Source organism: Pleurodeles waltl, chromosome 1_1, assembly GCF_031143425.1.
Source record: "Pleurodeles waltl isolate 20211129_DDA chromosome 1_1, aPleWal1.hap1.20221129, whole genome shotgun sequence".
Taxonomy (NCBI): Eukaryota; Metazoa; Chordata; class Amphibia; order Caudata; family Salamandridae; genus Pleurodeles; species Pleurodeles waltl.
Window position 1 is genome coordinate 29,498,074 of NC_090436.1, and position 144,179 is coordinate 29,642,252.

Genomic DNA, 144,179 nt, shown 5'->3' on the forward strand with positions numbered 1-144,179 from the left:
CAAAAACCATGCAGGAGGAAGAGGAAGGCCCTGAAGGTGTGTGTCGGTAAGTGATGCTGGGGGGGGGCGCAGACACCCCACAACATTATCTGCGTCGCGTGCCGTGCGCGGCGAGGACCGAGATCCAATTCTGGGCCTCCGGCCTCGCCGCATCCAAACAACAGTGCGCGGCCGGAGAAAAGGGCCACCGCGGGCTCCGCGACCTCTGACACGGGCTGCGGCTTCCCCCGCGGCCCGGCCGGGAGACACCGCGGCTTTTCCTGCGGCCCGGCCGGGAGGCGCCACGCCGGCCTGCGGCGTAACAATTTACACCATCTCTTGCAGGATTGTTTCTTCTTTCTAAATGAGCCAAGACATATCCCGATTCTTTGCATGAAGTATGCAATTAGAACCAAAAAAGAAGCTCAAGTTATTTTACATACAATGATAATTAAGACATTGTTATTGTAATTTGCAAAATGTATTATATCGCTCCAGGGGAGATTGGTTTGAAGTCATTTTGAGATCTAGAGTGCAGAGGCTTTGATTATAAATAAGGCTCCCAGTTTTCCATTTTTGCTGATTTTTACAGATAAAACTAAACAGAAAACAACCTATTCCCTGTCTGCATTTATTTTTTAAAGCAGAAAAATACTAAAAACTGTGCTTCCTATGAGTTCCACTCTTCTGCCCAAAAAACTCTTGTTTCTGAATATGGATTAGCTAAGCCTAAATTTAATTAATTATAATTTGACAAATGCATGAGTAATTTTGCAGAATATGTATTTTTGTAGTATGCAAGGTACATTTCAGGAATTCATTTATAATATTTGCTTTTGGCATATGTATGACGATGAAATCACGTTTCAGTAAGATTTAATCTTGGAAACAAATATTTATTCTTGCAATCCAGATGAGAGCGAGCCGGTCCCATTCAGTTTTGTTTTTCTTGGCGCATTGTTCTCTGAAGGAGAGGTGTATGTCTGTGGAAAGTTAACTGAGGGGCATCATGGCTGCTGCTCTGAGAATCAGACGTGCAAAATAATATAGAAATTAGGCACAAAGCCAGTGAAAGTGTGAACACAGTAAAAACAGCACAGCAGCAAAAAGTCAGATATCGGGCTCAGCCGGTAAAGGAATTGTTGGATCATATATGCTTTTTAGAGTTTTTCACTAAATTGGACTAAATGTAAGTAAAGCATGTGATTGGACAAAGTCTCGCTGAATAAATTACAACTGATTCAGAATTCTGCTGCTAGAGCTGTCCTAAATCTTCCCCGCTGGGCTTCAGTCAGAGACAGCCTGAGACAAGTACATTGGCTTCCGGTGGCCCAGCGATCACTTTTAAAACGCTCTGCTTGACTCACAAAGCTGCTCACGGCATTGGTCCTCAATATCTGAGCACTAAGCTCTGTTGGTACAGACCCAAGAGACATCTTAGGTCATCCGAGGCCTATAGAATTCAGGTCCCTCGCACCAACAAAGTTAAATGGGGTGACAAAGCTTTCACCGTGGCCGCAGCAAAATGCTGGAACCTGCTTCCCTTGAGTATTAGGAAAGAACCCAGTTATTTAAGTTTCAGGAAACTGATCAAAACCTGGCTTTTTCCGCGCTAGTCTTTGGTGGCTTTTTTTTTCCATCCTGTCGCTTTTTGCTGGTCTCTGCGTCTCTCACCTTTCTGTTAGCGCTTGGATGCTCTTTTTGAGCCGGAATGCGCTTTATAAATTCCACATACATACATACATTGAAACCAATATAGTTACGCATATTTCTGGTCATGAGATGTTAAGCTACTACTCTGAATAGTGGGGCTTACGTGCAGCATAAAAACATAAAGATTTTATTTTTTCCAGTTTTTATACAGCGGCAGCTCGACCCAAAGATACTGGGGCTCTTTACATGAGCACCGATTACATTACACAAGGACACAGCCACTTTTGGTAGGCACAGAGTGATTAAGGACCTGATTTGGAGTTGGGCGGATGAGGTATACTCCATCACAAAAGTGACGGATGTTCCGTCCGCTGTATTACGATTCCATTATATCCTATGGGGATTGTCATACAGCAGACGGGATATCCGTCACATGTGTGACTGAGTAACCCCACCCGCCAATCTCTAAATCAGGCCTAACCAGAATCACAGGATGTTGAGCCGACTCCGAGACTCAAAACTGGTTCACCAGCTCCAAAGTAGGCACATCCTCACCTTTAAATGTGAGTGAGGTGAAAGGTGGAGTGCGAATTTACGGCATATTAGTGTAAGTGAAAAAAAGATCATTTCAGAGCTGTATTGTTAGCTACATAACAAAGGAATGGCCTTAGGAGCAGAAACAGGAAAAAATCTGAGTTTGGTAAAGGCTAAGGTAAGACTCTGCTAAGAAAAAAAAAATCTTGAAAGCCACTGTAGCTCATAGAAGATGCCGCCTTATTCATAGTCATACGTAAGCGATAAACATTAGGGTCAACTCTTCCTGACTCAAGCCCATTGTGATGTCATTTTTTGACATCAGCCAGAGGAGCCCTAGTCTGCTGCTTTCTCATACTTGTAATTACTAATAAGTGCATACTTAAAATTCTGATTAAAGTGAAGAGTACAAAGATGTTTTTCTTACACTTTTTTATGGGTGAATCTGAGAAACATTTTGTTGGGTGTTAGCTGCAGTGTAAAGCCATCAACAATCATGTCTGAATATCTATTTTGTATCCAGGGATCCTCCTTTAGCAAATGGGTGTAATTCTGGGTTTTCTAGGTTGAGCTTTAGATGTGAGCTTGACACCCATTTCTGGATTTGAGTCTTGACTTGGGCTGGGGGCAGTTTTGAGGTAGAGTTCTATCCTGGAAGTAGGATTTTGATGTTGTTATCCTTGAGTGGGGAGCTTAGTGGTTCCATGCAGAGATTAAAGATGAAGGGAGGATGGACTGACCATCAGTATGGTGCTCCTCATGGTAGCAGAGATTAAAGATGTAGGGAGAATGGATTGACCGTCACTGTGGCCCTCCATATGCTAGTAAAGATTAAAGATGAAGGGAGGATGGACTGACCATCTCTGTGGTACTCCACCTGCTAGTAGAGATTGACGATGAAGGGAGAATGGACTGACCATCGCTGTGGTACTCCTTATGCTAGTAGAGATTAAAGATGAAGAGAGGATGGGCTGACCATCTCTGCGGTACTCCTCATGCTAGTAGAGATTGAAGATGAATGGAGGATGGACTGACCATCTCTGCGCTACTCCTCATGCTAGTAGAGATTGAAGATCAAGGGAGAATGTACTGACCATCGGTGTGGCTAGTAGAGATTAAAGATGAAAGGAGGATGGACTGACAGAAAGTAAAGATGAAGGGAGGATGGACTGACCATTGTTGTGGTACTCCTCATTCTAGTAGAGATTAAACATGAGGGGAGGATGGACTAACCATTTCTGTGGTACTCCACATGCTAGTAGAGATTAAAGATGAAGGGAGAATGGACTGACCATCAGTGCGGTACTCCTCATGCTAGTAGGGATTGAAGATGAATGGAGGATGGACTGACCATCCCTGTGGTACTCCTCATGCTAGTTGAGATTGAATATGAAGTGAGAATATACTGACCATCTCTGAGGTACTCCTCATGCTAGCTGATACTAAAGATGAAGGGAGGATGGACTGAGGATCTCTGTGGTACTCCACATGCTAGTAGAGATTGAAGATGAAGGTAGGATGGACTAACCATTGGTTTGGTACTCCACATGCTAGTAGAGATTAAAGATGAAGGGAGGATGGACTGCCCATTGGTGTGGTAGTCCTCATGCTAGTAGAGATTAAAGATGAAGGGAGAATGGACTAACCATCTCTGCGGTACTCCTCATGCTATCTGATATTAAAGATGAAGGGAGGATGGACTGAGCATCTCTGTGGTACTCCACATGCAAGATGATATTAAAGATGAAGGGAGGATGGACTGACCATCACTGTGGAACTCCACATGCTAGCAGAGATTAAAGATGAAGGGAGGAGGGACTGACCATTGGTGCGGTACTCCTCATGCCAGCAGATATTAATGATGAAGGGAGGATGGACTGAACATCTCTGTGGTACTCCTCATGCTGGCTGATATCAAAGATGAAGGGAGGATGGACTGAGCATCTCTGTGGTACTCCACAAGATAGTAGAGATTAAAGATGAAAGGAGGATGGACTAACCATCACTGTGGAACTCCTCATGCTAGCAGAGATTAAAGATGAAGGAAGCATGGGCTGGCTGTCGCTGCGGCACTCCGCAGGCTAGTTACTTGTTGTTTGTTGTGGGCCAGCTGCAAGGCATAAATTTCAGAGACTTTTAAATTCAGTCAGATTAAGAATTTGGCTGAAATAGTTTGGGGAAAGTGTTGCCATTTGTTTAGTAATCTCAGTATGTTGAAGAGTGGGTTAGTGATTTTGGGCTAGATATTCGAAAATAGGAATAGCAATTAACTAATCGTGATTTTTAGAAAATCGCAATTATGAAATCGCTATTCCTAATGTATGAAACTCCTTTGAGTTTCATTAGTGATTCATAGTAGATCACAAATAGACCAACCCCATAAATATTAATGAGATAAGTCACAATTTGTGATCCACTATGATTTTCTGCCATTACAGGGATGGTGGCCTGATTAGGTCAGCAATTCACTATGTCTGAGATTGCTTTTAAATAAAGCAATCATTTGTTTTTAAACACCAGCCCATTGTTCCTAAAGGAAAAATGTAGGAGGCTGGCCTGGTTTGTAGTGAGTACCAAGGGGTACTTGCACCTTGCACCAGGCCCAGTTATCCCTTATTAGTGTATAGGGTGTCTAGCAGCTTAGGCTGATAGATAATGGTAGCTTAGCAGAGCAGCTTAGGCTGAACTAGGAGACGTGTGAAGCTACCACAGTACCACAAGTGTCATATGCACAATATCATAAGAAAACACAATACACAGATATACTAAAAATAAAGGTACTTTTTTTTAATGACAATATGCCAAAAGTATCTCAGTGAGTACCCTCAGTATGAGGATAGCAAATATACACAAGATATATGTCCACAATACCAAAAATATGCAGTATAGCAATAGAAAACAGTGCAAACAATGTACAGTCACAATAGATTGCAAAGAGAGCACATAGGTATAGGGGCAACACAAACCATATACTCTAGAAGTGGAATGCGAACCACGAATGGACCCCAAACCTATGTGAGCTTGTAGAGGGTCGCTGAGACTGTAAGAAAACAGTGAGGGTTAGAAAAATAGCCCACCCCAAGACCCTGAAAAGTAGGTGTAAAGTGCACCTAAGTTCCCCAGAGAGCACAGAAGTCGTGATAGGGGAATTCTGCAAGGAAGACCAACACCAGCAATGCAACAACAATGGATTTCCAGACGAGAGTACCTGTGGAACAAGGGGACCAAGTCCAAGAGTCACACTCAAGTCGGTAGTGGGCAGATGCCCAGGAAATGCCAGCTGTGGGTGCAAAGAAGCTGCCACTGGATGGTAGAAGCTGTGGATTCTGCAAGAACGAAGAGGACTAGGAACTTCCCCTTTGGAGGATGGATGTCCCACGTCGTGAAGAAGCTTGCAGAGGTGTTTCCGTGCAGAAAGATTGCAAATAAGCCTTGCTAGTTGCAAGGGTCACGGTTAGGGTTTTTGGATACTGCTGTGGCCCACGAGGGACCAGGATGTCGCCAATTGTGTGAGGAGACAGAGGGGCCGTTAAGCAAGACAAAGAGCCCACTCAGAAGCAAGCAGCACCCGCAAAAATGCCGGAACAGGCACTACGAAGAAGAGTGAACCGGAGCTCACCTGAAGTCACAAAAGAAGGTCCGACGACGCCGGAGGACAACTCAGGAGGTCGTGCACTGCAGGTTAGAGTGTCGGGGACCCAGGCTTGGCTGTGCACAAAGGAAATCCTGGAAGAGTGCACAGGAGCCGGAGCAGCTGCAAATCATGCGGTACCCAGCAATGCAGTCTAGCGTGGGGAGGGAAGGACTTACCTCCACCAAACTTGGACTGAAGAGGCACTGGACTGTGGGAGTCACTTGGACTGAGTTGCTGAGTTCCAGGGACCACGCTCGTCGTGCTGAGAGGGGACCCAGAGGACCGGTGATGCAGTCTTTTGGTGCCTGCGGTTGCGGGGGAAGATTCCGTCGACCCACCGGAGATTTCTTCGGAGCTTCTGGTGCAGAGAGGAGGCAGACTACCCCCACAGCATGCACCACCAGGAAAACAGTCAGTAACACTAAGTAACTTTGCACCTAACCTTTACCAGGTAAAGGTTAGACATATAGGTGACTTATAAGTTACTTAAGTGCAGTGAAAAATGGCTGTGAAATAACGTGGACGTTATTTCACTCAGGCTGCAGTGGCAGGCCTGTGTAAGAATTGTCAGAGCTCCCTATGGGTGGCAAAAGAAATGCTGCAGCCCATAGGGATCTCCTGGAACCCCAATACCCTGGGTACCTCAGTACCATATACTAGGGAATTATAAGGGTGTTCCAGTATGCCAATGTGAATTGGTGAAATTGGTCACTAGCCTGTTAGTGACAATTTGGAAAGAAATGAGAGAGCATAACCACTGAGGTTCTGGATAGCAGAGCCTAAGTGAGACAGTTAGTCATAACACAGATAACACATACAGGGCACATACTTATGAGCACTGGGGCCCTGCCTGGCAGGGTCCCAGTGACACATACAACTAAAACAACATATATACAGTGAAATATGGGGGTAACATGCCAGGCAAGATGGTACTTTCCTACAAAAACTGGGATGAGTTTACAAAAGAAAATGAAACTTTGAAGCTTTATTTTTAAAAGCAGGCAGTTTTCCCTTTTTCCAGTCATTCTTAAGGGGGAAGATTTCTTTGGGGACCCCCTCCCATTTGTGAATGGGTGACCAGCAAATTTAATTGTGAAAGTTTGGAGACCGCATTTCATTCACAAAAGATTCATACATGTCATTTCAATTTGTTATTAGGAAGGGACGCCCTCAACACACCTCTTTCAATTACTGAAACAAGTTACCAAATCGCAAATTGGGCTTGATACATCAGAAAAACAAAGTTATCTTTCTTGCACATTTCAAGGGTGAATCGGAGATACGTTGTCTTGGGTGTTGGCTGCAGTCTGAAACCATCAAGGTTCATGTCTGATTATCCATCTTTCACCCAAGGTTCCTTCTTTTGCAAATGGGTGGAGTTCTGTTTTTTTCTGTGTTGAGCATTAAATCGGAGCTTGACATCCATTTCTCAATTTGAGTCTTGACTTGGGCTGGGCCAGTTTTGAGGCAGAGTTGTGTTCTTGAAGTAGATTTGATGTTCTTATACTTGGGTAGAGAGCTATCTGGTTCCATCTAGAGATTAAAGATGTAGGGAGAATGGAATGACCATCATGGTGGTGCTCCACATGTTAGGGTGTTTCTGGGATGATGGTGTCCTCATCACGTTAACTAGTAGAGCTGATGATGCAAGAGAGAACTACCACAGGACTGTGTCAGAGAAGCCCATGAGTGTGGCTCCGTTTGGCTGAGGAGAAGTTGACAGTGTTCGTGTTTCTGCTAACATGTGACATGACTATTTGTCAATTACTGATTACTTGTCATGCAGGTGTGAGCTGGGCTAGCTGCAAGGCATGCCTTTCATTTCAGAGATACTTAAATCCACCCAGAATAAGGACTTGGCTGAAATAGTTTGGAGAAAGTGCTGCCATTTGTTTTGTAATCTCATTGTGATTTGGGCTAGATGTATGAAAATAGGAACATTATCCAAAACTGCCATGGATCTCAACGCCCTTCGTAGAAGTTCAACCAGTTTTGTAAGAACTATGGCCATGAAATAAACAAGTCTAAAATAAAATACATGATATTTTCACACAGTAAGAAAGTTAAAGGTGATGTGGCTTTAGATGGAGCCAAATTGGATAGGGTGTCAGAATTTTATTATTTAGATGTGAGATTGTTAGACTTCACTAATTGGTCAGTTCAGGTAGGGAAAAACTTTCTGTCCCTCAAACATAAAGCCGGGTCTATTGTTAGAGTTGCAAACGAAGCCTCTTCCTATCCTATCTCACCGGCACTGGAAATATATAGGGCCCAAGTGTGAACTGCCGCTCTCTATGGTTCCGATTTGTGGAGATTTTGTACTCTTGATCTGCTGGAAAAAAGGTGAGAATTCCTTCTTAAGATCCCTTCTGAAGTTACCAAAAGGTACACCACTTCTTCCCTTAAGGTTTGAACTAAGTCTCAGGCAAATGTCAGACATAGCACATCTTAAGCCTATCTTATTCTGGGCAAGGGTATGGTCATCTGAGCAACTTGTGCCATGTAAAGAGTGCCTTACCAAAGTTTTAGCCCATCAACTGGCCCTTAGGATCTTGTGGATAGCCCAGGTCAAACCATGCCGGGTTAAGATAGGATTGCTTGAATTCCGGCTCCAATCAACTTCAATGACCAGCGGTTCCTAAGGCCATATTAAAGACTGCTACTGAAATGCTGTTTTGTGCTAAAAAAATTAGACTGTTCCCTCGGGTAGCCTAACGGATCAGTTTTGTCTTTTAAATGTTGCTCTTTTTTGAAGATTTTATGGATCATCTGAATACGCCAAAGTCAAGAGCTCTTTACATTAAAGTTAGACTGGGGATCTTACAACAAACTGCCTCTCCTACTGCCTCTTGGAGGAGTAGTGTTACCTCCTCCAACCTTTGCCCCATGGGTTGTCACTTGGTGGAGAATGACGAGCACCTTTTGATTTCTGTGGTGCATACACCAAACAGCGTGCTTGTTGGACCATCCCCCTGTACCGTCTCCTTGGGCCTCATGACAGGCACGATGCCTTCAGAATATGCAGGACTGACATTAGGAGCTGTGTCATCTAATCAGTTGCAGTTACTTAAATCCTATATGGCATCTCAGGGAAAGAGGTATCAAGACCCTAACACATCACGCACTTTAAGTCTAATTGGATTTTAGGCTTTTTAAGTGATTTTGAATGTTTTTTTGTTTTTGTTCTAGAACAGTTGTTGGTTAATAGGGGTTTGTCCAATGGCCCCCACAAGTTTCCTGCTTTGGAAAGATTCTCTTCTTAGTATTTTTATTGAATTGTTTTTACTGTGTTATGTTGCTATTTATATTCTTATGTATACTTTTATGTTTTTTTAATAACTGAAAGAAAGTGATGATGATGACGAATAGCGCTTGTAGGAAAGCAGGATCTTTTGGGCAAGGTTGCCTGGTGTCAGTGTGTTTTGACTGTAGTATACTGGGATCCTGCTAACCGGGACCCCAGAGTCAGTGTTCTCTCCCCTAAATTTGGTTGGTAAGTCATTCTTACACCCCACAATTGGCATACTGGTGTACCCCAGTAAGTCCCTAGTACATGGTACTTAAGTACCCAAGGAAATGGTGCACCAGGGGCCCCCCATGGGCTGCAGCATGTATTGTGCCACCCATGAAAGCCTAGGTAAACTGTGTCTACAGGCCTGCCCTTGCAGCCTTTGTAAAATGGTGCATGCAACTTTCACCAAAATGAATCTGGTGAAAGTGGTCAATACACTTCTGACTCTATGACCTTCAGTCCAAGGGCAGGGTGCATGGGTCTGAGTGTAAGTGTACCCCTGCATGAGCAGAGGTACCCCTACCAATCCCAGACTCTATTTGCTGGGCTTTGTAAGTGCAAGGAAGCCATTTTAAGGTATTTAGTGGACACTGGTCATCACAAGATGTCCAACTACATAACATAATGGTTTCACCGAACCTAATTATGTTTGGTATCAAACATGTTGGAATCATGCAAATACACTGGTTCCAATGTTAGTTTCATGACACCTAACAGGATCCCCCATGTCTACCTGTGCAGCCTTGCTGGGTCCGCATGCAAGCCAATGCTGCTGCCGACCCCTGACACTGTTCTGTCCTCCTGCTGCTGAGCGTAACTCAGGCAGGGAAATGTAGAACAAAGGATTTCCTGTAGAGGAGAGGTGTTACCATCTCTACTTTAGAAATAGGGGGCATATTTATAGGCCCCTAGCCTCACAGGAACATCATTTTTTGTGACACTCCTGTAGTGCTAAGCACTGCGTCATATTCACAAGGTGGCGTTAAGCCACTTTTTGTGGATTAACGTCACCTTGTAAATACGGCCCCTTCCCATGCACCACTGTACGTGGAAGGTGCGTGCAATGGGTGTTGCTGTGGGAGTGCCGCAGCAACACCCATTGCATTTTGACGCTGCCCCAGTTCTATGACATTTCGTGAACCTGAGGTAGCGCCAAAATCTAACGCCACCCACCAGGGGTGACGTTAGCAGGGCGCGACGAGAAGGAATACTTTTATTCCTCCTCGTTTTTTTGCTTTTTCTATGCGTGCTGCATTCTGCAGAATGCATAGAAAGAGCAAAATGCATTGTGCAGCACACACAGAAGTGCCAAAGCGCCATTAGTGATTGTTTATGTGCCAGAAGGGACACCCTTCCATACATAAACAATCACACCCCTCAACGCAGACATGATGCAAGGATGCCTGCGTTGGTGCTGGCAGCTGAATTTAGCGCCTGAGCAGGAGACAACACAGGGGTGTGCAGTATTCACTTACATACGGCATTTCTAACATGATGCAGTGTGGCACTGCCAATTTTAGGGCAGCACCGCGCAGACACTTTTCCATAAATCTGAGCTAGGGTGGGGGTGCTTCTGAGCACCACCAGACTGCTTTGAAGGGCATATTTGATTCCCTCCATGCAAAGCCAGTTTCTTCCAGTGCAGGAGCCCACAGGCTCCCGCTCGGGCATGAAACACGCAAATGACAGTGGAGTGACCACCCCCTTGTCCAGCTCCTCCCCTAAGGAAGTGCCACTTGGTTCTGCCTTCCTGGAAACAAGATGAGCAGAGGCCCCTGGGAGCATCTGACTGGTCCGTCCAGTAGAGTAGTATCCCTAACAAACCCTGATAGGTGGGTTACTGATCGCAGTAGTCATCCAACCTCCTTCCTGGGTTACTTAAGGCCTCCTTGAGATTGGAACCCCAGATTTGTCTGCAAGATACATCGACTAGATTAGTCTACAAGATTTGCCTTCAAGACTCTTCTGCGACCTGGAGAACTGGATCCTGCTGCTGGACTTCACCGGGATCCAAGAATAAACTGCAGCTGGTAGGAGGGCTCCTACTGCAACTTTGTCCCTGAGCATTGCAAGGACTCTGCAACTTCCAGGGCCGTTCATCCTCCAGAATCACAAGGACTCTGCCTGCACTAAGGACTTCCAGAAGGAATCTCCCTTGGAGAGAAGGAGTCACTCCTCTGCAACCACAGGGACCTCAACATTGAGGACTGGTTTGTCGATCATGCTGTCCCACGGACTCTTCCAGGCTGTGCAACAAGGTTGGTGGTTCTGTTGCTCTCCAGAGCTCTGACCTATCTTCTTTTTAACTGGGAAGTCAGTGGAGCAGCTGTGCACCTCATCTGTTTGTCATTACCCAGGCTTGTTGGCTCTTCAGTCCAAAGACCTCCTAGCTCCAAGAAGCCCCAGCCTCCAGCATCACACAGCTCCTTCCAACATAGGCATCCATCTTCTCTGTGCTGCTGAGGCCCCCTTGTGAGTCCCTGTGCCTGCTCACAGAGAGTCCTCCTGGTGTCTCCTTCAACTCCTGCTGACTTTCCTCACGGCTGAGGGCTGGCCCTAACTTACCTTGAAGGTTGAGTCTCTTGGACCTTTATGGTCCCATCTACTGCAACTCTTCGTACATCCTTCATCTTGCATTTGCCAAAGTTGTTTGTGGCCCTGCTGGTCACTGACCACTCTGCAATTCGAAGACCAGCAAGGGACAGCTTATGGACAACTCCTGGGATCCTTCTGCATTGCCTGGACGCCTCAGCTGCCTCCTCACGACAGCCATCCAACAGAGATGTATCCACAAGAAGGGCGGACATTGCCCTCCTGCACCTCCTGGGTGACTCCTGGTGGTGTGGACTCTGTCCCCTCTTTCCTCAGGTACTCCTTGTCTGGAATCCATGCCTGGGTTCTACCGACCTGGTCCACGGGTCACTGAAGCAGCTGGAGAGCCAAGGTCCCTAATGACTTCAACAGGAAGTTCTGACATGACTTCACCCCTATACACCTGGGCTCCCTGGTGTGGGTACTCCACTTCTCTGGGCATCCACAGATGGGGGCACTCTTGAACCTTCCTTGCTCCAACGAGTTCCTCTGGGAAGTATCCTTCTGCAACCTTTTTCTAATTGCGACTATCCCACGTTATCCTATGGACACTGATGCTGAGTAACACCTTGCAAATGGGCTCTTACGAAAAATCTGCTACTTACCTCAGGAGTTCTAGTACTTCCCCAGTCCTTAGGATCCTTGAGTATTAGTCTTGTCTGGTACTGCTGTTCTTAACCCATTTTTTAGCATATGGTTTGCCCCCCTCAGGGGCCTATGTTATTTTATATTTTTACCTACCTGTTTTGAATCATATTTTGTGTGTGCATATCTGGAGTTAGGAGATATCCCAAAGTTAGTTTACTACCTATGTGTTAACAAATAATACTTTATTTTTCTAACTCTTGGTGTGGTTGTTTCTTGTGTATAAAGCACTGACTGACTATGTGGTTATTGCAATTGCTTTACACCCCTCTGATAAGCCACAGCTGCTCTCCACAGCTACCCTTAGCGAGCTTTGGTTATTAGAAATCACTTACACTATCATTAAGGGGTTTCCGTCCTCAGTGCAGGGTGCCTCGCCTATAGGTTTACACCATATACTGAGCCAGCCTCCTACAGCAGTCACCTAATTGTGATTTTTAGCAAAGCGCATTCATGAAATTGCGATTCATAATGTATGAAACTCTTTTGATTTTCACTAACGGTTCGTGGTGGGTCGCAAATAGACCAACCGCATGAATATGGGAGGTAGGTCGCAATTTGTAACCCACTATGATTCGTTGCCATTAGAGCCATGGTGGCCCTTTGGGGTCAGCAGACCACGGTGTCTGTGATTGCTTTTAAACAGAGCAATATTTTTTAAACATATCCCTTTTTCCTTAAAGGAAAACGGGATGCGTTTACAAAAAGAAATGAAACTTTGAACTTTCAAATGTCTAAAAAATATTTTCTCAGGCATTGTATAAGAGCAAGGCATCCCTTGGAGACCACTTTCCATTTGAAAATGGTTTACCAGCAGCTTTCAATTGGCATAAACTGTGAATGTTTTTGAGACCACATTTCGGTCGCAAAACATTCATACATACCATTCCAATTCGATATTAGGAAGGGGACTCCCTCAATAAGCCCCTTCCAAATCCCCAATCACAAAACCCAAATAGCGATTTGGTAACAAGTTACTAAGGGCCAGATGTAGGTAGCATTTTGCATGGTGCAAACTGCGAAAATCGCAGTTAGTGCCATGCAAAATGAGCATTGCGATGCTCATTCACATTTTGCGAGTCGGTGACTCGCAAATAGGAAGGGGTGTCCCCTTCCTATTTGCGACTCGCACCGCAATGCTAAATTGTTTTGTGACCGCAAACGCGGTCGCAAAGCAATTCGCAGTTACCACCAGTGTCACACAGGTGGTAACCCATTCGCAAAAGGGAAGGGGTCCCCATGGGACCCCTTCCCCTTTGTGAATGTTGCCAGAAATGTTTTTTCAGAGCAGGCAGTGGTCCCATGGACCACTGGCTACTCTGAAAAAACGAAACCAAGTGGTTTCGTTATTTTATTTTTGTATTGCAACTCGTTTTCCTTTAAGGAAAACGGGCTGCAATACAAAAAAAAAAACACTGCTTTATTTAAAAAGCAGTCACAGACATGGAGGTCTGCTGTCTCCAACAGGCCACCATCCCTGTGAGTGCAGGGAATCTCAATGGGGTTGCAAAATGCGACCCACCTCATTAATAAGGTGGATCTTTGCGACCCCATTGAGATTCGCAGAGGGTGTCCGAGACACCGTTCTGCATCCAATTTTGCAAATCGGAAATTGCGAGTCGCACCGACACGCAATTTCCGATTTGCAAAATCGGAATTTGCTATATCTGGCCCTAAATCGCATATTAAGCTTTGTACATCAGAAATAGCATTTTTAAGGTCACAAACGGCCTGATTTGCACAATGAGACCCTTTGCAAACGCAAAAACTCTCCGCACGTCTAGCCCTTTGTATTATATCTCTAGCAGCTTGTGTTGTAGACATTATTGTGAAATAAGTGTTCACCATGATTCATGTGTCCTGTACTCAAGGTGACAGCTGCTTGCAAAGGTGATGTGCAACTGTTTACACAATAGATCCCTCAATATTGTAGGATACCTGTTGGGTCCCAATGCTCATGCATTGATGTGCCCCTCTCTTCACTGCTGTGACACAATGACAGCTTGAGTTAGAGCTGAGTGTGGGGCACCTGGTCAAACTGTCTACAGCTGGAGGAAGACAAGAGGACGTTAGCACCACTGTGGCGGGGAGATGCCACAGGGGAAAACCCAGTAATGTATCCTGGCCATCACCTAAGGGCTGGATAATGGCCCTGGGTACCAGCAGCATCAGGGCTTCTGCACATCAGTCTGCACAGTTCTCTCTGCGACTGACAACTAATGAAAGCAGTGACATGGACATAACAATGTTGAGGTCGCAGACCTCTGAGGTCACTTACAGACCTCTGCTGCTCTACTGTCTTTAACAGACTTCTGACATTCAGGTGTTGTACTCCACAGCACTGGAGTCCAGTTGAGTGGCTAGCAGCCCTCTTCCTGAACTACAGACTATTGCGAAGGAGAGGGCCATCGATGGCCCAAGTGGCCATAGTGTCTATGTAGCTATTAGTAAATTTCACCCACAGAGTAAAAGGATTTGCAGCTTTACCGCTTACCAAATCTTACCTCCTTGACAAATACCAGCTACATGGCCCTTATGTTTGATGACGTATAGATGGGTTGTAAAACCTTTTGTGACATCATTGACTATGTGGTTCCAATAAGACAAACATTGCAATGATGGAGCAGGAGGCCCTCACCATATATTATTGGCCTTCGTCCTCACCGTTGTCTGCAATGGAGCTCCCAACAGTCCAATTTTTCATTTATAAATCGAAGAAGAGTAGAGCATTAAAGAAATATCTCAGGCATTTTTAGAAAGTTTCCTGTTCTTTTAATATACAGAATAAAAACACCCTACTAGGAAACATATCTTTCCTCCATAGACCAGACCTTGGAAAACATAATCTGCAAGAAAGCTGGCCATGAAATCCTGATGTGACCTTTATATTCTAGGGATGTCCCTTTGGAATTAATTATTCCACATACAGTAACAGAGATGCTACTTTGGAACAGCGCTGCAGTATAACATTCCTTACATAGCTGTCAGCCGAAATAATAAGGTAAACACGTGAGATGAGTGTGGCAAGATTAGAAAGACGTCCAACATATGTAAGGCTTAGAAAAATAGAGAACTAATATCCTCGACTTTGGCAGGGACTTAAATCCAAAGTACGGAAAAGTTTATGTAAGCCACAATGAATAAAAAAAAATTGTTCGAATCTGGCAGTCACCGCCTCCATTCGGCTGCCTCTGCAGTCACTGTGAATGTTGTACTGCATTGATTATAGTTTTGATTATAGTTACTGTTAGCGCAACCCTTTCTTTTTCTCAAGGAAAGAAAATATATACAATACAAAAAGCTTTTTAGGTGTTGACTGACCCACAATACAATAATCCCTAAATCACCCAGTTATTTTGTGTTCTTACTTCATTGACTTTTTCAACTTTAAGAGATGAAAGGGAACATGTGTCAGCCATCATCTTCCTCGAGCCTCCCCACCCTCTGACACCTTTCAAATGGAGCAGGAGCTACTCAGTCCCTTCTGTGGAGCACTCATGCTATTGTATCGTAGAAAGTTACGAAGCCCTTGATTTACAGTTTGGTGGAGAGGGTACTCCATCACAACGGCAGCAGATTACTCCCTCCACCACACTGAAGGCTCGCCCGTCGGATTTACAGTTTGGTGGCGAGGGTACTCCATCACAACGGCGGCAGATTACTCCCTCCATCACACTGAAGGCTCGCCCGTCGGATTTACAGTTTGGTGGAGAGGGTACTCCATCACAACGGCGGCAGATTACTCCCTCCATCACACTGAAGGCTCGCCTGTCGGATTTACAGTTTGGTGGAGAGGGTGCTCCATCACAACGACAGCACATTACTCCCTCCATCACACTGAAGGCTCGCCCGTCGGATTTACAGTTTGGTGGCGAGGGTACTCCATCACAACGGCGGCAGATTACTCCCTCCATCACACTGAAGGCTCGTCCGTCAGATTTACAGTTTGGTGGCGAGGGTACTCCACCGCAACGGTGGCAGATTACTCCCTCCACCACACTGAAGGCTCCTCTGTCGGATTTACAGTTTGGTGGCGAGGGTACTCCATCGCATGGGCGGCAGATTACTCCCTTCACCACACTGAAGGCTCCTCCGTCGGATTTACAGTTCGGATTCACAGTTTGGTGGCGAAGGTACTCCATCACAACGGCGGCAGATTACTCCCTCCATCACACTGAAGGCTCGCCCGTCGGATTTACAGTTTGGTGGAGAGGGTACTCCATCGCAACGGTGGCAGAATACTTCCTCCATTACTCCCTCCATCACACTGAAGGCTCGCCCGTTGGATTTACAGTTTGGTGGAGAGGGTACTCCATCGCAACGGCGGCAGATTACTCCCTCCACCACACTGAAAGCTCCTCCATCGGATTTACAGTTCGGATTCACAGTTTGGTGGCGAAGGTACTCCATCGCAACGGCGGCAGATTACTCCCTCCATCACACTGAAGGCTCGCCCGTCGGATTTACAGTTTGGTGGAGAGGGTACTACATCGCAACGGTGGCAGATTACTTCCTCCATTACTCCCTCCATCACACTGAAGGCTCGCCCGTCGGATTTACAGTTTGGTGGAGAGGGTACTCCATCGCAACAGCAGCAGATTACTCCCTCCATCACACTGAAGGCTCGCCCGTCGGATTTACAGTTTGGTGGAGAGGGTACTCCATCACAACGACAGCAGATTACTCCCTCCATCACACTGATGGCTCCTCCATCGGATTTACTGTTTGGTGGAGAGGGTACTCCATCACAACGACAGCAGATTACTCCCTCCATCACACTGAAGGCTCGCCCGTTGGATTTACAGTTTGGTGGAGAGGGTACTCCATCACAACGACGGCAGATTACTCCCTCTATCACACTGAAGGCTCGCCCGTCGGATTTACAGTTTGGTGGAGAGGGTACTCCATCACAACGGTGGCAGATTACACCCTCCATCACAATGAAGGCTCCTCCGTCGGATTTACAGTTTGGTGGAGAGGGTACTCCATCGCAACAGTGGCAGATTACTTCCTCCATTACTCCCTCCATCACACTGAAGGCTCGCCCGTCGGATTTACAGTTTGGAGGAGAGGGTACTCCATCACAACGGCGGCAGATTACTCCCTCCATCACAATGAAGGCTCCTCCGTCGGATTTACGGTTTGGTGGAGAGGGTACTCCATCGCAACGGTGGCAGATTACTTCCTCCATTACTCCCTCCATCACACTGAAGGCTCACCCGTCGGATTTACAGTTTGGAGGAGAGGGTACTCCATCACAACGACGGCAGATTACTCCCTCCATCACACTGAAGGCTCGCCCATTGGATTTACAGTTTGGTGGAGAGGGTACTCCATCACAACGACGGCAGATTACTCCCTCTATCACACTGAAGGCTCGCCCGTCGGATTTACAGTTTGGTGGAGAGGGTACTCCATCACAACGGCGGCAGATTACTCCCTCCATCACAATGAAGGCTCCTCCGTCGGATTTACAGTTTGGTGGAGAGGGTACTCCATCGCAACGGTGGCAGATTACTTCCTCCATTACTCCCTCCATCACACTGAAGGCTCGCCCGTCGGATTTACAGTTTGGAGGAGAGGGTACTCCATCACAACGGCGGCAGATTACTCCCTCCATCACAATGAAGGCTCCTCCGTCGGATTTACGGTTTGGTGGAGAGGGTACTCCATCACAACGGTGGCAGATTACTTCCTCCATTACTCCCTCCATCACACTGAAGGCTCGCCCGTCGGATTTACAGTTTGGAGGAGAGGGTACTCCATCACAACGGCGGCAGATTACTCCCTCCATCACAATGAAGGCTCCTCCGTCGGATTTACAGTTTGGTGGCGAGGGTACTCCACCACAACGGCGGCAAATTACTCCCTTCACCAAACTGAAGGCTCATCCGTCGGATTTACAGTTTGGAGGAGAGGGTACTCCATCGCAACGGCAGCAGATTACTCCCTCCATCACACTGAAGGCTCGCCCGTCGGATTTACAGTTTGGAAGAGAGGGTACTCCATCGCAACGGTGGCAGATTACTCCCTTCATCACACTGAAGGCTCGCCCGTCGGATATACAGTTTGGTGGAGAGGGTACTCCATCGCAACGGCAGCAGATTACTCCCTCCATCACACTGAAGGCTCGCTCGTCGGATTTACAGTTTGGAGGAGAGGGTACTCCATCGCAACGGTGGCAGATTACTCCCTCCATCACACTGAAGGCTCGCCCGTCGGATTTACACTTGGGTGATCTTAAGTATGACAGTGATGGCGCCTACTCCGACTTTGTTAGTCACATACTCCTCCGGCAGCTCATCAGACTTCAGGCCATCGCAGATCTGGCCATTCTATTGACCATCCAAATCAGACAGGGGTGGTCGAATGGCCAATTTTCATTGTCCCGTACCGCCATGAAAAACCTGGAGGTAAGGGCAGCAAAAGCATTTAAATGACCCCCACACCATGGGAAAAAGCTACCATGGTGTGGGAGTCATTGGTTTTTTTCAAAAACAAAATTCTGCTTTGGGATTTTGGTTTTGAAGAAAGATAAGCAAGTTGAAAGTTTGATGGGCAGCCGTTTTGTTTGATAGAGCCATTCATCAAACTCTTATCGCACTGACAGGAACTGCGGGGACGGTGGTTCTAGCCAATGGGGAGAGACATCCACTGGGAAGGCGGACATCTCTAAATTCGAAGCATGTGTGCTCTGAACTCTGAATGAGACCAAAAGTGACATGCACCTGTCTTAAGTTTGAAATGTACCATGACCTGATTGCGATCAACGTTCAACACAAAACAGACAGCAGCATAATTAATTTAAAGCTATGATAAAGCCATGAGCGTCTGTTGTCTACAGTGCTTTTCTAATGGTGCTCTATTAATTACACAAATTACATTCTTGGTTAAAAATTTGAGGCAAGGATGCATTTCATGCTAAAATAAAGCACTTAATGACGGAAGTGCAGCTCACGTGATCACTCACGTTTTCGCATAGTCTTGCCAAAACTTTGCATAATTCCATAAAAGCAAATTACGCAAATGTTGTACACCCCAACTCCTTATTCCAGAAGAGATGGGGGAAAAGAGGTACCTGTATATTCTCTAGGATGGCGCCAAAAACAGTTACCAAGATGCAGCCATTTTATTTCTTTATTCTTTTTGGAGGGGGGGGGGGGCAGGGCTGGAAAAAGTGCTGTACAAGAAAGTGTGTGTGTTTTGTTTCCTAGAAATGGCATCAACAAAAAGACCCACTGTGCTAAACCACCCTTGTCCCAGGTTTCAGGAACAGGCAGAGATGTGAAAAAACCTTTTCACATGCCAGGCTTTGACATTTTCTAAACAACAGTTAATATTTCCTATGTATGTGGTTTCTACTTACTTGTAGTTTGTGGCGTGGGAGGCGGGTGTAAAACCCCATAGGTGAACCCAGAAATCTGTACATTTCTGAAAAATGGACAACATTCTTAATTCATATTTGTAACTCGTTCATTGTTTTCCCAAAGCAACCAATTGTTGAAATAAAGAACTAAGGAAAGGAAAGTGGTAAAAACAGAAATAGGTGATGTTTTCATCTATATTTTTTTCTGCTCCAATGACCAATCTACAGAAATGACATACTCCTACTTCCATCAAACTCTAACGTCTAGTTATGCAGAGGGTTTGTTGTGTGTCCAAAAACACCCTCTACCCAAAGCTATCAACTGAGCTGCAGCTTTAATGATCATCCATTGATGCATCAATTCACGTGGTAATATCCATTGAAGGACAAATGAGAATCAATAAAATCTATGCATGCTTTACATGTGCCCTAGAACCTGAGTTTACTATTCTTCATTACTTGTACAACTCTGAATTTGGTTACCTGTACTGTTAAGTGATTCATACGTTTTTTTGTAACATTATTTCTTGCAAACTTGATTACGTTTGAAACTTAAAAATGTAGAGAAGATCAATAGATCAACACTAGTACCCCACATGCATGAGTGAGTCACAAAAAACACACCGTAGCAACATGAAGATCTTTTTATTGGAATGACATTGATTCTTGGGCTGGGTTAGCTGTGGGGTTTGGGCCTGTAATCGGCCGTCACCCAAGACAAGCTACAGAGACATTCTCAAATGCTGGACCCCTGAGAGAGTTACAAGTGGAGTGGCTTTCATAGATCCAGTGCTTAATTTGTGCTTGTTGTTTCCGGTACTTTTGAAGGCCGACGCTTAATTTTCTGCCTCAAACATTTATTGCGAGCAAAAGACACATTTGGGAAAGACGAGGAAGAGGAAAACGAAAAACAACACAAAGGGAGCGAGCAGAAGGCTGAAATTGTCAGCTGAAGGGGCAGGGAGTGGTAGAAAATGGATTGAAGAGGCCCGAGATGGCTTCAGGATTCTGCTGCCTCAGTATTCAGTGCTCGCACATTTAAGTGCAGCAGATGCGTTTTTAAGAGGAAGGCTTTGGGCACAGGCACGTTTTTATTTACAAATTAAGCACTGAATAGATCCAATTACTTTTTCTAACCCTGAATTCCCTTTAAACGTCAAAGTTCACACAGATTTTTTTTCTGTTTCTATGATAGAAAGTTTCGGAATCTGCAGAAATCGCCAAATATCCTGCCTCTCCACGTTTCCACACTTCTCATATCTTTTTTTCAACTGATGGAAACTTGTGGGCTTTCCAAAAGACTGGATGACTGGATTGGGACTTTTACCACCTATCATTCCACTGCGGGAAGGGCACAACCCCTTCCCGACCATCTGGGAAATGAGCGAGCAACAGAAAGGGGTACAGGGCTCGCCCATCTTAGCACTGGACTGCACCCCCTACCCTTATGAACAAGCCTTTCTACCCTCCTTATTGGAGCAGGTTGCAGGGTTGACTTCCAATATCCCTGCCCTGGTGGGCAGAAAACCCAGTAGGCACCAGACTTTGGTGGCCACTATAGGAGTGGTATGGAGGTTTGGCCAATATTGGCATCGTGTCCTATCCTCAAGCAGCAGATAGCCTTTCTGGTACCCCAGGGGAGGAAGAAAGGGGTGTTTACTCCTCCCCTCTGCCAGCCTGTATGCCAAAACTCCATCCAAAGGAACCCGAATGCCCTCTTATTTCTCATAGGGATAGCTGTAGTGTTTGGGTCCTTGGTTCCATCTGGGGTGAAAGTCGGCCTTGGGCCATGGGGCGTGGAGTCGTTTGGTGCCAAGACGTGCCAGCCCGAAAACCATTTCTTTTTTCTTTTTTTCCTTACTGCTAGCAGTTTTTCTGTCCCCCTGAATTGAGGATAACCACCATAATCTGTCACCTCCAGAAGGGCAGAATGACTGCCTAAGATCTAGGGATCGTGGGGTGGCACAGTCAGGATGGGGCATTCCCCACCCTATGCAGTCTGTTATTGGTTCATTTCCTGGTGTCCACAAATATGCCACAGTAGAAGAAGTACTGCTTGTGATTCAGGGGTGGAGAGGGTGCAGTCTGATGCCCCGACTGGGAGGCTCAGCGCCATTCTTATTCATGTTTTTTTTTTAAATCAAGCACTGGTGTTTAATAAGGTTTCTGCTCCCTTGTCAAGGCCAGATTGTAGGTAAACCAGACCAGTTGCCATAAACCCTCCAATTTGAGGGACAGAAACACTTTTCTGGGAGGATCACTTGGCTATGCTTGGAAAGGGGCACTTAAGCCTTACAAAGTCCCTGATGGCCCTATCGGTGGCTTCCTGCTTAGGGAACAGTCGGGATGGGAAGCCCCTCGAGCCCAACATGCATTTAATGCAAAATATCAAGCAACACAGCAAATAATCAAAAAAACAATTGTCATTTTAACTGACACTAGACAATTGTCACTTGGAGGCCAATGCTAAAATATATAACATTTAGTACAGTTTGTATACTTTTTCTCTTAATGCAAGTCTATGGAACCTAAACATGTGACAGAAACGTGCTACTTTGAGTAAAAAGCGATCTTATGAGTAGGTAGAAGGATCTACTCCTGGATGAAAGGCCAGGTGTCCTTGAGGAGAAGATATCATTCATGAATGATTAATCAAGTTCATTATTCTCCTAGAATCCCACTTCCAGTTGCCAGCACTGGGAACAAGGCCACACCTTGATGAAAGCGCAAATGTATTACTCAGCATATAAAACAGTAACCTTGGAGTACATGATTAGGTTTTCATGCCTTCCTGGGACAGTCTCTCAGCCAGCATCCACTAGGAGCGGTGGAGCTGGAAAGGGGGGCTTTCCCTCGCAAGGGTACCTCTCGTTGTGATTGTCACTCTTGGGTGAGCTGTGCCCTTGAACACTGAACACAGTGAAAGGTGAAGGAGCCCCACTGGTCCTTTTACTTTCACTTTCAAGAGTGATGATGCCGGCCTACCACATGCTGTGTTCCTCCATCCCTGCAGAATGCCTTAGGTTGCTAGGGAAGCTCTTCTCCACCAATCTGAGGTGGGACAATAAAAGCGAATCCCTTGGGTGCAGGTGGGAGGGGGTGATGTTCATGTCCTCCCTGCCTTGAAGGTAGTGTGGAGGAAATGAACATCACATTCTCCTCTGCAGTTAAGGCGTACAAGAAGTACCATTTTTTTTTCTTTGCAACTGATAATCAATATATAATCTAAGGAATCTCTTGTTTAGCATCCTGGCCCGTGCACCATAGGGTCTCAGAAAGCCTAAGTTCAAAACTCTCTTCACAGTATGACCTAAGCTTTTGGCTGTTGCTTCGAGTAATTCTATGAATTTAAGGGTCTGGTGTTGTGGAGGCTCACTCAAGCTTGGATGGGACGTCTCTAAATTAATTATATATTTCTGTTATGTCTAAAAAAAAAAAAAAAAAACACCAGACATCCCTGCCAGGCAGTTGTTAAAATGATTTTATTGATTTTGCTACTTTTGCACTGTGTAACTTCCCTGGCCTTGGTGTGAATGATTAGCAAACCAGCTATGCCAACTTAAGGCCAACGTATAAATTGCGACTGACCTGCCGGACCATACATATCATGGAACGTTCGTCACCTGTCACGATTTGTATCTCCTCATGAGTAAATACGGGGAGCTGGTCACTTCCACCCTCAGCCCTTTTCCAGACAAGCAGCACAGGTGTGCAGCTCCACTGGAGTAGGTGTGATGTGGTAGATGGTGGCAAGACGTGAACTTTTGCTTTCAGCATATTCTACAATTTGCACCTGATGAAAGTCCACCAGTGAATAGTGAATGGCAGTCACTCAATCATTCATTTTATCAATGACTGAGCACGTCCGCCAGATGAGCCCTGACTTTCACTGACATGGCATGCGACATCCATGGCGTTCAAGGCCATCAGTTGTCATGACCTATCCAGCATTTTAAACAATCACTGTGACAATGATTAATACCTGGAAACATTGGAAGAATTGAAATCCCTGATTGACAGCACCTGCCATCATCTGCAATGGGACATTGGCCATGGGGAAATGGCAACACCAACAGGTCCAAGTTTCAGCAAGATGTTTCTATAAGACATGTTTCTATTGGAAGGATCATGCTGGGTTGTAAGTCCATCTGCTAGCTCTAAGTTTTGTTCACCACTTAGCCACAGGATATTTATGGGGGAGTTTAGAGTATGTTGCTTAGGGCTGCTAGACGTTTTTATTTCTCTTAGACTGTTACATGTTTTTGTAAGTGAATATTCTGTATCCAATTGCTCTCTCTGATGTTTACTAAGGGGATTCTGGAACCTTTGTGGTTGTCCATGAAGATCTGCTGAAAGGTGACATATTGCCATACTGTCACCATGAATGAGCAAAAATCATCTTGCAACAACCCACCCTGCAGAGTCATGACCTCAAGCCCCAGGTTCCTGCCCCAGAAGGGATCCTGAACCTCAAGCAGGTGATAATCTAGTCCAGGTTTTCCTGCTGCCCCTTAGCTGCACTCATCAGATTTTGGTGGATGTCAGTAAAATCTATTCTCTAGCCCCTGACGTCTTGTCCCAGAGGATTCAGCAGGGCCCTGAGGCCCAGGTGTCTGTTCTACCAACACCGGACAGGGGTTGTGGCCACAACACCTGGGCCTCTAGGTCTTGCTTATAGGTCACTATCTAGCACTAGAGTGATGAGCGTTTGAGACATTGACTTCTGTACAGTACATTTTGGGCTGCACAGCCCTCTCACATGCATGCTGATTGATGTTGGGTGCTCAGGTGTTAGGTGATGCTCTGAGGACGTTTATGGTCAAACAGTGATTGAAACCGCACACATTTACTTATGATTAGTATTTTTGCACGAGACAGCTCTAATATCTTGCAAGTCATGCCTTGCATGTGATTCACAGTCCCTTGACCTTCTTATTGAGCCTATGTATGTGTACAGGTGTCTAGGTATGCATCTGTAAACTACGTCGACTCAAGTTGTTGGTGCTGTGATTTACTGACACTTTGTGCATAAGATGCTTGAGCTGAAGGGCTGTGAGAGGGAATCCTCTCGGCCCCAATTCCATGTGATTGCCTGGCACAAAAGGTGGCTTCCAAGCACTGGTCACTTGTCTTGAACTTGGTCACCCAGGAACTTGCAGAGCTTTGTCAAAGGCATCCAAGAAGCAGAAGTGGCAGGAGATCAGAGCTTGCTCCCAGCCCTCAGCACACAAACACCTCCACCGAGGATGGAGCTATGGGTGTCATTTGGACACTGCGGAGTAGTGACTTTAAGACTGCGGGTAGTGACTGTATGACTGCGAGGCAGTGACTGTGTGACTGCGGGTAGTGACTGTATGACTGCAGGGAGTGGCTGGGTGACTGCGGGGTAGTGACTGTATGACTGCGGGGTAGTGACTGTATGACTGCGGGTGATGACTGTATGACTGCTGGTTAGTGACTGTATGACTGCGGGGAGTGGCTGTGTGACTGCGGGGTAGTGACTGTATGACTGCTGGTTAGTGACTGTATGACTGCAGGGTAGTGACTGAATGACTGCGGGGTAGTGACTGTATGACTGCAGGGTAGTGACTGTATGACTGCGGGGTAGTGACTACGACTGCGGGGTAGTGACTACGACTGCGGGGTAGTGACTGTATGACTGCGGGGTAGTGACTGTATGACTGTGGGTAGTGACTGTAAGACTGCGGGTAGTGACTGTATGACTGCGGGGAGTGGCTGGGTGACTGCGGGGTAGTGACTGTATGACTGCAGGGTAGTGACTGTGTGACTGCGGGGAGTGACTGTGTGACTGCAGGGTAGTGACTGTATGACTGCGGGGTAGTGACTGTATGACTGCGGGGTAGTGACTGTAAGACTGCGGGTAGTGACTGTATGACTGTGGGGAGTGGCTGTATGACTGCGGGGTAGTGACTGTATGACTGCTGGTTAGTGACTGTATGACTGCGGGGAGTGGCTGTGTGACTGCGGGGTAGTGACTGTATGACTGCTGGTTAGTGACTGTATGACTGCAGGGTAGTGACTGTATGGCTGCAGGGTAGTGACTGTATGACTGCGGGCAGTGACTGTATGACTGCGAGGTAGTAACTGTATGACTGCGGGTAGTTACTGTATGACGGCGGGGTAGTGACTGTATGACTGCGGGGTATTAACTGTATGACTGCGGGGTAGTGACTGTATGACGGCGGGGTAGTGACTGTATGACGGCGGGGTAGTGACTATGACTGTGGGGTAGTGACTGTATGACTGCGTGGTAGTGACTATGACTGCGGGGTAGTGACTGTATGACTGCGTGGTAGTGACTATGACTGTGGGGTAGTGACTGTAACACTGCGGGGTAGTGACTGTATGACTGCGGGGAGTGGCTGTGTGACTGCGGGGTAGTGACTGTATGACTGCAGGGAGTGGCTGTGTGACTGCGGGGTAGTGACTGTATGACTGCGGGGTAGTGACTATGACTGCGGGGTAGTGACTGTATGGCTGTGGGGTTGTGACTGTATGGCTGTGGGGTAGTGACTGTATGACTGCGTGGTAGTGACTATGACTGCGGGGTAGTGACTGTATGACTGCGTGATAGTGACTATGACTGTGGGGTAGTGACTGTAAGACTGCGGGGTAGTGACTGTATGACTGCGGGGAGTGGCTGTGTGACTGCAGGGTAGTGACTGTATGACTGCTGGGAGTGGCTGTGTGACTGCGGGGTAGTGACTGTATGACTGCGGGGTAGTGACTCTATGTCTGCGGGGTAGTGACTCTATGACTGCGGGGAGTGGCTGTGTGACTGCGGGGTAGTGACTGTATGACTGCGGGTAGTGACTATGACTGCGGATTAGTGACTCTATGACTGCGGGGTAGTGACTCTATGACTGCGGGGAGTGGCTGTGTGACTGCAGGGTAGTGACTGTATGACTGCGGGGTAGTGACTATGACTGCAGGGTAGTAACTCTATGACTGCGGGGTAGTGACTCTATGACTGCGGGGTAGTGACTGTAAGACTGCGGGGTAGTGACTTTATGACTGCGGGGTAGTGACTGTAAGACTGTGGGGTAGTGACTTTATGACTGCGGGGTAGTGACTATGACTGTGGGGTAGTGACTGTATGACTGCGGGGTAGTGACTACGACTGCGGGGTAGTGACTGTATGACTGCGGGGTAGTGACTGTATGACTGCAGGGTAGTGAATACGACTGCGGGGTAGTGACTGTATGACTGCGGGGTAGTGACTGTATGACTGCAGGGTAGTGACTGTATGACTGCGGGGTAGTGACTACGACTGCGCGGTAGTGACTGTATGACTGCGGGTAGTGACTGTATGACTGCGGGTAGTGACTGTATGACTGCGAGGAGTGGCTGTGTGACTGCGGGGTAGTGACTGTATGACTGCGGGTAGTGACTGTATGACTGCGGGGAGTGGCTGTGTGACTGCGGGGTAGTAACTATGACTGCGGGGTAGTGACTCTATGACTGCGGGGTACTGACTGTAAGGCCACATAACTCCGCGGCCCAAGAGCTCACACCTGCAGGGGTTTCTCTGAACAGTTCTTGTGCGCGTGGCCGCCATGATGCAACGGCAGCTTCACACAGAAGGGGCGCTGGTAGAAATGGACTGTCACAAACTGGCCCCCTTATTTGGTGGGATTTAAAACACAAATAGGACTGGCAAATGGGTGTGCTGAGAACAGATACCGTATGAATACCGCATACAAATCACTCCCTAAGTAAGTCATTTAAAACTTGATTTTCACACGCTCACTCTGCATCCCCTGCACCATACTTCAGATATTACATGCACTAGAGTGCAGAGTTCACCATGCTGAATATTCACTATGTTGCATAAACCAGGCTGCAGACCTGTCTATGCTGATAATTTTGCCTGCATCAGACTGCAAGCTGCAGATTGCTCCATTATGCATGCTCATGATGTCATCAGCACTGGACTACAGACAGACAATTTCACTGCTGTGCATGCTCACGATATCACCTGCACCAGACTGCAGGCTGCAGAGTGTTCCATGCTGCATCCCCATGATACACCTTCACCAGACTGCAGTCTGCAGAGTGCTCCATGTTGCATCCCTGTGATGTCACCTGCACCAGACTGCAGATTGTTTCATGCTGCATACTGACAATGTCACCTGCACCAGACTACATATCGTTCCATGATGCATACTGACGATGTCACCTGCACTAGACTGTAGATTGCAGATTGTTCCATGATGCATGCTGACGATGTCACCTGCACTAGACTGTAGACTGCAGATTGTTCCATGCTGCATGCTGACAATATCACCTGCACTAGACTCTAGACTGCAGATTGGTTCATGCTGCATACTGACGATGCCACTTGCAGTAGGCTGTAGACTGCAGATTATTTCATGGTGCATACTGACAATGTTATCTGCACCATACTGCAGATTGTTCCAGGCTGCATGCTGAAGATGTCACCTGCACTAGATTGTAGACTGCAGATTGTCCCATGGTGCATGCTGACGATATCAGCTGCGCTACACTGTAAATTGCAGATTGTTCCATGCTGCATGCTCACAATGTCACCTGCACCAGACTGCAGACTGCAGATTGTTCCATGCTGTAGCTGACAATGCCACTTGCACTAGACTGTAGACTGCAGATTATTTATTGCAGCATACTGATAATGTCACCTGCATCAGACTGCAGATTGATCCATGCTGCCTGCTGACGATGTCACCTGCACTAGACTGTATACTGCAGATTGTTCCATGCTGCATGCTCACAATGTCACCTGCAACAGACTGCAGACTGTTTCATGCTGCATGCTGACGATGTCACCTGCAATAGGCTGTAGTCTGCAGATTGTTCCACGCTGTATGCTGACAATGTCACCTGCACTAGACTGTAGAATGCAGATTATTTCTTGCAGCATACTGATGATGTCACCTGCATCAGACTGCAGATTGGTCCATGCTACCTGCTGACAATGTCACCTGCAGTAGACTGTATACTGCAGATTGTTCTATGCTGTATGCTGACAATGTCACCTGCAATAGACACTAGAATGCATCAGACTGCAGATTGACCCATGCTGCATACTGACGATGTCTCCTGCACTAGAGTGTATACTGCAGAATGATCCATGCTGCATGCTGACGATGTCTCCTGCACTAAAGTGTGTACTGCAGATTTTTCCATGCTGCATGATAATGATGTTACCTGCACTAGACTGTAGACTCGAGATTAGTTCATGTGGTATGCTAATGATGTCACCATAACTAGACCGCAGGCTGCAGAGTGCTTCATGCTGAATCCTCACCATGTCACCTGCACCACTCTGCAGACTGTAAATGTATCCCTGCTGCATGCTGACGATGTCACCTGCACTGGACTACAGACTGTAGATTGTTTCATGCTGCATACCAATGATGTCACCTACACCACACTGCAAATTGTTGCATGCTGCATGCTGAAAATGTCACCTGCAATAGACTGTAGTCTGCAAATTGTTTCATGCCACATGATGTCAATGTCATTTGCACCAGATTGTAGACTGCAGATTATTTCGTGCTGCATACTGATGATGTCACCTGCACGCTGGCAATGTTGTCTGCACTAGACTGTAGACTGCAGATTGGTTCATGCTGCATACTGATGATTGTTAGAAAGGGGGTTTCTGGTTGGCTGGGGTAAGCACCTAAACCAGGCAGAACCCACCCACTCTAGTCTGGGTGAGGAAGTTACACCCTCAAGATATCCCCTGCTCACCTACTTCGTAGGCACGAGTAGTTGGGCTTATCCCAGTGGCAACATGTAAGGCGTTTGCCCAACACACACACCACATGTGACACAGTAAATACACCACAAAGGAGGCAGAACAACAGGTTATATAAAAATAAACTGTATTGCATAAACCATCATTAGACCAAACACAGCATGTATCAGTAATCCCCTGCTACACAAGCAGTTGTCAGAACATCACACAGGTTACTAGTACTTTCCAACACAAACAGTAGTCAAGCAACATATAGGTTACTGGTATTCTGCAAGACTAGCAGTAGTCAGGTTGTCATTATCACCAAAAATATACGCCATAATAAAAGTGCCAAGACATCGTCATGAATGCAAATAGGGATATCCTCATCCTTTACATATGTCAAAAACAAACCGTTATAGTGCATTTTTACTATCCCTGAAACAGTAGTTGTGCTCTTGTCAGAAGAGACGTGCCTTATATCAATCCTAGGGCACAACAAAATGCAGCACGTGACAAAGAACAACACACCTATCACCAGAAGAGTACAGGGCGCATCACTCCTGGGCTCCTAAAATGGGGTTCACAGTAGTGTAAATGTCCAAAAGGGGATACAGGGAGACCTGCACCCCTACCGTTAGACCTGGTATCCTTGGTGTGGTGTCCCCTGTCTCTTTTGCCTCTGCTTCCCATGTTTTGACTGTGTGCTGGACTTGGTTTTGCTGTTTTTGTTACTCTGGGCACGTTAGCATTGCTGTCTAGTGCTAAAGTGCAAGTGCTCCTGTGTAAATTGTAAGTGTAATTGGCTTGCCCCTGATTGGCATATTTGATTTACTAGTAAGTCCCTTATAAAGTGCACAAGAGGTGCCCAGGGCCTGTAAATCAAATGTATCTAGTGGGCCCGCAGCACTGGTTATGCCACCCACATGAGTAGCTCTGTAAACATGGCTCAGACCTGCCACTGCAGTCTCTCTGTGTGCAGTTTTAAGCTGCCAATTCGACCTGGCCAGTGTACCCACTTGCCAGGCCTAAACCTCCCTTTTTTCTACATGTAAGGCACCCCTAAGGTAGGCCCTAGGTAGCCCCATGGGCAGGGTGCAGTGTATGTTAAAGGTGGGGCATGTACTGGTGTACTTTACATGTCCTAACAGTGAAATACTGCTAAACTCAGCTTTCAGTGTTGCAATGCCTATCTCTCTGATAGGTTAATATGGGGGCTGCCTTTAAATAATATTTAGGTGCAGAGTCCCTTTGGGGGTAGATACACATGTGGAGTTTGGTGTCTCTGAACCAACGACCGCGGACGCACCGCCAACAGGCTGGCGGTGCTTCTGGGGCCATTCTGACCGCGGCGGTACAGCTGTGGTCAGAAAAGGGAAACCAGCGGTTTCCCCCCGGTTTCCCGCAGCCCCAGGCAATCCTCCACGGCGGCGCTGCAAGCAGCGCCGCCATGTGGATTCCAACCCCCTTCCCGCCATCCTGTTTCTGGCGGTTTTCACCGCCAGAAACAGGATGGCGGGAATGGGTGTCGTGGGGCCCCATTAAGACACTTGGCAGACACTGAAAATCGCAACGGGTGCAACTGCACCCGTCGCACACCAGCAACTCCACCGGCTCCATTCGGAGCCGGCTTCCTCGTTGCTGGGGCTTTCCCGCTGGGCGGGCGAGCAGCCATTTGGCGGTCGCCCGCCAGCCCAGCGGGAAAGTCAGAATGACCGCCGCGGTCTTTTGACCGCGGTACGGTCTTCTGGCGGTTCCCGCCAGGTGGGCGGCTTCCGCCGCCCGCGGGGGTCAGAATGACCCCCATAGTTTGGTAAAATTATTTTTTAAATTGTCAGTTTGAAAATATCGCTTTTAGAAAGAGGCCATTTTTTGCTTAAACCATTCTGTGACTGCCTGTTTGTGGATTCCCTGCCTGGGTCAGACTGACAGTGGGGCTGGAGTGAATTCCCTTTAGACAGTGACACAAAGGGAGCTGGGGAGCAGCCTGCATATCCTGATTGCCCATCTGAGCCAGAGCGGAGGGAGGAGTGGTAATTTATGTAGGAGGCTGACCTGGTTTGTAGTGGGTACCGTGGGTACTCACACCTTATACCGGGTCCAGTTATCCCTTGTTAGTGAAATGTAGTCAGTGTCTGGAAGCCAGGCTCTCTATGGGTAGTGTGGATGAGCAGCCAAGGCCTAACTAGGAGACATGCAAAGCTCTTGCAATACCACTGTAGTCACACAGTACTTACACACATGAAAGAAAATATTCAGTGTTACAAAAATAAATGTACTCTGTTTTGGTGACACAAATGCCAAAAATACCATAGAGACTATAATCCCTTAGGAGGTAAGTAATACACAAATTATATACACTAGTATGCAGAAATAACTGTAAAAACTGTTAGAAAACAGTGCAAATAGTGAGATTCACAATAGTTAGAAATGGGTCTGGGGGAACGCAAACCATATACTAAGAAAGTGGAATGCAAAAGGCGGTTTCCAACCTAGGCAAGTGTAGTGTGTAGAGGGGCGCTGGGAGTATTAGAAAACACCAAAGGTAAGAAATAGAGCCCAACCCAGAGCCCAGGAAAGCAGGAGTAAATCACAGTAACCTTCCTAGAACCCACAAGAACTCGGGAAAGAAGATATTGCAAGACCCAGAAGAGACTGCAAGACACCAACGATGGATCCCTGGACCTGAAGACCTGTGGAAGAAGGGGATCAAGTCCAAGAAGCACTGAAGAGTCTGAGGAGAACAGGAGCCCCTGCTAACCTGGACGAAGGTGCAAAAGAAGAACCACCAGTGAAGAACAACAGTCAGTACTGCACCCAAGAAGACAGATGCGTTTTCCTGGTTGGTGCAGAAGATGTCCCACGCTGGATGGATGGTTGCAGTCTGGTTTGTGTCACTGGATTCTGCCAACAAGTCTTGGCACAGACAAAGCTTGTGGTTAGCGGAAAATGGCGCTGCCCGGGACCAGGAGGGACCTGGTGGACTCGACCCAAGAGAGGGAGTCAGAGGTTGCTCTCAGCAACTCAGAGAGTCCTCAGAAGACTAGGCAGCGCACACAGGAGTCTCACAGCATGGGGACAAAGAAGGTGCATAAGGAGGCCCATGCAGCACTACAACAAAGGGACTCACACCTCCGGAGGACCACGCAGGAAGCTTTGCATCGCAGGAAGAGGTTCTGGGGGCCGGAGCTGCACAGTGCATGAAAAACTTTGCAGAAGGATGCCCATAAGCCTTGGCAACTGCATACCACGCTGTGCACTGAGAACCTGTCTCGCGTGCGGAGGCAAGCTCTTACTTCAACCAAAGTTGGACAGTAGGACATCAGGACCATCAGGACCACTTCAGTCCACCACCCGTGATGCTGGATCCACGAACTTCATCAGGAGGGGGGACCCACGCCACTGGTCGTCGATGCAGAGAGGTGCCAGCTGAAGCAGGGGAGTGAATCCTTCACTCCAAGGGAGATTCCTTCATTCTTCTGGTGCAGGCTGAAGACAGGCTGTCTTCTGAGGATGCACGACCGGGAAACAGTTGCAGTTGCTGGCAGAAGCTGAAGATACAATGTTGTAGAAGTTGTCTTTGCTTCTTTGTTGCAATTTGTAGAGTTCCTGGAGGGTCCAGATGCAGTTTCTTTGGTGAGAAGGTGAAGTAAAGGATGCAGAGGATTCCTGCTGGAGTCTTGCAATCCGAATCTGAAGAAACACCCAGAGGAGAGACCCTAAATAGCCCTGAAACGGGGACTGGTCAAGTAAACAGGTAAGCACCTATCAGGGGATAGCCCTGATGTCACCTGCTGGCACTCTCCTCTCAGATGCTCCTAGAGTTCCCTGCCAACTTGGAATCCAAGATGGCAAAACCTAGGGACCCTCTGGAGGAGCTCTGAGCACCACCCCTGAGGTGGTGATGGACAGGGGAGTGGTCACCCCCCTTTCCTTTGTCCCGTTTCACGCCAGAGCAGGGACTGGGGGTCCCTGAACCGGTATAGACTGGAATATGCAATGAGAACACCAAATGTGCCCTTCAAAGCATCTCCAAAGGCTTGGGGAGACTACCCCTCCTAAGCCTGTAACATCTATTTCCAAAGGTGGAGGGTGTAACACCCCTCTCCCAAAGGAAATCCCTTGTTCTGTCTTCCTGGGCTTGAGCTGCTCATGCAACAGGAGGGCAGAAACCGGTCTGAGAGGTGGCAGCAGCTGGGGCTGCTTGGAAACCCTCAGAAGGATGCAATAGCAATACTGGGGGTCCTCTAAGGAGCCCTCAGAGTGCATGGAATCATACAACCAATGCTGGCATTAGCATTGGGGTATGATTCCAACATGTTTGACACCAAACATGACCATATTCGGAGTTACCATTATGTAGCTGGACATAGGTATTGACCTATGTCCAGTACATGCGTAAAATGGCATCCCCGCACTCACAAAGTTGAAATAATGGTCCTGGAGGTCGTGGGGGCACCTCTGCTACTGCAGGGGTGGCCTCACACACAGGTACTCTGCACCCTGCACTCAGGGCTGAAGGGTCTGCTATAAGGTTGACTTATAAGTGACCTGGTGCAGTGTAAATGGCAGTGAAAGGGTGCATGCACCTTTTCACACAGTCTGCAATGGCAGTCCTGTAGAAGCATTTGCATGGGCTCCCTAAGGGTGGCAAAAGGTATGCTGCAGCCCATAGGAATCCCCTGGAACCCCAATGCCCTGGGTACCTAGGGGGCATATACTAGGGACGTATAAGGGGGAACCAGTATACCAATTGTGGATGGAATACTGAGTTGACAGTATGCAACAACCATAATTTAAGGGAGAAAGCATAACTACTGGGGTCCTGATTAGCAGGATCCCAGTAGGCACAGTCAAACACACTTACAAACAGGCCAACAGTGGGGGTAACCAAGCTAGAAAGAGGCTGCTTTCATGCAAGTTACACCTGAATGGGTTGTGCCTGCCCTCACACTATGCAGTCTCCAACCCCCTGGTGTGAGCCTGGACCCTGGCCTGAGCAAGGAAAGATCTTGTGAACAACAGAGACTTCCCTTTGAAGTCTGCCAACTTCAAAGGCAGAAAGGGGTATAAGTAGTGGACCCAAAACCCCAGAATTTTAGATTTCTTCAAGGATTCAAGAGAAACCTCTGCCAAGGAGAAGAGCTGAGGAGAAGTGCTGCCCTGCCGGTGTCTGTGCTTTGTTGGGCTATCCTGCAGTTGCTGCTTCTACCTGTGAAAAGGGACAAAGACTGGACTTTGTTGTGCATTCCTGCTTGAGAAGAATCTCCAAGGGCTTGAGTTGAGCTTGCCTCCTGTTGCTGAAGTCTCAGGGCCATCAAAGACTTCCTCTGCCAGCACCTGGACTCTCTGATGAGACTCCTGCCCTGCCAAGTTGTGCCCTACCCAGTCCCTGGGCCCTTGAAATGTGAAGGTGGTGGAAAAGGACTGAAAACCACGCAAACACCACCGTGCAGGGAAATTTGCAATGCACAATCCGCAACGCGGATGATAAACAATGCGTCACAGGCCTCGCAGCTGAAATCGATGCTCCGCCTGCATCATGGCTGGAAATTGACGCATCATGGCTGGGGAAACAATGCGCAACACCCACTAGCGGCTGCTGATAATGGCACAAACCCCACGCAGTGCGGTTTCCTGACACTGGTCGACTGGACTTCAACGCAACATCGCTGTGTGTGAAAGATCGACGCAAAGCCTGCCTGGACCCGATGTGCCCATCTGGAAATTGAAGCATCACTCTCTCGCAAGGGAGAAAAACAACGCATCGCCGACCCGACCGGAGAAAGGAATCGATGCATCGCTCACTTTTCCGATGCACGCTCACCCATGCAGCTTTATTTTTTACGCAAACCAGGCACTTTTGTGTAACAGCATCATTCTCATTGTTTTCTAAGAATTAAGACTCATATTCTTTTTTAGTTCATGTCTTGACTTGTGTATTTTGGATTTATGTTGTTTTGGTCTTGTTTGATTTGGATAAATATCACCTATTTTTCTAAACTTTTTGTAGTGTTTTCACTGTGTTACTGTGTGTGTTGGTACAAATACTTTACACATTGCTTCTGGGGTTAAGCCTTTCTGCCCGTGCCAAGCTACCAAGGGGGTGAGTGTTGGTTACCCATGTGTGTTTCTCCTTTACCCTGACTAAAGTGAGGGTCCCTGCTTGGACAGAGTGCAAACTGATTGCCAACCAGAGACCCCATTTCTAACACCTACTATATGTTAAACGGTAACCAAAGAAATAGAATCAGCAGGGATGGGACCTCTGTTGAGGATCGCCCCCCCAACCTGCTATTTGATTCCACGTTTCCGGCCCCCCCAGATATGAGCAACATGGGGGGCACACATGGTTAGAGGGTAGCAGGGGGACCGGTTCCAGAAATGTCCCCTTTTCTCCTACTGCACTGGCTCCAGACATCAGTAGGGGGTAAACCAACCCTTTGTGTGAGGCCAGGGCACAGCCTTTTAAAACGCAGGTGTGCCCCACCTCTCCTTCTCCCAGCCCAGGAAGACCATTCAATATGCAGATGCACCTCTATGACACCTCCACCCTCCCTGTGTACAGGCTGTCTGAAAAGTCTGAACAAAGCCCAGCTGTCACTCTGCCCAGACGTGAATTGGAGTCAAGCTGCAAAACACCAGAGTCATTAGCACAGAGAAATGCACACTTTCTAAAAGTGGCATTTCTATAATGGTAATAAAAAATACACCCACCCCAGTAAGCAACATTTCTCATTACCATTACAACGATACCAAACATGGCTACGCCAACCCTCATAGATCAGGCAATACCACTTAGACATATGTTAGGGTTTTTCCAATGCAATCCTATGAGAAAGCAGCACTCACAGCAGTGAGAAACCAAATATGATGTTTATCACTACTAAGACATGCAGTACAGAAATACATATGTCCTACCTTTCAAATACACCGCACCCTGCCCATAGGGCTAGTGAGGGCCTACCTTAGGGTGACATATGTAGTCAAAGGGGCGTTCCAGGCATGGCAAGTACATTTAGATGCCGGGTCCCTCTGGCAGTAAACTGTGCATGCAGGCCCTGTGGTAGCAGGCTTGAGACAGGTCTGAAAGGCTACTTCTGTGGGCAGCGCAGGCAGTGCTTCAGGCCCACTAGTAGCATTTAATTTACAGGCCCATGATATAGAGATACCACTGTATCACAAGTAAAGTAATGTGCCAATTAGGTGTAACCCAATCACACCAAATATAGAAGGGAGAGCACATGCACTTGAGCACTGCTCATCAGTGATAAAGTGCTCAGAGTCCCAGGGCCAACACAAAGAGGTCAGACAAATCGGAGGAGGAAGGCAAAACGTTTGGGGAGGACCCTGTAAAAAGGGCCAGGTCTAACAATGATGTTACCTGCATCAGACTAAAGATTGTTCCATGCTGCATTATGGCGATGTCACCTTCAATAGACTGCAGACTGCAGATTGTTCCATGCTGCATGCTGACAGTGTCACCTGCACTAGACCGTAGACTGCAGATTCTTCCATGCTGCATGCTGACAATGTCACCTGCATTAGACTGTAGATTGTTTCATGCTGCATTGTGGCGATGTCACCTGCAATAGACTCCAGACTGCAGATTGTTCCATGCTGCATGCTCACAATGTGACCTGCACTAGACTGTAGACTGCACATTGTTCAGTGCTGCATGCTGACAATGTTGCCTGCACTAGACTGTAGATTGCTTCATGCTGACAATGTTGCCTGCACTAGACTGTAGATTATTTCATGCTGACAATGTCGCCTGCACTGGACTGCAGATTGCTTCATGCTGACAATGTTGCCTGCACTGGACTGCAGATTTCTTCATGCTGCATGCTGACAGTGTTGCCTGCAGTAGACTGTAGATTGTTTCAAGCTGACAGTGTCACCTGCACTGGACTTCAGATTGCTTCATGCTGACAATGTCACCTGCACTGGACTGCAGATTGCTTCATGCTGAAAGTGTCGGCTGCACTCATGCTGACAATGGCACTTGCAGTAGACTGTAGATTGCTTCATGCTGACAATGGCACTTGCACTAGACTCTAGATTGCTTCATGCTGACAGTGTTGACTGCACTAGACTGCAGATTGCTTTATGCTGACAATGTCACCTCCACTGGACTGCAGATTGCTTCATGCTGCATGCTGACAATGTCAGCTGCACTAGAATGCAGATTGCTTCATGCTGACAAGGTTGCCTGCACTAGACTGCAGATTGTTTCATGCTGACAATGTCACCTCCACTGGACTGCAGATTGCTTCATGCTGCATGCTGACAATGTCAGTTGCACTAGACTGCAGATTGCTTCATGCTGCTGACAATGTTGACTGCGCTAGACTGCAGATTGCTCCATGCTGACAATGCCACCTGCACTGGACTGCAGATTTCTTCATGCTGCATGCTCACAATGTCAGCTGCACTAGACTGCAGATTGCTTCATGCTGACAATGTTGCCTGCACTAGACTGCAGATTGCTTCATGCTGACAATGTCACCTGCCCTGGACTGTAGATTGCTTCATGCTGACAATGTTGACTGCACTAGACTGCAGATTGCTTTATGCTGACAATGTCACCTCCACTGGACTGTAGATTGCTTCAAGCTGCATGCTGACAATGTCAGCTGCACTAGACTGCAGATTGCTTCATGCTGACAATGTTGCCTGCACTAGAATGCAGATTGCTTCATGCTGACAATGTTGCCTGCACTGGAATGCAAATTGCTTCATGCTGACAATGTTGCCTGCACTGGACTGCAGATTTCTTCATGCTGCATACTGACAATGTTGCCTGCAGTAGACTGTAGATTGTTTCAAGCTGACAATGTAATCTGCACTGGACTTCAGATTGCTTCATGCTGGCAATGTCGCCTGCACTGGACTGCAGATTGCTTCCTGCTGACAGTGTCGTCTGCACTGGACTGCAGATTGCTTCATGCTGACAATGGCGCTTGCACTAGACTGTGGATTGCTTCATGCTGACAATGTTGACTGCACTAGACTGCAGATTGCTTTATGCTGACAATGTCACCTCCGCTGGACTGCAGATTGCTTCATGCTTCATGCTGACAATGTCAGCTGCACTAGACTGCAGATTGCTTCATGCTGACAATGTTGCCTGCACTAGAGTGCAGATTACTACATGCAGACAATGTCACCTGCACTGGACTGCAGATTGCTCCATGCTGCATGCTGAGAATGTCGCCTGTACTGGACTGCAGATTGCTTCATGCTGACAGTGTCGCCTGCACTAGACTTCAGATTGCTTCATGCTGACAGTGTCGCCTGCACTAGACTGCAGATTGCTTCATGCTGCATGCTGACAATGTCGCCTGCACTAGACTGCAGATCGCTTCATGCTGACAATGTTGCCTGCACTAGACTGCAGATTGCTTTCTGCTGACAATGTCACCTCCAATGGACTGCAGATTGCTTCATGCTGACAATGTCACCTGCACTGGACTGCAGATTGCTTCATGCTGCATGCTGAAAATGTCGCCTGCACTGGACTGCAGATTGCTTCATGCTGACAATGTCACCTGCACTGTGTAGGAGGCTGGCCTGGTTTGTAGTGGGAACCTTGGGTACTTACACCTTACAGTACCTTCCAGGTACTTACACCTTCCAGTTCCAGTTATCCCTTATTAGTGAAGTACCAGTGTTCTAGCAGCTTAGGCTGATAGAGGTAGCTATAGCAGAGCAGCATAGGCTGAACTAGGAGACATGCAAAGCTCATGCAGTACCACTTATCGTTACACAGTATTTATACACAAGTAAAGACAATACTCAGTGTTGCCAAAAATAAAGGTAGTTTATTTGGGTGACACAGTACCAAAATATCTTAGAGGCAATACTCCTTCTGGAGGTAAGTATTATACACAATATATGCACTAGACACCAAAATAAGGCAAGTAATTAGACATAGAATAGTGCAAACAATGGGAAATGCTATAGAATGCAATGGGCGAAAATAGGTCTAGGGGCAACACAAACCATATACTAAGAAAGTGGAATGTGAATCACAAATTCCCCCCTAGACAAGTGTAGTGTGTGCAGAATCGCTGGGAGAGTAAGAATACAGTAAAGGTAATTAATTACCCCACCCCAGAGCCCAGAAAAGCAGGAGTAAAGTACTGCAAGTTTCCTTAGGACACACTACACCTCGTGATTGGAATTATTGCAATAACCAACCAAGTCTGCGAACAACAACTGCTGGATTGCTGGACCTGAAGACCTGCAAAAAAAGGGGACCAAGTCCAGAAGTCGAAAGAAGTTCCAGGAAGGGCAGGAGCCCCTGTCAAACCAGAAGAGGGTGCAAAAGAAGAGTCCCCGGTTGGACGAAGACTACAGAAATGCACCCTAGGAAGATGCCAATGGGATCCTGCTGGATGCAATGGATGTCTCCCAAAGTGAAGATGGTTGCAGATGTGATTTTGTGTTGGAAGTCTCCAACAAGCCTTGGTTACGATAAAGTTACATTTTTGCATCAAACTGGCCCTGGCTGAACCCAGGAGGGACCTTGGGGCTTCAACTCTGTGTAAGGAGGAAGAGGGGACTCTCAGCACTTCAGAGAGCCCTCAGGACACCAGACAGCACCCACGGGAGTCCCAGGACACGGGGACAAAGAGGTGCAAAATGCAGTTGGTGCAGCACTGCAAAGAAGGGTCCCACACGACCAGAGGTCAACTCAGTGAGTTGAGCATCACAGGATAGAGTGCTGGGGACCTATGCCAGGCTGTGCACGAAGGAATTTTGCAAATAGTGCACAGAGGCCTCAGGAGGTGAAGACGATGTGGTGCACAGGGGTACTGTCGCTCTCAGGGAAGGCAAGGTCTTACCTCCTCAAAATTGCGTCAGCAGGACCTCAGGACAGTCTGTGTCGATGGGGTCCACCATCTGTGTTCTAAGGAGCGCCCTCGTCACTGTGAGAGGAGTCCAAGAGAACCCGTCGTCTACTTAGAAGGTGCCTGCGTGAGCAGGGGAGTGACTCCGTCACTTCACGGGAGATTTCTTTGGTTCTGCTTGTCCAGGGTGAAGACAGGGAGTCCTCAGAGCTGGCACACCATGGAAACTGTTGCAGTTGCTGGCTTGAGCTGAAGTTGCAGATGAAAAGTATCCCTTGTGGATACTTTGTTGCTGTTACAGCAGTTCCTGGAGCACCTTGCGGTTGATCCGAGGTCAGAGGATGAAGTAGTATTTGCAGAGGATTCCTGCTGGAAACTTGCAAGTAGAATCTGAAAAGAACTCACAGGAGAGACCCTAGATAGCCCTGAGAGGGGGATTGGCTACCTTATCAGGTAAGGACCTATCAGGAGGGGTCTCTGACGTCACCTGCTGGCACTGGCCACTCAGAGCCCTCCAGAGTGCCCCCACACCTTGCAAAGCAAGATGGCTGAAGTCTGGGACACACTGGAGGAGCTCTGGGCACCACCCATGGGGTGGTGATGGACAGGGGAGTGGTCACTCCCCTTTCCTTTGTCCAGTTTCGTGACAGAGCAGGGGAGAAGGGCTTCCTGAACTGGTGTAGACTGGTTTATGCAAGGAGGGCACCATCTGTGCCCTTCAAAGCATTTCCAGAGGCTGGGGGAGGCTACCCCTCCCCAGCCTGTAACACCTATTTCCAAAGGGAGAGGGTGTAACACCCTGCTCTCAGAGGAAATGCTTTGTTGTGCCTTCCTGGGACTGGGCTGCCCAGACCCTAGAAGGGGAGAACCCTGTCTGTGAGGTGGCAGCAGCTGTAGCTGCAGTGCAAGCCTCAGAGAGCTGGTTTGGCAGTACCGGGGGTCCATGGTGGAACCCCCAGGATGCATGGAATTGGCTCCCCAATACCAGATTTGGAATGGGGGACAATTCCATGATCTTAGACATGTTACATGGCCATATTCGGAGTTACCATTATGCAGCTACATATAGGTATTGACCTATATGTAGTGCACGCGTGTAATGGTGTCCCTGCACTCACAAAGTCCGGGGAAATGGCCCTGAACTATGTGGGAGCACCTTTGCTAGTACAAGGGCGCCCTCACACTTAGTAACTTTGCACGTAACCTTCAGCAAGTGAAGGTTAGACATATGGGTGACGTATAAGTTACTTAAGTGCGGTGAAAATGGCTGTGAAATAACGTGTGCGTTATGTCACGCAGGCTGCAATGGCAGGCCTGTGCAAGGGTTTGTCTGAGCTCCCTATGGGTGGCAAAAGAAATGCTGCAGCCCATATGGATCTTCTGGAACACCAATGCCCTGGGCAACTAGGTAGCATATACTAGGGACTTATAAGGGGGGTCCAGTATGCCGATAGAAATTGATAAATGTAGTGACTGGCCTACATTGACAAATTGTAAAGCAGAGAGAGCATAAGCACTGAGGTTCTGGTTAGCAGAGCCTCAGGGACACAGTTAGGCACTACACAGGCATACACATTAGGCCATAAATTATGAGCACTGGGATCCTGATCAGCAGGATCCCAGTGAGACATCCAAAAACATACTGACATACAGGTAAACATAGGGATAACATGCCAAGGAAGATGGTACTTTCCTACACACTGGACTGCAGATTGCTTCATGCTGCATGCTGACAATGTCTCCTGCACTACACTGCAGATTGCTTCATGCTGACAGTGTCGCCTGCACTGGACTGCAGATTGCTTTATGCTGGCAATGTACCTCCACTGGACTGCAGATTGCTTCATGCTGCATGCTGACAATGTTGTCTGCACTAGACTGCAGATTGCTTCATGCTGACAATGTTGCCGGCACTAGACTGCAGATTGCTTGATGCTGACAATGTCACCTGCACTGGACTGCAGATTGCTTCATGCTGAGAATGTTGCCTGTACTGGACTGCATATTGCTTCCTGCTGACAATGTCACCTGCACTGGACTGCAGACTGCTTCATGCTGCATGCTGACAATGTTGTCTGCACTAGACTGTAGATTGTTTCATGCTGACAATGTCGCTTGCACTTGACTGCAGATTATTTCATGGTGACAATGTCGCCTGCACTGGACAGCAGATTATTTCATGCTGACAATGTCACCTGCACTGGACTGCAGAATGTTTCATGCTGACAATGTCAACTGCAGCGGACTGCAGATTGCTTCATGCTGCATGCCGACAATGTTGCCTGCACTGGACTGCTGATTGCTTCATGCTGACAATGTTGTTTGCACTAGATCGTAGACTGCAGATTGCTTCATGCTGACAATGTCACCTACACTGGACTTCTGATTGTTTCATGCTGACAATGTCATCTGTACTGGACTGCCCATTGCTTCATGCTGACAATGTTGCCTGCACTAGACTGTAGATTGTTTCATGCTGACAATGTCGCCTGAACTGCACTGCAGATTGTTTCGTGCTGACAATGTTGCCTGTACTGGACTGCAGACTGCTTCATGCTGCCTGCTGACAATGTCGCCTGCACTGGACTGCAGATTGCTTCATGCAATATCACCTGCACTGGACTGAAGATTGCTTCATGCTGACAATGTTGCCTGCACTGGACTGCAAATTGCTTTATGCTGACAATGTCACCTTCATTGGACTGCATATCTTTTCATGCTGCATGCTGAGAATGTCTCCTGTACTGGACTGCAGATTGCTTCATGCTGACTATGTTGCCTGCACTAGACTGCATATTGCTTCATGCTGACAATGTCACCTGCACTGGACTGCAGATTGCTTCATGTTGCATGCTGAGAATGTCGCCTGTACTGGACTGTAGATTACTTCATGCTGACAATGTCGCCTGCACTGGACTGCAGATTGCTTCATGCTGCATGCTGACAGTGTTGTCTGCACTAGACTGTATACTGTTTCAGACTGACAATGTCGCCTACACTGGACTGACAATGTCGCCTGCACTGGACTGCAGATTGCTCCATGCTGCATGCTGACAATATCGCCTGCACTGGACTGCAGATTGCTTCATGCTGACAATGTCGCCTGCACTGGACTGCAGATTGCTTCATGCTGCATGCTGAGAATGTTGCCGGCACTGGACTGCAGATTACTGCATGCTGACAATGTCGCCTGCACTGGACTGCAGATTGTTTCATGCTGATAATGTCACCTGCACTGGACTGCAGATTACTTCATGCTGACAATGTTGCCTGCACTAGACTGTAGATTGATTCATGCTGACAATGTAGCCTGCACCGGACTGCAGATTGCTTCATGCTGACAATGTTGCCTGCACTGGACTGCAGATTTCTTCATGCTGCATGCTGACAGTGTTGCCTGCAGTAGACTGTAGATTGTTTCAAGCTGACAGTGTCACCTGCACTGGAGTTCAGATTGCTTCATGCTGACAATGTTGCCTGTACTGGACTGCAGATTGCTTCATGCTGACAATGTCAGCTGCACTAGACTGCAGATTGCTTCATGCTGACAATATCGCCTGCACTGGACTGCAGATTGCTTCATGCTGACAATCTTGCCTGCACTAGACTGCATATTGCTTCATGCTGACAATGTCACCTGCACTGGACTGCAGATTGCTTCATGTTGCATGCTGAGAATGTCGCCTGTACTGGACTGTAGATTGCTTCATGCTGACAATGTCGCCTGCACTGGACTGCAGATTGCTTCATGCTGCATGCTGACAGTGTTGTCTGCACTAGACTGTATACTGTTTAAGACTGACAATGTCGCCTGCACTGGACTGCAGATTGCTTCATGCTGCCTGCTGACAATGTCGCCTGCACTGAATTGCAGATTGCTTCATGCTGACAATGTCGCCTGCACTGGACTGTAGATTGCTTAATGCTGACAATGTTGCCTGCACTGGACTGCAGGTTGCTCCATGCTGCATGCTGAGAATGTCACCTGTACTGGACTGCAGATTGCTTCATGGTGACAATGTTGCCTGCACTGGACTGTAGATTGCTTCATGCTGCCTGCTGACAATGTCGCCTGCACTGAATTGCTGATTGCTTCATGCTGACAATGTCATCTGCACTGGACTGCAGATTGCTTCAAGCTGACAATGTCGCCTGCACTGAATTGCAGATTGCTTCATGCTGACAATGTCGCCTGCACTGGACTGCAGATTGCTTCATGCTGCCTTCTGACAATGTCGCCTGCACTGAATTGCAGATTGCTTCATGCTGACAATGTCGCCTGCACTGGACTGCAGATTGCTTCATGCTGACAATGTCGCCTGCACTGGACTGCAGATTGCTCCATGCTGCATGCTGAGAATGTCACCTGTACTGGACTGCAGATTGCTTCATGGTGACAATGTTGCCTGCACTGGACTGTAGATTGCTTTATGCTGCCTGCTGACAATGTCGCCTGCACTGAATTGCAGATTGCTTCATGCTGACAATGTCGCCTGTACTGGACTGTAGATTGCTTCATGCTGCATGCTGACAGTGTTGTCTGCACTAGACTGTATACTGTTTAAGACTGACAATGTCGCCTGCACTGGACTGACAATGTCGCCTGCACTGCACTGCAGATTGCTTCATGCTCACAATGTCGCCTGCACTGGACTGCAGATTGCTTCATGCTGACAATGTCACCTGCACTGGACTGCAGATTGCTTCATGCTGCATGCTGACAATGTCACCTGCACTGGACTGCAGATTGCTTCATGCTGACAATGTTGCCTGCACTAGACCGTAGACTGCAGATTGCTTCATGCTGACAATATTGCCTACACTGGACTGTAGATTGTTTCATGCTGACAATGTTGCCTGCACTAGACTGTAGATTTATTCATGCTGACAATGTCGCCTGCACCGGACTGCAGATTGCTTCATGCTGACAATGTTGCCTGCACTGGACTGCAGATTGCTTCATGCTGCCTGCTGACAATGTTGCCTGCAATGGACTGCAGATTGTTTCATGCTGTCAATGTCACCTGCACTGGACTGCAGATTGCTTCATGCTGACAATGTTGCCTGCATTGGACTGCAGATTGCTCCATGCTGCATGCTGAGAATGTCACCTGTACTGGACTGCAGATTGCTTCATGGTGACAATGTTGCCTGCACTGGACTGTAGATTGCTCCATGCTGCATGCTGACAATGTCGCCTGCACTGGACTTCAGATTGCTTCATGCTGCATGCTGACAATATCGCCTGCACTGGACTGCAGATTGCTTCTTGCTGACAATGTCGCCTGCATTGGACTGCAGATTGGTTCATGCTGACAATGTCGCCTGCACTGGACTGCAGATTGCTTCATGCTGCATGCTGACAATGTTGCCTGCACTGGACTGCAGATTACTGCATGCTGACAATGTCGCCTGCACTGGACTGCAGATTGTTTCATGCTGATAATGTCACCTGCACTGGACTGTAGATTACTTCATGCTGACAATGTTGCCTGCACTAGACTGTAGATTGATTCATGCTGACAATGTTGCCTGCACCGGACTGCAGATTGCTTCATGCTGACAATGTTGCCTGCAATGGACTGCAGATTGCTTCATGCTGCCTGCTGACAATGTTGCCTGCACTGGACTGCAGATTTCTTCATGCTGACAATGTCGCCTGCACTGGACTGCAGATTGCTCCATGCTGCATGCTGACAATGTCGCCTGCACTGGACTGCAGATTGCTTTATGCTGCATGCTGACAATATCACCTCCACTGGACTGCAGGTTGCTTCATGCTGACAATGTCGCCTGCACTGGACTGCAGATTGTTTCATGCTGACAATGTCGCCTGCACTGGACTGCAGATTGCTTCATGCTGACAATGTTGCCTGCACTAGACTGTAGATTGATTCATGCTGACAATGTTGCCTGCACCGGACTGCAGATTGCTTCATGCTGACAATGTCGCCTGCACTGGACTGCAGATTGCTTCATGCTGCCTTCTGACAATGTTGCCTGCACTAAATTGCAGATTGCTTCATGCTGACAATGTCGCCTGCACTGGACTGCAGATTGCTTCATGCTGACAATGTTGCCTGCACTGGACTGCAGATTGCTTCATGCTGACAATGTTGCCTGCACTGGACTGCAGATTGCTCCATGCTGCATGCTGAGAATGTCACGTGTACTGGACTGCAGATTGCTTCATGGTGACAATGTTGCCTGCACTGGACTGTAGATTGCTCCATGCTGCATGCTGACAATGTCGCCTGCACTGGACTGCAGATTGCTTCATGCTGCATGCTGACAATGCCGCCTGCACTGGACTGCAGATTGCTGCATGCCCGCGAAGACAGAATATTTCTGTATCAGATTGTAAGGCTGTGTGAATGCACATTCGCTGGTCCCTGCTACACAGCTCAAAGCTGACATTAATTTTGTTCTGAGCTTAAATGTATGAAAGTTGTCAAAGGTTCACCTGTCACATGGACTATTCATGGAGAGAGCCGTACGACATTTTAGCTTAAAACTTATTACATAAAAAAGTATTAGGCCCTCATTACAATATTGGTGGTAAATCCCGCTTACCGCCGTGCAGAAGACCGCCAACACACCGCCGCAGCCGCAGAATACTGCCACAGCTATTATGACCCACAGCTCGGAATCCGCCAAAATTCAGACACCCACACAAGTCCGCCACACCAAAGGCCAGTGATAAACTGGCGAAAACAAAACCTCCACCTTCACGCCAACAGAAAGACGCCCACACTATCACGACCCACGAATCCACGCGGCGGTCTTTCAACCGCGGTATTCCATTGGCGGTACACACCGCCGCGCTCAAAATACACACACTCGTACAAAACACTACCACATTGGACAAATCCAAATACACACACCTGATACACATACACACACCACTCCCACACACCCATTACAATATAAAACACACACCCACATCACCCACAAACCCCTACGACCACAATTACCAAGAGAAGGCCAGAGAGAGACACCACAAACAACTACCAAGCATCCACAGGCACACAATACCATCACCCACAGAACTTCCACGCACCTCACACAACACACCACTAAATATCACCCCACTTATCACTATACACACCACCCCACACATCACTCACACCACCCCATGGCACCGCAAAGACACCCCAGGTTTTCTCAGGAGGAGCTCAGGGTCATGGTGGAGGAAATCGTCTGGGTAGAGCCACAGCTATTCGGATCACAGGTGCAGCACACCTCCATAGCTAGGAAGATGGAGCTATGGCGAAGAATAGTGGACAGGGTTAACGCAGTGGGACAGCACCCAAGAACACGGGATGACATCAGGAAGAGGTGGAACGACCTAAGGGGGAAGGTGCGTTCCGTGGTCTCAAGACACCACCTGGCGGTTCAGCGGACTGGCGGGGGACCCCCACCTCCTCCCCCACAACTAACATGGGAGGAGCAGGTCTTGGCGATTCTGCATCCTCAGGAGTAGATGGAGGAATGGACTCTGGTAAGTCAAAGCTTTTCTATTACATCCCCCTCCCTACCTGCATGCCATCACATACCCCCACCCTCACCCTCATCCCCATCACTCCTACTCCTCACAAATGTCCCACTATCACAACCCACCCATCCCAACACCAAGCCCTGCATTCAACAACAAAGCATGGACACACATCACCAGAGCATGGCCACTGCACATACCCATACACTCCCCTAAACCACCATCACACAAGCTCCCACACAGGAATGCAAGCACTGGGGTACACGGTCACCCACCTATTGCACACCATGGCACACACAGATGTAATAAACATCCTTTTATACCCCTGCAGGACCCCTACCCAACATCACCACACAGGAGTGTCCGCACATGTCCACACCACCAACAGAAGAGGCCCACAGTGATGACAGCAGCTCTGTCCAACTGGATCTAGATGACCAGCCCGTCTCATTGGGGATCTCGGGACATTTGGTTCCCCTCACACAGTCACAGGCCACTACAGACCTTACCCCCTCTGGAAACACCAGCACAGCACCCACCCAGTGGGCCCATACCTCTGTCCTCAGGACACGTCAATCAGCAGTGTGTCCACCACTATAGGGAACCCAGGCTAACCCACCACCCCAACAACAACAGGGACCTGGGGGCAGTGGTAGTTGGCACACAGTCCAGGGGACGGAGGCCCAGGAACACAGGGGAACTGGGAGGGCTGCTGTGCGACAGGGGAGGACAGGCCAAGTGAACCCACTCTCCACAAGGCCCTCTCCTCCATCATGGGAGCCTACCACCACTCCCAGGAGACGATGGCAGCGGTACTGGCCAAGTTTCAGGAGACCCAGCGGCTGCAGGAGGAACAGTATTTGGGCTTCAGGGAGGAACTCAAATCCATCAATTCCACCCTGAGCACCATCGTAGGGGTGCTTGTCAGAGTCACCAGATCCTCGGGGTCCGTGCACGTTCCCAACACTTCCACCACAAGACAGCTCCAATACTCTGATTAGATTTATCACAGAGTCTAAGAGAGTCCAAGTGGGGAAAAGGGGATTAGGACGGGAACAGCTGGGAAGGAGCCCTGTAGGAAGCAAAAGGTTAAAACACAACATCAAAATTACATCTCATGAAATCAGTACCATGCTACAACTCTAAGCTTCGTCTTTTCCGAAAAACATGAACAACCCTAGAATAATCCAAAAACTGACTAGGCTTTAGATGACCGAATACCTGAGGAGGAAACAGGAAAAGTTAAATAGGACTTTCAGATTCAAGTACTTTTTTTAGCATGAGAATCAGGAAACACTCTGAGCAATTTCTAAACAACCATATGAATCTCCTTTTAGGAATACATATCAGGAACACACAGAATTACCTCTAGAACTCTGGTATTGTGTTGTGTTCATCTCAGAAAAAACATTGGGAAGTAAATTGCGCACACTGCAGATTTTTATATGAGTATTAAACACCATAAAGGTTTGTGCACCATTAAATCACACAACGTAGATTCAAGGAATAAATCATGCGACATGTCAACTTGAAATGCTACCAAGAAAATGTCTTAGAATGGTAGCGCACAGTAACTTACATTATTTATACACGAGGAAAGAATTGCGCGTCTTGCCGATTCAAATGCCACCATACAAAAGCCAAGAAATGGTAGCGCATAATGAATAACATGAAAAAACACTCAAGGAAAGAATTGCGCGTGTTGCCGATTCGAATGCCACCATGTAAATGCCGGAAAATGGTAGCGCACAATGAACAGCATGAATTACACACGAGAAGTGAATCGCGCGTTTCGCCGATTCGAATGCCACCATCTAAATGTCAAGAAAAGGTAGCGCGCAATGAGCAACAAAGTTAAATGCTCATGAAACGAATTGCACGTCTTGCCAACTCGTAAAACATCATGTAAATGTCAAGAAATATCAGCGCATAATGAACAACAATGTAATAACGAAGTCAAATCTTTATGGAATAAATTGCGCATCCTCCCTATTTGCAAACCACCATACAAATGTCAAAAAATGGCAGCACACAAGTAATCTGTTATTCATTTAAGAATTAAAATCAAGAATATGAAAATTCTCAATTACGGTGTTGGGAAATGTCCAAACACCGTCTTACCGCCTGGAAACAGTGATCACCAATGAGAGATGAGTGCAGAAGACTGGAAAATCCAAATAGGCCGCCGGGACAGGAGCTCAGGAAGAAGCTGCTGCTCTGCACCGGGACCTCTGAATAGTGAGCACTGGAAGTTGGGCTGACTCTCTTTTATAGAGTCTTGGCCCAGCCTAGAACCACGCCCAGGCATGTTGCAGGGAAAGTCTCCAGAAGGCCCTGGAAAGGGACCACACCCTAACACACTATGAATGTCTGCAGCAACACATTGTAAATGTACAGTATTTATAAGCACCTTAAAAATGAATCTTTTTGATGGAATTCTGCAATGCAAAAGGTTAAACAATAACATATCATCACAATGCATAAATTACTTTATCTTGCGAGTGTTGGGTTTTTGCATTCTAGATGCCCGTAGAGCGTGCACTGTCCTGGTGTTGACAGTACTCCCCTCTCCCAGGCGCGCTCTAGGGCCTGGTTTATCTGGATTGAGACGATGAAAGCGTCTCACAAGTACTGGAGCATGAACATCAGATGCGGAAACCCATGAATTACTTTCAGGGCCATAAACTTTCCCTGAGATTAAGTACCATAGGTTACGCCCTCTCAGTTTAGAGTCCAACACTTTCTTGACTTCATATTCTTCTTCCCCCTATACTAGAACAGGAGCTGGATGAGGGCGGACCTTTTGGACTGCCTTTTTTAAGAGGGAAGTATGGAACACTGGATGAATCCGTAATGATTTTGGCAATTGTAGTTTATAGGTCACAGGATTGATTTGCTGAAGAACAGTGTAAGGACCTATAAATTTGGGGTTGAACATGTGCTTCGTCTTGAAGTCTATATGTTTTGTGGAAAGCCACACTTTGTCACCAGGTTGATACTGCGGTCCCTCACAATGTTTCTTGTCATAATGCTTTTTGTATTTTTGTTTGGCTTTTTCTAAATGTTGTTGAATCGATTTCTGAGTTTGATGCAAATGTTGAATGATTTCTGACACAGCTGGAGTGAGAGAGCTTTCTTGAGGAATTGTGATGGGCAAGGTGTCAGGATGATAGCCAAACAACCCAAAGAAGGGTGTAACGCCAGTAGAAGTGTGGAAGTAGTTGTTGTAGGCTAACTCAGCTAACCAGAGCATTGATGTCCATGAATTAAGAGCTTTTTCAGCGTAAGCACATAGGTATTGCTTCAAAGTCTGATTTAGTCTCTCCGTTTAACCATCTGTTTGAGGATGGTGGCTAGTAGATAGGGTAGATGTCACTTGGAGTGTTTTACACCATGTCTTCCAGAAGTTGGAGGCAAATTGCGATCCCCGATCGGAGAGGATCACTTTTGGCAGTCCATGATAACGAACCACTCTATTCAGTAAGATAGTTGCCAGTTCACTAGAGGTGGGTAATTTCTTACAGGCAATGAAATGTCCATATTTCGTGAGACTATCTACTACCACCAGAATTATTGAATGCTGTTGTACCACTGGCAGACCTGTAATAAAGTCTAAAGAGATGTGTTCCCACGGACGACTTGGGGTTGGGAGTGGGTGTAACAACCCTTTCGGTTTTGAATGACTTGTTTTAGTGTGAGCACAGACTTCGCAGTTGTTTACCATTGTTTTTACATCCTTCGTTAAGGTAGGCCACCAAAAATAGCGTTGGATTAATTCAAGAGTTTTAGGAGTACCAGGGTGACCTGCTGTAGGTATAACATGCAACCAATGAAACACTATCTTGCGAAGTTTGGTAGTGGGCACAAACAAACGAGCATCGTAAAAGGATAATCCTTGCTTGATTGATCTTTTCGGATCTGCTTGGGCCCACGCCTGCCATTTTTCAACAGTGAATGACTTGCGGATGTCTTCAAAGAAATCTTCTGTTTTTATGATACATAGGACCTTGTCAGGAGCAATGATAGCTCTGGAGGTTTGAACTGCAGGCAATGTGGTAGACTCTTGGCGGGACAAGGCGTCAGCTTTGCGATTATCTTTACCAGGCCGGAAGGTTACCACAAAATCAAACTCGGCAAAAAACAGCATCCAGCGTAATTGCTGAGGAGTCAAAAGTCTGTCAAAACTCATGAATTGAAGATTGCGGTGATCAGTATATACTGTGACAGTATATTTAGCTCCCAACAAATGATGTCTCCATTCTTTAAAGGCGTCACGAATCGCCAGAAGCTCTTTTTCAGCAATGACATAGTTCTGTTCGGCTTTGTTCAACTTCCGAGACATGTAAGCTACAGGATGAAGCTGACCAGTGTCTTTGTTTCGTTGTGACAAGACTGCTCCTATCGCCACATCTGAAGCATCAGCTTCCACTATGAAAGGTCGATCCGCATCTGGATGAGTCAAGACTGGGGCAGTGGAGAAAGCTTCTTTCAAAGTTGAAAAGGCTTGGTCTGCTTCTGGGGACCATACAAATTTTTCTTTCTTTCTTAATAACTTAGTAATTGGAGCCACTGTCTGGGAGAAATGATTGATGAACCTCTGGTAAAAATTTGCAAAGCCCAGGAAACATTGTACATCACGAACAGACTTTGGGATGGGCCATTCAGATACGGCTTTTACTTTCCTTTCTTGAAATATGGTATCACCATACCTTGAGGGGTAAGGATAACCCCTAAAAACTCAACTGTGGTAACATGAAACTCACACTTGGTTAGCTTGCAATATAAATGGTGTTTACGAAGGACTGCCAAAATTTTCTTGACATGTTGAACATGTTCATTCTCATTGTCTGAGTAGATCAAAATGTCATCAATGTAAACTATGGCAAAGATATCAAGGTACTCTCTAAGATCGTCATTTAAGAAAAATTGAAATGCTGCTGGAGCATTGCACAGACCAAAAGGCATGACGGTGTATTCAAAAAGGCCATATCTTGTTTTGAATGCCGTTTTCCATTCGTCACCCTCTCTCATTCTGACCAAATTGTAAGCACCTCGAAGATCAAGCTCCGTGTAGATTTTTGCTTTCTTTACTTGTTCCAGTAAGACCGGAATTAGAGGCAAAGGATATTTGTTCTTGATGGTGATTTTATTCAAGCCCCTATAGTCGATACAAGTTCGAAGCTCTCCGTTCGCTTTTGAAACAAAAAATAAAGGAGAAGCTGTGGGAGACTTAGAGGGGCAGATGAAACCATTCTCTAAGAATTTATCCAAGTATTTTCGTAAATGTTGATTTTCATGTTCTGACAGGGCATACACACGACAGTTGGGAAGTATTCCCCCTGGGACTAGATCAATTTGACAGTCATAAGATCTATGAGGAGGTAAGTTCTCTGCTTCCTTCTCATCAAATACATCTTCATAAGACGAATACTGTTTGGCAACTGAACTTCTTTCTCTGCGGCTATGTAAGAATGGCGAACTTCCGATTCTTGAGTCCTTTGGAGACAATGTTCTTTACATAGCACTGATGAGAACACGATCTTTCGTTCAGCCCAATTAATCTCTGGATTGTGATGAGTTAACCATGGCAAGCCAAGGATGATCCCATACTGGGGAGCATGGATCACGTCAAGGATGAGTTCCTCTTTATGTTTCTTTCTTTGATTTTTACCTTCACAAATTATTGTCAAGGGGACAGTCTGAAGAGTTATCGGACCTCCAGTCAAGAGTTTTCCATCAACTGCCTGGATGGTTTCTGGAGTCTTCTTTTCAATACATGAGATCCCCCATGCATGAACCAATTGGGCGTCAACAAAGTTTCCGGTAGCCCCAGAGTCGACTAGAGCCTTCTTGAAATAGGTCTTTTTCTTGACCTGAACTCTTATTCCCAATTTTAGATGTTTGGATTGTGAAGGATCCACGGTGACACCCAAGAGCAACCCTTCTCTGCAACTTGGGTGCTTTAGATTTTCCGACTCGACTGATGCATTGGTTGCAACTTTCTGAACTGGGCCTCGCTTGCTCTTTGTTTTGATTGGACAATCTTTGGCAAAATGACCTTTCCGCCCACAATAGAGACATTGCCCATTTTTTCTGCGTAGATCCTTTTCGTCTTTGGTCAAAGGTCTCCTGATGGTTCCAATTTCCATCGGTTCCGGCGTTCTTTCTCTCGGAGTTCTTGAGTCTTTGTTATCATGAGCATGCCAAGAATGTTTTTCAGTCTTTTTACGCGTTCCTTTTCGTTCATTTAAACGATGATCAAGCCTCAAGACAAGGTTTATTAAATCTTGACAGTTTGCAGGTTGTGGGTCGATTCGCGCTAAGATGTCTTTTAGCTCCTCTTTGAGTCCCCTGCAAAACAAGGCCGCTTGTTTTTCTTCAGGCTAGGATGTCTCAGCGACCAGCCAATTAAAGCTGGCTAAATATGACACTAAGGTGGTCATTCCAACCTTGGCGGTAAAATCAGCTTACCGCTGTCAGAAGACCGCCAACATACCGCTGCGGCTGCGGTAAACCACCACGGTCATTCTGACCCACAACAGGCAAACCGCCAAAATACAGACATCCACAAAAGTCCGCCACACCAAAGGGCAACGAGAAACTAGCGATGACCAAACCTCCACCGTCACGCCAACAGAAATACTCCCACACTATCACAACACACAAATCCACGCGGCAGTCTTTCAAACGCGGTATTCTATTGGCGGTACACACCGCAGCGCTCAAAATACACACACACTTACAAAATACAACCACATTGGACAAATCAAAATACACACACCTGATACACATACAAACACCACTCCCACACACCCAAGACAATATAAAACACACACCCACATCACCCTCAAACCCCCACTCCTCCAGAATCGGGACCACGCACAGAGAAATAGAGATCCGAGCACCCAGACGCGCATTTTACTTTCACCCAGCAATATTACCACGCACTTCACACAACACACCAATACACATCACCACACTTAGCACCACACAATCCACCCCACACATCACCCACACCACCCCATGGCACCGCAAAGACACCCCAGGTTTTCTGAGGATGAACTCAGGGTCATGGTGGAGGAAATCGCACGGGTAGAGCCACAGCTCTTCGGAACACAGGTGCAGCACACCTCCATTGCCAGGAAGATGGAGCTATGGAGCAGAATAGTCGACAGGGTAAATGCAGTGGGACAGCACCCAAGAAATAGGGACGACATCAGGAAGCGGTGGAACGACCTACGGGGGAAGGTGCGTTCAATGGTATCCAGGCACAACATTGCGGTGCAGCGGACTGGCGGCGGACCCCCATCTCCTCCCCCAGAATTTACAACATGGGAGGAGCAGGTCTTGGCGATCCTGCATCCTGAGGGCCTCGCAGGAGTATCTGGAGGAATGGACTCTGGTAAGTCTCATCTTCACTACTTCATCCCCCCCACCCCACCAGCATGACAACTCATACCCCCACCCTCACCCCATCACACCTACTCCTTGCAAATGTCTCACCATCACAACCCACCCATCCCAACCCCAAGCCCTGCATGCGACCACAAAGCATGGACACCCATCACCAAAGCATGCCCACTGCACATCCCCATCCCCCCCCCAAACCACTGTCACAAAAGCCCCCACACAGGAATGCCAGCACTGGGGTACACGGGCACCCACCCATTGCATGCTATGGCACACACAGATGCAATAACCATCCATTTATACCCCTGCAGGACCCGAATGCCACGTCACCGCGCAGGAGGGTCCACAAATGTCCACTCTACCCCCAGAAGAGGCCCACAGTGATGACAGCACCTCTGTCGACCTGGATCTAGATGACCAGCCCGGCCCATCGGGGACCTCGGGACAGTCGGGTCCCCTCAGACAGCCACAGGCCACAGCAGACCTTCCCCCCTCTGGGAACACCAGCACAGCACCCATCCAGCGGGCCCATACCTCTGTCCCCAGAACACGTCAATCAGCGGTGTGTCCACCATTACAGGGCACCCAGGTTAACCCACCACCCCAACAACAACAGGGACCTGGGGGCAGTGGTAGTGGGCACACGGTCCAGGGGACAGAGGCTCAGGGAAACAGGGGAACTGAGAGGGCTGCTCTGTGACAAAGGGGGGACAGGCCCAGGGAACCCACTCTCCACGAGGCCCTCTCCTCCATCATGGGAGCCTACCATCATTCCCAGGAGACGATGACGACGGTCCTGGCCAGGTTTCAGGAGATCCAGCTCCTGCAGGAGGAACAGTATTTGGGGTTCAGGGAGGAACTACGAACCATCAGTTCCGCCCTGGGCACCATTGTAGGGGCTCTGGATCAGGTAGTCACCACATTGCGGGACACTGTGGCACCACAAAGGGCCCCTGACACTAGGATGGACCAAGAACTGCCTACCACCTCTGCCGGCGCTAGTGGACAGGAGGCCCCGCCACAGGACCAACAGGCCACCAGCACCCCACCCCCTGCAGAAGGAGAACCACCCCGCAAGCGGGCCCTGAGATCCAGGAAGAAGACAGAGTAAGATGCCAAGACCCCCGCCAGCAAAGGATACCTCCCTGATTGTCATCCCACTGACCCACATTGTCACCCTGTCCATCCTTAAACTGCCCCTGCTCCACTTCCCACAGCCATTTGGACAATGCACCTCTGATAATACTAGTCTGGACTCTGCCATGGACAATCCTCCACCATCACCCCTCACCGATTTGCAACCACCCACCAATATAGAGCACAGAAATAAACACAGTCATTGCACAAAACATTCTGGAGTCTGGCTGTGATTTAGTACAAATGTATTAGAGATTACTGTGCCAAAATGCATATTTACATTGTGATGCCAACATACCACTGTCACACAGCTGTAGTCCATGGGGAAACAAAGCAGATGTCACGCAGTGGGGCCCACATCTCTGAAATCGGAAGGGAAAGTCACAACTCAGTTACCATACACTGGGGGAAAAGGACAGACAGTAGAGACGTAGTAGTGGTTAAGTATATGTAATATGCCGGTGTGGATTCTTACCTGTGTGTCACTGAAAATACTGCTGTACTACTGTGTTCCTGTTGTCTATGTCGTCCTCTTCGGCTTCCTCGTTTTCACTCTCCACAGGCTCCACAGCTGCTACAATACCACCATCTGGACCATCCTCCTGCAGAAAAGGCACCTGGCGTCGCAAAGCCAGGTTGTGAAGCATACAGCAGGCCACGATGATCTGGCACACCTTCTTTGGTGAGTAGTAGAGAGAACCACCTGTCATATGGAGGCACCGAAACCTGGCCTTCAGGAGGCCGAAGGTCCGCTCGATCACCCTCCTAGTTCGCCCATGGGCCTCATTGTAGCGTTCCTCTGCCCTTGTCCTGGGATTCCTCACTGGGGTCAGTAGCCATGACAGGTTGGGGTAACCAGAGTCACCAATTAGCCACACACGGTGCCTCTGGAGTTGACCCATCACGTAAGGGATGCTGCTATGCCGCATGATGTACGCGTCATGCACTGAGCCAGGGAACTTGGCATTCACATGGGAGATGTACTGGTCTGCCAAACACACCATCTGTACATTCATCGAATGATAACTCTTCCTGTTTCTGTTAACTCCTGCTGGAGGGTACCAAAGCCACATGTGTCCCATCAATGGCACCTATGATGTTGGGGATATGTCCAAGGGCATAGAAGTCACCTTTCACTGTAGGCAAATCCCCCACCTCAGGGAAAACAATTTAGCTGCACATGTGTTTCAGCAGGGCAGACAACACTCTGGACAACACCTTGGAAAACATAGGCTGAGACATCCCTGATGATATGGCCACTGTTGTTTGAAATGACCCACTTGCAAAGAAATGGAGCACTGACAGCACCTGCACTAGAGGGGGGATCCCTGTGGGTTGGCGGATTGGTGACATCAGGTCTGGCTCCAGCTGGGCACACAGTTCATGGATAGTGGCTCGGTCAAGCCTGTATGTTAGTATGACATGTCTTTCCTCCATTGTCGACAGGTCCACCAGCGGTCTGTACACGGGAAGATTCCTCCATCTCCTCTCATGTCCCAGCGGACGGTGCCTATGAAGGACAACAGCGAGCACAGAGTCAATCAACCCACAGGTACGTAACCACAGCTTGCACATAACACGATTCCCAATGCATTGAATGGCTTGTATGAGTGTTGATGCAAGGCCTAGGTATGTGTGACGCAGTAGAAAGAAAGCCATGTGGGCCCCTGAAATGGCGGCTGCCTGACCTGTGAAGTGCGACAATGGGATGTGAGGTAAATGCGCTGGCGTGGCACACCGTGGCGGTAGGCGGTCGAAGACCGCGGCGCTAAGCACCATTGGTTAAGATTGAACCCTATGGGTCTCAGGAGCCAATGAAGATGTGCGCCTGCGGTCGCGGTTCGCACCACCGCGGTACGCACCACCACGGGCGTGACCGCCATTTTCTATCAGCTTAATCACTCGATACCTGATCTTCGAAAGGAGAGGACCTACACTGCAAGTGCTGCTGTGACCTCGGTCTGGAAGAGACAATGGCTCAGGCGACTGGGGAAAGGGCCCCTGCCTTCACTGCTCAGGAATTGGAGAAACTTGTGGATGGGGTCCTCCCCCAGTATGCGATACTCTACGGTCCTCCAGACCAACAGGTAAGAACTCTGGGACCATGCTTTGTGGGCAATGCCTGTGTTGAGTGGGGTGGATGAATGATGGTGGGGAGGGGAGCGATTGAGGCATGCATCAAACGACGGTGAGAGCATGTGCCACATGGCAAGGGTAGGGATGGGGGGCCAATCACATTGAACTTGCAGATGGTGATGACTATTTTTCCCCACCTGTACATTTCACATAGGTCAGCGCCCACCAGAAGATCGATATTTGACGTGCCATCGCCAAGGACGTCCGGACCCTGGGGGTCCACCAGAGACGGGGCACCCACTGCCGGAAGAGATGGGAGGACATCCGATGCTGGAGCAGGAAGACGGCGGAGGCTCAGCTGGGGATGGCCTCCCAACGTGGGAGGGGTGCCAGTCGGACTTTGACCCCCCTGATGTCCCGGATCCTGGCGGTGGCCTACCCCGATTTGGATGGGCACGTGAGGACATCACAGCAGACACAAGGGGGTGAGTACACTCTCATTCTGTTGACTTTGCGCGCAGTGGAGGTGTCTGGGTGGGGGAGGAGGGCTGTGGGTATCCCTAAGCCAGGGCGATTTCTGTAGGCTAGGACCCTCCGTAAGGCATGGCCCTGTGCCCCCGCCCCCCACCTCTGTAGGGTGCCAAGTACAGCTAATCAAGGCCCTGTGTCATCTATGTGTGCAGATGTCATCCATAGGCTTGCAGGCCATGTTCCACGGATTGAGTAGTCGACCCCTAGTGCGCGGCGTAGTGCAGGGGTCTTCTGTGTCTGTCTTGTCCGCCAACGGTGTCGCCAATGCACGCACTCAACATGTCTTTATTTTCTCCCCCCCCCTTTTTTGTGGTCTTCCTGTTCATGTGTGCATTAGCATCATCAGGCGGAGGAGAAGTGGCATCGGAGCAAGAGGGAGCTGCATCCCACATGGCCATGGAGGGCCATGCAACGGACTCCGAATTCACCAGTGGGACGGAGGGCGAGGGGAGTTCCACAGCGGGGACTCAGGCAGACATCAGCGACACGGACTCGTCCTCTGAAGGGAGCTCCCTTGTGGTGGCGGCAACATCTGTGCCCCCCGCAACAACAGGTACAGCCGCCACCCACCGCACCAGCACCGCCCTCCCAGCAGCCCCTCAGCGTTTGCCCCGTGCCCGCTCACCCAGGAAGGTGGCCATCTCCTTCGCCCCAGGCACCTCAGGCCCTGCCCCAGTCACCCCTGCTGCCCTCAGTGACGAGGTCATTGACCTCCTGAGGACGCTCACTGTTGGGCAGTCTACCATTTTGAAAGCCATCCAGGGTGTAGAAAGAGAGGTGCACCAGAGTAATGCATACCTGGAGGGCATTCATTCTGGTCAGGCTGCCCTACAGCGATCGTTCAACACTCTGGCCTCAGCACTGATGGCAGCCATTGTCCCTGTCTCTAGCCTCCCCCCTCCAACTTCCTCCACCCAGACCCTATCACCTGTACCTCTGCCTATCCCTGACACACCATCAGACCAGCCTGCACACACCTCAACACCCAAGGGAAGCTCAGGCAGACATAAGCACCACAGATCACACAGGCATTCACCCAAGCAACATCCACATACAGACATACCAACACCCACTGCCTCCACTGTGTCCCCCTCCTCCTCGTCTCACTCCTCCCTCCCTGTCACGTCTCCACTCACACCTGCATGCACAACATCTTCAGCCACTACGTCCATCACCAGCACACACACCAGAACCCCCCGCACACGTGCAGTCACCACCCCTACTACCAGTTACACGTCCCCTGTGTCCTCTCCCAGTGTGTCTGTGACCCCATCTTCCAAGATCCACAAACGCAGGCAGCCACCCGCCCAACAGCCATCCACCTCACGACAGCCTCCAGCCAAAGCACCTGCACCCAAAGACACCAGACACCAGACTTCTAAGAAGTTTTTCCTGTCCAAACTCAACCTCTTTCCACCAACTCCCCCACCCCGTCCATGTCATAGGACTATAGTCAGCACCTCAGCCACGACAAAACCGGGCCCTGTCATGACAGTCTGCCATGGACTGTGGAGTCCCCCACCCTCCAGGGCAGCAAGTTCAGTACGGAGCCAAGGCACGGGCAGCCCACCCCCGGAGAAACACCCAAAGATAGGCAGTGGCCGGCGCGAGAGGGTGAAAACAGCAGGGACTAAAACCCCTACCATGGCTCCGGCAGGAAGTGTGGAGACAGCTGGCACACCGCCCAAGGTGGGGAAGGGACACAGGCGATCAGGAAAGGCTGGGAAGGGCAGCACGCCCGACAACACCGCCATCAGCCCAGCTGGCCAGGAGGTCCCCGCCAGCCCCATCCCAGGTGAGCAGGAGGGCCCCGCCAGCCCCATCCCAGGTGGGCAGGAGGCCACCAACAGGCCCGGCACTGCAACCCAGGAGGGCCCCGCCAGCCACAGGACAGATGGGCAGGAAGGCTCCGCCAGCCACAGGACAGGTGGCAAATGACCTCCACGCCATGGCCAGATCCGCTGCACTGGGCACCGCCGTCTCAAGCACCGCTGAACTGGGCACCGCCGTCTCAAGCACCGCTGAACTGGGCACCGCCGTCTCAAGCACCGCTGAACTGGGCACCACCGTCTCAAGCACCGCTGCACTGGGCCCTGCATCTCAAGCACCGCTGCACTGGGCCCTTCATCTCAAGCACCGCTGCACTGGGCCCTTCATCTCAAGCACCGCTGAACTGGGCACCGCCGTCTCAAGCACCGCTGAACTGGGCACCGCCGTCTCAAGCACCGCTGCACTGGGCCCTTCATCTCAAGCACCGCTGCACTGGGCCCTTCATCTCAAGCACCGCTGCACTGGGCCCTTCATCTCAAGCACCGCTGAACTAGGCACCGCCGTCTCAAGCACCGCTGAACTGGGCACCGCCGTCTCAAGCACCGCTGAACTGGGCCCTTCATCTCAAGCACCGCTGCACTGGGCCCTTCATCTCAAGCACCGCTGCACTGGGCACCGCCGTCTCAAGCACCGCTGAACTGGGCACCGCCGTCTCAAGCACCGCTGAACTGGGCACCGCCGTCTCAAGCACCGCTGAACTGGGCCCCTCATCTCAAGCACCGCTGCACTGGGCCCTTCATCTCAAGCACCGCTGCACTGGGCCCTTCATCTCAAGCACTGCTGAACTGGGCACCGCCGTCTCAAGTACCGCTGCACTGGGCCCTTCATCTCAAGCACCGCTGAACTGGGCACCGCCGTCTCAAGCACCGCTGCCCCATGAGCGGCAAGGGCTGGCCCGCATCTGTGTTGGGCAGGGCTGCACGAAGCACTCTTGGCACAAAGCCCCCTCCAGATCCAGTGGAGACTGTTATCCACTTGTGAGACTGTGGCTTTGCACTCCCCAGGATGGTCCAGTGGGCACACCACCCACTGCAGAGACTTGTGAGACTGTGGCTTTGCACTCCCCAGGATGGTCCAGTGGGCAAACCACCCACTGCAGAGACTTGTGAGACTGTGGCTTTGCACTCCCCAGGATGGTCCAGTGGGCAAACCACCCACTGCAGAGACTTGTGAGACTGTGGCTTTGCATTCCCCAGGATGGTCCAGTGGGCAAACCACCCACTGCAGAGACTTGTGAGACTGTGGCTTTGCACTCCCCAGGATTGAACAGTGGCCATGGAGGCCCTTCGTGGATCTGGCGTAGTTCACTCATCTGGCTGAGGTGTCCCCCCTTCCCTTCCCTTCCCCCTGAGGTGCCTGTAGTTTTGCTATCTGATGCCCCTGCAGTGTTCTCTCCGTTAGAGTCAGGTATCTTGTGTGGGCTTTGCCCATGTGATTTGGGCCCAGTGGTCCACGGACAATGCATGCTACAATGCTCGGACTTGTACATTTATGTATATCAGATTTTTTGATGTGTAGATATATTTTTAAGCCAGTTATACAATATATTCCAATGTTTAGAATCATTTCCTTTTGTATTTGCATTCTTCTGGGGGGTTTGGGGGGTGTCACTCTGATGTGTTGCTATGCATTGATGTGTGTGTTGTAGTGGGTGAGGGTGAGGGTGGGTGTGTCGCGTATGTGTGTACCCGTAATATGTTCTTCTCCCCCCTCCCCTGTGTCGTAGGTGCAATACTCTCCGTTGTCTTCTGCGCCGGCGTTCATGCTCCTGGTAGAGGAGTAGGAACACTATCGCTGGGAGTATGTGGAGTTCGGGTTCCATGCTGTCCTGATTCCTCGTGGGGTATATGGAGGTGGGCGTTTTCCTTTGAAATGGCTGTTTCCACCGTGTTTTTATCGGCGGGGCTACCGCCCCGGAAAAGGTGGCGGATTAGTAGGTTGTGATACAGTGGGCGGTACATTGTCTCCCGCCTGTCTGTTGGCGGTGACCGCCGTGCTGTTGTTTGTGCCGCCTTGGCGGGCGGTGTGGTAATGTGGCGGTCTCTGTTGGCGGTTTCCGCCAGGGTTGGAATTCCATTTTTTACCCCGCCAGCCTGTTTGCGGTTTGGCCGCAGGTTTAACACCAACCGCCAGGGTTGGAATGACCCCCTAAGTCCTGATTCCCTTGGCGTAAGTCTAATAATTCACGAACAAAATTTTTCCAGTTGTACAACAGGGGACTATTTTTACGCACAAGAGGAATAGCCCAGGCAGCTGCATCTCCAGACAGATATGACAACAAGAAAGCTACTTTAGACTGGGCATCGGGGAAAGTCTGTGGTCTGCAGGTGAAGTGAAGTTCCACTTGAACCAGAAAAGATTGCGCTTTCAAGGGATCACCTGAGAAGCGTTCTGGGGGAGCTAAAGGAATGGCTGAAGGAACATTGAGGGAAATGTTAGTCGGATTACCTCCAGAAGTCTGAGAAGAAGTACCTGGCCAAGACACACCTGTGGGACTTTGTTCTTTCTTCTCAACCTTATTCTGTAACTGACTCACCCTCTCAGCTAGACTATTTGTCAAATCCTTTGATGATACCACTTCTGACTGGAGCTGGGTGATAGCCTGGACTAGCTTGTCCAGTGTGGCCATGCTGAGAACATACAAAAACCAGGAGGATAATAATTTGTGGGCTCACTATTCTGTCAGAGTCACCAGATCCTCGGGGTCCGTGCACGTTCCCAACACTTCCACCACAAGACAGCTCCAATACTCTGATTAGATTTATCACAGAGTCTAAGAGAGTCCAAGTGGGGAAAAGGGGATTAGGACGGGAACAGCTGGGAAGGAGACCTGTAGGAAGCAAAAGGTTAAAACACAACATCAAAATTACATCTCATGAAATCAGTACCATGATACAACTCTAAGCTTCGTCTTTTCCGAAAAACATGAACAACCCTAGAATAATCCTAAAACTGTCTAGGCTTTAGATGACCGAATACCTGAGGAGGAAACAGGAAAAGTTAAATAGGACTTTCAGATTCAAGTACTTTCTTTAGCATGAGAATCAGGAAACACTCTGAGCAATTTCTAAACAAGCATATGAATCTCCTTTTAGGAATACATATCAGGAACACACAGAATTACCTCTAGAACTCTGGTATTGTGTTGTGTTCATCTCAGAAAAAACATTGGGAAGTAAATTGCGCACACTGCAGATTTTTATATGATTATTAAACACCATAAAGGTTTGTGCACCATGAAATCACACAACGTAGATTCAAGGAATAAATCATGCGACGTGTCAACTTGAAATGCTACCAAGAAAATGTCTTAGAATGGTAGCGCACAGTAACTTACATTATTTATACATGAGGAAAGAATTGCGCGTCTTGCTGATTCAAATGCCACCATACAAAAGCCAAGAAATGGTAGCGCACAATGAATAACATGAAAAAACACTCAAGGAAAGAATCGCGCGTGTTGCCGATTCGAATGCCACCATGTAAATGCCGGAAAATGGTAGCGCACAATGAACTGCATGAATTACACACGAGAAGTGAATCGCGCGTTTCGCCGATTCGAATGCCACCATGTAAATGTGAAGAAAAGGTAGCGCGCAATGAACAGCAAAGTTAAATGCTCATGAAACGAATTGCACGTCTTGCCAACTCGTAAAACATCATGTAAATGTCAAGAAATATCAGCGCGCAATGAACAACAATGTAATAACGAAGTCAAATCTTTATGGAATAAATTGCGCGTCCTCCCTATTTGCAAACCACCATACAAATGTCAAAAAATGACAGCACACAAGTAATCTGTTATTCATTTAAGAATTAAAATCAAGAATATGAAAATTCTCAATTACTGTGTTGGGAAATGTCCAAACACCGTCTTACCGCCTGGAAACAGTGATCACCAATGAGAGATGAGTGCAGAAGACTGGAAAATCCAAATAGGCCGCCGGGACAGGAGCTCAGGAAGAAGCTGCTGCTCTGCACCGGGACCTCTGAATAGTGAGCACTGGAAGTTGGGCTGACTCTCTTTTATAGAGTCTTGGCCCAGCCTAGAACCACGCCCAGGCATGTTGCAGAGAAAGTCTCCAGAAGGCCCTGGAAAGGGACCACACCCTAACACACTCTGAATGTCTGCAGCAACACATTGTAAATGTACAGTATTTATAAGCACCTTAAAAATGAATCTTTTGGATGGAATTCTGCAATGCAAAAGGTTAAACAATAACATATCATCACAATGCATAAATTACTTTATCTTGCAAGTGTTGGGTTTTTGCATTCTAGATGCCCGTAGAGCGCGCACTGTCCTGGTGTTGACAGTGCTGAAGGAAGTACTCAACACCAGGAGGGACACTGTGGCACTACAAGGGGCCCCTGACACTAGCATGGATGATGAACTGCCTACCACCTCCGCCGGCGCTAGTGGACAGGAGGCACCACCACAGGACCACCACACCAGCACCCCACCCCCTGCAGAGGGAGAACCACCCCGCAAATGGTCCCTGAGATCCAGGACAAAGACAGAGAACTATGCCAAGACCCCCGCCAAGAAATGAGACCACCCTGAATGTCAGCTTACTGTCCCACTTTGTCACCCTGTCCATCCTCAAACTGCCCCAGCTCCACTTCCTATGCCCATTTGGGCAATGCACCTGTGAGACTAATAGACTGGACTCTGCCATGGACATTCCTCCACCATCACCCCTCACCATTTTACAACCCCCTCCAATATTGAGCACTTAAATAAACACCCTTAAAGCACAAAACAATCAGGAGTCTGTCTGTGATTTTGAAATACTGTATTAGCAATTACAGTGGCGAAATACTCTTTCAATTGTAATGTCAACATACCTATGTCACACAGCTCTAGTCCATGAGGAAACAAAACAGATGTCACACTGTGGGACACACATCTGTGAAATCGTAAGGGAAAGTGACAACTCAGTGACCATACACTGGGTGAAAACGACAGACAGTAGAGAGGTAGTAGTGTTAAAGTACATGTAGTAGGCAGGTTTGTATTCTTACCTGTGTCTCACTGGAAATATTGCAGGATCACCGAGTTCCTGTTGTCCATGTCCTCTTCTTCTGCTTCCTCGTCTTCACTGTCCACAGGCTCCACAGCTGCAACAACACCGCCATCTGGACCATCCTCCTGCAGAAAAGGCACCTGTCGTCACAAAGCTAAGTTGTGAAGCATACAGCAGGCCACGATGATCTGGCACACCTTCTTTGGTGAGTAGAATAGGGATCCACCTGTCATATGGAGGCACCGGAACCTGGCCTTCAGGATGCCGAAGCTCCGCTCTATTATCCGCCGAGTTCGCCCATGTGCCTCATTGTAGCGTTCCTCTGCCCTTGTCCTGGCATTCCTCACTGGGGTCAGTAGCCATGACAGGTTGGGGTAACCAGAGTCACCTGCAAATAGCGAGGGACAACTGTTAAACATACACTAACCTGTAGGGATATCCCCAGACCCAGACAACCATCCCCACTGACTTGCTTCCAGGTGCTCACCTATAAGCCACACACGGTGCCCCTGGAGTTGACCCATCACATAAGGGATGCTGCTATTCCGCAGGATGTAGGCGTCGTGCACTGAGCCAGGGAACTTGGCATTAACATGGGAGATGTATTGGTCTGCCAAACACACCATCTGCACATTCATCGAATGATAACTCTTCCGGTTTCTGTACACCTGTTCACTCCTGTGGGGGGGGGGTACCAAAGCCACATGGGTCCCATCAATGGCACCTATGATGTTGGGGATATGTCCCAGGGCATAGAAGTCTCTTTTCACTGTAGGCAAATCCTCCACCTGAGGGAAAACGATGTAGCTCCGCATGTGTTTCAGCAGGGCAGACAACACTCTGGACAACACTTTGGAAAACATAGGCTGGGACATCCCTGATGCTATGGCCACTGTTCTTTGAAATGACCCACTTGCAAGGAAATGGAGTACTGACAGCACCTGCACTTGAGGGGGAATTCCTGTGGGATGGCGGATAGCTGACATCAGGTCTGGCTCCAGCTGGGCACACAGTTCCTGGATTGTGGCACGGTCAAGCCTGTAGGTGATGATCACATGTCTTTCCTCCATTGTCGACAGGTCCACCAGCGGTCTGTACACCGGAGGATGCTGCCATCTCCTCACATGTCCCAGCGGACGTGCCTATGAAGGAGAACAGCGAGCACAGAGTCAAACAACTCAGAGGTACGTACCCACAGCTTACACAGAACACAAATCATAATCCGAATATTGGCCTGTATGAGTGTTGAGCCAAGGCCTAGGTATGTGTGACGCAGTTAAAAATTAAGCCATCTGGGCCCCTGAAATGGCGGCTGCCTGACCTGTAAAGTGGGACAATGGGATATGAGGTAACTGCGCTGGCGTTGTTCACCATCATGGTAGGCGGTTGAAGACCGCGGCGCAATGCTGCATTGGTTAACATTGGACCCTATGGGTCCCAGGAGCCAATGACGATGTACGCCGGCGGTGGCGGTACGCACCGCCGCGGACGTGACCGCCATTTTCTATCTGTTCAATGACTCGATACCTGATCTTCGACAGGAGAGAACCTACACTGCAAGTGCTGCTGTGACCTCGGTCTGGAGGAGACAATGGCTCGTGCGTCTGGGGAAAGGGCCCCTGCCTTCACATCGGAGGAGTTGGAAAAACTCGTGGATGGGATCCTCCCACAGTACACGCTACTCTACGGTCCTCCAAACAGGTAAATACACTGGGAGTATGCTGTATGGGCTATGCCTGTGTGGAGTGTGGTGGATGAAAGATGTGGGGGGGGGGATTGAGGCGTGCATGAAACGACGGTGAGTGCATGTGCATCATGGCCAGGGTAGGGATGGGGGCCAATGACTGTGACGGTGCATTTGGTAATAACTTTTCTTTTCCCCCTGTACAATTCATGTAGGTCAGCGCCCACCAGAAAAAAGATATTTGGCGTGCCATCGCCAAGGACGTCCGGACCCTGGGGGTCTACCACAGACAGAGCACCCACTGCCGTAAGAGATGGGAGGACATTCACCGCTGGAGCAAGAAGACGGTGGAGGCCCAGCTGGGGATGGCTTCCCAACGTGGGAGGGGTGCCCGTCGCACCATGACCCCCCTGATGTTCAGGATCCTGACGGTCGCGTACCCGCAGTTGGATGGGCGCTTGAGGGCATCACAGCAGCAACAAGGGGGTGAGTACACTCTCATTCTGCTGATTTTGCGCGCAGTGGAGGTGTCTGGGTGGGTGAGGTGGGCTGTGGGTTTCCCTAAGCCAGGGCGAGTTTAGTAGGCAAGGTCCCCTTGTTCTGGCAGACCCTGTGGCACCCCACCCCACCTGTGTACAGTGCCAAGTACACCTAGTCAGACTCCTGTGTTATCCATGTGTGCAGATGTCATCCATAGCCTTGTAGGCCAAGTCCCAGGGATTGAACAGTGGAGGCCAAGTGTGCGGCGTAGTGCAGGGGGCTTCTGTGTCTGTCGTGTCCACCAACGGTAGCGGTAATGCATGCACTCAACATGTCTTTCTTCTGTTGTCCCCCCCATTTTTGTGGTCTCCCTGTTCCTGTGTGCAATAGCATCATCAGGCGGAGGAGCAGTGGCACCAGAGCAGGAGGGAGCTGCATCCCACATGGCCCTGGAGGGCGAGACAACGGACTCGGAGTTCACCAGTGGGACGGAGGGCGAGGGGGGCTGCACGGCGGGGACAGGAGCTGACACCAGTGACACAGACTCGTCCTCTGATGGGAGCTCCCTTGTGGTGGCAGCAACATCATTGCCCCCCGCTTCTACAGGTACAGCCGCCACCCCCCCTACCAGCACCGCCCTCCCAGCAGCCCCTCAGCCTTTGCCCCGTGCCCGCTCCCCCAGGAGGGTGGGCATCACCTTCGCCCCAGGCACCTCAGGCCCTGCCCCAGTCACCCCTGCTGTCCTCAGTGAGGAGGCCATTGACCTCCTCAGATCCCTCACTGTTGGGCAGTCTACCATTTTGAATGCCATCCAGGGTGTAAAAAGGCAGTTGCAACAAACAAATACATTCCTGGAGGGCATTCATTCTGGTCAGGCGTCCCTTCAGCGAGCTTTTCAGACTCTGGCCTCAGCACTGATGGCAGCCATTGTCCCTGTGTCTAGCCTCCCCCCTCCAACTTCCTCCACCCAGACCCAGTCCCCTGTACCTCTGCCTATCCCAAGCACACCTTCAGACAAGCATGCACACACGTCAACACACAAGGGAAGCTCAGGCAAACAGAAGCACCACACTTCCCACAGGCACTCACCCAAGCATCACACACATGCAGACACACCAACATCCACTGCCTCCACTGTGTCCCCCTCCTCTTCGTCTCCCTCCTCCCTTCCAGTCTCGTCTACACTCACACCTGCATACCTGCATGCACTACATCTACAGCCACTACTGCCATCACCAGCACACACACCACCACACCCCGCTCACGTGTAGTCACCACCCCCACTGCCATTCATACGGCCCCTGTGTCCTCTCCCAGTGTGTCTGTGACGCCACCTCCCAAGATACACAAACGCAGGCACCCACCCACCCAAAAGCCATCCACCTCACAACAGCCTCCAGCGCATGCACCTTCACCCAAAGTCACCAAACGAACACCTCCTACAACCACAACCTCTTCTCCACTCCCAAACCCCCTCCAGCTACCCATCCCAGTGTTTCCCAAAAACTTTTCCTGTCCAACCTTGACCTCTTTCCCTCACCTCCCCCACCCCGTCCGTCTACTAGGGCCCGACTCTCCAGGTCCCAACCTAGCACCTCAGCCATAACATCTCCGGGACCAGTGGTGCCTGTAGTCACTGGAATCTGGAGTGCACCGGCCACCAGGTCAGCCAGTGTGGCACGGAGCCACAGCACAGACAGTCCCCCACCTGTGAAGTATCAAAAGTTGCCCCGTGCCCGGCGGAAGAGGGGGAAGAGTCCAGCCACCAAAGCCGCTCCCAGGGGTACAGGTGGGAGTGTATAGTCAGCTGCGACACCTTCCGAGATGGGGAAGGGCCACAAGAAAGTCAGCAGGTCTGGGAAGAGCAGCACGGCGGAGAAGACCACCATCATCCCCGCTGCCCAGGAGTTCACCGCCATCATCCCCGCTGCCCAGGAGGCCACCGCCATCATCCCCGCTGCCCAGGAGGCCACGGCCAGCACCTGCCCTGCTGCCCAAGAGACCACCGCCATCATCCCCGCTGCCCAAGAGGCCACCGCCATCATCCCTGCTGCCCAAGAGGCCACCGCCATCATCCCCGCTGCCCAGGAGGCCACCGCCAGCACCTGCCCTGCTGCCCAAGAGGCCACCGCCACCAGCCCCGCTGGGCCAGAGAGGACCGCCAGCACCAGCCCCGCTGGGCCATGAAGGACCGCCAGCAGCTGAGTCACTGCAAAGGACCCCGCTGCAACAAGCACCGCTGAACAGGGCACCGCTGTAACAAGCACCGCTGAACAGGGCACCGCCGCAACAATCACCGCTGAACAGGGCACCGCCGCCACAAGCACCGCTGGCCCATGAGCGTCAAGGGCACTGATGCTACTGAGTCCGTCACGAGCAGCATGAAGCACTCTGGGCACCAAGCCCCCTCCAGATCCAGTGGAGAAAGGCATCCACTACCTCAGTCCTTGGCAGGATGAAGCACTCTGGGCACAAAGACCCCTCCAGAACCAATGGAGAAAGGCATCCACTACCTCACTCCTTGGCAGGATGAAGCACTCTGGGCACAAAGACCCCTCCAGAACCAGTGGAGTATCACATCCACTACCTCAGTCCTTGGCAGGATGAAGCACTCTGGGCACAAAGCCCCCTCAAGAACCAGTGGCGTTTCACATCCACTACCTCAGTCCTTGGCAGGATAAAGCACTCTGGGCACAAAGACTCTTCCAGAACCAGTGGAGACTGTCATCCACTTGAGAGACTGTGGCTTTGCACTCCCCAGGATTGAACAGTGGGCAACCCACCCACTGTAGAGACTTGAGAGACTGTGGCTTTGCAATCCCCAGGATTGAACAGTGGGCAACCCACCCACTGTAGAGACTTGTGAGACTGTGGCTTTGCACTCCCCTGGATTGAACAGTGGGCATGTGGCCCCCTCGTGGATTTGGCGTCGTGCACTCAACCGGCTGAGGTGCCCCCCTTTCCCTCCCCCTGATGTGCCTGTTTTATTTCAATCTGATGCCCCTGCAGTGTTCTCTCCGTCATGGTCGGGGATCTTGTGTGGGCCTCGCCCATACCGTGTGGGCCCAGTGATCCACAGACTTCAATGGAGCACTACCTGGACTACTATTCTTGGTGTATATTTTGTTAATAGTGTATATATGTATATTTTTGCGTACTGCATTTTAATATATTACAATGGTTAGACTCATTTTCTTTGGTCTTTGCATTCTTCCGGGGGGGGGGGACTATAATGTATCATGATGTATTAGTGTGTGTGTTGTGGTGGGTGAGGTGGGGGTGTTGTAGGTGCAGTACTCACCCTCCCTGTGTCGTAGGTGCAGTACTCACTGTGGTCTTCGCTGCCGGCGTTCGTGCTCCTGGTAGAGGAGCAAGAAGATAAGGGCTGGCAGGATCTGCAGCTCTGGTTCCATGGCGTCCTGGTTCCTTGTGGGGTGTGTAGAGGTGAGCGTTTTTCCTTCGAAGTCCTGTTTCTGCCGTGTTTTTATCCACGGCGAATCCTCCCCGGAAAAGGTGGCGGATTGGTAGGTTGTGATACTGTGGGCGGTACTTTGTCCTCCGCCTGTCTGTTGGCAGTGACCCCCAAGCTGTTTGTTTGTTCCGCCGTGGCTGTTAAAGTGGCTGTCTTTCTTGGCGGTCTCCGCCACGGTCGTAATTCCAATTTACCGCCGGCCTGTTGGCGGTCTTACCGCCACTTTAACACCATCCGCCAGGGTTGTAATGAGGGCCTTAATCTCTTACACCATGAAACGGAGAGTGTCTTTCTGTGGGTCATAATTTGAAATTGTGTGCATGTATTCATTTTCTTGCTATGTACGAATTACCAACAAAGGTGTAACCTTAAAGGTTTTTTCCTGATGGTTTCATAAATATTAATTTAATCCTCGCTCAATAAACTTGTGTCCTGCACATGCGTTTTACTTGCAAGTACTGGGTTCTGTAGTTTTGCATTTCCTAAGCTAGAGAATGGTAATGTGTCTTTAGGCATCAATACAGCATCATTTGCTAAGCATAAAACCCATATGTCTGCAGTTTAAATGCTTTTAAGCCAGCAAATTCATCAAAGAACACAGATTGGTTTACAGCTCCATGTCATATTGCATCAGCAGTTTAACTAAAGAACGTATTGATGCCTCGTCACTAAAACCTAATGGGAACCCAAAAGGGACAATTTAACCATCCACAGAATTATCCTGCTGTTGATGAACAGCCCATCCAACCAATGTCAAACCATCAAAAAGCAAGAAAGCCAATGGCTGATGGAGGCTGACTCAAAGCCTCATCTACGTACATCTTGTTATTCTACTTGTTTGAAGAATTGATGACATGAGGACTGGTATCTTTATTATGTGGTTACCCAGGGTAGGCCAAATTTGATGATCAAAGGTAAACATCTTGTGTCGTTAAATCTCACTGGCCTGTCAAATTAAAACCACCTTAGAGTTAGTGCCACAAAACAGCTTCACTCACATGTGATTTTACCCAATGGCCGACACCCGCACTACCTCTCCGGTGAGTTTGCCGACACTGGCGAGGTATGAGAATGTATCTCTGGTGCTCTGCCCCCAAGGAGCTCCTTTATTCTTTTTTTAGATCAGGCTGTTCAGAAGAGCTTCCTGAACAGCATGAACAATTTTTTGTTTTTTTTTACCTGTTAGGAGGACAGGAACAGATCCAAGCAGGGTCATTAGGAGTCCCCGTGCCAATGTGGTGTGGTAAAAAATATATATTCAGCTTCGCATGTTTCTGAAAGCTGGGAAGATGGTGACTTTACCACAGCAAACAATTTGTTGATGCCATTTTTAGAAAAACACACACTTTTACTCAGAGCAAGTTTTTCATATTTTTCCCCCAAAACTCAACATTTAGCTATATTTTGCCTGTTCACTGCTTTCCCCCCCTACCAGTAAACCTCCCCTCCCACCCTCCCCCCGCCCAGGGGAATTTACTAACCCTGGGTACTATTAGAATCTCCAAGATGTTGGAAAAAGACACAATTTGTTGTGGATATCTTATGTGGAAAACAGCTATGGGTCTCTAAATGCAAGCTACCACAAATAGCCAAAAAGGGCTCAACACTGGGGAAGGGGGGGGCAGCAGCTAATGGGTAAATAGGGCATAATGTAATTACAGGAACACAAATGTTCAAACATGATGTGTATAATTATAATTATTCTGCTTTTGAGATGCCAGTCCCCTGTAACTGCCCCAGTTAAGTTCTCCCAAAGCATTTGGTTGTTTGACCACTTTTAAGTATGAACTGCGCAGTAAGCACTGGATGTCATGTGAGAGAACCAGAGGGCTGTTCCAGACATGCTGCAGTGAAGTGTGGCCTGCACCCAGGCATGCAAAAAGAATTAGGCTCTCATTAGAAAGGGGTCCAATAGGGATTTAGCACATCTTCTAAAAACTTTTATCATGACATGAGCTGTTGACTGTGTGTGGTAAATATTTCCTAATCTGTGTATTCCCTCTGAAAATGGGGAATAACTTGAAATTTGTTGCTTACTACTTTAAATTCCATATGTTTTTGTATTAGCTGCACCTATTCACCAGGTAAACTTTGGCAGGTTAGACGTGGTGAGATGAATTAGCAGGTATTTAGAGATGGCATGGCATGGGGCGCTGCCTGTGCCTGCCTTAGGCGATTGGTCTCCCACTGTCTCTTTGGGTTTCCCCTGTGGTCGGTTGGCCTTGGTCCCCGTCTCTTCTGCATGTCAGTTGGGGTTCTGCCCCGTGTGTCTTTTTGGCTGGGTTTCCTCTGCGTGCCCTTTTTCCTGGTGGGCTGTGCTCCCATTTGTTTTTTCCTTTCTGGCCCACTCTGGTGTGGCCAGTCTGGTGGGGCATCGTTCTGGGTTTTCCCTCTGGGAGTGGAGGCCTCCTTGTCTTTGGCGTTTCTCCTTCCTGTCTGTTTCATGATGGCGTGTACTCGTGGTCCATGTCCTGTTCCCAATGGTGGGGTACGGTCACCTGCGTGCCCACCCCTGGTGCAGTGTACTTTGCTGTCAGTTGGGGGGGAGGGGATGCTCTTGGATTGTTCCCCAGCCTGGCTGTGGCTTTCTGGTGTGGGGGTTCTGTTGCCTTCCTCCACATCTGTGTTACATCCTGCTTCATGCCCTTCCTGGGTCATTGATGACCCTTCCGCTGGGTGTTCTTCCCTTCTGTGGTCTCCTGCTGTTGGGTATTGCCCCCTTTGCTTGGCTGTCTGGGGTCTCCTCCATTCTTGCTGAGCCCACTGTTGGCATGGGGTTTTTCGATTGGGGTGCAGTTTTTGACAGCTCTGGGCTTGTTCGCCGTGTCCTTTTCCGGAAGGGAGTCTTCCACGTTTCTGCTGCGGTGGGGCTCTTCCACGGGGGATTCTTGGCCTGGTGTGGGCTTTTGGGTATCCCTGTTTTCACTCTCTCCTCTCTGCCATTTGTGTTCTAGGGGGTTGCGGCTCCACTGCTGGTTCACCTTCTTTTGGATTATCTCTTGTGGCCTTCTTTGGCCGCTTGGCTCCTTCGTGGCCGGTCTTCTCTGGTCCTTTGGCGATTCTTTCTGTTTGTGGGGGCATTTGGGGCTCATTCTGGTTGGTACCTTTTTTTCTGGCCCTGCTTTTTGTTGGGGTTGGCTTTTATCTTGGTTTTCCTCTCGGTGTTGGGGCCTCCCTTTCGGGCTCAGGATCTAGGCTCGTTCACCAGGGTCCTGTTGCTGCATCTGTTGGCACTGCCTGCTTCGCACTTATGGGCTCTTTTGTCTCTCGTAGGGTCCTCCCTCTGGGTTTTTGGTCTTGCTGGTCGTGGTAGCTCAGGCACCATGCATGGTCTTCTTGTGGCTGTTTGGCCTTTTTCGTTGCTGGGGTTCCCTGGCTTCCGGTTCCTCCTTTGCTTCCCAATGCAGTGGCCTGTTCCTTTGATTGGGGCTGGGCCTCCTTCGGGCTTTCTCCTTTCCAGCCCGCTGCTCCTTTCTGCTGGATCTTCTCTTGGTTGCCGCCTAGGGGTATTGGACGTGCTTTCCGGCGGGTTTTGTCCCTCTGTGTTTTTCTCCTCTGGCCTTCAGGGGGTGCTCATTTCCTGGTTCTCTCTCTGAGAGGGGGTGTTGTCCCTTTCTCTCTTGGCATTGGCGTGGCCTGGTGTTGTTTGTGGGATGCCCTCTGCCAGGTGTTTTCTTCTCCGACCACTGTCTTTTGTCACGCAGCAGTGCTGGTGTTCGGCTTCTGGAATGTTTTCTTCCTCACTTCTCTTGTTTCCTCTCTCCTGGGTCTGTTTCCTCTTTTGGGGCCTGCTGTCTACAGGTGGAGAGTGAGGGTGTGGGGGTCCAGCCAGTCCCCAGGCCCTGGTGTCTATTGATCTTTCCTCTGCGGCCCTTGTTGCCTTGTGTCTGCCTCCCTTCTGGTGCAGGCCTTGGGTGGTTCTTGGTGGTCATTTTTGCTCTAGTGATTGGGTTCTCATTCCCAAGGGGTTCTTTGTTGGTGCTCCATGGTTGTTTCCCGTCCCTGTCCATTGCCTTCCGCTCTGCTTCTGCGGAGGCTCTTGGTTGGTTCATGGTTTGGCTGGGTCTCCTGTGCTGGGGCTTCCCAGGTTCCTGGCAGTTGCTGTGTGATGCTCTGGTCACCAGCTGTTTGTCTCCCTTCTCTTTGCCTCGGGTCTGTTTTTGCGGGTCCTGGTCAGTGAGTGTGGGGGGGTTTTCTGTTGGTTTGCTCTCTGTGCATCCTCCCTCAGTTTGGGTGGACGACTTTTGGGTGGTGTTGGCGTTGTCCGCTTTCTTGCACTAGGGGCTGTGTGTTTTTCTTGCCTGTCTTTTTTGGGGGTCTTTCAAGGCGGGTGGTTTTTCTGAGGTTTTCTCTCTTTCCTCTGGTGTCCCGGGCTGTGGGTTCTGTTCTTTCTGTGTCTCAGGAGTGGGCTGCTGTTAGGCTTTTCTCATTGTCGTGGTATTTTTTTGTTGGCCCTCTCCTAGTTGGGGTCTCTGTGTTCGTTGGGCCTAGGTGCCCTTGTCTTTTTCGGGGCATGGGTGCTTTTGGGTTCCGCCTCTTCCTTTTTTCCCTTGGCCTCTCGGTTTTCTGTTGCTTGCACCACATTCTTTCTCAGCCTTGGTTCTTTGGGCATGGTTGTCTCTGGGTTGGCCTCTTCCTCCCTGGCTTTGCCTGGGTTTTGCCGTTGGGGTTGGCTTCCTGGTTTTTCGGTTGTCTGCGATTCCTCGTTGTGACATGTTTCCTTCTGGCCTTTTTTTGTACGTCTGGTAGTCCTCCTCAGGCGGGTGTCTTGGGATGGTCTCTGCAGGTGGTTGCGGTCACCTGGGATGCGGTTTGGTGTGTTCCTTTTCTTGTGCTCTGCCTCTCTGATGGCTGGACTGCCTCTGCTTCTTTGGACTGGAGTTGTCGCTTCTTTCCTGGTTTGTGCTCTGCTGCTACCTTGCCCTGGGGATCCTGAAGGGGCTCTGTTTTTTTTTCTCCCACACTACTTGTTTCGGGTTCCTGTGTTGCTTTTCTAGGATCCCTTCTTGTGGTTCTTCTGTTGTTTCTGTCCGGTTCTCAGAAGGCCGGCTTTGCCTGCTTTGGTATTCTCCACATAGTGATGAATGGGACAAGGACTAGAGGGACCTGGGGTAATGTGCCATTACTTACTGGTAATCTTCATTACTCTTGGTCCTGTTGTCCTCGTCCCATTCATCACACCCCACCCTCCCGTCCGGCCGGCCTCCTGTTGGGGGCTTGGTAGATGCTGGGTGAGTACTACCGGAGGGAGGGGGTGGGAGGGCATGTCCCAGCATTCCTCAATCTCTTTTTTCTGTCATGGAGACAGTGATCTCCACATAGTGATGAATGGGACGAGGACAACAGGACCAGGAGTAGTGAAGATTACCGGTAAGTAATAGAACATTACCACAAATATCAGAATTCCTCACCACACTCATGATAAGGGGCTTAATGGTGACAAACTAATGTCTGATTAGAAAACATTCCACTCCAGGGGCCACATTTACAGCAAAGTGAAGCAATGCAGCGCGGCAAGTCACTGGGAGAGGGCAGGAATGTGCCAGATTTAAGGCATTCTTTGCCTATGCGCTAGTGGACAATGGGCTGCCTAGAGCCAACCCAGGGGCCCTCGTGCCATGGTGCCGCGTACCTGTGTTGCACGCAGGACTGTTTTTGCCTAGAAAGAGGCAGCTTCCAGCACAAACACCATCCTTAGAAGCAAATTCCTCCATCTATGTGTGCTGCAGAACGCAACCTGCATAGAATCAGGAAGTAAGGAGGAAAAATAGATATTTCTCCTTGTTACTCCTCTCCTGGGGAGGCGTGTCTCTTTGGCGCACTCCCTGATTCACCAGATAGGTAAATCTGGGAATGCATCGAAAACCATGGGAGTCCCAAGACACTCCCATGGAACATCTCCCTCGCGCAAAGTAATGCAATCCAGCGATTTGCTCTACGTTGCATTACACCAGATTATGTAAAGCCATTCAAGGCCATGCAGAGTGGCTTTGGGTGGCTTCAAAAATCTGACTTAGAGGTTTGTATCACACATGCAAGAATGACGCAAAGCTCTCATAAACATTCCCCCAAATGTCCTGCTGTCAATCACTTTATTTTGCTATCATTCTAGGTACAAATTACTAAATAGAACATGTTTGTGCATTAATACATGTTGGTTTGTCTGGTTGGGTGGAGACAGTAGATGACACGTGGCAAGAAGATGTGGGCAGGAAGAGGGGGAAGTGATGGTCTGGAATGGGTATCTGGCAGGGAGTGAGCACAAGAAGCAAAAGAACCAGGGGAGCTCTAATCAGGGGGAAAATGGGCATGGAAAGGTGAGAGCCAGAGAGTGTAGGTGATGGGAAATAGCTCTGGAGGGAAGAGAAGACATAGTCGCAGGAGGTTGGCAGGAAACAAAGCATGGCAGAAGGAGAGAATATAACAGGAAGCCTAGAGGAACAGTGATTGGACAGGGGAGTTGGTGGTCAGAGTATATTAGCTAAGTCACTCACTAGAAAAGTGATAGCCTCGGTGTTTTGTGCCCTAGAACGATAGCACTGGGAAGAGAGAAGGGACTGATACGGGAGCTTGTTGGGATGTCCCCCGTGAAAATCTGACCCTGGATGGTCAAAACTCTTCCCAGTGGCACTGAAAGGGGGTCTTGATCAAAACAAGTTGAATAGACCCCCAATCACTTCTGCTAATGACTCTTAGACCCTCAATCACCCCTAAGGGAAGAAAACATTTTTTTTATTAATATAGTCGCTATCAGATCGGATCACTTCTCCAGGACACCTGTAGATGAGAAATGTGCTTCAAAAGTTGTCAAAGTATATATAAGCCTAACCCTTTCTTATGACACCAAGGGCCATATTTATAGACTGGATTGCGACGCTCGACGCAAACCTTAAGTGAGATTTATGAAGCCATGCAAGGCAACCTTACGCCACAAAGCCTATAAATATGGGCAAAATGTGTTTTAGATAAAAAAATTCTGATAGGCACACGTAATTTGCGTAGTTAGCAAAATGTACCTTTACACAAATCGCACAATTACACAAACTTCCAAATATTGGAAATTATGCCAGCATGACATTTCGCACAATTCTTTGCTGCGCAACACTGGTTTGAGTAGAAAATCTGTCACTAGAGACATTTCCTTCAAGCCAGGCCCCCTTCCAGCTCATGTGGTGACTGTAAACGAGATGTGCGTCCTTGATCTCAGTTTTCAGTTGAGATATCCCAAAGTCCATTTTGTGTAAATTACGCATTATTTCAAATATTTTTGGGCTAAATATGTGACTTTGCACGCTATGAAAATGAAAGAAGATGAAAATGGTTGCCTGTCACAGCAGAACACAATAAGCATCAGTGCCACCAAACAGTACAAGTGCCACAGAGGGACATTTTCAGAGACAAACTGAATAAAGGAAAACGCTACTCTCACTCGCCATGTGGCAAAATTCAAAACACATATGTTTATATGTCAAGAATGCAAAAACAAAATAAACTCCGCTTTATATAGCAGGTGCTGCGTCTGTGCTGGGAAAAGAGCTGTCATGTGGGTAGAAAAAACAGCGCTACTTATCTCTCAGTCGCATATGCTTTACTGCGCAACACAAATATGTGCTGGCCACGCGCGCCTTTTCACTGTACTGTCGAGAGATGAGTCCTTCCCTTCAATTAAGCAGTGTGCTGTCTGCCTGTATCCTACGCCTTTTCTTCCTTTCCCCTGTTGCAGCATAAGGCTGGATTCACAAACCCAACTGCACGCAGAAAAAATGACTTTATTCACGAGTAGAAATTCACATTTGCAATTCATAAAAGCATTGCACTATACAATCAGGGCCGGCTTTAGCGCTGGTGGCACCCGGTGCAACAAACTTCTTTGGGGCTCCTCCATCCCCATGACCTCCTCCTCGGATTCCCTCACTACCACCCGGCAAATGTGCCCCTCATCTCTCCATAGCCCCCCTTTCACATACATTCATTTGTTTTAAGGCGCTTGTAAAGGCTGGCTTTACTAATCCACTCAGCTATCCACATAAAATACAGATCTGTTCTTTGCAGCAGGCATATTAACCCTCTAAGCTACCTTAGATGAGTCAAAACTGCCACAAGACAAAACTATGATCTCTCAGTCCAGCAGGAACATTAATCCCAGTGGTTATCTTGACATTTTTATTGCTGCCTGAAAGCTGGACACAAAAGGAACTCTGAAGAAGGTGCTTTCAAACCTTAAGGTATTACTTAACATAGCAACACCCCTAAGGTCAGTGCCCCATATTTATGAAACGTGGTGCTTTCCTGTCCTTTCCCCTGCAAAGGCGTAAAACCGGCTGCCTAGTGCCAACGCAGGCACCCTTGCACCATGCCGGCGTCGCAGGCAGGATTGTTTTTGTGCAGGAGGACAAACCTTCCTGCACAAAAACAATCCCAGGAGGTGCTCTTCCTATGTGAGCTGCAGAATAGGAAGAGGGAAAAATGAGGAGAAATGAAAATATTTCTCCTTGTTACGCCTGCTTTAGAGAGGCGTACGTTTTTGGCGCTGCCTCAGGTTTACGTGATTAAGTAAATCTGGGTATGCATCAAAATCCATGGGTGTTGCGTGGGAAAACCCAACGCAGCGCCCCTGGATCGCTCCCCTGGCGCAGAGTAAGGCAACGCAGCAACGTGCTTTCTTTGTCTTACTCCGGCCCAGATTTAAGAAAAGAGGCGCTTCATGTCATGCAGCGCCACTTTTCTTGCGGCCCATTGCGTCCCCCTAACGCCACCATGTGTGCACCATATTTAACACATAGCGCACCAGGGCGCAGGTTATGCACAATAGCGTCAGAAATGTTCCCGCTGTTGTTGTACTTTGCAGGATTACCTGCACAGTACATGGAGGCCCGTAAACAATAATGGTGTGCCTCCTTATAACGCCTGCTCTGTGCAGGCGTAAAACTGCCACTAAAAAGGGCGCAGTGGAATCTCATAGATTCCACTGTGCCATTTCTGCAGGTCCCTTCATTGGGCAATGCCCCCCTTGCATACATTATGCCTGGCGCAGGCATAATGTGGCGCAAGGGTTTACAAAGTGGCGCAATGCAAGCATTGTGCTACTGCGCAAATATGGTGCAGCGTTTTTGCCAACCTATAAAAAAATGACGCTAATGTGGCGATAGTTGGCGCTAGGCCCTTCGTTGATCTGGGGCTCCATATCTATGAGGCCATGCACAGTGGCGTTGCGCGGCCTCAACGAGAGGCTTTTGAGAGGATTGCGCATTAAACGAAGAGAGAGTCTGGGGGCGCAGGCCTCTCAGAAATATGACCTACATGGTCCTCAAAATGTCATTTCCATCAGACAATCATGTGAAGCTCTAATGTTTCCCTGTTCAAAACTTTGCAAAGTTTCTCGGCTTTTCTTTGTCAATGCAGATTTGCTCTACATATTACAAGATATTTTTCAAAGAACAGAAAGCTACTATTTACTCGAATCAAACCTAGACATATTGGAAAATAAATGTAGAACTAGGTTTAACTTTAATCGATCTTCACAGCCTAGATATGCGTAATGACAAGTGTTTGCTCAAAGTTTCTCTCTGAGTTTATCTTTTGCCTTTGTTTGTGTGTGCATAATAATACTTTGAGGGTCTTTCACACCCCACAGGTGATCCACCGGGTCTCCAGAGTTCGCCCTCCCATGGCAGACCGTCCTACTGGGAGTGAATACCTGCTTGGCACGTCCAAGTCTGACTGAAGACCGCCCAAGGAGGTGGTGGGAACATTGAATGTATTACTTTATTTACTTGGCTAACTGAAACAATTCCAAAAGTAAAACCTTGAATCAATAATCAAAAATAATCATGCCATCTACCCTTAACCTGCCTCAAAAACAGAAAATACTAGCACAGGTGAAGCCAGTGGGTCTGGCACTGCCTGTCAGCCTTGCTTTGTCAAAGCCTGTTTTGCTTTGTCTGGGGTTTTGCAAAACATTATTGTTGTGCAATCTGATGCGCCAGTAAATCTTAAAAAATAAAAGAAGATGTGAGCGGAAATTAAAATAATTTTGATCTTAAAAAGCGTAGCTTGCCAAAGGAGTACCTGACACTGAAGGGAACTACTTTTTGTGTGGATGTACTCCTTGTGAAAGGGAAGAATCCTGTCACTCAACTGAGGTTAGCCAATGACTGAAGTGGGCTGACCCATTTCTCCTGCTGTAGACCCAGAGAAGTCCATACAGTTTACGCCAACGCTTCTTAATGGGTAAAGCAGATGCACCATATTATTTGACTCTGAGTATCTTTCCAGCCAGATCTGAAGGACATAAGTGGCTACAAACAGAAAAGAATCACCAGCTTGTGCTTCTGATGTGAAGAGAGTGGAATATTCAAGTTTTATCTTTTTTTGCAGTGTTATAAAGCACAAACTCTACCTGAAGGTATTGGAGCGCTTTACATGAGCACCTGTTACATTACACAAATACACATTAACTTTTACTCTTATAGGCATGTGGAATTTAAATGATTTGCCCAGAATTACAGGCTGTTGAATTGACCTAGAGACTCGAACCTGCTTCCCCAGTTCCAAAATCCGCAGCTCTGGCCTTTAAGCCGCATTCTCTGATTATGGATGTACAAATAAATCATCACTCATGCATATTTTTTTCTGCTATCAGGTAATATTTAAACAAAAAAAAAAAATTCTCGTTTCATAATTAGCCTCTTTACCTGCAATAGCGGAAGCAAAAATATCCAGAGATTTACTGCTGCTAGATTTTTAATCAAAGTTTCTAAACAAAGCTTTCAGGGACTGGCAGAGGTTTGACTACATTTATTAATGTTCTGCTAGAGCACTGATACTCAAAGGTACGGCCCGGGGGCCGCATGCGGCCCCCCTCACCCTTACATGCGGTCCCAAAGTCAAAAGCAGCAGCGGGCTGAATCAGTGCTAACATTGAGCAAGAAATTAAATAAAGAAGCAAGCATTTATGTAAAGGTTAACTGAAATTAAAGAAAGTAATTAACTAGGTTATCCTGCACTGTTTATCTTTAGTAACACCTTTATTTTTAAAGCAATATTGTAAAAATATGATTAAATCCACTCAAAATTCTGAAAACGTGTTTCATTAACATATAAAACCGTTCCACCGTCGTACATCATATTTTATCAGTACATTGAGAACTTTTTTTTTTTTTAAGTAAGTTTTTAAACATGAATTTACATTCGTTTTTCCCCTAGCCTGACAACAGTGTCAATAGTGAGCTAAGATGCATGTCAGCTGTTAAGCACACCCTGTGGGTTGGATTCCTGTTATACACAAACATTAAAGTTTATAACATCAAACAGGGGAAGGTTTTGCACATTCCACATCTTGAAGTCATGTATTTCGACATGTTTTGTATGTGATATTGAAGAAAAAAGGGAAAGTGGAACAAAACAATTTGCATAGGATCACACAATTTCATAAAGTGTGGAAGCTGTGATTAATTCTAGTTTGCAGCTGTTATGTGTTTTGCTTCCAATACACCCACTTTACTGGCACCACTCCCTGGAACTTTCTCCTTCTGAGTGCCACACTACTGGCATCAATGCGGCCCTCGTCACATCATAGACCAAAAATGTTGGCCCCCGGAAAAATGTTTGTGAGTACCCATATGCTAGAGTAACTATTTTTAAATATCTTTCAGGGCAAAAATTGGTAAATTTTAGCAACAAGACACCCAAGGGCATTTGTGCGATCTATAAAATATAAATCAAACTTTAGACAATAAAACCATAGCCTCATTAATCCTGAATAATTTGTACCAATTAAATTGAAGGTGAATCTGGGCCTTCAATGAACAACCGGACAGGCCAAGCAATATTCTGTAAGTGTTGGTATTAGGGGTGTAACACTCTCGTACTCAACCACAATGTTTTCAGCACTTGGATTATTTTTTTTTTGTGCAAAGCGCGTCATTTCAGCCAAAATGAATGCAAGTATGCATTTTGCTCTAAAATATAGCTCCAAATATTGGTTTTGCATTTTGCATAATTCTGCCTACTATCATATACTTTTCCCCAAATTTCCCCCAATTGCACAAATGCAAGCAATGCAAATTTCACACATCACTGTTAAGTACCTCATCAGCCTGGGGGCACCATATGAAAGTGTCACTTACAAAATTTCAGACACTATATTATAAAGGATGTTTTGTAACTTATTGTTGCACCTGTAATCCCAACTAACAAAGATAAGTTTGTCAGATATATAAAGTTACTGAATAGCTACCTCATTTAGATGAAGTAATACCATTGATTACTCACTAGTGAATTATCTGATGTCCATAATCTCAACATTGGGTTGTATGTGCTTAGATTGAACATCCTTCATCGTTTTTTTTCCCCACTCCCTTTCTCCTTCTTACTTCCACCTCGCTGTCTTCTTTCTACCTGTGTCATCATCTCTCTTAATTACAGGGTCACAATAGACATAAAAGAAAGACTACTTCAAGTTTTGAAAGAAAAACAAACAAACGCCTTATTCTCACAGTCGGTGCAATAGTTGGAGTTTCAGAAGTATTACATTTCAGTCCCGGATTCAATCCCAAGTCTAGTAACATTTTCCATCAAATAGTTCTATTTTAATGAAAAAATATATATATTTTTGCCTTTATTCCGTTCCATGATTTCATCAGGCGGACTTTTGGAAATTTGTCACAGTAAAGGAGTTTCCTTTACACACCTCAAATAATTCTTCCCATCATTTATCATTTTTGCTGTCAAATGGCTTCAATGGAGATGAGTTTTATGTGTCTTACCTCCAAAATTTCCTTCGGATTTTCAAGAGCTGTTTATTTTTTGGGGTGTGAATTGTTCTAGCAACCATGTCATTTCCCCCTAGAGCTGCCATATACCAAAATCAATACCTGCTAACTGAGTTTCTTTTTATTATCACTTGGAACAAACTTATCCCGGACTCAGTTGGACAAATCTATGACTAGGGCATTCCAGACGGTTTTCCAGATTAGAATATTATTATTAGCTTGAGGCTCTGAAAAAGTATTTCCTTCATGGTGTCATTTTTCCTAAACAATTCTGCTAACAGATGTTCTTTATTATAGGACCGTGTTACCTCTTCTGTTTTCTGTGCCAGCCAGGTCCACAACACACTTCGACTTTGCACACCGCAAGCGATCACAGAACAAGTGGTCGCTGTCTGATCTTAGCATCATCTAAACTTCCACTATATATTGAAAAGTCCCAACTGATACCAATGCAATCAAGGGCCTGATTGTGGGTCTGTGTGTTGAGATGTGGGTATATATCATGGGGGATGTCTTTGAGAAGCGCCCATTGGATGGACGCTGACTCACACTATGGCTTGCGTTCTTCCCCAGGTTTATCTCTCCTCTGAAGGGGGCGGCTACATCCAGGAATATCCCTAAATACATTGTCAACTATCGTCCAGCCCTAAATTTCTTTACCCGCCCCACCCCAAGTAAAAGAGAAATTCATTTTGAAATTGCCTGATAACAAGACATGGGCCATTCGGGGTTCCCCCTTAATCAAAATGATGAAATTAGGGAGGTTTCGCCTCTTTCTTGCTTGGTCTTGGCGGATTTACGGGTATGTTGCATGTATTCTCAGAAACACCATACAAAGATGGCCGCTGAGGATGTAGGCACTCCTGTGGTGGACACTTTCGAATGGGGTTTGACTTCTTAAAGTACATCAAAAGGCATTCAAAGATGCCTGCCTTGCATGCATATACATGTGTGGGTGGCCACCTTGGGACGGTTATATTTTTTTTAAGATGGCCAACCACTGATAATGTAGCGGACAATACGCAATTAGAGAAGGGGTTGGGAGGGCCATGGGGCGTTTTGCAAAATTAATGGGGTTAATAAAGAGAGGAGTGGAGGGGAGGGAGCCGGGTGAGAAAGCAGGTGAGAAAATAGTCCCCCGTGTGCGCTGCAGGGCGAGATCGGATGTCAGCAGTGGAAGGATACACGCCATCCACCCAAAACACTGTCAGATCAAACTACTCCACTGGCGGGATAAACACAGGAATAGTGAGAAAAACATGAAATCAGGAGCAGAGAAGTGAAATACATAGCGAAGTGTTGCAGTCATGAGTAACAGGCTGGCCCAAATCCAAAACGTCTATTATTGTAAACAGTAGGTCCTAGACAACGGGCAGCTAAACTGTCTGCAGTGAGACCTAAAATGTTTCAGCCTAATCTATTCTGCAATGCACAGTGTGTCTGCACAGGGGTCCAGCCAGCCACAGCGACTTACCTGTGGAAAGGAAAGTCAGGCCAGGAGACAGAAAGTATTTTTTTATCACGTTTAATCTCCAGTTTTTACAGTGTTCTTCGACGTCCACTAGGCATCCAGATGCGTATCACACCACCATGTGTGTATTTTACAGTCTCTCTCCTTGCTGCAGTTTTTCAGCTTATTTGATTATATAAAAGTTAACATGAAATCGACAGCGAGTGAATTTAGGCTTAGAACACCAAACTCATGCAGGCTGAAATATCACAACCCTTTACTGGCTTCAGTCTCACCTGCATGAGCAAACAGATCAGGTATTGTGCATGCCAATGTGCGGGCGCCACCTATTGGTGATAGAATATACTGCAGAGAAAATACTTCCGAAATAATTTATGTTCTGTACATTTTGGGAGGACAAAATGGACTGTATCAGATCAGCTGGGACGCCTGTGCTATTTTTTGGCCTCTGCTGTTTTCCACCAAGGCGCTGTTTAGCACCAGGTGGCAGAATTGTAGGTGAAGCGCTTTCTGGCTTTTTTTTCTTTTTTCTAAAGCGGCATAAATCACAACGCCTTCTAAGCACCGATTTGTGCTGCAGCCAAAATGTGCTGACCACAGAATGATATGGAAGGTAAAGAGAACACACCCCTTATGAATATTCACCATTCTGTTAATAGCGCGCAGTGCAAAGTGGGACATTCTGAAAAAAAGCACTTCAATGTTGTGCGTCGTTCACAAACTTTTTAGAATCTCAGGCAAGAAAATAGGTGTTGTTTGTTAAAAACATTCACACCACTTATGCAGGTTCCTCGTTTGTTACAAACATTTATATCATTTGTGTCTGTCCCTCGATTTTGGGGTGATTTTTTTTTTTTTTCAGAGGACAGTTAGAAGAATTGTGCATGTCACTGCATCTTCGGGTTGACGGGTATTTCTCGTTTGTTTATTTTCATCACATCGTGAGATGTTTTATTTGCTTAGTTTCTCTCTGAGACGTTATTTACATCACGCTGATTAAGGTCCAAACAAGGCACCATGTGTCCATGATTGTTGAACGCGTTTGAGAGATATGTTTGTACTTCAGTTCCGACCTGACGGACGCATTAGATTGGAGCATAGTTCTCAGCGTTTCCTTGTAATGAGAGTTCCAGCCCCCCTCACCCCCAAAATGTGGGTATATCCGATTAAGAGGTCGCACATCCACAGACCTCTGCCTAGTTCTTTAGTTTTGGTGGGGGGTCGACTGAAAGAGGGCAGCCTAGTGCTGGGAGGTAGGTGGGATGTTGTGGCGTTTCCTCCCAGTTTCTTTACCTATATTCCGAAAGTGTCTGCGCTTCGAGGAGCTGTTGAAGTCAAGCCCTCCATTTACCAAGCATAATCCAGGCTACGTCTGAAAAATGTCCCCTGCGTGAAGCACGCTTAGCTCGCAGACATTCCCAGGAATGCCACCTACACATTCCAGGTGTGTGTAATTTGTTCTTGCATTGCAGTGGCGTAAAACCAGGCTGGATTTGTAAAGGTGGCATCTCTGGGACTGTGACAGCCGCGGCGAATAAAGGCCGGTGCCGGTTAGATTTACTCTCACACAAAAGTAACGTTTGAGGCATTCACAAGTATATAGTCTCTCACCTCCGACACTTATCTGCACAACTGTGTCACACCAGTGTGGATCTCGTGTAAATAGTGCAAGCATGCAACGTGCGGGGAGGGACCGCAGTACAGTAAATTAAGTTCAATATTCCACAGTTTTGCTCTTATTCACGGATTCTTCTATGACTAGTTCTGGCTTACTCCTGTTTTACAAGCGGTTTACTCCTGAATGTGCAGGGCTGAATCAAACGAATTTTTATGATTAGTTACGTTATATTCAGTGCTTTAAAGTGGCCGGTACTGTCCGGTACTGAGTACCGGCACTTTTTTATTTTGAGAGGGAGAGTACCGGCATATCTGAAGAAAAACGTAATACTTTTAATTGGAGAGTGCCGGCACTTCTCGGAAGCAAGCAGGTACTATGGCACAGAGTACCTGCACTTTTATTTTTCCATTTCAATCACTGGTTATATTCACGCCGAGCTGTGATAGATTCAAGAATTTGCAGAAGAAAGGTTTATTAGTCACAAACTCCTTTTCTTTAGTTGTATCACGGCTGAGCCCGGTGCTGGAAGAAAAAGCTTTGAACATCGGTCCGCACACGTCTCAATGCATGAGTAAGGTACACAATGCGCTCATTACACACGTGGTTTGTTTGATTAGGGGGAGGTGGAAAGCACAAATGTACGTGATGTCATAGACTGCATAAGCCCTAATGCATGTGTAATGTGCAAAATCTGGCCATTATAAAATGTCAGACTATCATAAAAACTGTAAAAAACAATACGTGCGGCACTACACACCCCAATTACGCGGCACTCTACACCCCCCGTGCCATCGACGCGGCAGTATACACCCCAAGTGCCTCAGACGCGGCACTATACATCCCAAGTGCCTTAGATGCGGTACTATTCCAATTGCCTTCGATGCGGCACTATACACCCAAGTGCCTTGGATGGGGCAGTACACACCCCAAGTGCCACAGATGCGGCACTATACACCCAAGTGCCTTAGATGCGGCACTTTACACCCAAGTGCCTTGAATGGGGCAGTACACACCCCAAGTGCCACAGATGCGGCACTATACACCCCAAGTGCCATAGATGCGGCACTATACACCCAAGTGCCTAAGATGCTAATTTAATGAGCGCATTGCGTGAATTATACACTTACAATGTACGGGTGGCAAAAAAGGTGAAAATCCTCAGTTTGTGCACATACATAATGCAGTGCACGCGTCTCGCTGTATGTGTAGTGTACACCAAGCACGCTTTGCACAAACGTAGCGCACGGTTAGGAACATGCGTAAACCTCTCATGGACTGCAGTACTGCGGAAGGACCAGTTGGAAGTGGAAATACCAGTCTGCTACAATGCATGCATTACTTACATGGACAGGAAGGCGCTATATGATTTAGAAAACATGTAACTCATGTTCACCAAAATACTACACCCTGCATGACTGCTGACTACTACTTAAATCACATAATTGTATACAGCACAGGTCCCATGCATACATTAAACCGACATATAAGATGAGGATAATAACCCTTGCAGTTTTATGTAGCGTGAACTCCACCCAAAGGTATCGCAGCGCTTTACACGAGCACCAGTTACGTAACACAAGGACACATTTATTTGGGGGGTTGGCGGCATTGAGTGATTTGCCCAGGATCACGCGGGGTTGAGCCGACGCAGAGACTCGACCTTGTTTCCCAGTTCTGGCTGCCACGACTTATCCTCTTCTCTGCTTACAAAGTGTCTTTTCGGGGCGTGGAGATGCCTCTGGTGTCTGAAATGAGGGGTGTTACAGAGGCGTAACGAAACTGAAGGGGGATCCCCCTGCAAAGGGCATGGAGGGGGCTACACTCAGGTCAGGAGCTGTGCTGAAGGGTCGCCTGGAGCGCCCCGCACCGCGGGGGCTGCGGGGGCCTTTGTTACACACTTGGTTTAAGAGTAAAAGGTACTGCAAGGGCTGGTGTTATGAGCAGACCCGCCGTAGTATAACAATGACTTTGGAGATGGGCTAAGAGGCGCCTTAAAACACTGAGGGGTAAATAAAGCCGCGCCATCCGTCCCGGCAGTAAAGCCGTCATGTACCAGGAGGCGAGGGGGGCGAGGAACGGGGGGCGGGGGGCATTCCTTAAATCATGAACATTTTATAGCGGAGATTTAGCAAGTTTTCCTCCGTTATCTCTGAATATATTACACGATTGTCTCACGCGCAGTCCTCCGCACAGCTTGCTCAGGAACGGCGCAAAGATTATAGTTTGGCCATTGGTGTGCTCCCTCTTCGCTAAAATAAGCCCACTATTTCTGTTTTTTTTTTCATGTAATTTTCAACCTAGAGAGAGAGTGCGGCCTTCATTCAGCACATAGAGGCGGCGCCCCTGCTGTGTACCACTGCATAAAAAGTGACATTTAATGCACATTAAACCTCTGACATTCGTTGAATGTGTGCCACAAAAGAGTGAACATCTGGTCGCTTGCTGGGTAATTTATCAGCACATTGGGTTTGCGTTCTCCTTAGCGCAAAGAGCCCCCGGATATTCATTCATTTTATGTAAATAAAATGTTTTTGACTGATAATTTTTGCAGTGTGGTATAGCGCATACCAGGTTTGCACGGGAGTCATAGCGCTGAACAAGAGTTGAAATCCAAACACGCAATATGCTATAAATATACATTAGGTTCGAAAACAATATTACAGTTACTGCATTTCTCTGCGTGCCTTTTATTACAGCTGTTTCTTGAAAAAAAGTCTAAAGTGTGACGTCGTTCTCCTGCTAAAAACATAACATTCATGCAATTATGAACGGAAAATGGCAGCAACATACAATTCACAATAAAACTTCTCATATAGCCCGCTATGTGCAACGATGACATCATATTTACATCGGTGATGATAGCGCTTCGAGAGTTAAGCGCCTAACTGCAGAATAACCGATTTACGAGGCTTCACCTAGTACCCGATCAGCACAGGAAGCTGGAAAAGGGGAGACAATCTGGGGGCGTGGATCGTATTTCTGGGAACCCCCAAATGTGTACCTCAATATGAATACAAGTGACGTTAGACAATACATCACTGTTTTTTAATACCTCCGAGAACATGGAATTATAAGGCATTGATTTTCACAAACACACGGATTTGCCACTTGCCGTGTAGTCCGCCATCTGCAGCATGGTTTATAGATTTTAACAAAAAGTAGCTGCAGGCCAAAAGTTATCAAAGTCCCTGCACACAATGTGAAACGCCTGTCACTGTTGAGCTAAATGGAGCTTTTTCTATTTCAGCTGTAAATTGTTGCACTCAGGCATGCAAAGAGAAAATACTTCGAAGCATACGCTCTTTACTAACTAATGCAATGACTTATTCCTGCAGCAGGTGTCAAATTCCTCGAATACTTGATGTGACTCAAACAGGTCCGAAAGAAGGAGCCGTTCTTTGTTATAAAAATGTGTTGCTTCCCTTTGTAAGCAAAATCTTGTTTTCATCTCCGACCTGAAATGAGCAGTTGTTTCAAACACTGTTTCATCTCTGATTATCTGAAAGTAGCAATCAATTGAAACACTGTTCTCAAAGCTGTAGTTGTTTCAGACTTTGAGGCAGATTTATTAAAAAATAGTGCAACTCAGCGCAGCAAACAAAGGGCATGATTTAGAGCTCAGCGGACAGGTTGCTCCGTCCCACGCATGGCAGAGGTTCCGTTCGCTGTATTACAATTGCCATTGGATATAATACACTTGTAAGGTGGCTGATGGGATATCCGTTAGGTTTGAGACGCACTAACCCGTCAGCTGAACTCTAAATCAGACCCAAAGCCACTGCGGTGCTCGCGTCAGCAGCGAGTCGCACAGAGCCGTATTTACAAAGATATACACTTCTGTTCTCAGTAGCAGCTGCAGCCAGGAAGGGGTGGGGAGATGAGGGGGCAGCTCACGGACTGGTGTAAAAAAAACAAAAAACGCACCTGTTGCCTCGGTGTTCCACAGCTCCCGCCGCATCCGTTCTCGTCTTCTTCCCACCCAATCCTAATGCTTCTCTCATGCTGCTACCCAGCATGAGAGAAGCGCTGGGATTGAAGGACTGCGCTTGGTCTCCACCAGGCTGTCAGACACAGCCAGGTGGAGAGTTCTAAGTGCGCATGTCAGTTTGGCCGGCATCAGATGGCCAGCCAAACCGACATGCACATTTAGAAGTGCACAGACCACTCCTTATCCATCTGCTGACACGGAGGATGCTGGCCCACCCTAACTTACCTGAAAAATATAAAAGCGCGAATAAAATACTTTTATTCTAACTTTATTTTTTTGTTTTCAGCAGTGAGGTGTTGCTTCTCCACCATAGCGGAGGGACCGCCCTTGGCTGTTCTCTTCCCCTGTGTTGGGGCACAAACAGGCTGCCTCGGATCCTGCACACACCACCGCACCATCCTAGAAAGCAGAGTTTGAAATGTCTAATGTAACGTTTGTATTGTAACAATACCATTCAGTACAAAATACTATGCCTCGACAAACTTTAAAACTTTACACATATTAGATGTGGCTGCCAGTGCAGTACACATGCAATTTGTGGAAAGTTGCAAGGTATGAAAACAATCCTCAGTCTTAAGACGAGCATCAAGGAGGTCTTGTGTGTCCAATTAAGTATCTAGGGCTTGCGACAAAACCTCTGTACCACCCGCCCACGGGACGCCATTTTGATGCAAAGTAATGAAAAGCAGCGCAAAAGTGATTTTTGCATAATTTTTTAGGACAACTTTACGGTGCAAAAAACTTCTGCTTTGAAAAGAAAATGCTCTATCAAGACTATGTGGTGGTTGCATCACTCTGCGTGACTTTGCCCTGCACAAAGTTTTGATGAATCAGCTTCACTTCTAAGGGCAGCAGTTGTTTCAAGAGAACACTTAGAATATTTAAAAGAAACCCAGAACACTTCTTAAGGTCTCATTTCTTTAAGGTTAACATATTTTCTAATGAACAAATACACAATCAATAATTTACCTTTTATTACAACATTGGACTGTTGAGTGCTTCATTGAAGACAATGGAGTACGCCGGGCTTCTAATGGCCGGTAGAAGCCCGCAGCATCAACATTTCATTGTTTTCCTGTCACCGCTGTTGCTGTGAACAAAGGCGTCACGGAGTTCAAGTGGATGTTAACCTCCTCAGGCTCCGTGAGGCCTTCGTTTTGCTAATTAGAACATCCTGTCCTCTAGGTGTGGAATGTTCAAATAGCGAATAGTCCTCCATAGTAGGCTTAACCGACCATTAAAGGTCTGCCCCCTTCTTAATGTCGCTTGCCCTCGGCTTGGGCCTTTAACGCTGGAGCGGGCCTTCAATGGCTGGTATAGCCCGCTACGGCAGGCTCTTAGGATCTATTACAAGAAGTGTGCAATAGTGCTTGTTTGATCTTGGTGCAGGGGAAGCCCTTCAGTGAACCTGCAGGCCTTCTGCTCTTGGTTCCCTCTGTGTGGGTTGAACCATTGCCTTTCTGACTGTAGAGCCCAGACGCCTCGCTGTTAGATGCCTTTGACCGGCAGCCAATCCGCGACAGGGTATCTGGTCAGTGTACGCGGAAGGCTTGCCCCAGTATGGAAAGCCATTGGTTTCATGTGTTTTTATTGTTCGGATGGGCTGAGACCTCAAGTACTCCTCTTCTAGACTGCAGCCAGTGGGTGTTCTTTGATATATTTACTCTACTGATAAACCTATATTTTAATTGCTGGTTTACTGGCTTTTTTTGTTTTTGAAATGTGTGCTATTTGGACTGAGTGCTGTACTGAAATCACTCTTTCACCGTTATCTTACATTGCTGGCATGATTGCATATTACAACTACAGCTATTTTGGTTGTGAAAATAATGATATGTACATCAGCTTTCTATAAGGTGCAATGAAAACACTGACTTTATAGTATCAGGGGTCAGATTTACCAGATGCCCACGAAGGAGAGGAGAGAGCAGGAGAGCACCATATTTACAGAAACATGGCAATCTCCTCCCCTCTCCCTAGTTCCGGCACAGAAACGTACGGCCGTGCGCCATGGACACACCTTTGCACCAGAGTGTAAGGGTGTCTGCGTGAGCCTAGCATAGGTTTTGTACTTGAAGGGTAGCTTTCCAGAACAAAATACTGTGCTTAGACTAACTTTAAACATTTTCCCCATTTGTACGTGTGCTGTGCAGTGCGGCACACATGCAAAGTCAGAAAATGAAGGGAAAAAAAGCATTTCTTCTTCATAGCGCCTATCTGAAATGGGGGCTATTTTCTGACTCTAAACCTTGTCTACTTTTTTAAGTAATGACAGAAACCTTGGGTGGTTGGATGGGAACGCCCCTGCACCACCCATGGTACGTACCTTTAGCGCTAAGTAATGCACTACTTTAGAGTGAATTTCTAGCGCTCAACAAGTTTAGCGCTGGGAAGTAAATTAGTGAAAAAAGATTCAGCAAAGTTTTGCATCACTTTTGTGACTTTTGTGATGCAAACACAGGGCTAAAACTTAGTAAATAGATCCCCTAGTGTGTACTATTTTGCTGGGTACACCTTGCATAGCAAAGTTCATCTTTCTACTCCTTGTCGTACCACTCTTCTCTGAGAGTCCTTCTTAAGGGTACTCCTGCGATCTCTTCATCACAGAGACCCCACCTGTGGCCTGCACATCCGTCTAGTCCAGGGTCGTGCTCCATTGTGGGACTTTCTTTCTAGGACAGCTGGGGAAACACATCCACCCAACTATTAACAAACACACCCCCCCAACAAAAAGGCCCGGCCTATTTGATTTGTCAAAAATTGTTTGTTTCGTCAAAAGAAACTTCGGGGGCTTGTCTCTCGGGTACAAAAAGATGGCGGCCGGACACAAGCACGTGGCGGCTGGCCGCCATTCACAGGTATGGAGAAGGTTCCACTGACAATCCCCAGTGACACAGCACGGACCGGTACATATGTACATATCGTTGGGTGCTGGACACCCCCAAATGCTGCACACAAACTATTTGCTGCAGAGTTAGAAATTACAGTTCTTCCAGTCAAGAAAAAAGAACTGTTATTGACTAAAATGTACATAGGATGTGTTGAATGTGTACAGGTTTCCTTCCTAGTACATCTCTGTATTTATAGATTGGCATCTTTTGTGTACAGATGAGTCTCAACATGCCGAAAGGCGAGTTAATAATAGTATAGAACGTGCAGCATAATTGTATGATATGCCGCATAATAAGTGGTTAATCTTTCTTACCTAGCAGCGTCGTTCGCCCTCCCTTGCCCCCCAGTTCCAGTAGGGCCAATGAATGGATTGCACCATAAAGTATGAGCCTAGATGGCCATTACTGATGTGTGCATAGAAGTGGTCAGGGGCTTCACCTCAGGGGACTTGAGGTGCCGGAGGTTCTTCATGGATGGTGGGTAAGAAGGTCCTTCATGAGACGAGTTTCAGCTGCTTCCTGAAGTGAAGCACAAACACAACATTGAGAATCCATGAACATATGGAACGGCTCATGCTTATTCTTATCAAGGTTTTTATAGAGCGAAAGGCTACTCCAAAGAGTGTCTAGGCGCTAGGGTCCAAGCACCCACAGTCGGACGCAGAAAGGAATTAGACGGCTGGTTAGACAGCCAGGTTTTTAATCTCCACTGGAAGGAGCTCTCATCCTTCGTGGCCCTAGATATCAGGGAATAGCATTTCTGCTGAGGGGGCGGGGGGTGTTTAAAGCAGAAAAAGAGGATCCACCCCATTTCTTCCTCTTAGTTTTGGGCGATTCACCCAGCAGGGCATCTGAGAATCACAGAGCTCCTTTAGGGCGTAAGGGCCAGATTTAAGAAAAGTGGAGCATCATCCAGTGCAGTGCCACTTTTCTTCCGCCCCTTAGCGCCCCCTAACGCCACCATGTATGCGCCGTGTCGAAAATATGACGCACCATGGTGGTGGTTAGGGAAACTAGATTCAAAATGTCAAAAATGTTGACGCTAATCCTGCAAAGCCCACTGAGGCCCATTGTAAGCAACGGGAGCCTCCTTTTAACGCCTGCTGTAAGCAGGCATCAAAAGTGCCGAAAAAAATGATGCAAAAAATCTCTTGAATTTCCTTGTGCCATTTTTGTAATCCCCCTAATGGGGGAACGCCCCCTCAGCAAACCTTATGCCTGACGCAGGCATAATGTAGCGCAAAGGGTTAGAAAGTGCCGCCATGCATGCATCGTGCCACTTTGTAAATTTGGAGCCGCAATTTTGGCCTCATTGGGCCACATTAGCGGACAAAAAAAAATGACGCTAATGTGGTGCAAGGAGGCACTAGGGGCTCTTAAATCTGATTGTAAGGGCCAGTTGTACGACCGTTTTTAGTGGTTGCAAACGGAGATTCGGCCTGTTTATAACCGCTAAAACAGCCTCTGGCATGTACAAACCCTATTTTGCGAATCAGTAACCTATTAACGACTCACAAAATAGGGTTTGCGAGTCATTATTAGGAAGGGGAGTGCCAAGGGCGTCCTTTCCTACTAGCAAGTCGCAAGGGGAATGTACGATTTTTTTGCGACTGGAATGTAGTTGCAAAACAACTGCAGTTTGCTGCTTACCTCAAGGAGGTGGTAAGCCAGTCGTAAACGGGAAGATGTCCCCTTTGTGAATGCTAGCAAAATGTTTTTTTAAGAGCAGGCAGTGGTCCCACAGACCACTGCCTACCCTTAAAAAATGAAACACAAACGTTTCATTTTTCTTTTTGAAACGTATCCAATTTTCCTTTAAGAAAAAATGTTGCTTTATTTAAAAGCTGTCCCCTGTAGGCAACCATCCCTGTGTTATTACTCATTCCCAATGGGCTTCAAATTGCGACCTGCTTCATGAATATTGATGAGGCAGGTCAATTGCAAACCCATTGGGAATCGCTAAATGTGTCTGTGACACATCAGTACGTTCCCTTTTGCGACTCACAAAAGGAAATGGTAGTACACCTGGCCCCCAGTGAATTAGTCTATTGACCAGATAGCTGAGTCCAACTTTATAGAAGGCTCTATGATCCAACACCAGCCCTTTGAAATTAACCCTCTGGCGGATCGGCAACCAACGTAAATCGCTGGGAAGTACTTGTATGTAATTGGATTTTGGAAGATTTAGCAGGAGTCGGGCCGCAGCATTCTGTACCAGCTGGAGACTTAAGTTGATACAGAGGAAAGCTCCAGCACAGTGCATCAGCATAATCAAGCCTTGAGGTTGTGGCCACAGGACTGACCGTTTTCTGGCACTGTGCCTGAAGTAAGCATAAAAGAGTATGCTCTGTTAGATGTATATGTAATGCAGCTCAATATCTGAATACAGTCACTCTCTCTGTGCATCTTCAAGGATCGCGTTGGCCTCCCTTCAGTTGGAGGCTGTCTGCTGTCACAATGATGCTAGTAATGGTTTCACACTGGTGATGTCCTCACTGTTGAGGGTACCGATTTACACTTGCATGGCACTTGAACAAGGGGCAGCATGAGCAGTGCCAGGAGTACCAGAGGACAGGCCAAGGGATGTGCTGCCTACCCCTTGTTGTTTCTGATTGAGCTGCCCAGGGATGGGTTGCCACCAAGCTACTGAGCTTAAAATGTCATTACTCAACAGAAATGTTGTTGGCAAAATATCAAGAAGACGAATGGATCATGGGTCATAATATCATCTGCACTTACACCATCAAGTACGTATTAGGTCAGTATTTGCATTGGTTAGGAGTAGGGTTAGGTCAGGGCTAGGCTTTGGTTCAGGGTTCTTGAGAGGTTTCTAGGGTTAGGTTCAGGGCTAGGTTCAGGATTATAGTTAAATTCAGGGATGTGGTTCTAACCCGGTACTCTATGATGTAATGTTCTGTGTTCAATGTTTCACTATGTAATTTGACATATCTGCTACTGTCAAAATGCAATAATGTTTGTGGCAGGGCTAGGGATAGGTACAGGGCTATGGTGAAGGCCAGGGCTGCGAATAGGTTCAGGCTGTGGTTAGGTTTAGAGCTAGGGATAGGATCATGCTTATGGTTAGGTTCAGGACTATGTTTAGGTGCAGGGCTGTGGTTGGGTTCAGAGCTAGAGATAAGATCAGTGCTAGGGCTAGGTTCAGGGCTATGGTTAGGTTCAGGGCTATGGTTAGGTTCAGGGCTAGGGAGAGGTTCAGGACTATGGTTAGGATCAGGGCTAGGGAGAAGTCCAGGGCTATGGTTAGGGTAGGGCTATGGTTAGGTTTGTGGCTAGGGATAGGTTCAGGGCTATGGTTAGGTTAGGGGGCTATGATTAGGTTCAGGGTTAGGGAGAGGTTCAGGGCTATGGTTAGGTTAGGGCTATGGTTAGGTTCAGAGCTACGGTTAGGTTTGTGCCTAGGGATAGGTTCAGGGCTATGGTTAGGTTAGGGCTGCGGTTAGGTTCAGAGTTAGGGTTAGGTTCAGGTCTGTGATTAGGTTCAGGGCTATGGTTAGGTTCAGGGCTATGGAGAGGTTCAGGGCTATGGTTAGGTTAGGGCTATGGTTAGGTTTGTGTCTAGGGATAGGTTTAGGGCTATGGTTAGGTTAGGGTTGCGGTTAGGTTCAGAGTTAGGGTTAGGTTCAGAGTTAGGGTTAGGTTCAGGGCTATAGTTAGGTTCAGGGCTATGGCTAGGTTCAGGGCTATGGTGAAGGCCAGGGCTAAGAATAGGTTCAGGCTGTGGTTAGGTTTAGAGCTAGGGATAGGATCATGCTTATGGTTAGGTTCAGGACTATGTTTAGGTGCAGGGCTGTGGTTGGGTTCAGAGCTAGAGATAAGATCAGTGCTAGGGCTAGGTTCAGGGCTATGGTTAGGTTCAGGGCTATGGTTAGGTTCACGGCTAGGGAAAGGTTCAGGGCTATGGTTAGGATCAGGGCTAGGGAGAAGTCCAGGGCTATGGTTAGGTTAGGGCTATGGTTAGGTTTGTGGCTAGGGATAGGTTCAGGGCTATGGTTAGGTTAGGGGGCTATGATTAGGTTCAGGGTTAGGGAGAGGTTCAGGGCTATGGTTAGGTTAGGGCTATGGTTAGGTTCAGAGCTATGGTTAGGTTTGTGCCTAGGGATAGGTTCAGGGCTATGGTTAGGGCTGCGGTTAGGTTCAGAGTTAGGGTTAGGTTCAGGTCTATGATTAGGTTCAGGGCTTTGGTTATGTTCAGGGCTAGGGAGAGGTTCAGGGCTATGGTTAGGTTAGGGCTATGGTTAGGTTTGTATCTAGGGATAGGTTTAGGGCTATGGTTAGGTTAGGGTTGCAGTTAGGTTCAGAGTTAGGGTTAGGTTCAGGGCTATATTTAGGTTCAGGGCTATGGCTAGGTTAGGGCTATGGTTAGGTAAGGGCTACGGTTAGGTTCACAGCTATGGTTAGATTAGGGCTATGGTTAGGTTCAGGGCTAGGGAGGGGCTCATGGCTATGGTTAGGTTCAGAGCTAGGGTTAGGTTCAAGGCTATGGTTAGGTTCAGGGCTATGGTTAGGTTTGTGGCTAGGGTTAGGTTCAAGGCTATGGTTAGGTTCAGGGCTATGGTTAGGTTAGAGCTATGTTTAGGTTCAGGGCTATGGTAAGGTTTGGGGCTGTGGTAAGGGTCAGGGCTATGGTTAGGTTCAGAGCTATGTTTAGGTTTGTGGCTAGGGATAGGTTCAAGGCTATGGTTAGGTTCAGGGCTATAGTAAGGTTTGGGGCTGTGGTAAGGGTCAGGGCTATGGTTAGGTTCAGAGCTATGGTAAGGTGGTTCAGTACTATGGTTAAATTCAGGGCTATGGTTAGGATCGTAGCTGGCCTTAGGTTCAGGGCTAGGGTTAGGTTCAGGGCTATGGTAAGGTTTGGGGCTGTGGTAAGGGTCAGGGCTATGGTTAGGTTCAGAGCTATGGTTAGGTTTGTGGCTAGGGATAGGTTCAAGGCTATGGTTAGGTTCAAGGCTATGGTTAGGTTCGTGCTGGCCTTAGGTTCAGGGCTATGGTTAGGTTCAGCGCTAGGGAGAGGATCAGGGCTATGGTTAGGTTCGTTGCTAGGGATAGGTTCTAGGCTATGGTTAGATTCAGGGCTATGGTTAATTTCAGGGCTATGGTAAGGTGGTTCAGTACTATGGTTAAATTCAGGGCTATGGTTAGGATCGTGGCTGGCTTTAGGTTCAAGGCTAGGGTTAGGTTCAGGGCAATGGTAAGGTTTGGGGCTGTGGTAAGGGTCAGGGCTATGGTTAGGTTCAGAGCTATGGTTAGGTTAGGGGCTGGTAAAACAACCCACAGACACGGATTAAGGGGAGAGTTTTATTATGACCTCCAGCAACTGCCACAACCTGTGTCTACATTGTAAGCTTGAGTACACCTAGCACAACATTCGGAAACACAAGAATGGAACACATCCCCTTTTTGCAATACACAACAAAATAAACATGTACATGATACACATACAACAATATTATTTTTTCCACCAAATAGCATGAAGTATAATTGGGATATAAAATTCATATCTTTTAATCTTTTGGGCAATTTAATCATTGCTTTGTCATGAAAGAGATGGCGCACATTCACCCGTCACAGATGGAATTGTTCTCTTTCCGCCATGGGCTGCCCTCTCTTGGCTAATACATTCTGGAATTTTCACTATTTTCCATACATTTCATTCACTTACCAACAAAGAATACTTGTACACTCTTTTGGCCATTAATGGCTCATAGAACTTAGACTCACACTTGTTGAGTCTGCCTCCGTTCAAAACATGCAACCAATCACCAAACCCAAAATCTCTCTCCACATTCTCCATCACCATTTGTTTTTTCTCAACCCCATTTGGCAGCAAACCTCTAGGTTTCCGCCCTTTCATCATTTCAAAGGGTGTTTTCCACGTTTCCCCCTAGGGAGTGGTGCAGTAGGACCATATCAGGTCTTTGAAAGCTTTCCGCCAACCAATACCACTGCTAAGAGCCAACTGCAACCCATCCTTTAGTGTTCTATTCAATCTTTCCACAAGGCCGTTGCTTTGAGGGAAATGCACAGTCACATGTGTATGTTCAGTGCCATACTTGTCCAGAAATTCTTTCATATTCACTGACACAAACTGTACACCATTGTCAGAGACAATTGTTTCAAGAACTCCCTCTGCAAATTTGTGGGAAGTGAAAGTCTAAGGAGCATTTTGCCAGGGTGTGCAGAGGAAAACAGGGTGTTGTGAAAAAACCCCGAAGGTCTGATCAATTTGATGGAAAATTACGTGGATGAGACAGAGGTCAACAAGTCATCTTACAAATACATGTGGGGAGTGTGAATGAACATGGTCCATTTTGTGTCATCCAAATTGATGGAGTGAATGTGAGAGTAATGGCTGATTCAGGGGTCCGGTATATGCTGGTTGGAGAAGAGTACTTGTGCAAGTTCCCTGATCATGAAGCCAAACCTCCTGATGTGCAGTTGGTGGCCTGTGGAAATAAACCTATAGATGTTCTGGGTTATATGGAGGCCAAATTACAGTTCCAAGGAGCTGTGGTGCCGTCCAAGGTGTAATTTGTAAAGTCCATTCCCTGTAGGGAGATAGACCACCTTAACAGGTTGGGGTTTTCATCTTTCACTTCGATCAGCCATCTTATAGGTCTATGGTCAGTCTGAACAAGAAAGTGAGAGCCAAACAGGTATGGTCACAGCTTCTTCAGGGACCAGAGCATAGCGAAGGCTTCCTTCTCAATGGCACTCCAATGCTGCTCTCTGGGGAGTAACCTCCTGCTAATGAAAGCAACAGGTTGGTCATGGCCATCATTATTGGTTTGGGATAGGACCGCTCCTATCTCAGGTTCAGAGGCATCAGTCTGCACAATGAACTATCTAGAATAATCTGGAGCTTTTACAATGGGTGCTGAATACACTCCGTCCTTCAGAGTGTCATAAGCCTTTTAACAGCTCATTGTTCACTGCCCAGCATCCTTTTGGATGTTAATTCTGTGAAAGGGGGTGCAATGGTACTGTACCCCTTCAAGAACCTCCAATAATATTCAGTCAAGCCAAAAATGCCCTGACTTGTGTCTGGGTGGTTGGAGCTTCCTAGTCCAGAATTGTCTGGATCTTGAGCTGTAGGGGTTGAACCTGGCCCCCACCTACCAGGTGACCCAGGTATACATCCTTGCCCTGCCCTATCTGGCGCTTGCTTGATAGTGTGTCCAAAGAGAAGAGGTCCAAATTGTCCTTCCTCTGGAATGCCCAAAGAGTTGAATTGATAAGTGGGTAGTCAGGTGGGGGTTTGGACCAGTTGTCCCCTAACAAATATAGGGCCTTATTACAACTTTGGAGGAGGTGTTAATCTGTCCCAAAAGTGACGGTAAAGTGACGGATATACCACCAGCCATATTACGAGTTCCATAGGATATAATGGACTCGTAATACGGCTGGTGGTATATCCGTCACTTTACCGTCACTTTTGGGACGGATTAACACCTCCTCCAAAGTTGTAATAAGGCCCATAGAGTCTGTAAGTACTAACATTGAGAACCCACTTAAATCATTGAAAAGGTTATTATATTGTTACAGGCAGCAGGCAGACAAAAATATGTCAGGTCCACGTTTTCTGGTATCAGATGTATTATGATAGTGAGGTCTGCCTTTCATAGAGCTTCAAGGACCTTACCAAGGTGGACCAGGTGATCCTGCCAAGTGAAGCTAAAGACAGCAATATCATCCAGATATGATGCACTGAAGGTTTCCAACCCAGCAAGGACACTGACATTTTGAAGGTAGCAGGGGCATTCTTTAAACCAAATGGCATAATAGTGAACTGACAATGCCCATCTGTGATTGAGACTGCTGACCTTTCTTATGCTCCAGGGCCAGGCCAATCTGCCAGTACCCTGATGGTAAATAAAAAGTTGGCAGCCCGTAACTTGTCAATCAATTTGTCTGCCCTTGGAATAGGTTGTCCATCTAACTTGGTGATGGCATTGAGGCCTCTATAATCCACACAAAATCTCAGCTCTCATACACCTCCCTTGGAATGAGGTTGGGGACTAAGACTACCGGGCTGGCCAAGGGACAGTCAGAGGACTCAATTACCCCTAAATCCAGCATCTTGCTGACTTCAGCTCCAATGCTCTCCTTCACATGGTCAGACTGTCTATGGATTTTACACTAGACAGGCGTTTTGTCACCTGTGTCCACATCATGGACACACAAGTTAGTCTGAACAGGATTGAGGGAAAAGAGCTCAGCATACTGCAGACTGGACTACGGCAACCAGCTCTACGCCGGGATCAACAAAAAACTCATCCACAGCCTATAGAACATCCAGAATGCCACAGCCAGACTGGTCCTCGACCTGCCCGACACTGCCACATCTCTCAGCACCTGCGAACACTTCACTGGCTTCCAATACAAAAAGAATCACCATCAAGATCCTCATCCACGCACACAAAGCTCTCCATGACACCGGATCAGCCTACTTGAAGAGTCGCCTAAACTTCTACGTACCCCACAGGACCCTTTGATCAGCCCAGCTCTCTCTCGCCGAAGTACTCTTCATCAGGAAAACAAGAACAGGTGGACGTTCCTTCTCCCACATCCCAGCCACTGCCTGGAACACCCTCCCTCTACACCTCAGACAGACTACCCCCTTCCTCAACTTCACAAAGGAGCTGAAGACATGGCTTTTTGGATTATCACCTCACTGATGGAAGCTACCAACCCCTCCCCCCCAGCGCCTTGAGACCCTTACGGGTGAGTAGCTGTGCTCTATAAGCCATGATTGATTGCTGTAGGACTTGCCTGCAGTCAGCTTGCTGCTGAGCCGTGAGGGTGTCTGAAAAGACCACTTCATCAGCTGTCCCATCTTTGAGGTTGTGGGAGAGGAGGTCAGGGAGAGGCTTGCTCTCTTCTTCCTGACCATCAGCATGCCACATCAGCCCTGTCAAGGAAGAGCTTTAGGTCGTTCACATGGATTACCCAGTGAGAGTTCCTGGGAGTGCCCAGGTTGACCAGGTAGGTGACCTCAATCTTCTTTTTGAGGATAGGGTAAAGGGCCCTCCATTTGTCCTGGAGTACCCACACCTTCTGCCCTGGTTGGAACTCCACCATGGTAGCCTTTTAGTCATACCAGAGCTTCTAGAGATCTGGGCTGGCCTGAAGGTTTTTGGATGCCTTTTCCATGTACCCAGCCATCCATGGATGTAGGCCAAGCACATATTCCACAATGTCTTGTTTGGGCTCTTTGAGAGGTCTCTCCAAGCCTTCCCTCATGAGACACATCAGTCCTCTTACTGGATGTCCAAACAGAAGTTTAAAGGGGGAAAACCTACTCTCTTCTGTGGCACTTCTCTGTAGGCAAAAGGTAGGCATGGCAACAGGATATCCTATCTCCTTTGGAGCTTTTCAGGGAGTCCTGCAATGATGCCTTTCATGGTGTTGTTGACTCTCTCAACTAAACCATTTCCCTGTGGGTGCTATGGGGTAGTGAACTTATAAGTCACTCTACATTCATTCCACATGGCCTTGAAGTATGCAGACATGAAGTTACTACCTCTATCTGATCCACCTCCTCAGAGAAGTACACTCCAATAAAAATACTAAGTAGGATCGTAGCAACTGCAGGAGCAGTCCTAAGGAGTATAGCCTCAGGGTACCTGGGGGCTTGATCCACTACCACTAGTACAAATCTGTTCCCTTATGCTGTTGGAGGATAGAGGGAGCCAACAACATCAACCCCTACCCTTTCAAGAGGAACCCCAACTACTGGAAGTGGAATGAAGGGGGCCCTTGGTTGACCACCTGTCTTGCCACTGGCTTGACAGGTGGCACAAGAGTTACAAAACTCCTTCACCATCAGGGACATACATGGCCAGTAGAAGTGAGGTACCAACCTACTCCAAGTTTTGGTCTGGCCATGATGCCCAGCTAAGGAGATGTCATGAGCCAATGTGAGTAGGAACTCTCTGCACATCAGGTGCACTACCACTCTCCTAGTGGTCCCCTGCCCCTGGCACAACACTTCTCTAGGGGGTCACTGGGCCCAGGAGCTCTGCCGTGTAAGGCCCAAGTTCTGTTGGCCTCCGTTCCCTCAAGGGCTGACAGGTCTTCTACCTGAGGAGAGGGGAATTGAGGAAGCTGGTTTACCTGGCTTCCTGCCCTTTCTCTTGGAAGGCTGGGCCATTCTTCTAGGCTCCAGGATCTCTTGTTCACCCTGAACTTGGCATTGTGCTCGAGTGTTCACACACACCCATTCAGGTGTACCCAGCACAGCTGCACAGGTCTTTCTTTTGACCAACCTCCTGTTCAGGTTTCTGAGGATCTTTAGAAGACTCTTTGTTTTTATCTTTAGACTGGTCACACTCTTTCCCTTGGGGAGGCTTGGCGACCCCCTTCTTTTTGTCACCTCACCATGAGTTATCTCGCATACCCTTGACTTGACCTAGTGGTCTGCCTTCTTTCCCAGTTTGGGGAGAACGTTAACCTAGGTCTACCAGTTACAGATGCAATTTTTGGGAAATACAATTACTTAACAGAAAATCTTTCATAATAAGATTATAAAGCCCATCATACTCTTGCACTTGATTCCCCTTTTAACCAGCCACTCAGTGTTTTGACAGAGAAGTCGACAAAATCTACCCAGGACTGACTAGAGGGTTTTTTAGTGTCCCTGAACCTGGTCCTATACTCCTCAGTTGTGGATCTGAATCCCTCAATCAGAGTATCTTTCATTCAGTCATATGACTCAGCATCTCCCCTAGTTAGTGTCAGCAGTCTATCCCTGCTCTTCCCTGAGAACAGTTCCCAGAGTAGAGAGCCCCAATACCTCTGGTTGAATTTCCTCATGGTACAGACCCTCTCGCAGGTTGTGAACCATTTGGTGACATCATCCCCCTCTGAACATTTGGGAACAATCCCTTTGGAGATCTAAGGGTCAATAGCTTCTTCTGGCTCCCTACTTAAATGTTTGCTACCACCAGAGATGGATCCTGAGCCCAACTTAGCTCTTTCTTTCTCTATAGCCCAGAGTCTACTGGGGTACTGTCAGAAGTGTCTCCAGTCATGTTATTATCTAAGGGTGTGCTGAGGGACTCATCATACTCCTCAGTCACCTCTTCCCCGATGGGAGTTTCTTTTTCTACCATGGCCCTAACATTCTCTGGTTGCAACTGCTGCAAATGGGCTTTTCTAGGCTTAGGGCCCATGGCAAGGTTCCATGCTTGGCAGAGGGCTTTGAATTGGGGAACTGTATGGTTTTGTAGGGGCCCAGGTCGAGCTCCTAAGATGAACCTGCTGGCTCAGTCATAGTTTTAGTAAATTTGGCATCCTATTTAGAAACCTACATTTTTTTAATTTCTTAAGTTAACTACTAAAAAGGTATAACTTAGCTAAAGTATTTAAAATTCTACACAGTTTGGACTGGGGGATTTCACAAAAGGCCCTACAGCTAATTTTAAACAATTTAGAAAAATCTAAAGATTGGAAAATATTTCCTAACTCAACAACAATTTTGGATTCCTTCATGCAGTCACTTATCAGCCTAGTGGTACAGCAGATGTCAAAGTCCTGCATCCCACCACCGTGCCACCAGTGTAGGAAGCCAGCTCTTTATATGATATATCAAAATGAGATATACCATGCAAAGAGTCCAAGGGTTCCTCCACTAGAGGACAGAGGCTTGCCCTAGCAATCCCAAGGCGCCCTTTTGGGGGGTAGAGTGTTTGAGAGTCTCAGACTTATCAGAGAGGGGTGTGAGACATCTGCAAATACGCACACAGCGCATAATAAATAAGACTCATGACTCAAGAAGGAGATGTACACCAATTTATAAAAGTAACAAGTATTTTTAGATATGGTTTAATACCAGAATCATTACGATAAAGTAAGAACATTTTTGCAAGGAGAATCTTGGCAGCTTTGGAAAGTCAATACTTAGTGCATTTATCAGAAGCAGCAATGTTATCCTATGATGAGAACAACAAGTGCTGTTTTTAGATCTGGTACAGCAACTTACAAGGCCATTCTCCTGGACTTTAGGTAGGTTGTGGGCACGAGTAAGGACCACACTAACAGGTCACACCAGGTAGTTCTGTGGCGGCTGGGTGCCGGTGTGCTCTATGGTGTTGAGTGCCCAATGTTGCTCTGTGGTGATCAGTCTGGGTGAGAAGATGCTGCAGATGAGGACTGGGGATCCAGTCAGTCGTGAGATGTCTGGGGACGTCAGGACTCCTCAGGTCCTCTTCTCCACAGGCCAAGGGCGAAAGGTGCATAGGTGCTTTCAGGTGTTGAGTTTTTGGTGGTTCAGAGCACTCACTGTGTAAGGAGTCTGAGTGCAGGGGCGGCAAGCAACATCTTTGGGGTCCAAAGTGGGCAGGTCCACGGTGGGCTTCATCTCTGGAGGGCTGGCGGACCACACTGGCGCCGTTGGTCCACTTCAACTCAGGCTGTGCAGCACAGGTGCAGTGATGCTTCCTGGTGTCGGGGTTTTCAGCAGTCCAGAGTCCTCACAGTTTGTCTTGGGGTGCCGGCAAGTATGCAGGGAAGCAGTTCCACTGCTTCACAGGAGTTCCTGAGTCTTTGTTGAAGGCAGGCAGTCCTCCAAGGCTTTGGAAGCACACAGTTGCAGGACGAGTCAACTTTGGAGCAGTTAGACAGGAGCAGGGGAAAGGCCAGCAGGGCTGGTTTCAAGTCAGCTGCTTCTTCCTTTGCTTTTTTACAGCTCTGTAGTGTCCTTCTTCAGGTCTTCAGGAATCTGATTTCCTGGTGCCAGGATCTCCCCTAAATACTGCATTTAGGGGTGTTTCTGGGAGTGCAAGGTAATAGCCAATGGGCTACTTACAGAAGTGGTCACTACACACCCTATATGACCACTTCCTTTGAGAAGGGGGCATAACCCTACCCCGGGTATCCTAAATCTGCCAACACCAAGATGGCAGATTTCTAAAAGTTGCGTCCGCTTAGGGTAGTTCACCTCAGGGGTGGGACTGACCTGAGGGGATGGACACACCTCCCTGAATACGGAATATCCTGCTGGTTCGGGTGCCGCATAGGCCCTAGGGCAGGAGTAGGCATCTCTCCAGTGAGTGAAGTCATATCTGCATACCAAGGCAGTCCTGCCTCTTTGAAGCCCCCTGCTTTCGAATGTAGATTTACAGGTCATCCTGTGGGTGGGGTGTAAAACACCTATCCGAGGGCAGGGTTTTGTGACTGAACACGTGAGAGCACAGGCCCTCACTCTAGGAAGTCAACTTTGTGTCTGGTGGTGGCAGACTGGCTAGAACTGGTCAGTCCCCACACAGGAAGTTGGTATGTTTTCAGGGGGCACCTCTAAGGTGCACTCTGCGTGCATGTATTGATAAATTCAACAATGGCATCAGTGAGGGTTCAACAAAGTAGATATTTTGATACGAAACATCCCTATTTTCAGTGAAGCCATCATGTAGCTGGGGAACTTGTTTTGAACATTGTCCAGTACATGTACATAAAATGGCTTCCCTGCTCACTTACCATGTCTGAGAATTGACAAAGACATAGCAAGGGCATACCTGCTCACATAGTTTTGTCCTCACATGTAATATACTGCTCCCTGTCCTAAGGCTGTAAGGCCTGAGGTAGGGGTGACTTACATTTATTGCATGCAGTGTTCGGGGACATGGCACACAGACCGTGTGTCACATGTTTTCACTTTTAGCTGCACCAAGACATGGAGCCTGCAACGGCGGCCTGCATGTGCTAGGTGAGGGGTCCCTGGGGAGAACAATTCGTGCTACCACCCTAAGAGCCTCTTTGGTACCCACACCATTGGTAGAAGGGGTACCGTCTACTAGGGACTTATGGGGGGAGAAAAGGTATCGCCAATTGGGGAGCAATTGTGCAGTTTTGGGGAAAGAGATCTGGCACCGGGGACCTGGTTAACCAGACCCCAATAGGCATTCGGTCAAAATTGCATCGAATGCCAGGCAAAAGTGGGGTGACCATGTCAAAAAGAGCACTTCCCTACACTTTTCATTTGTTGTAAAATAAACATAACACGCTAGGAAGCCAAAAGTATGACAAGCATTTATTGCAAAAATAGCAAGAAGCGTAGTAAATAATCAAGCTACAATTATGATTTAAACTGAGCAGTGCACTAACTCAAAATGACCAGCTGGAGCATGTAATGTTAAAATGCTTGCAAAGTTAAACAGATTTTATACATTTTACCCTCTATATAATTCTGTGGAGCATAAAAAAGTGACATAAACTTGTCACTTTCAGCAAAATTATCTACCAAGCATGTGGCAGGATCTTCTCATGGAAAAAAGGCTGGGCGTCTTTGAACCCAAGATACAACACATGAACACACTGCTGCCATCATTCACTTCTGGAAATCACGCCTCTGGTTGCCAAGATTGAAGTCAGGCTCAGCTTTACTGCAAGATGCAGGAAATGTGCAAATGTACTTCCTCTGATAAAATACCTCCTTCTCCTCTTACAGTCATGAAAGGCTAAAGGACGCTTCAAATTAATAAGAAAATGACATCCATTCTTGACTGTAAAGACCATCAGTGCATGTTGTGATATGCAGATGCAAAGGGAACTTAACTTACAAACAGTAGGAGTAAATGATGATGTTGTCACGCTTGCAAAAAGATTGAACAGACAATATGTGAGAGCAGTAACTGACTGACAAACCAACATTTTAATATAAAATAAACATATTCTGACAAAATCTCAAGGTATATCGCAGTTACAATCTAAGGGCATGATTTATGAAAAGTTAGCGCGCCTTTGCGTCACTTTTTTATGTAAAAACGGTGCAAACTTACATAATATTATTATATTTTGTAGTTTGCGTCGCTTTTGCGTCACAGAACAACATAAAGGCAGCAGGAACTTTTCATAAATCAGGCCCTAAATGGCAAACAGACTTGAAATTTCTCCAGTCATGGGTTCCCACAAAACCATAAATGCTCCCCTCACAATTCATTGCTTTTCAGCTCACTGCTGACACTGCAAATGACATCATGGCTGGCATCAATGATGTAACAACACACTGTAACTAGCATGGAGACGAAAAAAATTCAACAGTTTCACTGCATATTGTAGCAATTATTAAATGCAGTTCTGACAGGGCAGTGCCAATGTGAATTTCAAGATGTTCTTGCAGATGGAATGTGCAAATGACACAGCGCAGCTGCAGTTTTACGCACAATTCATCTGCACCTTTACACACAGTTTAAACATTTGCAAACCTGTAATGCTGCTGTGGACATCTTAGCTTCACAATTAGTATATCTGAGTGACAATGTACACTTTCAACAATACATTTTGGAAAATACTGAAATACAGTTGTAAGGCTGCAGCAACAATGCCAACATGAAGAAGTCCACACAGAAATTGCAATAATAATAAAAGGAATAAGGTACCCGCTGCTGTACAATATAAGGATATTGCAAGTCACTGAGCAGTTCTAAAACCATATTGAGAAATGGGCCAAAAGCTGAGTTCCTTTATAAAGTTATAGACCTCCGACCTGATGTGCGATATTCTTCTCATGTACGCCATGGGGTACTTTATCCCATATAATGCATGGTCACACAATCACCTTTCCTACAAACCACTTCAAAGCTTGGTGCATAGCTCTTTCATGAAAGAGTGAGCATGTTTGCAAACATGATGAATACAAATAAAACCTCTAGAAGCTGTTAGATGTTTGTTGCAAACAAAGATTAGAAACAGTTCAATACAAGTCAGTTTTTTTTTTTATTGAAGTAGAGTAGAAGAAAGAAAAGTAATGTTCTGTTTGTTGCTTTAAACAGCTGCTTCAATAACGCTCTGTGACCTGACCTGCCTTTCATTTTAGCTGCTGGCAGCGGGCAATGTGACATCAGATCTGGACTGTAATAACTCACACTAGTAAAGCTCTGATGTCCTTGCTTTATAATCAGGAACTGGGTGTATCATAAATTGTCGATTATACAGAAATTAGAGATTGCAGAATCTCGGGGATTATAAAGCTCCTACATTTATGATCACAAGTACTATGTACCCCTTAATGCATCCTCTGTAGTTGTCAGGCTGCAGTTCCACGTCTACAGCTAGATGTCCACACAGAAATAATATTGTCTATGTGGGCTGCTGCAGTTAGATTCATGATAAAAAATAGCATTGGACACATTATAAAAAGGTTTAGCGCTGCCAATGTCACCATGTAGATGTCCCTGTAGAAATTATAAATAGGAGCACACTTTGTGTTCATTTTCTACAAGAACATTTGTGAAAGAGCATTTGATTTGTTTGAAACTTTCGCAGATTGGGACATCTTTGCATAGCCACCTATAACCTGGGATCTTTTTCTTTATTGGGAATTCACTATTGACTGTCCCCTGTACCAACAATTAAGTGATACATGAAAGACATCAGGCACAAACAAGACATATGGTAAGGTGTATATGTACCTAACAGTGTCCCGATGAAGGTCAATGACCCCCTAGACAATGCTGAAACATGTCAACGAGGAGATCAAGAGCGTGTATGAACTGTCATGAGGTAATACTATGGGAAGGAGGTACAAATGAAGGAAGGTATTCTACTCCCACACAATGTTATACTGACTTTAAATGTGTAGGTATTGTGAAGACTGCGGATGGTGAGTGAGACGGTTGCACAGTAGTTAGGGAGTATATGAGATCGGGGGGATCTCCACAGAGATCTCATGAGTTACATAATATCTAACTTATCACATTGAAATGTACCCTGTTTCCTGGAAGTATGTTATTATGAAAGTATGAAGGGCACAGGAGCACTTCCTACTACCAATGTGGTTCATGATCTTAAATGGTACTTAACACGTGGTCATGGCCTCACTCCGCACCCCAGCCAGAGATGCACCTTTGCAGATACTAACAATACAAACGGGTAGGTCCTTCAAGCATCAAACTCTGAGCGGTGTGTGCGCCATGTACTTCATTATCTGGCTGTTTTCCATGCACACTTAGTTAATTCTGCAGAAGAGACTGTGGCCCATATTTATACTTTTTAAGCGCCGCATTTGCGCCACTTTTTGACACAAAAACGGCCTAAACATACAAAATACAATTGTATTTTGTAAGTTTGCGCCGTTTTTGCATCAAAAAGCGGCGCAAATGCGGCACTAAAAAAGTATAAATATGGGCCTGTGTTTTTTTTTTAAATAAGGCACACAGACCTGTGGCTGTATTATACAATACGGAACATTCTTCTTGTTTGCGCCGGGTGCACCTTTCAAAAGGTGCACCCGGCGCAAACGAGGAGAATGCATCGTATTAGCGTGAATGCGCTGCCCCCAGTGCAGCTGCGAACTCATGCTATCCTAGGGGCAGCGCATTAGAGCGCTTTGAAGCAGCCTCTCCATGTTTCACTGCACAGGTGGCAACCCGCCAGCACTTTTAAGGGGGATTGGAGATGACCTTGCTGGAGGGTGCAGTGACTGACTGCACCCGCCTACAAGGGGATACCTGGGGGTCCCATTTCCTCCCTCCAGAGAGCTGCCATCAGGGAGCGCACTGTCAGTGCGCCTTCTGACAGCTTCTTTACCTCGGCGCCCGTATCTATAACACATACCAGGCGCAGAGGTAAAGGGATTCCCTCATTTGCATGCAGCCACGCCCCCGTGCAAATGGATGCACAAGCGTCTGACACCCTTTCTGTAATACCAAAGTGCCCCAGGGATGCACAAAGCAGGCTCTCATGCCCGGTGCACTCCCGGGGCACTTGCCATAATACGGACCCTGGTGTTCCCGTGGTGAACTTGCCCTGGGGTGTTACAACACTCCACTTGTTTGATAAACCGCCCCTGAAGCAGTAAGTGCTCAGGTCGCTTCTAACCGGAGGCAGGTTGGTGATATGGTTGTGATTGTGCCAACCCAACTCTGCTCACCTGTGCAGCCCTGTGGCAAAGAGCTGGTTGGGCATGCAAGGATATTCGCATTCAGAGAGTGAGACAAACCCCCTCAGCGCCTTGAGACCCTTGCGGGTGAGTTGGTGCGCTCTATAAATCCTGATTTGATTTCTTTTGAGAGAAGGCCAGCTTACCCAGTGGTTAATTTGGAAACACAAAAGTACGGATAGAGGCAGAAACTTTTTTCGGTGATGCTGCCAAATGCAGTGGCTGCCAGATACCAAGGGTGCCTCTTTCTTCCAGCACCCTATACTCCTTGTCTCTTTACCCTTTAGTTTAATAGGTTCGTTTTCATCACTTCCTCTCTGCTTTGCACTGTTTTCAGCCCCCTCCTTTGTCCCTTTACATCTTTCTCGTACTCTTTGCGAAAGTCTGATGGTGACCAATTCTCCAGGTCCCCAAAGCATGAGTGCCGGTACCCACCACCTGCAGCCACGGGCACAAATTAAGCACGGTACACCGGCCCTCACACTTTAGCACACCTGCACCTCACTTTGTGGTTCCCCTTCTTTTTCTTCCAGATGACTCTCCTCCCCATGAACTGCATGCAAGGAGAAGCTTTTCTGTCGGAAATGCTTTTCATACGCGGTGAGAGCAGACTTTCAAAGTTTACATACAGGTGAGAGCTCACTGAAACTCCACAGCGCCTTTCAACCTTCTTTGTAAAAGGGATCCAGCTGAAACGCTGTTGTTAAAGAGCGGAATAATTCAGCAGCCATTTTATTTATGAGCCGTTTCCTTGCACAGCCAGCTGCACACAGGAGTGAAGCTTGGCTGCTGTGTCTGGGAGCCAAACCCGGACTGGGAGGAGCCATTGCTGTGACGTCACGCTAGCGCGTCATGGCTGACCAGAGATGGTACCCAAAGCGAAGGGGGAACGGCTCCTGGCACGGCGTGGTGATGAGCTGCAGGGAGTCTTGGGGGGGTTCTGAAATTCTGGAAGCTTAAGAGCCCTATTTTGAATTTTATGTTACTGAAGAAGATGTAAAATTAAGAGGCGAATCCACCATCAGACTTAATCCAACATTAACCCCCCCCAACCCAATAGCATAACAAGGATACCATGAGCCCTTGTGCAGTCAAGGAAAATGTCCCATGTGACTGCTGCTGGGTAGTAAAATACAGCAATTGTCAGAGTTCCATTGGCCCCTCAGGGCTCTGGGACCCGGTGCCACGGCACCTGCAGCACCAAGGTAGCTACACCCCTCCCCCAACACGAATACTAGGATTGAGGAAATACCACAGCAGGAACATCCAGGCGCAAATCAGTCCCTAACTGGGCATCTGCCCAGGGCAGCACTGAGTCGGTGTAGTACTGGAGAATGAAGAGAACGGTGCAGGCAGGGAACAGTCGAGGATTTATTAAAGATGGAAAGATGGACACACGGCGACATGCTGGTTGCCAGCGTCAAGGATCAGCAGTCCTGACTCTCCTCTAGCAACCTGGGTTCCAGAAAGAACAAATAACTTTTCCAACACCACACTCTATGAATAGGAGATAACCTACAAGGAACAGAGTGTACCTCATAAACAACAGCATCTCCCCCATACGAATTAACTTAAACTAACTTAACTCATAATCTAAGAGCCTCACAGGTAACTTAGAAACTCTTTTACAAGTTACTATTTCCTGCAACAGAATGCCATCAGAACCACTAAAGTTGTCATTCAAAACATTGCACTGCACATTTTGAGTTGTTATATTATTGTCTTCATTAGAGAAATCAGACTAGGTTGCATTATTGAAAGAAAAACCTTGACTTTTGTTATCATTTTCGTTTTCAGTAAATTAATACAGAACGGAATCTTCTTCTGGAACAACTTGAGAACTGTTGTATAGTTCTGCTTGACTATCAGAGATGGGAACTAACCTGCGTTTATTCCACCAACCTTTTCCGTGTAATAAGACAGCATTTTTAGAAACTCATTCAACTTTGAAAGGGGAAGTAAATTTGGATTTTCCCTCTTTCACCCCCGTGGGCTTTCTAATAAGAACCCCCCCCCCCCCCCCCACATCAACTTTCATCTTAATTGCGTGTTTGTAATGATCATAATATTGATTTTGGTTTTCTTCTTTTTTTTTTGTATCTCTTGTAAAGAAAGAACAACATTAGTTTGCTTGGAATTTGCATAAACAGACTGCTGGTTGCTTTCGTAAGTGAATCTAACCTTCTGATCAAATTCTTGATCTGCTTTTATTTCCCTTTAATAATTCAGAAGGAGTGATGCCTGCAGTAGAATGCGGTGTGGAATGATACTCAGTGATTCTGTCTTTCAGAAATTTCTTGACATCAGTCCCAGAAGAGAGAGCGGCGTGAATGTTTGCTCTCTCTACCAAGCCATTGGCAGGAGGACTATACAGAGCAACTTGAAGATGTTTAATGTCATGTTTAGATAGAACATTTTTCATAACATTTGAGAGAAAATGGGGGCCGTTGTCTGTTACTATTTCCTTAGGAACTCCTTCCAGAAAAAAACATCCTCAAGAAACTTTAACACAGTGTGGAAGCTGACTCTACAAATGAATAATAGATATATTTTGAAAAACAATCAATTAGAACAATACAAAATCTGGTACAAGTAGGCAATGGAACAAATGGAACAAAAACACCTAAAGCTGTTTTATGCCATGGTTGATTGGGCAAAGTGTGAAGTGGCTTTTCCACAGTATTCCAATGTTTGTCAGAGACTATACAAATAGCACGTAAATTAATAAACAATGTAACATGTTGATTCATCGAGGGCAACCAATGATGTTCTCTCACTTTTTTACATGTGGCTGTGATACCCAAGTGGCCTTCATGTGCCACTCTGATTAATTGATCTCTTGACCCTCTAGTAGGTATGAAACAACCACTTCTGATACATATATCCTTTTCAGAAGATAATTCAGAAGAAATTTGAGCAAAAAGTTTCAAAGAATCAGAAAGACTGTGAATATGTGGCCATCCTTTCTTCAAGTAGTTGAAAACATTTAGTAAGACATCATCTTGCGCGGTGGCTTCTATCCATTCTTTCTCTGAAATGGTTCCATTAAGTTCATAGACAGCATTGGGGTGGACAACATCCTGCCATTAGAGGATTTTCAGGAGAGTTTCTCCTTGAAACCAGAACATTTTCTCCTGCATCGGGTGGTGACGTCTACTATATGCTGGTGTTGGAAACAAGGATTAGGGAAGCTGTCCCCCTTGGAGGTATGCCAATATCTGGTAGTGGTGACTGGAAAATACACACGGATACATGCCTGTAAGGAGACATCAACGAGAACTTAATCCACCATTACTGACACTTAAGACGAAATGGGAGGGGAACCTGGGTAGCCCCATCAGTGAAAGGGACTGGTAACGTATCCTAGAGCGAATTCCCTAGGTGTCCGGCAATGCTCGCTTTAGGTCAATCAACCTTTATATACTTCACAGAGCCTACCTTACACCGGGTAGGATCACTTGAGACCTCAGGGGTTTAGAGGCAAAATGCCCCCGCTGCGGTGAGCTGCAGGCAGAATTCCTACATATGTTCTTGACCTGCCCCAGTTGGTAGACTATTGGGGCAGGATTACCCATGCGCTGGCTTCAGTCACAGAACGGGAGCTCCCATGTGCCCCGGGTCATTGTCTGCTTGACTGGTTTCCTCCGCCATCCACAGCGAAAATAACGAGCCAGTTTCAGGACTTGGCACACATCATAGCTAAGAGGGAAACACAAGACTATGGAGGGACACCAGTGGCCACTTACGAGGGATGGAAGCATGAATTGCTGAGATGTGCGGGACACAAGGGGGTGATTAAAATGCAGGAGGCTCAAAGAGGGCACGGATCAGTGGATGGTGCTGTGGGCTCGGATGCCCTGGTTGTGGAGCTGGACATACAAGACTCGACGCTGTCGGACACTGACCCCACCTCGCCTTAAATCTTTCCCCCCAACTCCAATGTACAGAACCACCTATAGGTTTAATAGCGTACACAGACCGTAAGAGGCAAAAACATGGACAGCATTGGAGATGCTGGGACAAGGCTAACCTACTTCCCTATACAGCCAACTATAGGACATTTGTCAAAGGGGGAACGTGAAGGGAGCAGTGCGGGGGAGGGGTGGGACATGATTTATCGAAATGTATAATGGTTGGAAGATGCAGGCATGAGATGAAAAGAGGGGAAAAGAACACACAGACAGGCAGCATTATCTCTTTATTGACAACCCCGAATACGGAAGGATGAAAGTGGCTGCATTGATTATAATGCATGAAAAATCAATAAAGTTTGTTTAAAAAGTTCATAGAGAGCATCAATACTACATACAACACATCCATACTCTTCCTGAATGTCATCACAAGCAGGCAAAGGCACAGGTGAGAGGTAATCAGCACGATAATGTTCACCTCCTTGAAGATATTTGATGGTAAAATTATACTTCTGTAGTTTTGAAAGTAAACATACTAGACAGGAAGAAGTTATTCCAAACCCATTGGCACTCAAAAGAAAGATTAAAGGTTGGTGGTCAGTATATAACTCGAAAGAATGACCCCATAAGTATGTTTTGCATTTTTGGGGCAGCCCACACACAGGCTAATGCTTCTCTTTGTATTGCACTATAGTTGATTTCTGCTTCTTGGAGACTCCTGGAAGCAAGCACTGTGGCGACTCCTCTGCCATTCACTCTTTGACCAAACACAGCACCAATGCCTTTCATGTTGGCACCTACAGTAATGAAACATTTTTCCAGCAATAAAAGGACTTAAGGCTGGTGCATTAACCACTAGGTCCTTAACTTCAATAATGGATTCATTAGTTTCTTTGGTCCAAGTATACTTAACTCATTTTTTGAGTAGACTTTGTAATCGGTTGTACTGTTGAAGCATAATCAGGCACAAAGCAAGCAAAATATTTGCATAATCCCAAGAATTATTTCAAAGCATCCTTATCTCCTGGTGCAAGTGCCTTAAGTAGTTCCTCAACATTACATAATTTAGGTCTAATACCATCAGCAGAAATAGTGTGTCCTAAATAATCAATACTAGAAATTAGCATTTTTCTGGTTTAACTGTGATTCCTCTCGCACTTAAAACGCTTAATACCTTTTCTAAAATTTCAAGATGTTCTTCATCTTGGAAAGCTTTATTTTACTTGTAACTTTGAATAAAATGTCCATAGCTTTCTGAAAAATGCTCACAGATCTGAGCCCAAATGGTATTATAAAAAACTTGTATACATCAAAAGGTGTCACAAAAGTAGTGAGTTATTGAGAACTTAGGGCTAGATTTAAAAGGCTCTATCGCCACCGAAGCGTCACTTTTTGTGATACTCCGGCAGTGCTATGCACTTCGTCGCATTTACAAGGTGGCGTTAAGCCACTTTTTGTTTTTGTGGATTAACGCCACCTTGTAAATACTGCCCCTTCAAACGCAGCTTTGTCACAGCAACACCCATTGCATTTTGACACTGCACCAGATTTACAAGTTTCCATGAATCTGAGGCAGCGCCAAAATCTAACGCCACCCCTAAGGTGGCCTTAGCATGGTGCAACTAGGAGAAATGCTTTTATTTCTCCTAATTTTTTGCTCTTTCTTCGTGTGCTGCATTCTGCAGCACACATAGAAAGAGCAAATCGCCATTGAAGATTGCTTTTGTGCAGGAAGGTGGCTGCGTTGGCGCTCTGCAAATTTAGCGCTGGCGCAGGGGGCAGCACAGGGGTGCGCCGTATTCTATTAAATACAGCGTATCTCTGCGTTGTGAAGATGATGGAACGTGGTGCTGCCAAATGTGGCACAGCGTTGTGCTCCATCATTTTCATTTAAATATGGGCCTAACATTTAAAGCTATCTGATGCTAACCCAGACTGTAAGTCTGTTGCTGAAAAATACTTAGGTCCTCCAATATTGGCTAAGATTTCTTGTATGGAAGGTAATAGATACAATCCACGATTATGTTCCTATTGAGTGATCTTCAATCCACACGAGATGAAGGTCTCTAGATTTCTTTCTAGCAAGAACAATGGGAGAAACCCATTCTGAAGAGTCAGTGGGAGTTATTATGCCTTCTTTAGACAATTTATCTAGGAGTTTTTTTACATCCTCACATACACTGATAGGTATGGGTCTAACTTTATGAACAACCAGTGTAAAATTATTTTCAAGCCTTATTTTATGCTCAAACCCTTTCACTGTACCTATTTCATTTTTAAACACACTGGGAAACCTAGACATCATAGTATGTAATACATCAGTATCAGATTCAATGGATAAAATGGGTAACTGAAAACGATAGGGTCAGTATGACCAGGTTTCAATTAGTTGCCTAATTTGGCTAAATCTATCCATCCAACTAAGGCCCAAATTTAAGAAAAGTGGAGGTTCATTGCATGAAGTACTACTTTTCTTGCGCCCCCTAACACTACCATGTGTGTGCCCTGTTAATGATAGGGCACACCATGGTGCACATTAGGATCAATAGCCTCATCATTTCTGATGCTATTGTGGTAAGTTGCAGAATTTTCGCCAAAAATGTTGATGTTAATCCTGCAACATCCATAGGCCCAAATTTAAGAAGGGCCTAGCGCCACCTAGCGCCACATTAGCCTAATTATTTTCCGCTAATGTGGCGTTAGGTCGGCAAAAACGATGAGCCAAATTTACAAAGTGGTGCAATGCACGTATTGCGCCACTTTGTAAACCCTTATGCCACATTATGCCTGCAGAAGATTATCAAAGACATTTTGGCCAGCCAACCAATACCTAGGTTATTGAATAATAATGCCAATTTCCTGGGAGGCTCATGCTGAAGTGCATCAATGGCGACTAAGTAATTCTCGAAGATACATATCAATTGTTTACATTTAATTTGTGGTTTGCCAGGTCTTTGTAGAAATGGTGATGGTTGTACCATATTCTGACTAGTAGCCATGAATGAACAAAGTAAAATTAGTATATATTAAATGTAGTAAATTCAAAAATGTATCTCAAATGAATAGATTCACACAATAGTTCAAATGAATAAAATCGAAAATTAAGCAATTCCAGAATTTCAATGTAAACAGTATATGATTACTGAAGCATAATCTGAACCGTTGAAAAATACCCAGATTGTGAAAATAGGAAATCTGCTAAAAATCTTTCATCAACTTGAATTGGCAGCTGAAAGAAAGATTGTGAAATATCAAGGGAAATGCAGTTATGTAGTTCAAAAACTCCAGCAGTGCTGTTAAGTCACTTAAACTGAAGAGGAAATTTCCCAAGCAAAAATGGCAACCATGCGTGAGACGTGATCATGCAATATCCGACAATCCCTCAGAAGAGTTTCCAGCACACAGCGTGCATGCATGATCCTCTGAAAAGGAAAGTGTGACAGAGGCAGCGTGAGCTGTGCAACTGGGTGGCAGTGAACCCAGACATGTCTGGAGACAGAGCGAGGACATGGGTGACACGTAATAGGCTCATGCCCACAGCAGGAGAACGTTGAGGAGAGGGTGCGCGGTGAAGTTGATATTTAAAATTGCTCATGCCTGGCGGATGACTGAAGGGAGATAATCATACAGTTAATACTCCTTAATAAAAGTCAGGTAAAACAACAAGCGCCACACACCTGATGCCACACACCTGACGTCCTGTTAGGACGAGGGGATACTTCAGATGTTGTTAATGGTGGTTGCAGGAGAGGCTCTTAACAAAATCAATCAATCAATCAAACAATATTTCTATAGCGTGGCTAATCATCCGTGGGGTCTCAAGGTGCTGTTTGCAGGTGTGCTGCTCAATCAAAAAGCCAGGTCTTGAGGTCCTTCCTGAACTGCTTCAGTGATGCGGTCTGTCTGAGTTTGAGAGGTAGCGTGTTAAATGTCTGGGCTGAGAGGTAGGAGAACGATCTTCCTCCCACTGTGCTTTTTCAGATCTTGAGAACGGCTGCGAGGGCGAGCTGGGAAGAATTAAGTTGTCTGTTGGGTGCGTAGAAGGTGAGGCGGTGGTTGAGGTCCACAGTCCTATGTTGTGCAGTGCCTTGTAGGTGAGAATCATAAGCTTGTATGTGATGCACTTGCTGAATGCGAGCCAGTGTAGGTCTCTGAGGTGGGAGGAGATGTGACTGTGTTGGAGAATGTCCAGGATGAGCCTTTGCTGGTACATTCTGGATTCTTTGTAGTCTTGATTGCAGTTTCTTGGTGATGCCGGCATAGAGTGCATTGCCGTAGTCCAGTTTGCTACTGACGAGGGCGTGGGTGACTGTCCTCCACGTGTCGGTGTGGATCCACTTGAAGATCTTTCGAAGGAGTCAAAGGGTGTGGGAACATGACAACGAGACGGCGTTGACTTGGTGGGTCATTGACAGAGAGGATGCCCCGATTACATGTCTGGTCAGTAGAGACGGGGGCGTTTCCCAGTGTGGTAGGCCACCAGGAGTCGTTCCAGGCAGAGGGGTGGAGCTGATTACAAGGATCTCCCTCTTGTCTGAGTTGAGTTTGAGGCAGCTGGCTTCCATCCAGGTGGCGACTGCTCTCATCCCACTGTGGAAATTTCTCTTGACTTTTACAGGATCGTCGGACATGAAGAGGATTAGTTGGGTCTCGTCGGCGTAGGAGATGAAGTTTAGCCCATGTTGTTTGATGATCTTGGCCGTAGGGTCCATGTAGATGTTGAAGTGAGTCAGGCTGGGAGTCCTTCGGGTAACCATGCGCTCTGCAAAAGTCTTAACACAACATAACATGATCTTTGGGGTACTCTTGCATGTTTCTTTGGGTTCTGATATGAACGGCGGTAGTCTGACACTCTGTGTTCTTCCGGTGAGAAAGGATCTGATCCATTCCAGTGCTTCATTGCGGATTCTGGTGTTGTGGAGTTTGGCGAAGAGGGAGGAGTGAGAGACAGTGTTGAGTGTGGCAGAGATGTCGAAGAGGATGAGTGCGGCGTGTCTCCGTGGTCTAGTATGGCGTGTATGTCGTCGGTGGCTGCTAGAAGTGCTGATTTAGTGCTGTGGTTGCTCCTGAATCCGGATTGGGATGGGTCTAGGACACAGTGTGTCCAGAGGAAATTGGTGAGTTGCTGTTTGACGTCCTTTTCCTTTACTTTGGCTGGAAAAGGGAGAGTGATGGGTCTGTAGTTTTTCAGCTCCCTTGGGTCGGTGGTGTGTTTCTTGAGTAGCGGGTCGATCTTGCATGTTTCCAGTCTGCTGTGAAGGTGGTGGTCTCAAAGGATCGGTTGATAGTCCGGCTGAGCTCAGGTGCTATGGTGGCACTGGCCAGGTTGAAGATGTGATGAGGGCATGGATCCGAGGGTGCTCCAGAGTGGATGGAATTCATTAGTCTTTGGGTATCCTCGGTGGTGATGGAGGTCAAAGGGTTTAAGATCTGGTGTAGTGTGGGGTCCGTGGTAGTCTTTATGGGTGGTGTGGGCAGGTTTTGGTTCTTGAAGCCTTCTTATATGTCATCACAGTGGTCTTGAGAGGGAGGGATGGATGGGGTGTCTGTTCCGGAGTTCGTGAACTCTTTGATGATGGTGAAGAGCTCCTTGCTGTTGTGAGCGCTGGTGCTGAGGCATTCTTGAATGGTAGCTTTTTTGGTGACTCTAATGTTCTGGTAGTGCATGGTGACTGCATTTTTGGAGGCAATGCGGTCCTCGGTTGATTTGCTTCTCCTCCATTTCCTTTCCAGTTGCCTGCAGGAGTGTTTGGACTCTTGTAGGTCTGTCGTGAACCATTTAGGTGTTTTGCTTTGTAGGTTTCCTGTGGGTTTCCTGAGGGGGACTATGCTGTTAGCCCATTCCGATATCCAGCGATGTAGATTACGTGTGGATTTATTTGGGTTGGCTGTGTCCGGTGGGGGGGAGTGGCGGAGTGTGTTGTTGAGACGTGCTTCTGTGTCTTTGACACATCGTCTACCTGGGGGTGGGGGCATAGTGGTATGCAGTGTTCTTCGTGAAGGTCAAGTGGACACACTTGTGGTAAGTCCAATGGTGTTCCAAGTTGTGAGAGAGGGTGATGTTGTTTACCTGCTGAAAAGATGGGGTTGAGGGTGTGTCCAGCTGTGTGGGGGGGGACTTTGACAAGTTGTTTGTGGCTGAGTGTTGCTAGGTTGTCCAAGAGGTTTGTGGTGTTGGGGTTATCGTGGATATCAAGGTGGAAGTTGAGGTTGCCGAGTATGATGTGTTTGGTGGAGGCGAGCGTTTGGGGGGGGAGACGAGGTCAGTGATGACTTTGCTGAATTGAGGTCGGGGTCCTCGATAAACATCTTGGCCAGTGGGCCCTAGTCAAGGAAAAAAATCTGAGGATCCAATGATTATCTCAAAGTTTACCCCACCTCGGGTACCAGTATTGTAGTACGGGGTAAGGGCAGGAAACAGTTGAAAATGTATTAAGGATGGAAGGATGGACCCACGGTGAAATGCTTTGCCAGTGTCAAGGAACATTAGTTTTGACTCTCCTCTAGCAACCAGAGTTCCAAATAGAACAAATAACTTTTCCAACACAACACTCTATGAATAGGAGATAACATACAAGGAACAGAGTGTACGTAATGTACTACAGTCGGGCCATCTCACAGACATACAAAGACCTTTGGCTGAGGGCATGCGTGCGTGTTGGTGAAGCCCTCAGTGCAAGGCGTCACTTTATGCTCCATTGCTAACCAGTTCCAAAGACATTGAATGGACGAGCATGCTGTGGCTGGTTGATTGCAGTAATCTGAATTCAAAACATGTATACTTATGTGTATATAATGAACACCACAAATGCACAGGTGTACACCAAGGAAAGTGTCAGAGGAGGGACCAAGGAGATGCAAGCCAGGTTTTATTTACATCTGCAGAGTAATTGAAACAGAACTCTCTTGCCCTCATTACGAGACCCAGAGTCTGAGCTGCTATTTATTGGACCCAATAAAACTGAATCTTGTGTAATAGGGACCTCTAAACAACTCTTAATTATGAGTTTGTCCTCCATCCTGTGGACTAACATGCAGATTTTGTAGCTTAACACACCAATTATGAATTTCCCCTGAAGTAGCTAGCATTTCCCCGGAGACACCGCAGCAGCTGCGACCTACAGACATTTATAGGGGGGAACCTGCCGGGGTGCGGCGTTAGGTGTCAAGCTCCTAACTGTGATATGTGCAGTAACCAACGTTATCTCACACTTTGCTAGTAACCTCTCCACTGGTAGTGATGACCTTAGCTTTACTAATTTATGCACTGGTCTCAAACCAAAATGAGCAGGCCCAACTACTGCTGGAGGTCTGAGTTCTAGCCCAGATAATTCCAGTTTCAGCTATGTGTGTGTTGGAAGGCATGGCAGGTATTAGATTAAGGCCCGTATTTATACTTTTTTTGCGCCACATTTGCGTCGTTTTTTGACGCAAAAACGGCGCAAACTTGCAAAATACCATTGTATTTTGTAGGTTTGCGCCGTTTTGCGTCAAAAAGCGGCACAAATGCGGCGCTAAAAAAAATATAAATACGGGCCTAAATGTAGTAAACCGTGGAGTATATATACATTGCAGATCTATCCACTCATGTGAAGTTATGTTAATGTTTGTGAACTATTTCTACAAAACACTGGTCCTTAAAGGTGCAGATGCAGTTCCGGTAACAGCGATCAGCCTGTTCATTTTGATCAGTGCCAGATGAAGCCAGGTTGAGTCTCTTGTGCTAGGGTGGCATTGAGAGTCAAACAGCACCTGAAGTTGAGAAGGTTCCAAACAGTGGCCCATATTGATGGGGAATTGGCACAGGGCAGCGCTGCAAGTCTTCTTGCAGAGCTGCCCTATGCCAATGTGAAAGGTCAGAAATGCACTTATTTATGAAATGCAGAATGCACCACACATGGAAAGAGGAAAAAATGAGGATCTCGGGAGGCGTGAGGTTTTGGCACTGCCCCAGGTTTATGTGATTGAGTAAACCTGGGGCAGCGTCAGAATCCATGGGCGTTGCATGGGAAATCCCACCGAAATGTCCATGGAATGCCTCCCTGGCACAGAGTAAGGCAACGCAGCGATTTGAGCTGCCTTGCCTTACTTCATAGCTATGAGGTCATGCAAAGCCACGCAAAGTGGCGTTGCGTGGTCTCATAAATATGGTTGAGAAGCTTGTGGTGCCAGAGAGTATAAAAAAGTGATGCTTCCATGGCACAAGCTGCTCACAAATATGCACTAGTATGTGCTTGGATGGAGGACCGGCATTCCACACGCCTTATTAAATCGCAGTACCCTCACGAGGCACAATCATGAGGTTTGAGGTTCCTCCTGGATAGTAATGAGAACTTGTTCTCCTAAAGAATGAAGTCATTAGGAAGTGATTTCCCATAAACAGACTTTTCTAAATCATGTGTAGGACCTTGAAATGAATAAGAGAAGCTATCGGTGTTTAGGCAGAATATTGTAAACAAAAATATTGTGGGACAAAATATTGTGTCAAGAGTATCGAGGACAAAAATAATGTGAGGTAGGTTTCTACAGGTAAGCTAAATTTTACAATTTATAACTCAACATATGTGGACCTTGACGATATTTATATCTTCAAGGTACGTAGATTTGGAGTTAAGAATAGTAAATCTACACTTTCCTAGCTGTACTTACCTTCTTCATTCTTTGGTCCTCTATATTTTTGACAATGAATGAGATGCAGCTGAGGAGAAGCATGGGCAATCCTGCAAGCCACAGTCATTTGGTCATCCTTGTGCCACACTTTGGCTACCCAAAGGGCTACTTACTTCTGAATCACTCGTGGCATCTACAAAATGGTGCCCATAATGCAAGTGCACTGATTGTGGCCCAACAGCCAGGACCTTTACCAGTCTGTGAATAGCTGGGTCCCCTTTTATTTCATTGTAAGCCTCAGCCCTCTAGCTAAGGGTTGCCTGATCCTTTCAGACCCATTTTTATGTTATCTTGTTTATATTTGACTTTGCTCTTATTTTTGTTGCATGTCCCCCGCCTTGGAAGCTACCTGACCTTTTTTATTTCAACTTTCTTCTTTGGTTTATTTCATTCACGTTGGCAGTACCCACCGGTTAATTTGTCCAAAAAAAAGGTACGTTCCAGGGCCCGTCAGGCGGCCGCTGCAGATTGCATCACACGCTACCCCGGCCAGCGGCAGAACCGACACAATTACCTATCATTACACTCTTACGAGTGAGACAATTCAGCCCATTCCAGGCCTCCAACGCTGTAAAAATGCCTTGGGCTGCAGTCAATAGTCCTTTTTAATGTATATTGAATTAATAAACAACTGTTGTTGTGCTCATCTCCAAGTTAGATAGCCACGCCACCGTGTGCCAGACTGGTATAAGCCCCAGTGATGACAATTAAGTGCTGGTGCCGAGCACCAGTAACCCCTGGCTCAAATTAAGCACTGGCAGTACCTGTTTCTTTGGCCTGTTCTCTTGCCTGACTTCCACCTGGCCCTGTGGGTGGGAGTGGAAGTCTGGGCCTGTACCTTTCCTCTGAGGGAACCTCCTCTCCTGTCGAAGGACATGTACAAAATGGTACCTGCAGCTGAGCTGTGCAGTGCGCGCGTAAAGTGGTACACCGTAGTCAAGCCCATCTGCGCCCATCCATGCCCGGACCGCGCTGAGCACCAGAAATCCTGGCTCTCCAGGCCCCCGTTCTAGCCTACTTTGTTCACCCCATCAGCACCCGGCCACTGTCTCTCGTATTCGTCTCTCCTGGCCTGGTGGATGAGCCCTCTCTTTTCTGGCAGCCACAAGCTGGAAGCAGCTCCACCTTCATCTGGGTTAGACTAGTTCTGTCTCAACTTTGAAAAAGAAGCTCAAAACCTGGACATTCCAGTCCTGTTTACTTTCAGTTTCTGTGACGCTTCCATTCCGTCATGCACGGGTGAGTGAGTGCGTTACAAATCCAGTTAACATAACATAACCTACCGTGCCCGATGACGTAAGAAACCGACGATTTATTTATTTATTTATTTATTTATTTCACTTATAAAGCACACAGATCATCCCCCAAAAGAGTATACAACCATGTTGCTAAATGCTTACAGAAAACAAAAAGGCTTTACAAACCTCAAAAGACTTTACAAACTTCTACAAGTGGAAGAAGCGGATGATGACGCAGTCGACATGGGCGGAGACAAGGCGGAGTCAATCTCCAAAGCAAGGTTTCTTTAACAATGTCACCGGGTAGGAAGCCTGCCTAGGTGGAGCAGTGAGAGGGGGGCGCCCCGGGGAGTCCCACAAGAAATGCACATGGTTGCAGTGGTGGCAAAAGGGCAGATGCCCCCTAGCCAAGTGTGGGCAAGGACTCTGAAGACTTTAGTCATGATGTATGTGTTTACATCTGCTCTTAGTACTGCCAGGTCAGCCCACAAGAGATTACTGCTCTCATTGTGAGGCCAGGTCTTCATTGGACCATTACTGAATGATATTACGGATTGTGTTTGTTATTGTGTTTTGTGTGTTTCAATATTTTGCCTATCTGTATATGATGTAAATATATGAGGGATAACGCACCCACTGCCGTACATGACAAGTACATTGCAAGTCACCAAGGAGTTGCAACTACATTTCTCTATAAGGTTATGGGACTCCGAGGTAACTTGCAATATTCTTATCATGTTCGGCAGGGCGTACTTTATCCCATATAATACATGGTCACACATCACCTTTCCCACAAACGACTTAAAACCTTGGTGCGTGGCTCTTTCATATGAAAGTGCGAACATGTTTTCAAACATAAAGAATAAATATAAAACCTCTACTGCAAAATTAAACACATCAGAAACTTGTTAGATATTTGTTGCAAAAGATTTTAGAATCTGTTCAATACACGGCAGCTTTTGTTATTGTTTTTTAAAAAAGCTACAGTAACTCAGAATGTGTAGAAACATGCTGAAATATTGTAATGTTTCTATAATTCTCTAAGGAGGGCAAAACATCATCATGTTCTTTCTGCTAGTCACTGTCAGCTAGAAAAATAGAGCAGAAGAAAGAAAAGCAAGCTTCATATTTGTTGCTTTAGACAGCTGCTCGCTGATCTGCCTTTCACCTGGCAGCAGGCTTTGTGATGTCAGAACTCGACTGCAATAACTCATCACAGTCAAGTGTTGGCATCTTTTATTTATAATTGGTGACTGGGTGCCTCACAAGTCAGTGATTATAAAGAAATTAGAGGCAGGCATTTACACAGGGTTTTGGACAATCCCATCTATTATTATATTATAGATATTAGACATGGGATTCTGCAAGCCCTGTATCAACGCCTGCAACTAATTTCGTTTTCAGACTTACCTACTAACTCCCCATATCTACACGTAGAGTCAAGGATATTTTGGCAGGGCTTAGAAATTATGCGATTATGCAGCTGCTGCGTTTTAAGCATAAATATCGGTTTGCCGCATTTTGCTAAATGATCCATCATCTAGGGCATAATCTGCCTGGATTTTACCCAAAAAGTTTTAAGTAACTTTTGATTCATTTGATCAAACATATCAAAAGTCACGGTGGACTGATACTACCTTATGAGAGTTTTGGCGGAAATGGGGTTTGGCGTGCATCTTGGGGCGCGTTTGTCATATACTGCTCCAACGGTCAGGGTGAAGGTTGGTTGTTTGTGCCCTGACACATGGATGATGGGTAGGGGCACACGTCAGGGCTTGCCCTTAGACCCTCTTCTTTTCACCACCGCACTGGAGCCCCTAGCAATTCAAGTTCCACAAACCATGTTGGCCTGGGGGATCCTACTCATCTGGGATCCCTCTATGCAGATGACCCCCTTTTCATTTTACCGCCCTTCGGGATTCCCTTCTACTGCAATATTTGGATGCTTTGGGGACCAAGGGTCTTAAAATTAATTATGGAAAATCACTGGTGTCCCGTGGGGTGCTCTGGGTGTCTGGGAGCCGACCTCTTGTTCTGCCCGGCCCTTACACTTGGAATCCGACCAATTCTACTCACCCCACAAAAGTGTAAGTGATATATTATTGATAGCATCATTGATGGTCTGTGTGCGTCGGTTCAATTTTGCAATATCCACCCTCTGTACCTGATGGGGCGGTCTTTTGAAGATTCTTTCGAGGTGGCACAGGAGACCTTTGGTCGGGGGCAGACATGAGACCCTCGGAAGCTATACCCCAATGAGGAGTTTATCTCTTTAGAGGTGGCACAGGAGACCTTTGGTGGGGGGGCAGACATGAGACCCTCGGAAGCTATACCCCAATAAGGAGTTTATCTCTTTCGAGGTGGCACAGGAGACCTTTGGTCAGGGGGCAGACATGAGACCCTCGGAAGCCTATACCCCAATGAGGAGTTTATCTCTTTAGAGGTGGCACAGGAGACCTTTGGTGGGGGGGCAGACATGAGACCCTCGGAAGCTATACCCCAATAAGGAGTTTATCTCTTTCGAGGTGGCACAGGAGACCTTTGGTCAGGGGGCAGACATGAGACCCTGGAAGCCTATACCCCAATGAGGAGTTTATCTCTTTCGAGGTGGCACAGGAGACCTTTGGTCGGGGGCAGACATGAGACCCTCAGAAGCTATACCCCAATGAGAAGTTTATCTCTTTAGAGGTGGCACAGGAGACCTTTGGTCGTGGGGCAGACATGAGACCCTGGAAGCTTATACCCCAAAGAGGAGTTTATCTCTTTCGAGGTGGCACAGGAGACCTTTGGTCGGGGGGCAGACATGAGACCCTGGAAGCCTATACCCCAATGAGGAGTTTATCTCTTTCTAGGTGGCACAGGAGACCTTTGGTCGGGGGCAGACATGAGACCCTCGGAAGCTATACCCCAATGAGGAGTTTATCTCTTTCGAGGTGGCACAGGAGACCTTTGGTCGGGGGGCAGACATGAGACCCTCGGAAGCTATACCCCAATAAGGAGTTTATCTCTTTCGAGGTGGCACAGGAGACCTTTTGACTAGGACATGGGCAATTTTTGACACACTCCAGCAAAGCTGCCATAGTCAGGGAAATATGTCCCACATTCCTCCCCGGTCCGCCCACGTCACTTGTGTTTTGAGGGTTGCTGGAGTGGAGGGGGTGAGGGGCGTGACTTGGTCTTGCACCTCTATAGGGCCTTGACAGTTGATAGACCTTGATCCCCCTTTCCTGCCCGAGCAGTTTGGGAGGAGGGACTGGGCGTTCCCCTGGAGAATGTGCAATGGCACGGTTACTGTGCGCTGGTCCAGTCTATGTTCAGTAAAGCCCGGATTAAGTTGGTCCATTTCAAGATCTTGCACGTGCATCTCTGCTGATCAACAGAATTGAGGCTCCCATGGTGGCTTTCTTGCACCTCGTGTGGGACTGCCATTGTTGGACTCCTTCTGGACATCTGTTGTGGCTCGAGTGGCCTCGAGTGGACGATTCCAATAGCAATGGACCAGATCGATTACTTGCTGGGGGATGTTCGATGCGTAAGGGTGCACAAATGGAGTTCAGGTTTCTGCATCTGCGATTGTTGGCCAAGAGAAGAGCTGCAGTCACGTGGATGGGCCAAGTTGGGCCAAGTTGGCCCCAGTGTGGCCGGATGGGCGAGAGACGTGAATGACTAGGCGGTTGCAGAGGAAGCTTGTCTCAGAAAGTATCCCTATGATGAGAAGAGGAATAGCTGGGGGGATGCTGAGTGTGCAAATCCGGGGGTAACACAAGCAGCTACCTCGGACGAGGAGGTGAACTCCCCTCCTGACTCCCAATGCTGCCCTGGAGAAGGCTACTTAAGTATGATGCTTATGTGACCCTGTGTTGACCTGCTAGTCTATGGTAGTTGGTTGGGGCTGGCCAATAATTTTTCTCCTTTTGTACTATGGTTTGTATACTGAAAACAATAAAAGATGTCTTTAAAAGATGCAGTGATTGACTGGTCGCCTTCTGTTGCTTAGCGCTGGGTGTTGAACTGGTACTAATGAGGTGGAACCTATGCCCAGACTGTGTAATGACAAAATAATAGAGCAATGCATTAAAAAACGGTGTCACATTATACTGCATAATTTGCTTTTTCTTACCGCATAATTGAGTCAACTCTGACGCATAGTTTAGTTCGCTTCTGCCGCATAATTCCCAGTGATCCTGCATTTAGGTGACTGCGACCTGAGTACCATGAGCACTGATTGCGAGGGACGTTGTGCTTTCTCTCATGCTGCATGGCAGGTGGGGCTGATGGACCTTTAATTTTATTATTCTCGAAGGATGTGCAAAATTATAATTTCATCGATAGACTTTTGTGAGGTAAAACATCTTTACTACTTTGAATAGTTGTTACATTTACGAAACCGTGTACGAGTGCTAACGTCTTAAAACAAGGGTTTTAAGAAGTTGTTTCTGTAAAGGAATTCACGCTAGTTATTACAAAAGTTTACCCAAGTCAGGTAGTAAAGAAATCCTGTGGAACCTAGACGGGTTGTTTGCATCGGGTGCGAGGTTTTTAAGTAGTGCTTGAACAGCTGATGATTTCTAGCTTAGAAACAAAATACTGTCCAGTGAAACAGATAAAAAGATTCAGAAAAAGGGGCAAGCTCTTTGGAAGCAGTGGACTCATTACCTTTGCTAGAAGAGCATCCAGAGGAGAAGAAGAGGGAGTTTTTTATGACTGACAGCAAACGGTTCTGACTAATGCATATGAATGTGCTCACCTGGGGCCGTATTACAGAATACGGTGCACCTCCTTGTTTACGCCGGGCGCACCTTTCGAAAGGTGCGCCTGATGCAAAAACAAAGACTGCGCCGTATTGTACTGAGTGCGGGGCCCCCAGGGCAGCCGCAAACTCTTGTTGCCCCCGGGGCAGCGCATTCATGGGATTATGGGACAGGTGTTTAAAAGCTGCTCCATGTTTCTCTGTGCAGACGGCATTCCTTTTGAGGGGTATTAGCGGTCCCCTTGCACCCGCCTTCAAGGGGATGTCTGAGGCGTTCATGGGCTCCCTTCCCCCCCTGAGGACTGCCTTTGAAGCCACCCTGTAAATGTGCCACCTTTTCGTGGTGCACTTTCAGTGCACCTTCTAAAGGCGTGTTTGTCTCTGCGCCCACGTCTATAATACGGCGAGAGCCCAGAGGCGAAGTGATTCCCTCATTGGCATGGGGGCACGCTCCATGCGCTACATGTGCACCAGCGCTATCGGTATTACAGAAGGGGCCGCACACGCATCCAAGCCCCCAGGGCACTTTATGTAATATGGCCTCAGGGGTTTATCTGCGGGCAATTGGGGCATAACAGTAGGCATGTTGGACTGAGGGACAGTCTCCTTAAGCATGGCGTCCAGCAGGTTAACCCTTTCAACCATGAAAAAGTCAGCCATGTTATTACATTAAGTCACAATTCTGCGTTTTCATACTTAAGAATCTTGTTCTGAGACAACATTGAGAAATGATTTGGAAAGATTAGGGGCAGAATCAAGACGTCACGAGAGCCAAGCACATTTGATTTCCTTATCCTAAATTTGTACGTAAATTTGTAAAACTCTTTAAGTTTAGGATCGTATTCTCAACTTTTTTCTATATGGCCATTATGTTTGAGGTCATTGAGTTTGTGATATAACTTACAGCAGTGATTCCAGCATGTTTTCCCCCAACTTTTCATCCAGACCACCAGGTGAAATCTTAAAGTAAAATTAAACAGAGCGGTGAAGTTCCAGCTAACCTTACAATTTCAATCAGGCGCATAGCTCTAGCCACTACCCCCAGCTGAATTATAGGATCACACCTTATGAGGCCCATCAGGATAATGTTCAAAAGAAGAAAGGCCCTTCAAGAAATAAATTAGAGGCCAAATAATAAAATCCGCAAGACTATGCGTAGGTATAGGAGATTAAGTGATACAGGGCTTGATAGGTCGTATGTTGGATCTCACGCACTATTCCTGGTTCCATGAACTGCAGAAGAATGCACCAAATTGTGGGGCGTGCCCTGACAATATGGTTGGGGCACCTTATTATTATTTCAATATATATCACCTTTTCACACTAGGCCTTGTTTTTACTCAACAATTCTGAAATGACAGTGCATGACACATTCTGCATGACCACCCAACATAACAAATGTAAAACACTTTACTCAATTTTTCATCCATGCTGCACCACACACCAAGTGCTCGCACATGTAGTATCCCATCCCAAACGAACCATAGAGTGCTGGAAATCACAACCATATCGCAGGTGTTGGACTCATGTCTCAACTGTGGTAGTTACAAGCAATATTACATCCAGTATGGAATGAGGATCAAAATAAGGATCAAACATTGACCCAGTTCCTTAACTACAATCTTTACTCCTGGGGGCATAGGAGCAGGTCCTGCAATATACTCTAAAGAGTACCGAAAGTCTCTCTTGGGGGGCTGACAGGGTCAAATTTTCACTTCATACAAATTATGCTTTCCAGGAAAAGTCAACATGTTTCGACCTCTTGTTCGTCCTTCATCAGGACTGGCATCGGCCCTCTGCAAGTCTTCTCATTCCCGGCCCTACAAGTTGCCATTCTAGTGTTTTGCCTTTGTGGGAATGCAATTGAAATTGTAGAATATCTCAGTCCTTCTTTAGTACTGGAAAGAGTGCTAGCTCTGCTTTAGTGATCAGTGCAATTCATGTCCTCTGGGCAACCTTATTTGTCTACTCCAGTGGTACTCTGCCATCTTTCTGTCTCACGATGTGACCTATGGCGAGCAGACATATAAGGATGCCCGGTAGACTTGCAACAGGAAGTTGGAAACAAAACCTGGCATGAATTGCACTGCTTGCTAAAGAGGAACCCTGCAGTGCAGCTATTTGGTTGATATTTCTTTTTCCTATTTTTAAATGGCTTGACTCTAAAGCCTAATGACATCCCCACATGCAAGAACATCTGTTGAAAGTTTCTGTTGCATAATTTCAATAAATTTGAATTAAGCCACAAAAAAGTATTTCATTTTCAAACTGTAAGCCGTCTGGTTGACTGATCCAATATCAGTATTTTACAATGGATGATTTTCTATGAACACTGGAGATTTTATTTAAATCGTTCAGTTTTTTCCAGTTCATTATTTCAATGAGATTTCATGTGTCTTGTGTTAAATTGTATGCACTTTGAGTAGCTTCTCTGAATTTTAATGTTTCCAACAAATAATACGTTTTGTTTATTTCAGGGGCCTTGGGATATTATTTACCACCAGCAGAGCTTTCTGAATTCCCCAATTTGCCATTTTAGACATTTGCTTTTTGAAAAGATTAGTAATTTGTATTCACCACCACTGTTACATCCCGAAAAACTTCCCCATAACCCCCTGCAGACAAATGTTCCATGCACTTTCATTGCTGCAAATGATAACAGCTACCAAACATTTTGCCCCAAAAGAATCATTTTGCTGATAATGTTTCAGAAAGAACACCGAAGAAGAATTTCAAATCCTAAAGAATACATAGATTTACTTCAGGTTGAAAGCAAAATAAAACATGTGTGTAAACAATAATATGCATAGACTACATGTCACTTTCACACAACAAATATTACAGTAGTGCATCTGCTTGCTTTAGCCAACAGAGACTATTCAGCTCGGGATGCTACATATGAGATGGACATCAACCTTCTCGAAGTACAGAACAACAGGCTTGTTGTTCGGATAATGTCCAACAGGATTAATTGTTGATTGGCAAGCAGTGGTGCATCTGCTTCTCTTAGCCAGCAGTGACTTTTCAGCTCAGGATGCTATATATGAGATGGACATCAACCTTCTCGAAGTACAGAACAACAGGCTTGTTGTTCGGATAATGTCCAACAGGATTAATTGTTGCTTGGAAAGCAGTAGTGCATCTGCTTCTCTTAGCCAGCAGTGACTTTTCAGCTCAGGATGCTATATATGAGATGGACATCGACCTTCTCGAAGTACATAACAACAGGCTTGTTCAGATAATGCTCTACAGGACTAATTGTTGATTGGCAAGCAGTGGTGCATCTGCTTCTCTTAGCCAGCAGTGACTTTTCAGCTCAGGATGCTATATATGAGATGGACATCGACCTTCTCGAAGTACAGAACAACAGGCTTGATGTTCGGATAATGTCCCACAGGACTAATTGTTGCTTGGAAAGCAGTAGTGCATCTGCTTCTTTTAGCCAGCAGTGACTTTTCAGCTCGGGATGCTATATATGAGATGGACATCGACCTTCTCGAAGTACAGAACAACAGGCTTTTGTTCAGCTAATGCCCTACAGGACTAATTGTTGCTTGGAAAGCAGTAGTGCATCTGCTTCTTTTAGCCAGCAGAGACTTTTCAGCTCGGGATGCTATATATGAGATGGAGGTCAAGCTTCTTGAAGTACAGGACAACAGGCTTGATGTTCGGATAATTTCCAACAGGTCTACATGGTCCAAATGGTCTACAGGACTCATTATTGCTTGGAAAGCACCATCGTTATGGAATGTGTAGGTGGTCCATGTATTACAGCCCACCAGATTCCCTATCTCAAGTTGGTAAGTTATCTAAGCACGTGCTTTTGCCAGAGTCTCTGAGAGGTTTTAAATCAGGGCTGTATTTTGCAAAGGAACAAAGGACATATTAGTTGAAGCTATAAGATCAGGCATACAAGAAAGTGGAGGGCCCAGAAATCTTCAGAACCTGGGGTCCAGGTATGTCTACCGTTTATGGTAATTTTATTTAATATGATCTTAACAGAGGGCCATGGGCATAGCATCAGGTACTAATCACTATACATCAGAAACAAGATAGCTACCTTTTTTAATGATATATGTTTGTTTACTTGGGTGTATGTTTCAGATATAAATGCATATTCTTTTAGTGCAACGTGATAATTCAACTTGCCTGCATATATCTATGATTTTTGTATAACCTGAATTTTCTTTTCCATTAATTGTTTTTAAAAATGAACAAGCCTTCATAGATATTATTATCTTGACTTCTCACATATTGTTTTTAAACAATAGCCAAGGCTTCGTAGAACGTAAATAAGTGAAATGCTTTAAGTGCTTCAGTATTTAATTATTTTGGAAATGTTCAACAATGTTCAGATCGAATATATAAACTAGAACAGAGCATTACAGTATAAAGGAAACTTCACACCTGGGAGACAAGACTGAGGGTCACACAGAAGCCCAGAAGCTGTAATCACCTTCCCTTGCTGAAGGCACATCCAGCCTTCACTCAGCTCATCTACCAACTTGCAATCACAGACAGAAACAGCAGATGCTGTTCAGGATAGGTATGCAGGTGTGAACCACCTATGAAACTTAACAGGTGCCATTTAAGTAATACGTTCAGCTTAGTTAATCTAGGGAAATGAAAGTTGGGGATACTGATGTTAAGAAGTAATATAACATCATCATGTTACAGGTTTTTCCTATTTTTCTGCCTTTAGACAATTATTATTGCCACTATCCTGTTTGTTTTCATAGTAGTTACTATTCATATTGTGTGCCCTACAATAGGATTCTGATTTTAATACATTTTGAAAGTATAATCCTTGCATCATAATGTTCTTGAATGTGTCTGTTCATGGCAATAGGGCATTTAGGGGGTTATTACAACTTTGGAGGAGGTGTTAATCCGTCCCAAAAGTGACGGTAAAGTGACGGATATACCACCAGCCGTATTACGAGTCCATTATATCATATGGAACTCGTAATACGGCTGGTGGTATATCCGTCACTTTACCGTCACTTTTGGGACGGATTAACACCTCCTCCAAAGTTGTAATAACCCACTTAGGGGGTCATTCTGACTCCCGCCGGCGGCGGTAACCGCACGCCTGGCGGGAGCCGGCGAATGACCGCATCGCGGTCAAATGACCGCGGCGGTCATTCTGAGTTTCCCAGAAGGCCGCCCGCCAGCCCAGCGGGAAACCCCCTTCCACAAGGATGCCGGCTCCGAATGGAGCCGGCGGAGTGGAAGGGGTGCGACGGGTGCAGTTGCACCCGTTGCGATTTTCAGTGTCTGCCACGCAGACACTGAAAATATATGTGGGGCCCTGTTAGGGGGCCCCTGCAGTGCCCACGACACCCGTTCCCGCCAGCCAGGTTCTGGCGGTGAAAACCGCCAGAACCAGGCTGGTCGGAAGGGGGTCGGAATCCCCATGGCGGCGCTGCCTGGGGCAGCGGGAAACCGGCGGGACACCGCCGGTTTCCCGTTTCTGACGGCGGCTGTACTGCCGCGGTCAGAATGCCCATGGAAGCACCGCCAGCCTGTTGGCGGTGCTTCCGCGGTCGTTGGCCCTGGCAGTCCATGAGCGCCAGGGTCAGAATGACACCCTTAGTCTCCACTAACTATCCCTGTGTAGTCTTACAGGGCTGACCATTACCCAAAACACACCTCATTCAAGTAATGGTCAGTGAGTTGCAGGATGGTTGCAGTCCATCGGGTTTTCTATTTCATGTTGTACATTGGCTAAGTCTTTAGTGTCACAGGACCTAGAAAACCCAGATTCAGGATGTCTTCTGGTGGGAAGTCCAAGAAACATATCACTGTGACGTTGCTGTCTCTGAGAGCCTCTCCATGGCTGTCTCTTTTAAGGTCAGCACAGAAAAGGGAAACATCAATGTCAACTGGTCATTTCTAAAGTGAGAGATTTTCTTTGGGCTCCTGGAGTGACTAAGGATGAGTATTAAGTCTCTTGGCATTGGTACCCATTGTAACGAGGCCTGTCCATCCTGCACCTCTTGCCTCTTGCACAAAAACTGAGGCTTTAAGATAAGACAGCCCCCTTTTAATATCAGAACCTGTCTTTTAAGGTCAAATTGCATGCCAGTGATTTAATGGCTTATTGATTATGTCAAGACTATGCTACAGTATTTGCTTGAGATGTTGGCAGCCTATGGAAACAGGCACAACATAGACCTAATTGTGATATATATGGTGACGCAGTGTGTCTAAGGGGAAGCAATGTTGTGGAAACTGGATGTTCCAAAATTTTCTCCATTAGGATGGATAAGTATGTTTATGATAGCTATCCTGACAAAATTAATTTTTTTCACTGCATCAATGTATTTTAACACAGTACTCTCAAATGTTAGTAAATTTCTCTGACCATCAAACACACTCAGACTGTCTTTGAAAAGGCCCAGGGTTCCTGGCAGAAGGAGGATGAAGCCCTCTCAGAGTATCAGATTATTCTCTGGGCATTCTAGGAAGAGATTGTTCTGTGTTTTACCTAATACACTGCGAGGACTTGTCAACAGCTCCTCTGGTTGTAGGACACACAAACGCAGCGAATCAACACAAAGTTACAAGAATGTGAATGGACCGGGATTATGCTGGTTTTGAAGAATGACTGAATCTGTTGTAAGAATTGAAGAAAGTGATGTTCAGGTTTTGGAGTGCACTTCTGGGGCAATCAACATTACTCCACCTACATTATCTGTCAATGGCACCAAGAGACCCCCTCAGGGGTGAATGTGCGCCCTACACATACGCATCTTATGTTATGTTACACATGATTAAAATATGGATAGAAAAATAATGCCTCCCTACAATAATACTGGTTTAAATCATTATCACTTGAGCTTGGAATCCTAATATTAGTTACAAAAGGCGTGGCTTCCCTGTACTTTTTCATTTGCAAATTCTCTTAAAATGTGCAGTATCCCCCAAAGCATAGAGAGGGTTTGGAAAATGAATGCATGAATGTCTTTATCTCAGGCACATGCTACTTGCAAGATGATTGGCAAGAGATGGTGAAGGTCTGTACCTGGGATCAAGGGGTTGGCCGTAAGAATAGTAGTCACTGCTCTACCAGCTGAGGCTTGGAAACAGGGTCTGATGAACATTATGAAAACATAAATTTAAATTAGATTGTAAAGGGAGCTGCCAATAGGTTTAGAAGGCATGGGTTTTGGTAAGTTATCAGTGGAACCTAGGGTGGGCTAAAAGCTTGTTGGTGGCACTGATATTTTATTGGTTTCAATGATAATGTCTCAGTTGAGGTATGAATATTCCAGTTCAGTCAGACAAGTATCAGCCTGCTGGGGTTTGGGACTATCTGTTCTGATCCCTGTGCGATGATTTAGCAGAAGAGGCAAATACAACAGAAATGTGGTGCATGTGACAGAAAGGCAACCAGTTTAAGGGCATACCTCTCCACAGATCAGTGGCAGAAGCAAAAACACCAGTAGCACAGTGTAGGAAAATGGCTCCTTGTTGCAATTACCCCACCTCCACGTTTTGCCTGATATTGATGCTGACTTGACTGAGAGTGTGCTGGGACCCTGCTAACCAGGCCCCAGCACCAGTGTTCTTTCCCTAAAAATGTACCATTGTTTCCACAATTGGCACACCCCTGGCACACAGATAAGTCCCTTGTAAAAGGTACCAGTGGTACCATGGGCCCTGTGACCAGGGAAGGTCCCTAAGGGCTGCAGCATATGTTGTGCCACCCTAAGGGACCCCTCACCTAACACATGCACTCTGCCATTGCAGATTGTGTGTGTTTATGGGGAGAAAAAGGCAAAGTGGACATGACATCCCCGTCAGGGTGCCATGCCCACAAAACACTGCCTGTGGCATAAATAAGTCACCCCTCTAGCAGGCCTTAAAGCCTTAAGTCAGGATGCACTATACCACAGGTGAGGGCATAGCTGCATGAGCAATATGCCCCTACAGTGTCTGAGTACATTCTTAGACATTGTAGTGTGACCATATTAAGTATGTGGTCTGGGAGTTTGTCAAAAGGAACTCCACAGTTCCATAATGGCTACACTGAACACTGGGAGGTTTTGTATCAAACTTTTCAGAATAATAAACTCACACTGATGCCAGTGTGTTATTTATTATAAAATGCACACAGAGGGCATCTTAGAGATGCCCCCTGTATTTTACCCAATCCTTCAGTGCAGGACTGACTGGTCTGTGTCAGCCTGCCACTGAGAGACAAGTTTCTGATCCCCTGGGGGGAGAGCCTTTGTGCTTTTTTGGGCCAGAAACAAAGCCTGCACTGGGTGGAGGTGCTTCACACCTCCTCCCTGCAGGAACTGTAACACCTAGCAGTGAGCCTCAAAGGCTCAGGCTTCATGTTACAATTCCCCAGGGCACTCCAGCTAGTGGAGATGCCCCTCCCGACCCCCCCCGGACACAACCCCCACTTTTGGTGGCAAGTCCGGGGAGATAATGAGAAAAACAAGGAGGAGTCACCCCCTCAGCCAGGTCCACCGCTAAGGTGACCAGAGATGAAGTGACCCCCTCCTTGGAAAATCCTCCATCTTGTTTTGGAGGATTTAGCCCAATAGGGATAGGGATGTGCTCCCCACCCCAAAGAGAGGGAGCACAAGGAGAGTGTAGCCACCCTCAAGGCCACTAGCCATTGGCTACTGCCTTGTGAGCCTAACACACCCTTAAATTCAGTATTTAGGGGCGACCCTGAACCCAGGATTTTAGATTCCTGACGACGTACAAAGCCCCGCAAAGAAGGAGGAAGACGACAACTGCTTTGGCCACAGCTCTACAGGCCTGTCTCCAACTTCAAAGAACCTGCACCAGCGACGTATCCTGTGCGATCAGCGACCTCTGCCGATTCAGAGGACTGCCCCGTAACTACAAAGGACCAATAAACTACTGTGGATAGCAGACCTGTCCAACCAAGCAAGAAGAAACCATCTTTAAAGGGACTCTCACCTCCAGAAGTGTGAGCCCCCATCATTCTGCACCCAACGCCCCTGGCCCGTGTCCAGAGAAACCCACAACCCAGAGAGGATCCCCAGGTGACTCTGACGACGTGTCCACCCTTGGCTAACCTCTCTGCACCCCCACAATGACGCCTGCAGAGGGAATCCTGAAGACCCCCTCTGACCGCGACTTCCCGGGACGCCTGGAAAAAGCACTGCACCTGCAGCCCCCAGGCCCGTGAAGAACCGACCACCAGTGCAGCAATGACCAGCAGGCGGTCCTCACCCTTGCCCAGTCAATGACTGGCCCGAGAAGCCCTCCTGTGCCCTGCCTGCAACATCTGAGTGACCCCCAGGTCCCTCCTTTGATTCCTATTACAAACCTGATGCCCTGTTTGCCCACTGCACCCGGTCGCTCCTGTGCTGCTGAGGGTGTGCTTTGTGTGCCTACGTGGGACCCCCCCAGTGCTCTACTAAACCCCCCTGGTCTGCTCCCCGAGGACGCAGGCAGAAGACTGGAACCGGAGCACCTCCTGTCTCCATAGGCGCCCATTTTATTTTGGCTCCTCTTTGACCTCTGCACCTGACCGGCCTTGTGTTGCTGGTGCTGGGTGTTTGGGGTTAACTTGAACCCCCAACGGTGGGCTACCTATGCCCAGAGACTGAACTTGTAAGTGCTTTATTTACCACTTTAACCTAACTGTACTTACCTCCCCCAGGAACTGTTGAATTTGGCAGTGCCCACTTTTAAAATAGCTTAGTGCCATTTAATGAAAAACTGTGCACATTATTGTTTTGGTTCAAAGTCCTAACTATACCTATGCAAAGTACCTTACGTTTGATGTACTTACCTGCAGTTTCAATCATGTGGTTCTAAAAAAAATTGAGAAAATAATATTTTTCTATTTAAAACCTGTTGGTCTGGAGTTAAGTCATTGAGTGTGTACAACAAATACTTAACACTACCCTCTGATAAGCCTACTGCTCGACCACACTACCACAAAATAGAGCATTAGTATTATCTATTTATGCCACTGTCAAGCCTCTTGGGGAACCCCTGGACTCTGTGCACACTTTCTCTCACTTTGAGATAGTATATACAGAGCCAGCTTCCTACACACAGCATCACTTCCTAATATGTCCAACCATCACCAGCCAGCACAGCAGCATACATTCAGTATCCTTCACGTCAGAGTCAGCAATGGCCCCCTAAATGTTGCAATGCTCACCCAAAGGCCAAACACCTAATTAAAAATCATTTTTCTGAATTTGAACACTTGTCAACCTCCCACCCACTTTGCACCAATGATTCTGCCGTAAAATGATATAAATGAAGAGTTGGTCCAGGAGCCAACACTAGACTGCCGTGGTAAACTTGGAGCAGTGGCCAGCACTGATCAGGGAGGCAATCAGCACTACACCTCTTCCCTCAGAGCATGAAACATCAGTGACTGAGTGAATTACCTTGAGATGAGCAAAACCATGAAGATCTATCGATGGAGGGTTCTTTCTACGTAGGCGGTGTAGGCTTGCCCTACTTTTTGGATGTTGCCTGGTTACTATGGCAGCTCTAGGGGAGGTGTTACCTTGACGGAAAGCCTTGTATATCCCAGCCAAAGACCTGGAATGAGAATTGGGTGTGGGACTGGCTGTCATTCTGTGAGCAGGCAGCCATCCTCCACCTTGCATAGTAACATGTACAATAGTGGGGTACCTCACTCTAGTGAGGAAGAGAGAGTTCTTCAATTGTGAGGGGCACTGCACCATGAGCGCCCCCCCCCCCTCAAAGTACGCAAGTCAAAAGGGGTGCTTTTGTGTGCCCCTGGCCTGTTTTTGGTGGTTCATCCAAGTGCAGGACTTTAGGTATTTGTGTGGCTCCTAAGAATCTGACACTTAAGGTATTTGTGTAACTTTTGGGAATATGGCACAATCAAACACAGTCAAATAGATAAACATTCCAAAGGTATGTCAAAGGGGAGGAGATATGACTGAACTGCCAGAGATGCCCATCTTGGAAGTGTGGAACCAGGTTTGAGTCCCGGCATTTGCACCACATCCTGTGATTCTGGGCAAATCACATAGGGCCAGATTTAGATGTTGGGGGAGGGAATACTCCATCACAAATGTGACAAATATCTCTTTCACTGTATTATGATCCTCATGGGATTTATTGGGATTGTAATACGGTGAACGGGATATCCATCTAATTTGTGACAGAGAATTTCCTTCTGCAAACATCTAAATCAGGCCCTCCCCCTCCCCATGCTCAACAAATAAATGAATCTGACTTTGTGTAATGTAAGCCGGAGCACATGTAAAGTGCTCCAGTGATCTTGGGATGAGTTTGCATGAAATAAAATACAAACAACGAAAGTAACAACAAATTACAGCACCAAAGGTCACCTAGTGAGACATGGCGTGCTTTTGTGCATGTACGTGTGCTCACACACACGCACACCTCGACGTTTGGCATGAGTTTACTATTACTGTACAGTTAGTTAACATAGCTTTTCCGAGCCCCCTTCTTTATCTAAAGAGTGCCTCAATTCTTCAGCCTTATTCATCACTTATGGTAAACAACATGCTTTCCACCTCGTGGACAATGGAGATCGTGGTTCAGCCAACTCAAGTAGGTCCATGGCGACTTCATTGGCTCTGGCACTTGGCAGGTCCAGAGCGACACTCAGGCAAGGCAGCAGTATGGTCGGAAGGATGGTGTCCGCAGACTGGTATGGTGGGGACCTAGCCGTCCCCGTGGGCCCAAGTGGGGCCGGAGAGGAGGACACATTGGGGGTGTTATTGGTGGACTATGGAGAAGACAGCCTTGAGGAGGGAGAAGTGAGTGAGCAGGGAGATGACAGGGAGGGGGCTCAGCCAACTTCTTGTCAAGTCGTTTGCAGAGGAGGCAGGTTGTGGCAGAGGAGCAGAGAAGGCCACTGGCGAGGCAGAATGCAGCGACACAGGCACAGTTTTTGGAGCCAGGTAGGAGCCTTCGTAGGGGCATGGGCCAAGTTAATCTATACATGTGTGTAGGTGGGTTGTGGTTTGGGGGAAGTGGGCCTTTTGAGTAAAAGTCTGTCAGTGATGTGGGGGTAGGCACAGAAGGAGAACAAACCTTGGTGGCTGTGGCAGAGTCAAAAGGGGTAAGGTGTGAGGACCACATAGGGTCTAATGAAGGGGACCACAGAAGCATCAGGCACACAACCATCAGGCAAAGGGTATAATAAAAGGGAAAGACCTGAGAGTAAAGAGCTAAAGGTGAAGCGCTTACCCTATGTGGGTAAGACTAAGCCTTATGGGTGCATTTAATGCTGACGACAAAAGAAAATATGCATAGATGCTGAAACTACTGCATAGAGAGGCTCGAAGGAAGAAGAATATGAATTGGCCAAGGGGCGAAGGTTCTCCTTACAATCGGAATTGGACAGCAGTGTTCCTAATCTATGCCAGTGACTATTGCAAAATGTTTCCAGAGTGATGCCTGGCCATGTTGAAGTACATGGACGTAATTCGGAAATCCCAGCTGATGTTTGGGGGTTACGCATGGGCGCAATCTGATGAGAAATTCCAGGCACACATGGCCTGAGACCAAGAAGCAAAGTGGGGAGGAATTAGACACTGACCTCTGGCAAGACAATATTTATGGCCAGCGGGCTTCCTATAGTGTATAAGTCATTTCAAAGATGACCAACCTGGTGGAGCGGTGGGACAATCTCCAAAGCAACGAGAAGGACTCAAAGGGGCCTGTTGGGATTTTAACAAGTGGGAATGCACCAGGGAATATTGTAGGTTCATACATGAATTCTCTAAATGCTTAGGGAAGCACACGCCTATCCAGTGCTTTAGCAGAGCTACCGGCTACCAAGGAGCAGGCACGGGGCAATGGCAACAGCACAGTCAAACACAGAACAATCAGCAGCAGTTCAGTAATAGGGGGTAGGGAGATGGAGGGACCTAACAAAAAAAGGATCTTATGCCAATTAAACTGGAGGGATTGGAATACTGGTTAGAGTTTAATGACAGATCACACGAGTCCCGACTTTTGAGGAATGGCTTTAGACACGGTTTTAGGCTAGGTTGGGAGGGCCCCAGGGGGCAGAAATGGGCAGACAATTTGCGCAACACAAAAGAACACAAACAGGCAGTGCAGGAGAAACTGGACAAAGTAATAGCAGAAGGTTGGATGACTGGCTCATTTGAAGACTGGCCTTTGGACAATCTGATTGTTTCCCCTAGAAGGAGCATGGCCAGTTTTGCTCAATCCAACATTTGTCCTGATCAGAAGGCAGCTCAGTGAATGACTTTATTCCAGATGAATGGGTGGCCGTTTCCTACTCATCAGTGGATGTGGCAATGTCCCTGGTGGTGGCAATGGGCAAAGGAGCACAGTTGGCAAAAAGCAGGGGCAGTAAAAGTCAGTGGTGTGCCTTTTGCGGGGTGGCGATGACCTGGAGCGTTTGCAGGAGGTGGAAATCATGAGAAAAGGAAAGGAAGACAAGGGGTTTAAGGTTTAGAAGTTGTTTGTTTCACTTAATATTTTTTGATTTAAGATGGAGGGGGTAGACAAAAGTTCTTAAAAGTTGAAAGAGTTACAGTTTCATA